The sequence below is a fragment of the Sturnira hondurensis genome, unplaced genomic scaffold, assembly GCF_014824575.4.
Source record: "Sturnira hondurensis isolate 20B ecotype Veracruz unplaced genomic scaffold, ASM1482457v3 Scaffold0014384, whole genome shotgun sequence".
Lineage (NCBI taxonomy): Eukaryota > Metazoa > Chordata > Mammalia > Chiroptera > Phyllostomidae > Sturnira > Sturnira hondurensis.
In genome coordinates, this window is record NW_028087015.1 from 8,372,010 (window position 1) to 8,507,373 (window position 135,364).

The 135,364-nt window shown below is 49.7% G+C and overlaps 2 protein-coding genes across 5 annotated transcripts; one reads left to right on the forward strand and one right to left on the reverse strand.

Annotated features, from left to right (window-relative positions):
• Positions 1-238: 238 nt before the first annotated feature.
• EXOC3 (exocyst complex component 3) lies at positions 239-32,172 on the forward strand. 3 transcript variants are annotated; one of them, XM_037062930.1, is made up of 14 exons: positions 702-778; positions 2,356-2,550; positions 4,306-4,525; positions 10,254-10,935; positions 13,038-13,155; positions 13,958-14,083; positions 15,116-15,216; positions 17,001-17,111; positions 17,190-17,340; positions 18,212-18,334; positions 20,774-20,935; positions 21,451-21,578; positions 22,397-22,590; positions 32,144-32,172. In XM_037062930.1, exons 2-13 carry the CDS (start codon positions 2,407-2,409, stop codon positions 22,566-22,568), a joined length of 2,238 nt encoding a protein of 745 aa, XP_036918825.1. In that variant the 5' UTR covers positions 702-778; positions 2,356-2,406; the 3' UTR covers positions 22,569-22,590; positions 32,144-32,172. The 3 variants fall into 3 exon arrangements, with proteins under 3 accessions (XP_036918824.1, XP_036918825.1, XP_036918823.1); XM_037062929.1 differs by lacking the exons at positions 702-778; positions 32,144-32,172 and adding an exon at positions 239-527 and having other exon boundaries at positions 22,397-22,833; XM_037062928.1 differs by lacking the exon at positions 32,144-32,172 and having other exon boundaries at positions 22,397-22,833.
• SLC9A3 (solute carrier family 9 member A3) lies at positions 25,636-75,327 on the reverse strand. 2 transcript variants are annotated; one of them, XM_037062925.1, is made up of 17 exons: positions 74,948-75,327; positions 45,779-46,081; positions 42,213-42,373; positions 40,178-40,256; positions 39,311-39,488; positions 38,352-38,572; positions 37,090-37,292; positions 36,454-36,543; positions 36,255-36,325; positions 35,251-35,380; positions 32,746-32,861; positions 31,912-32,041; positions 31,398-31,574; positions 31,049-31,121; positions 30,687-30,800; positions 30,140-30,383; positions 25,636-28,759 (listed from the first exon to the last, which is right to left on the reverse strand). In XM_037062925.1, exons 1-17 carry the CDS (start codon positions 75,162-75,164, stop codon positions 28,756-28,758), a joined length of 2,511 nt encoding a protein of 836 aa, XP_036918820.1. In that variant the 5' UTR covers positions 75,165-75,327; the 3' UTR covers positions 25,636-28,755. The 2 variants fall into 2 exon arrangements, with proteins under 2 accessions (XP_036918820.1, XP_036918822.1); XM_037062927.1 differs by lacking the exon at positions 25,636-28,759 and having other exon boundaries at positions 30,136-30,383.
• Positions 75,328-135,364: the final 60,037 nt, after the last annotated feature.

The window sequence follows — 135,364 nt, forward strand, 5'->3', positions numbered from 1 at the left end:
CGAGTTAAGGCAATGTACTTCCCACTACAACAGACAAGCCTGAAACCTTACTAGTACATGTTTCTCCCTCAAGGAGAAACGCATGGACCCTTCTCCCCCAGCTTCCTTTCCAGCTCACGCCCTGCGACTCTCGCACCTATCCAGCGAGGTAACTTCCTCCTCGACAATCGGGCTCGGCCCACGGCCTCGCATTCCGGCATTCCCCAACCACCAATCCCAGGTGGGCTGCTCCTTTCTGATCTGTTTGTACTCCCTGACGGGCTTGGTTCAAGTCAGATTCCAGGGTGCAACGAGGACAGCTCACGAGGAAACTGCCAAGTGACACGGAGGGTGTCGGGTGTCACACGTGACGCTCATTTACAAAACATCCGCCACGTGCCAATCGTTGGTCTGGAGAAAGGCCCCTGCTGCACCTTGCCTAGTGGACAAGTGTGGCCTAAGAACAGGGAGCATCAGAGATGGACGCCGTGGTGGACACACACACAAAACTGCTATGGAGGACGTGCAGGACAACAGCACGGGTCACGGTGAGTCCGGAAGACGGGTCCGAGGGAGGGAGACGGCCTGTGCATTGATAGGAGAGGGCTGGAGGACCCCATCCACCAGAAGTCAACCCGCTAGAGGTAAGGGTAGCAAGGATCCTGGAAGCCACAGCCGTCAGGCGCAGCGGGTGGTTGGGGGAGCCGCCCGCCCCGCCTTTCCGGTCGTGCAGCCGGAAGCGGAAGTAGTCGCGGATCGCTCAATTCCGATCAGGCCGCGGGCCGCCGCAGTACTGACGGTGAGGGGGCCGCGGATAGGGGGCGCGGGTAGACGCGGACGCAGGTTCCCGGGCGGTGGTCGCCGGCCTCCGCCGCGGTCCCACCGCGAGCTCGGGCGGGCGGGGCGCGGCTCGGGAGGCGGGTGGCGCAGCTCTGGCTGCAGCCTCCGCGGTCCCGTCACCCTAGTTGTGTTCGGGCCGCAGTCCGTCGTCTGCTCCGTCTGAGCGGGCGCGGTGTCGTCCCTCGTTTGGGGGCCCTGTCAGGAGATGACCGTCGGGTTTCGAGGGCGCTTGGCTGTCCCCGAGAACGGCATTCGCAGCTGAGGCCGCACATATCCCCGAGGCGTGGAAAGCTTCGCGCACCTGTGGCCGCTGGAGACTCCCTCCATGTGAAACACTCGGCCTCGAGGTGAAAATCGTACAGGTGTTAATGTCGCTGTCAATGCTGGAAACATGTCAGAGTGAAACAAGGAAACAAAGCAAATGCAGGGTTATATACGCAGGTGGATATCAACTTCGGAATGCAAAGGAAAAACGGGAGCCCTGGCAGAAGTGCCTGCCCCTGGATGGCGGACTTAAGGCGGGGTTGCCTTAAGATATTCTGCATTGGTGTCCATAACTTCATAATCAGAAAAGAAAGAAAGACAGTGGTTCCGATATAGTTCCACTTGAAAGAGAAAAAGCATATTATGTACAAGCCAGAGGACTTATTTAACACTTAGAAAATCCTCCGTGAATTTCAGTGTTTTTCTGTAAGCATGTGGAGATGGGGAATGGAAATTTTAGGGAGAGGGTCGGTCTTTTTCATACCTTTGAGAAGTTGTGTACAGAAAACATGCATGAAAATGGAAGTTCGATGGCTGAAGTCCAGGGGAACCGATTCTTGTTTGATCCTCTCATTTGCCAGAAACCAACTCTCCCTTTTGACTCCATGACCAGGATGTTAGTGGAGCTGGGGTTGAAGGCAGGTTTGCTTGGTTTGGCAGCATCTCTTTATGCTGTGTCCAAGCCTTCTGTCCTCTCACCTTCGTTTACTTGGCTGTGTTAAGTAGTAGGAAACAAATCTGGATGCTACAGACAGTCGTAATTCTTGAGGGGTATTGTAGGATGTGTGCTGAGGCTTCACCTGGGGTGGTGAGGTGTACTGTCCCTGTGCCTCTGTGTCCCCACTGAGTGGTTCTGGTATAGCTGTCCCACTGGCATGGCCAAGGGGTGGTGTGACAGCTCTGGAAATGACAGCTCTGGGGGCCCTGTCTGGGCAAGAGAAATGCCTTGGAGACTGCCATCTGATGTGCTGAGTGGTCGGGGGCCCACACAGAGACATCTTCCATATGTTGATATCTTATACCTGTGAATGCCTCTGCTCTCCCTAAGGGTAGAACTTTCTCCATGTTTGAGTTCTTAACTTTTATATTTACTATTACAGTGTTGATGATCGTAGTCCAACATTCTTTCAGGTTTACTGGATTAATCAAATGCTCTCATAAGTCCACTATGAACAACTGACTATTGGCAGGGTGGGGGGGTGAGTTGTGTATCTGATGTTACTACCTTGCTAACAAACCTCCCCTCCTATTCACTCTCCCCCGTTCACACAGGGTATGTAACTTTAGTATGACAGGTTCCGAGATTCCACCTGCTTTTTAACCATGAAGGAGACTGACCGGGAGGCTGTTGCAACGGCAGTCCAAAGGGTTGCTGGGATGCTTCAGCGCCCGGACCAGCTGGACAAAGTGGAGCAGTATCGCAGAAGAGAGGCCCGGAAAAAGGCCTCCGTGGAGGCTAGATTAAAGGTATACGGCCAGAGAGACCACAGGCACCTGCTGAATCCCCAGGCGGGACATAATCATTTATCTTGAGTTCTAGGCTCTTAGCTTATTATAATTTTCCTAATTAGACTAGTGATGATCTGGGAAGCGGCAGAGTGGAACATTCCCTTTACTTAGTACATTCCTTCCAGCAGTATATTACCCATCAGTAGATTTATAAATAAGATTGTGGGAATATTGAAAACACCAGGAGAACAATCTTTTTAAACACCTGGAATTTCCACTTAACTTTTTCAAAGCTTTTCTACAGATTGCATCCTGAGAATATTTTGTGTAGATCACTTCAGCATGTGCTGTAACAGGCTGACTGTGGGCCAGGTATTCTGCTGGCCCTGGGAGAGGAGGGAGGAAGAGAGTTAGACACAGGTATTGGGTGTGTAAGTGGGGCAAGAAAGAAAATCACTTTTTTCAAGATATTTCGTGATTTGGATTGGCTTGCAACTTAATTCATATGAAAAGGGGAGGTTTCATTAAAACATGCACATTCACTATCGTTATAAAAATGTTCAAAACCCTGGGCTGCCTGGTGACAGGCAGCAGAATGGCTGCAGGGGTATTCCACCTTTTGGCATCTCTGGGCCTCACTGGAAGAAGAAGAGTTGTCTTGGGCCACACATTAAATACACAAACACTAATGAAAACTGATGAGCAAAAAATATAAGTAAATTTACGATTTTGTGTTGCACTGCATTCATAGCCATCCTGGGCTGCATGTGGCCCATGGGCCACAGGTTGGACACCCCTGGTTGAGGATTTGTCTTTGAGGGAAGTTAATTCTCACACTGATATGGCAGTGAGGTCAGCTGTCCACCAGAAAACACTAGTATCCAGGTAAGGTAAGGGCAGCCTTGGTGAGACAGAATGAGGCCATTTGTTTGTACCAAGGAGGCATCCCCAAACCATGGATGGATTGTAAACAGCAGTTTCATATTAATTTTAAGGTGTGGAGTTGCTGCATTTTTAGTTAGAATTTTAATCTGTTCTAGAAACGTGTGGGATTAACTAAGGATTATCAATAGTGACTTAGAAACCTTGTGCAGTCTTTTGTTAATTATTTCTAAATGCAATTTAAGACTCCTGGATTAAAGGTATTCCTGGCCTCTTTTGTGCTACCCAGTCTTTTCCCTCCCCACTGCCTGTGTCCTTTGTCCTGCCCTGTCCCTTCTGAGTGTACAGTTCACTGGGTGGCATGCCAGGGCCCCGCAGAATGAGTCCGAACCATACACGCACCAGCTCTGCACAGTGGGGCTGGCTCCCCTTGAGTGGAGTCTGGTTCAGGCTGAATGGCAGGAGACCCCTTATCTCCAAAGCTGATGGGCAAGTCCTGACAGTTTTCTGCACTGAGATAAGGCCTGTTAGGAAACTGAGAGGCACCTGGGAAATCACGGGGAGTGGGGGGTTCCTTCTAAAGATACCATTTAATGGGTGGCCACAGGACCTGAGGTGCACCCACAGTGTCATCCATTGCCTTCAGGGGGAAGGGCTAGATGAGGGATGTTGTGAGGTTTTCTCAAAAAGCTTTAAAAAGTATTGTGTTTTTTCCCCGAAGCAGCAATGAAAAAAAAGTTCTCTTGGGAATCAGTTGGGTACTTGTTGAATTTTACTCTCTTTTCTCTGGGTATTGACTCTTCCCTGCTGCTGAGATAGCATTTCTCTTGGGAAGCTGTGTTTGTGGCTGCCCGGCACTGCTCACTGCCCACTGCCCACTGTCTCCCCCAGGCAGCTATCCAGTCTCAGTTAGACGGGGTCCGCACAGGCCTGAGCCAGCTCCACAATGCACTGAACGACGTGAAGGACATTCAGCGGTCCTTGGGCGATGTCAGCAAGGACTGGAGACAGAGCATTAACACCATCGAGAGCCTCAAGGACGTGAAGGATGCCGTGGTGCGGCATAGCCAGCTTGCTGCTGCCGTGGAGAACCTCAAGAACATCTTCTCAGGTAACTGGGCTGACAGCAGGGCAGGTGGGCAATGCAGGCATCATAGGGCAGAGTGCTGCTGGCGCGCATGCCCATGGCTCTTGCTTGGTTTTCCTTGCTCTGTGGGTGATGCAGAGCTGGTCCAGCTTCTGTGCAGTGTGTTTTGTAGACCTGTTTCAGAGTGAGCAGTAGGTGTGATTTCTACTTGCACAGTTAGCTCTTATTTTGAACATGGGTGGAAGTGATCAACTGAGCAAGTAAAGGCTGGTAGCTCTGTGCTGGTCAGGACAGAGTGGGTAACTGACCCACTGCTGTGTGAGCTGCGTTCACTCAGTGGTAGGGCGGCTATTGTTAGATCAGTAGACCAGCTGGGGCTCTGCCAGGTGCGGAAGAATAAAGATGTGCCACACCCATGAAAGGAACTTGTGGTCTGTGAGAGAAATGGCCTTGTGAACAGGACAGACAGGGAGTAATCATCAGAGGGTGAGGTGATTAAGGAGAGGAACAGTTCCCAGGAGGAGGAAGAGTATGCACAGGCCTCGGGCCTGGAGGGAAGGTGTGCAGCACATTCTGGAGTCTCAGTCTTATTTGGAACCAGACTGGGTGGAGGCTGTGGGGCTGGTGGGGATGGTCTGCGGGCAGGAAGGTATGGGAAGGACCCTCCCAGAGTAATCTCCCAGCACCTCCATGATGGTAGGGAAAGTGTTCCAGGGCCTATTCAGGGAAGTGTCAGCTGTCACCTAGGTGGGCTCCCTCTTGTGTGCAGCACAGCTGATGCTCACATGATACTGGGACGGAAGCTCCCCATGTGCTGCCCCTCCCCCCAGAGCCTGCCCCTCCCCCCAGAGCCTGCCCCTCCCCTTGTCCCCTTGCCTCCTTGCCTTCATCAGGTTCACCAGCATCCCAGCAAGAATCCTGGGGTTGATCTGATCACTTCTCTGCCTTCATCTCATATCTGGTCTCAGTGAGTTCTTTCTGTCTTTCCATAAACTCTACCTGACCCCTGAGTGTAACCCAGCACTGTTCTTCCTACCAACCTACCGCTGTGAATCCGTACCACAGGAGGCCTTGTTTTTGCCACCTGGTACCTTGGTGATCTGTGTCCTGTTCTCACCCCTGTGTCTGATGGCAGCATGTTGAGCACCTGGCCCCATTGCTTCGCGCATGTTTGTCTTCCTGGGCCCATGCTCTGAGTCACTTCTTGTGTCCCCCATTAATGGCCTGGCAGCACTCCCAACTCCACGGTGGGTGCCTAGGACGCAGCTCGCCTCGATGACTGCCGACTGCCTGCCTGGAGCTGGAGCAAAGTCCTCGTGCCAGGATATCCTTCAGTCAGCCGGTGCCTTGCTAGTGAATTTCCTCCTCTCACACTTGCCTGTGGACTGGCAGCATTTTCTTCCGCCTTGGAAAGCTAATGCCGAATGACTGGAACATTTCTTTACTGGAAGATGTTTATCCACAGAAGTTGAAAATAATTCTGTTCCCTTGATGAACAAGTGTGCCTATGTCATATATATATATATTTTTTTGTTAGGAGTAGATTTTTCCTGGGAGGACACCGTGCTTATTTGGCTCCCTCCAGACTTTTCCCATCGCCTGTAATTCAGTAGTACTGTGCACACAGTGTTTTCCCCCGCTTTTTGAAAATGAAAATATGTTTAATATAAATGCACTGTCATCACCATTTGAAGTGTACAGTTTTGTGGTTTTAAGTACTTTCATATTGTGCTACTCTCATCACCATCCATCTTCAGAACTCTTCATCTTATAAACCAAACGTCTTCGTACAGTGCAGTATGTCAGTCATACCTCAAAACTGGAGGAAAATCCCCTGAAACTACACCCATTAAGTGATAGTGCCCTGTCGCCCGTCCTGTCAGCCCATGACTCGTCAGAGGCCTGTTTAGATTTTCTGTTTCTTCACAATTTGGTCTCGGTAGGTTGTGTCTTCCTAGTAAGTTCCATTTTATCTAGGCTACCCAGTGTGTTGGCCTACAGTTGTTCCTGGCATTCTCTTTATTTCTCTTTATTTCTGTGGTAGTAATGTCCCCCTTTCATTTCTCATTTTAGAATGTGAGTCTTTTCTCTTTTTTCCTTAGTCCATCTAACTGGAGATTTGTCAGTTGTGACCTTTACACAGAACCACATTTTGGTTTTGTTGATATTCTCTATTTTTTGTTCTCTGTTTTTTATTTGTGCACTAATCATCATGATTTTCTTTCTTCAGAGTAGCTTTAGGTTTAGCATATTATTTTTGTAGTTCCTTAAGTTGTAAAGTTAGGTTGTTGATTTGAAATCTTCTTTTTCAGTGTATTTATAGCTGCACACTTTTTCTTTAGCACTGCTCTCTTTGTAGCCTGTAAGTTTTGGTATGTGTTATTATTTTCGTTTGTCCATAAGTGTTTTCTAATTTCCCTTGTGATAGTTCCCTCGACCCATTAAGAGTATGTTGTTTAATTTCTGCAAACTTGTGAATTTTCATCTGTTACAGGTTGCTAATTTTATCCATTGTGGTCACAAAAGACACTGTATGATTCCTGTCTTTTAAATTCCACTGAGATTTAATTTGTGGTCTAACCTATGGTCTATCCTGGAAAATGTCTCATGTACACTTAAGAAAAATGTATGTGCAGTTTTTGTGTCCTGTTTTGTATATGTCTGTTAAGTCTGGTGGTTTATGGTGTTGCTTAAATCCTCTATTTTCTTACCTTCTGTCTGATTTTTCTAGCCATTGTTGTGAGTGGTATATTGAAGTCTCCAAGTATTGTTATTGAACTGTGTTTCTCCATTCAGTTCTGTTTGTTTTTTCTTCATATATGAGTATTTGGTGGTCTCTCACTAGGTGTGTAAATGTTTATGATTATTGTATAGTCGTGCTGGATTGAAGCTTTTATTCATATATACTATTTTCTTTTTCTCTTGTAATTTTTTAATATTTCAGTATTTTGTCTGGTATTAGTATAGGTGCCACTATAGTTTGAAATTTAATTCTAATTTTAATTCTAATTCAAACATTTTAATTCTTTTCTGTTTTCCTTTTGTGTATATTGCATAACTGTTTTCTGTGTTCTTCCCATGGGATTACATTTAACATCCCAGTTACAACACTTTAAACTTATGCAAGCTTGATTTCAGTGACATAAAAACTCTACCTCTGCAACTCTCCTCACCTCCTCTCAGTTACTGATGTCACAGAATTACATATTTGTATATTGTGTGTCCAAAAACATAGGCTGATAGTTTTTTTAATGCATTAGTTTCTCAAATTATGTATAAAGCAAAATGTAAAATTATAAACCAAAGTTACAGTAGTCCTAGCTTCGGACTAATATTTTTATTTTCTCTAAATGTATTAGCCTCTTAAATTATGTAGAGTAAAAAGTAAAGTCACAAACCACATTTACAAAAGTAGTGGCTTTTACAATTACCCATCTGTTTATCTTTACCGAGATACTTGTTTCTCCATGCAGCTTCAAGTTAGTGTCCGGGTCCTTTCACCTCACCTTGTAGAACTCCCTGGAGCGATCCTGGTGGGGCAGGCCTGGTGGTTAGGTGCTCCCTCGGCTTTTGTCTGTCTGGGTATGTCTTAATTTCTCCTTCACTTCTGAAATACAGTCTTGCCAGATACAAGATTCTTGGGTGACAATTTTTTAAAATTTTTATTTATTTATCTTTAGAGGGGAAGGGAAGGAGAGAAGGAGAGAAGTATCAATGTATGGTTGCCTCTCGTGAGTTCCCTGCTGGGAACTGGCCTGCAACCCAGGCATGTGCCCTGACTGGGAATTGAACCACGATCGTGTGGATCGCAGGCCCGCAATCAATCCACTGAGCTACACCAGCCAGGGCTGGTGACAATTTTTTTTAACACCGAATATACCAGCCTATTGTCCTTTGTCTCCAAAGTGTCTGATGAGAAATCTGCTTACAATCTTACTGATGATCTCTTGTATGTAATGAGTTGCTTCTCCCTTGCTGCTTTCAAGATTCTCTCATTGTCTTTGGCTTTCAGCAGTTTAAAGGTCTTAGTATAGGTATCTGAGTTTTTTCTACTTGGAGTTTGTTGAACTTTTGGATATTTTTACTGATGTATTTCATCAAATTTGGTAAAATTGTTACTGTTATTCAAATACTGCCTCTTCCCTTTTGTCTCCTTGTCTTCATCTGGCATTTCCGCGGTGTGCACGTGTCTGCCTGACGGTGTCCCCAAGGTCCCTTCAACTGCATTCACTCTTCTTCAGTTATTTTTCTTTCTGTTTCTCATAGCACATAATTTCTGTTGTACAGTTTTCAAGTTTACTGATTCCCTCTTATGTCTGCTCAAATCTGTCTTTGAAATCCTGAAGTAAAATTTTTATTTCAGTTATTATTATTTTTAGCTCCTAAATTGGGGGGCAGGGGTTCTTTTAATTTTTTATGTCTTGATTTATGTTTCCAGTTTGTCCATTTGTCATTTTCTTAATGTTCTCTGTGTCTTCCTTTAGTTCTTTGAGCTGCATATTTAAAGCTTATTTTAAAGCTTTTATTTAATAAATTTCCCATCTAGTCTTTCTCAAGGACAGTTTCTGTTGGTTTATTTTTTACTTTGAACCTTCATACTTCCCTATTGTCCTGCTACTGTTCCAGCCAGGCAGGTTCGCATGGGACTCGGGCAGACAGTAGAAAATAGAGGAGCCTTAGGGATGTTCAACATGCCTTTGCTGTGGGGTGGGGCAATCCACGTGTGCCACAAGCCAGGAGTAGCATCGCAGAGAGTCCCCACTCCCTTAGATACTAAGTGAGCACAGAGCCGGCAAGGCGCCAATATCTGACCTTCTGGTGTATAACAGAGCTTAATTCTGCTCATGTGGGCCCTACTCTAGGGTATGTGGACACTGCTAAGTCATAGTTGCCTGGATATCGGGCGACGGAGCCTGGCTAACTCCATTGTCCCTACACCTATATCGTTGTATGCCTTGGTTCTTTTGGTTTAACACGAGATTTTTGAATTTAATAATTAGGTAACTCAAAACCAGATTCTCCTCTTCCCTAAGAATGCTGGTTTTTGTGTATTGTTTTTGATTTTTTTTTACTGTTATAGGCTGTCTGTGCTGGGGATCAGCCTGAGATGAGAGCTTCGGGTGTTCTCGAGTCTTTTCTGAGCCTGTGCCTTTCCCTGGGCCTGTGTAGTCACTTTCTAAATTTCCCTTTATATGAGGTTGCCTCTAGTCTTTAAATATCTGGCTTCCAAAAGGGAAAAAGAGAAAAGTGAAAGAGGTAAAGGTACTGGTCCTGTAAGTCCTCTGGATGTCTCTTCACCTAGTTGGGGAGGGGCTTGCAGCAGTGGCACCCACCTTTGTGTCTGCACCTCTGTGATCAGACACAGCAATCAGCAAGTGAGCACAGGTCCCCAGTATTTGGAGGTCAGGGCCCTTTTTGCATACTCTGGCTCCTGCAAGGTGTATGTAAGTTGCTCTAGAAACATGTGGCAGCCATGGTGGCAGCTGGGGGACAGTGGCTGCTGTTGTTCTGAGAGCTGAAATTGACCCAAATTAACTGTAATTTCCTGTCCGAGCCTTCCCTTGGAAGTTGCAAGGCTCTAGAGTTCAGTAGACTCTAGAGTTCCATAATAGTTACATCAGACAGATTGTCAGTACAATTATCCAGATAGGAGGTAGATGGATTCTGAGTACTTCCTCCTCTGCCACCTTCCCAGAATCCTGCACAGCCTTATGTGGTTTTTCACCGTGCCATCTTGTGCCTTTTTCCCCAGTGCCTGAGATCGTGAGGGAAACCCAGGACCTCATAGAGCAAGGGGCGCTCCTGCAGGCCCACCGGAAGCTGATGGACTTGGAGTGCTCCCGGGACGGTCTGATGTATGAGCAGTACCGCATAGACAGTGGGAACACTCGGGACATGACCCTCATCCACAGCTACTTTGGGAGCACACAGGGGCTGTCGGATGAGCTGGCCAAGCAGCTGTGGATGGTGCTGCAGAGGTCGCTGGTCACCGTCCGCCGTGACCCCACCTTGCTGGTGTCAGTTGTCAGGATCATCGAAAGGGAAGAAAAGATTGACAGGCGCATACTTGATCGAAAAAAGCAAACTGGCTTTGTTCCTCCGGGGAGGCCCAAGAATTGGAAGGAGAAGATGTTTGCCATCTTGGACAGAACTGTAACTACCAGAATTGAGGGCACGCAGGCAGACACCAGGGAGTCCGACAAGATGTGGCTCGTTCGCCACTTAGAAATTATAAGGAAGTACGTCCTAGATGACCTCACTGTGGCCAAAAACTTGATGGTTCAGTGTTTCCCTCCCCATTATGAGATTTTCAGGAATCTCCTGAGCATGTACCACCAGGCCCTGACCACACGGATGCAGGAGCTTGCGTCAGAAGACCTAGAAGCCAATGAAATTGTGAGCCTGTTGACTTGGGTCTTAAACACCTATACAAGGTAACACTAACTTTGCCTCTTGTATCTTCTTTTGTGTAGAAACTAACAAAAACATACTGACCTCCTCTAAACAGCCGCTGTTGTTCTGCTCCAGTCAGGTGCTCAGCACCCCAGGCATTATTTTCTGGTTGGTGAAAGTTGTCTTTCTGGGGGGGGGGGCTTGTCCTTGAGGTCAGAGCCCAGCCTCTGGTCATGTAAATGCTCTTATATTTGGGGGTGCCTCCGCCCTTGACATCTAGTCCACATTGAGCAGTTCAGGTTGGACTTTCCTGTGGTACTAAGTGTCGCTATACACTAACCCGCTTTCTCCTTGAGCTGGCACTAAACAGGTGGTTTCAGTGGACAGATGAGGATGCATGGGCCCAGGAGGTCCTTCAGAGTCACCGTGGTTGGTGAGGAGATGCCTTCACTCCTTCCCCAGATGTGCTTTCTTTTCTCTCACCAGTATGGTGGTCAGTTCAGTTGTCCTTTTTGCATTTCAGCCTTGGGGCTCTGTCACTTCACAAAAGGGTGAAAGGGTACAAGATGAGACAGTGGTCGGATACTATGAAATTCTTTAACATCATCTGGCTGAGAAAAAACGCAATGTTTTGCTAATAGAAACAGTATTAAGTACTGTATCGGAGTTGCTTTTTTTTAGTCTTGTCACTAGAGTGTAAAAATTAAGTCTCTTGTTCTAGCAGTAAGGTTTTGGGATGTTTTGTTTTTGGTATCAGCTTAGAGTAGAGAATGTATACATTTTCAGTGCAGAAAAATATGAAGATAGAGGAAACATCTCACCTTTTTAATGATGATCCTTGCAGCCGCAGCTTTGGTTGCTTCCTGTGTGCTGGCTGTCACACAGCCTGGGAGCCCATGGCTGCCACGGTCGCCCCATGTGGCAGTTGTCTCTGTGCGGCCTTGGCCTATACGTGCTACCCGTGAGGAAGGCACTGGATGATTGTCTTCCCTTTGTACGGAAGGGAACTGAGGCACAGGAGTAATGTGCCCATTCACACAGCCAGCGAGTCAAGGGTTCAAATCTGGACCCCGGGCCCTTGCCTGTGCTCCAGCCATCTGACCGTGGGGCCCGTGTTTGTGTGACATGCTGAGTTCTGTGTGTTGATTTTGTTTTTCACTCAGTACGTTGTAAGCACTTTTCTGTCTTGGGCAGCTTCCTGTTGTCTTCCCATTCCATCATATTAGACTTTATCATGGGAAGAATTCAGCTGCTTTTGTACTGCAAACATTTTCATGCTGGATTAAGGTTCTTGCGGGGGGGGGGGTTAAGTAAATCGTCTTTTAACATTGGCATAATTGTATGAAATGCCATTCTATTCAGGAGGACCTTGGATTTCTATAGAGAGTGGAGTAGTGTCATTTAAATATACATTTACGGCTCTGGCTGAGGTAGCTCAATTGGTTGGAGCATTGTCCTATAAAGCAAAAGGTCACAGGTTCGATTCCTGGTCATAGCACTTACCCCAGGTTGTGGTTCAATCCCCGTTGGGGTGCAAATGAGAAAGCAATCAATTAATGTTTCTGTCTCACATTGATGTGTCTCTTCTTGCTTCCTCTCTTTCTCACTCTCCCAAAAAAATGTCTTCAGATGAGGATAAAAATAAACACATACACACATTTTAAAGGAATGTAGCATAAGGTATATGAATTTTCTGAGCAGTTGAACCTCTGACCTTTAAGAACCCAAACACATACACAGGTATTAACCGTTTTTTGGGAAAACTTCTTTTCTGAAACTTAGTCTATATCCCTGCCTTCTTAAGCATGGTAGACTGGATACAGTGACATTTTCCTTGCTGACTTGAGTTTCATTATGGATGTCACATGTTCTCTGCACTAGAGATTACTTTCCTGTTTCATGAGACACATCTGTTCAGCACCTTCGACTTGCCCCTGGTCTTCCACGGGATATAACAGATCTCTCCAGCCCAGAGCTTCTTTCCTAAGGGGGCCTCCAGTACCACGTGATTGGGCACAGGGGATCCTCAGCCAGTGCCCAAGGCCCTGCCTCTCCTCCTAAAAAGAAATAGCAATACTTAACTGGGAATTTTCTGTCTGTTTCCTGGTTCTTAATCTTTCTCATTCCTGGATTTTTTTTGTAGCACAGAGATGATGGGAAACGTGGAGCTGGCCCCAGAAGTGGATGTTAGCAGCCTGGAGCCTTTGCTTTCTCCAAATGTGGTCTCTGAGCTACTGGACACGTACATGTCAACTCTTACTGTGAGTAGAGCAGCATGTGGTCCCAAACAGTCTGCGTCTAGTGCCCAGACGCTGCATCGGGTCTTTGCATGTCGACCTGGAACCAATGCCAGTGGGCAAAAGAAGGGAGTGAGACCCTGCCTTGACATTGGCCTCCTAAGGATACACAGGCTCTCTTTTTGGGAAATTGGGTCTTGAAACATACGTTTGCCAGTTAGATGAGGGGAGTACCCCAATCTCTAGCCCTGGATCTGGAGATTGTCTGGGATATACATTCCGCAGGTACGGAAACCGGCTCTGGAGTGAGCCTATCCTGACCCCAGTAGGCTGACAAGACCCCAGGAGGTCCTGCTGATGTGTGGTGGTGCCTGCCAGCCACTTAGCATTGAGCCTGGGATGAGAGGGTGGCAGTTAGGGCACCAAATGCTGCCCAGACCCCAGGCAGTCTCAAAGTAAGATGAGAAAGCCAGGGTCTGCTTCCTGCCTGCTCACCACACAGTGTTCTGACATGCGGAGTTCCACACCGTGGAAGCAGGGTGGTGGCTCTGTGCACATGAGGTGAAGGTACTGGTGTCTGGTCTTCCACGGACAGGTCTGTCTCGATCTTTCGTGTACTTCTGATGAACCTGACCAAAAGCATGGAGGCTGGGGGGGCGGGCACTGCGGCTATGGAGTTGGCTATCGGAATGGCTTTTGTGGCATCCCCTTGTTTGGGAATAGGAGTTCCCAGGGTGCTGTGTTTGGTTTCTGCAGCTGCACCAGTGTATCCTTGGCTTAGAGGGCATATTCTTTTCTCCTTTCCTCTGCTGCCAAACTTCCTTAGTCAAACATCATTGCCTGGCTGCGGAAAGCTCTAGAAACAGACAAGAAAGACTGGATAAAAGAGACTGAACCTGAAGCCGACCAAGACGGGTACTACCAGACGACACTCCCAGCCATTGTCTTCCAGGTACCATCTGTGGATTCTGAGGTTCACTTCTGGGTAGTTAATAGGGTCTGCGGGTTTTAAAAATGAATGCAAAGCGCCTCATTTCATAGTGAAGATAGAAAGAATCCTGCCTAGTGCATCAGGTCCTTCTCTCTCTGAAGCTGAGCAAATTGAAGGTTGTACCTACCAAGTAGATCTGTCCAGGGTCACTTTAGTTTTCCTAATCCTTTTGCACTTGAACTAGAACTGAATTCTTTGTTATTTGAGTGTAACGTTCGGATTTGAGTTTGCTTGTTTGGAGTATCCTGATATTGTAAATGCCTTTATAAATGCCACAGAATTGAGTCTAACCTGATGGAGTTGGAGAAGAATCCCTTGGGTTTTAACAATAATCATGCATTCTCATAGATAATACACTTTTGAATGCCTGGCCACCTGCTGGTGTCCCCCAGTGCCCTTCCTTTTTTTTTTTTTTTTTTTTTTTGGCCTGTGCAGTTTTTTTCAGTGGCGTGGCTGCGCCCTGTTGGAGTATTCATATGGCACTCTGCTGCAGAAGCGGGTGCTGGTGCTGTTTTTCTCCAGGCAGCACATAGTTAGCCACAGATTGGGCCTCACCCTTTCTTTATTTTTATTCTTTATTTATTCTGACATCATGACAGCCCATTTGCAACAAGAACCTGGGGTGAGTTCTGCCTGCTGGCTCTTCTGTCTTTTCAAGTTCACTTTCCCTCAGCTCCAATGTATGTCCTAATTCTTAAGAAATCCACATCAGTAATCACTGTGCAGCACCCATGTCACCTCATGGGCCCCCATCTCCTTGCCAGCTTCCCCTTCAAGGAGACCTGCCGGTTTATAGGCGACTAGGAAATGATTCACTTGCTTTTCTACCCTGAGAGAAAGCTGTTTGTTTAGCTTTGTTTTTCACATGGTGTCATTTTTTTTTTCTCTGAATTGGACTACCCTAACTACCAGTTAGCAGATGGGGTTTTATATAAGTGGAAACCTGTGCTCCCATGAGCTGATGTTAGAAATCATCCATTCTCTGGTTTTTAGATGTTTGAACAGAATCTTCAAGTTGCTGCTCAGATAAATGAAGATTTGAAAACAAAGGTACTAGGTTTGTGTCTTCAGCAAATGAATTCTTTCTTAAGTAGGTATGTATTTTTGCCATTGTACTAATTTAGAAAATATGTGTTTTTAAAAATTACAAGCAAAACTCTGTTGGTCCTGCTATGCCTTATGTTAAAAAAGAATTTAAGCCTCGGTTGGCTGTAGTCACCTTATTTTGTTGTATAGAAGGGCAGCCTTTCCTTGTTACCTCCCGTTGAAAGTGTGTCCCCAGGCCCCTGAGAACCCAGATCTGATCTGCAACACCCCAACAGTGTTGTCCATACCCCGCCGATTGGAGTTAGAGCTTCTCCCGGGATGCCTGTCCTTCCTGTAGTCTGAACTTCTGTGGCGGGGAGGACAGCTCTGGGGGCGGTGGTTCCTACCTCTGGGAGGCAAGCCAGCAGGGCCAGCCCTGGACGGGGCGCTCAGAGGGACTGTACCTCCAGGACACCTCCCTCCCTTGGAATTGTTCATGAAGAAGATTTTTAAACCTGTGCAGAAGTAGAAAGAATGACATAAAAAACTTTATCCATCATCCAGGTTCAAAAGCTGTTCATTTAAAGCCACCTTTTGCCTCATGCAGTCACCCTCCCTCCTCCCTTCTCCCCCGTGCTCTCTTTCTCTGCTGAAGTAACTTAAAGAAAATCCCAGACACTGAGGCATTTCCCTGCATTCTCTACCCTAACTCCAGTGCTACCAACCCACATAAAACTTGCGCAGTCACTCCATGGGACCATCGGACACCAAGTTTGTGTTTGAGCTTTCCCAGTGTTCGCATATGTATCTCTTTATAGTTACGTATTCTACATCACATGTGGTTTTTTGGGTTCTCAGGTCTGTGACACAGGAGAAGAGTCCCTTCCCTTCTATAAGCCACTGGCCTCTGGAGAGTACACATTGTCCCATAGAATAACCAGCATCCTCCAGCCCACCTCTCGGATTGCCACCTGCCCACAACCACAAGTTGTCTCTAACAGCTTGTGGGGTTCCCCGTGTTCTTGTTCTGTAAGAACCCTGCACAGGTGGTATGTGTGTTCCATACGGCAGCACGTCAGGAGATGCGTGCCATTCCATCCTGCTTTGGTGGCTCAGCACCAACAGTCAGGCCCCTCAGAGTTCCCACTGGCCATCCATCTGGGAGACTTGGCCTGAATTAGTCATTTTGATAGAGGAGCGAGGTGGGGTTCTTCTGTAAAGAGGAAGCTTTTCCCGTTTCCTCAGCCATTTGATTACCTGAATCCCACTTTGGACAGAAAGGTAGAATACGGAATAATTTCCCTTTAGTTGCCGATTTTCGTTTTGGTTCTTTTTTAAGATCTATAGCATGTTGCACTGTTCTGCTCCTGTACATCTTTGAGGATCTCCATAATTAGTTAAAAAATAAAATGTGTAGCCCTCTCAGTTGTTCGTTTTTGTGACATCTAAAGAGTCTCATTTATTTTTAATTCAATTTCTTCAGAGAGAGTTTCAGAAACGGACATTGTATCTAATACTTGATTGTGTTCCCATTTTATAAATTTCTAGGCAAATTGTGTCAGAAAAAATACTTTCTCAATGACTCACAATCAGATATTCCGGAATATTTGTATAATCACAATACTGAACCCTATTTCAAAGACTTGATATGAAATTAATTTTTAATAATTCATTTAAAATGACCAATTTTCCTGTTCTTTTATTAGTACAGAGCATCCACATTTTCTTTTTTTGTGTTAAAGACACTCATCTGGTCAAGCTTTAGTGCTGTAAACCATGTATTACGGGTGATGTCAGCAAACACCTGCAGGTTGTCCTCTGATAGTGTTTGCTGTGGGTTGTGCGTCCTCAGATACAAAGACGAAGCCCAGCTGTACAAGGAGGAGCACCTGAGAAACCGGCAGCACCCTCACTGCTATGTCCAGTACATGATCGCCATCATCAACAACTGCCAGACCTTCAAGTAAGTGACTGTTAGGGATCAAGGCAGGCATGTGAGGACACTCAGCCGCCTCACTGAGCCTCAACTCTTCCTTTGCAGAGAGTCCATAGTCAGTTTAAAGAAGAAGTATTTAAAAAATGAAGTGGAAGAAGGCATGTCTCTGAGCCAGCCGAGCATGGACGGGATTCTGGATGCCATCGCGAAGGAGGGCTGCGGCAGCCTGCTGGAGGAGGTCTTCTTGGACCTGGAGGTGGGGCACCCCGACTGTGCACCCCAGCCGGGTGCGCCTGCCTTCCTCCTCAGTCGTAGTAGCGGCGCCGTGGCCTTTCTGTGGCATGGTGCGCCCTGGGTGGTGTAGGTCTGAGTTTTCGTCCTGCTGCATGACTGAATAGAGACTCCCGGTAAACACCAGTGGGTTACAGCCTAGAACCGTGTCGCAGGAAGGCCGTTACATTCCTTAGCAGGGTCCTGATGGCACAGAAATACAAATATAAAACTATTATTTGTTACTAATCAAGACGGCAGGGATTGCAAACGTGTTGTCGAGGGCATGAGCAAAGAGAAGATCTTGTGTTCTGTGCAGAATGTGAATTGTGCAGTGTTTGGAGGGCAGTTTTGAAACAGGTAATTGAGGTTTTAGTTTGCATACTTTTTGAACAATTCCACTTATAAGAGTTTCACCTCCAGAAGAGTACAAAATCACTGTAGCATTTTTTTAATTGTAGAATGTGAAAATTTTTAAATGTCCATCAGAATAGGGTGGGTAAATTACAGAATGTTTGTATGATAAATTCAGGGTGAGGCAAAAGTTAATTTTATATAAAAATGACAGTAATTAATAAATAACAATGCAAGAATAAAATGTTTCACACACAACTGTACACCTACTTTTGTCCAACACTATATATAGTCATTAAAGGTGAAATGTGTACACAGATAGATACCTGCATACCTCATAGGTGCGTGTGGTCCGAGTCCCGTGTGGTTAAAGTACACACTTGCTGGTCACACACCAATAGTGCTTGTGATTACCAGGTGCTGTCACTCACATCAGTACATCAGGCAGACGTGATGCCAGGATCTCAGTATCAAAGTGATGTTTTCTGTGCTCTGCTTTTTAGCCACATCTCAGTGACCTGATGACCAAAAAGTGGCTCTTGGGATCGAATGCTGTAGACATCATCTGTGTCACCGTGGAAGACTATTTCAATGATTTTGCCAAAATTAAAAAGCCATATAAAAAGGTAAGAGCTTGGGGCACAGTTGCTGGTGTGAGCTCACCAGCATGCTGGAGCCCACACGGCATATTGTGTAGAATTCAGTGTCAAATTAGTTCTGAGTGGAAGTTCAGAGGTGGTTTTATTAAGCCAAGGCAGGAGACATCAGTGTCTAAAGATAGGATAGAGGTGGAGGTGATGGTGTCTCTGAGTGAAGACTGAAACCATCATCTGGCTTTACTGCTCCTGACACCCCACTAAACCCACACTGACACACGGCCACAGACCCGATCCCCCGTGGGGGGGGTGGGGCAGTGGCTGTGGCTCTGATGAGATGATGGGGAGAAAGGGCAGTCCTCTGTCCACATACCCATCAAGACACATTGGCTACTGGACTTCCTCCGTTCCACAGAGGTCCCGTGATAACAGGGAGCTCCTGCATTAATTGCTCTTTAGTCTCCTCCAAGTCTTAACCGTACAATGCCACCCTGTCCTCATCCAAGACTGGGGCATATTTTCGTGTATACCCAGCCTTGTGTAGTTTTTGTTATCGTTGTTATCAAAAGTTTAATTTGGCCATGACTGGCATGGCTGAGCACACTGGGCATCATCCTGTGGAGCAAAACGGCTGCTGGTTTGATTCCTGGTCAGGGCGCATGCCTGGGTTGTGGGCCAGGTCCCAAGTTGGGGGCACTCGAGAGGCAACTGATCAATGTTTCTTTCACACATCTATGCTTCTCTCCATCTCTTTCTCCCTCCCTTCCCTCCCCCAAAAATGAATAAATTTAAACGTTTAATTTGTAAAATCAGGCTTTCTAACTTTATTTTTTACAGAAATGAAATGGTTTTGATATGTTGACCTCATATCCAGACACTTTGTAAAACTGTCCCTAGGATTTGTCTCCACATCTTTCCAGGTCTCTAGGCAGACAGGTGTTTTATCCATGAATATTGACATTGTATGTTCATTTCTGGTCCTTACAGCTTTTATGTCTTCTCCATGTCTTGCTGTGCTGGACATCCAGCCAGTGGGCATCTGTGTCTAATTCCAGATTTTAAAAGAAATTCTTGTAGCCATTAAAAGTAATACTTGCAGGGATACCCAGGTGCTGTAAATCCACCTGACAGACGGGTCCCTTCACAGCTGCCAGGAGGCTCTGGTGCTTAGAGGTTTGGTGGGATCAGCCAGCTCTGGTCATGTTTGAATTTCTTGTTGCTTGCACAGGTTTTAGTTCCACTGTTTATTTCTTTAAACGTTTTGTACGTTTATTTAACCATCAATGTCTGGGGTCTGTGTGGAGTCCCTGGGCCAGGAGCTTGTTGTCTCTGTGGACTCCCAGTCCTGGTAGCTTGTCTCCCGGTGTGATGATGCCCATGCCTCACACAAGGGTGTCTGCTGTCCCAAGAGCCTGGGCTGCTGGACCGGCACACAGTCCTTTGACCCTGCTCTTGGCCCCAACCCCAGGCAGGTGCTATCCTACTTGTCTTGGTTGGGGTCCTTGGGGTCTCCCTCCCTTTGGCATGGGGAGCGGAGCACCCAGCCTTCCCAGGTAGGCACAGCTCTGTTTGGTCTGGAGCTGTGATGCCACTCATCACGTCAGTGCCGTTTTATTTGCATGATTGCAGGATGACTGCCTGGTGCCCAAGTGCCACTGAGGGTGGGTGTCAGTGGGAGCTGGGGTCTGCATTGTGTTGTGGAGAGAACCATGGCCTTCTCTGACGTGTCCTCGAATGGATGGACTCAGGGTTCCTCCTTCCTCTGAAGCTCTGTCACCATTTTCCTAGTTGTGAAAAAGGCTTCTGTGGATGAGGCACGATGTGTGTGCTTCATGTGCATCTGTCCTTTAGAGCCTGTCCACTTGTGAGGGCTGGAGCTGGGGCCTGGCCCAGGGTCCCCACTTTTCCTGCTGACCCCAAACTCCAGCCTGAGGGTGAGGTGCTCTGAGACATGAGCGAGATGAGACAGCTAGAGGAGTCGACTGGAGTTGCCCAGAGTGGTGGGCATGAGGCCCCGTGAAGGGGTCTGGGAAAAGCACGTGCTATGCTGGTGCACCTGGTGGGAAGTTGTCCAGCAGCGATGTCTGGTGCTAGAAGGACATGTTGTGTGAGGCTGCAGGCAGGCCTTTTGTGGTGACCTTTATTCTCTCTGTCCTCTGGAGGGACAGTCAGCATCTGAGGTGCAGGGTCAGCTCCGTGGGCACCCATCTGCACGGTGCTTGCTTGTGCCAGGCCCTGCCTGTGTAATTCCTTTTCATCGTTGGATTTCAGGGAAACAGAGTGAATGTTGGTATGATTTTCTAAAGTAAAAAGTATAATCGAAAGTCACAGATGTGCTTGTTTACTTACCCTGAAGCCCTGCTGTTTGTACTGATGGGAAATGGGAAGGAATGTGCTCTGTTCACATGTCGACCTAGATGTGAATGGAAGTCCGTGCGTCCGCGCAGCTGACGTGTCTCTGCTCCTCAGCGGATGACGGCCGAAGCACACCGACGCGTGGTGGTGGAGTATCTGCGGGCTGTCATGCAGAAGCGCATCTCCTTCCGCAGCCCAGAGGAGCGCAAGGAGGGGGCTGAAAGGATGGTCCGGGAGGCCGAGCAGCTGCGCTTCCTGTTCCGCAAGCTGGCGTCTGTGAGTGCCACTGCCTCATGCCCTTTCAGAATTACTGCCACTAAAAAGTAGCCCTGTGGCTGCTTTTCCAGTTTCCACCCATAGGACTTTCAGTTCATCAGGATTAGTCATGTCAGGAACCAAGTGACTGATTCTTGTCTCCTGTGTAAACAGGAGAATCTGCGTGGAGATCTGTCTAACCCGTGGTTGGGGCACATGTGCTCAGGGCAGTAGCTTCTAGACCTGTGGTGTCAGCACGTAACCAGACTTCAGCTCTGAGACACAGTGCTCATCTGTCCCTTCCTTCATGCGGGGCCGAGCTGACCTCATGACCCACCAGCCCCCAGCCCCGTCTCTGTGCCTAGTGCTCCCATGGAACGGCCCCTGTGGGAACCTGCTTGGCGTTTACGTGGGAGGAGGGAATGGGCTGGCCAGCCAGGTGTCCTCAGCCAGAGAGGGGGTTGGAGAGGCTCCAGCCTGTGTCCTGCTCCAGGTGTCATGGTGCCGCATGCTGCTCATGACCTCTACACTCCTAGGGATTTGGTGAAGAAGTGGATGGGTACTGTGATACGATTGTCGCCATTGCAGAAGTGATTAAGCTGACAGACCCATCCCTGCTCTACCTGGAAGTTTCGACTCTGGTCAGCAAATACCCAGACATCAGGTAATAGCCTCCTGTCTCAGTTGGAACTCGGGGAGCAGAGCAGCAGGATCATTCCTGGGTCCTAGGGTTTAGGTGAGACCCTGAAGGGTAACAGTGCAGCAGCTCTGGGCTCCCTCAAGGATGAGCTGTGCAGACAACAGCCGCAGGCAGAGTGGGCTTCTGAGAATGACAGCGGACATGCCTGCATTTCATGTGCCCTCTGCCAGCCCTGTTCGTGTTCCTCCCAAGTATCAGAGTGGGTGGGGCCAGGCTGGGACTCGATGTGGGTGGGAAGGTGGCTGAGCAGAGTGGTTTTAGGAAGCTTAACTTGTGCTTGTGGTGGGCTCAGAAAAGGGAGCCTGTGTGCTGTGCTTGGCCAGGACACCTTCCAGCCCTCGTCGGGAAAGGGGCCTGCCCGTGGGGCTGGCTGCAGGCTCCTGCAGCCTTTGGGAACCCACCCAGGTTGTCTCCCAGCATCTTCTCCTCCTGCAGTTGCTCTAGGCTGGCTTTGAGCAGGAACAACTGATGGTCCTGTGCTCTCCAGGGTCCTCCTGCTCTAGTTAGTCCGTTAAACAAAGATTTAGAAAAGCAACCTTTAAAACACTTTGCAGTTGTAGACTGAAAAAAAGACCATGTTATGATATAAAAACTTGGGCTTCACTCCCTCTGACAGGAGGGGAGAGATGCCTTTCACTTGCAGCTGTTGACCCTGTTCCGGGAACCCTCAGTATCAGCTGAGCTGCAGCAGGTGGTGGGGTGTGGGGAGCCCAAGTAAGGCTCAAGGTGAGCGGTTCAGTGCAGCCTCCCATGCACCCCTGCCATTCCCCCCGCTTTCCCAGAGATGACCACATCGGTGCTCTGCTGGCCATGCGAGGGGATGCCAGCCGGGACATGAAGCAGACCATCATCGAGACGTTGGAGCAGGGCCCCACACAGGCGAATCCGAACTACGTGCCCATCTTCAAGGAAATCATAGTTCCCAGTCTGAATGTGGCCAAGCTCCTCAAGTAGCCATTCAGTTTCCAGCCCGAATCTGTATAATTCCCGAATCTGTGCAGTCATCACCACATGGAGTGACAGGGACGTGTGGTGCCGAGGACAAGGTTCTCTGAGGGACAGGTGCTCTGGTGGCGGGTTCTGGCCCTCTCGTCATGGACAGGCTTTGTGAGTAGGGTCCTGGCTGGCTGTTCCTGTTTGCCCCTCGGCCTCCCTTTCTTCCACAGTGTCAGGACTTTGGATGCCTCCGCTCAATAAAAGCTGCTGTGGGGAACTGAGAGTTGCCCGGCTTTGAGGTTTTCTTACTAGTGGTGGCTGCACGGGGACCAGATGCTGCATCTGAAGGCCACCTCCACCCTCACCCACCTGAGTCGGGCGGGTGAGGGGAGGGGCCACTGGCATCCCTTTGGCTCACTGCTCCTCACCTGAATAGGCAGTAGCCCTAGGTGTGTCTGATTTATGGGCCCTGCTTATTCCTGACACACAGCCCCTGAGACCCTCTTTCTGTCATTTGACTGTCTATGGCTACCTTCAGCCGTAGCTTCATTTTACACATTGAGCTTTGCACCAAGCCCAGGAAAGTTCCACCCGGGACAAACGGTGAGCGAGCCCCTGCAAGTGCCTCCCCAGCCTCACACTGCCGTCCCGGCGAGTGGGCTTTTGTAGGTGGCAGTGCTCTGGTCTAGCCTCGCTGCGGACTAAAATGGGAAGCAGAGGCGTTGACTCTTGTTCCCCCGTCAAAGACCCCTCCACCCTTGATTCAGGGTCCCAGAGACTGGCCAGTTCAGGCAGGAGGGTCCTCGCCGGAAGAGACGCCTGTGCTGCAACTTCCCCCAGGACGGCGCATGTGTGTGTGTGGGGTCGGGCTGCTCTAAACCTCCCAGGGTGTTTGTGGGCGGGCCTGTCCCTGTTAGCACTGTTGGCTGGCGCGCTCATGAGAAATTCACAAATAGGACTTTCTGGGAGGAGTCAAAACTGAAGAATCAAGTAACTGAAAATTCAGTTCTTATGGGTACTACTGGCTTGGAAGAGATGTACTGTTCCTAAAGACCCCTAGCTGGTGTGCGGTTTCCTGACATACATGTTAATCTGGTTCCCTACTTATGAGATGCCTTAAATAGCATCTAGCAATGCTCAATAAATATTTTTAAATTAATTGTTAATACTCATAATTATTGCCCCTTATAATGATAAAAATGCATTTATTTTCACTCCAAGTTACTTCTGGACTAAATGTCCAGTGTGACCATTTAAAGAATAACAGACGCAGGTGGCACGTGTCCTGGCCGGCATCCTGCTCTGATTATGCAATGGTCACTTGGCTATGTCCACTTCGGGGACACTGCAGTCACAGCTAAGCACTGGCTGCCCAAGCTGGATGCCAGCACCAGCACGGTCCGATGGTGGCACACATACGGGGACAGGATGTGGGCTGGGATGTGCTGGGAGGCACGGGCGGTCCACAGTGGAGGTCGTGTCTTGGTGGGTGGGTATGACACCAGCACCCAGGGCAGGGTTATGTACAGGCTACCTGGCAAGAGGCCAGCAGCACCCAGGTAAAGTGCCCTGGTTTTAACAGGACAGGCAGCCTGTACCAGGGGACAGCTTCATCCTGTCTCATTGGGCCCACTGTCTACTCACTGAGTCTCGGGGTCATTCTCTGTAAAAACACTTGTCATTCAGGAGGAAGAACATCTCTAAGAAATTTCCTTGACTCATTCGGTGGATTTTCAGGGAACGGGGGAAGGACTCCTGACTAAGTTGACGAGAGTGCATGTCACTCTTGCCAGTCAGCCTCTCCTGGTGTGCTGTCCCCTTGTATCTGCTAAGGCACCATCCAGGCTGCTGTAATGAGGTCACCCCTAGACACAGGTCCTGAGAGCATGCGGTTTCTACCCAGAGGAAACCCATCATGCCTGGTGGGCAACACCGGGCTGATCTGCCTCACCTTCCTGTGTAGGGCACACCTTAGCCGGGATGGTGCCAATCAGCAAGTGCCACTTGGGCACAGACATAGGACAGCAAGGAGAGGCCAGAAAATGGCTCCCTCTGGTAACCAACCTGGGAGAGGGGCAGTGGGGTCCCTAAACTGACTTAGTGTCCTTAAGAGGTGGCACTAGGTGAAGACAGGGTTGGGGCGATGCCTCTGTAAGCCTAGGGATGCAGAGAATGCAGAGCTGGGAGGACCCTATAGGGGGAGTGGGCCCCTGTCCACATCCGTTTCTGACTCCTGGCCGTGAAGTTGTGTTGTTTTTAAGCCACCAGTTCGCGGTGATTCCTATGACAGCCCCAGGAAGCTCCTTTCTATCAACCGAAATGGGTCAGACTCCTCATGAATGGCATCTATGGACTTGACGTTGATGTACTATTTTCTTTTTATAATAGACATTCAAAATTTTAACTGTTAAAGGTGTGTCTCTGTGACACCAAGACCTCAAGGATGACCTGCTGGAGATGATTGCCTAGGCTTCCCTATGTGGCTCCACCTGGGGGGTCTGGTCCACCCCGGTGATGGGACTCACCTGGGAGGTGGGATCCATTGGGACATTCAAGGGCAGGCACATGGCTCCATCTCTTGGGCCCACCCCCATTTGTGCCCCCCCCCCAACTAGTCTTGTCTTAACCCTGTAGAGGCCCTCTTTGTGCACTACGCTAGGGGCCCCGTTGTCCCCGTTGCCCCATGCCGCCCTCGTTTCGGCCCCAGGCCGAAAACGCCCTGATGTTTTGGTTGCTTTGCCCTCCTCTTAGACTGGATGAGTGCTGTTCCCATCCTTCTCGGGCCTGGCCCCTGTGTGCAGTGACAAGTCTAAGCAAGTAGTGGCAGTGTCCACCTGTCTCTGCTGGGGAGGAACCAGTTTCCAGGACCCAGCCTGTGCCCACAGCTGTGTGTCCAGTGACCTCAGACGATCCAGAAGGACCCCCCCAAACACGCACACACAGTTATGTGCACACACACACACAGTTATGTGCACACACACACATCCATGTTAATTCCAGAGCCAGAGCAATGTCTGCCTCCAGGAGACTGCTCCTTACATTCTCCTTGATGTGATTTCTCACTGATAAAGTTTGCACCCAGAAATGCTTTGAAATGTTTTTAATAGATTTGATCAGGCAGTTGTGGCAGGGTCTACGATGGGCCCCCTGCCTGGACACTGCCAACAGCACATGGGGGGCCCTTTAAGGCACGTTGATTGTGATTAGGGTTACACAAAGTCTGGCTACGATCATTTGCACAAAATTCACAGTTTCACCACTCATTATAATACACTTCAATTCCAGTGAAATTCTTGCCTTAAAAATCTCCATTCACAATAGATCAGCAGTACATGGTACATGAGTGACAAACTTATTTTGAAGAAGTGAGAAACTGACTCCTAAATCTGTGCTTTATCATCTACCACAAAGTAGGCCAAAGTTTAGTATTAAATAAATAGGAATTATTTCCTAATAAAAAAATTTTACAACAGTTTTCCTAAGGAAATACATTCATAAGACATTGTTTACATTCTGTTTTACAGTGACGAGAACAGCTAGGATTCTCATTTGTGAAATATATCCACGGTACTGGGGTCTATAACACTGTGTCACGGGAGGGGTTGTCTCTCAGTCACTGAAATGTGGGGCTTGGGGTTCTGTGAGGTCTCGTGTCTGGAACTTCGGTTCCATTATGGCTGTGCTTAGACTGTGCAGTTCAACAAACATCTGCCCACCCACCACAGAAACAGGGCCGGTTTGCCCAGATGTTTGCCAAATGGATTCACCACGGGGAAGTTTAGCGTGAGTGGGGTGAGGAGGGCGTCCAGCCATTGCCCCTGAGCTGCTTTACCAGACTCAGCCTCTGGCCCTGCAGCCGGAAATTGGATCTGGGTCCAGTGGTCCACGGGAGTTAGTTGTTAAGGCGGCTGGAGGTGCCAGACTGACGGGGCTGTGGACCCCAGACAACCCCCTGCTCCTGGATCCAGCCTTCTCTGGATGAACCACTCCTGCAGGGGAGTGGACAGAACATCACCTTCCTAAAGTTGCTGTTGGTGGCTGTGGCTCAGCTGTGGGTCAGCAACGGCTGGCCTGAGGTCACTAACAGACAGGTTTTGTTGTGCGGATTGTGGCTGAGTCTTGTGCTCTCAGAGTTGATCAAAATGGTTGCAAAGTGTGGGGAGCAACTACCGAAAACCAACTCTCCTTTGTGATGGCTGAGCGAATTATTCAAACAGTGAGTAGCTCTGCTCCCCTCCGGACGAAGAGCCTCCTGTGCGCTGGTGAACAAACACCACACTGAATGTCCACTTGTTTTTCTGAATAGCAAAGCTACAAACAGCAAATTGCAGACTTTTCCATCAGGGACTCAATGTGCACCATGAAAACACTATAAACTGCTAGTGATCCTCACCCGTGGAGGCTGTGACAACCTGAGCACAGCATAAAGTCTCCTTTCCTGAGCATAGCAGAGCCTGGCTTCTTTAGAAGAGTCTCTAGGAGTGTCCTCAAGTCCACTGTCCCTTTAATCCTTCACTACCTCGACTTCACACAAAACCTTACCTCTGAGGAATGGGAGGGCAGATGAGGGGCAACTCGGCAACTGCTAAGTTAGCAGGTCCCTTGATAACCGCTCCCCACAGGATAGCCAGACAGTGGTCTTGGTGGGGATGGGGGAGGTCTGAGGGCTCATCTCTGATACCCTGGAGGAGGTAACAAGCCATCTGTGCTACGTCCTCAATATAGGGCCAGGGGTCTTACCAGGGTCTGGGCCCTGCTCCAAGACCCCTTAGTTCTCCATAAAAAAGCAGCTCCCAAGGGCAGAACTTCCACCAGCTTTCCTCTGCTATGGTCAGGAGGGCCCAGGAGCACTTAAGGACTGGCTGTATTTCTAAACAAGAGTTGTTCATAAATGAAGGCCCCACTTGGCTTAGCTAAAGCTATGGGAGACACCCATGCAGCCAGTACAAACTCTGACCCAGCCTGGGCTATCTGCCAGTGCCAGGTGGGGCAGCTCAGGCCAGAGAGCAGGTGTTTTGAGTACAGGGCAGCACCTGGTAGAGGATGCTGCGCTCAGACCAGACAGGTGCTGGGCTTTAGAAATCTCAACACAAAAAGGATGAACGAACAGAGATGTTTCTGCAATTGTAGTGAGTCCATGAGGTGGCAGGTGGTTCACAGAACTGATTTGTGGTAATGGTATCACCCAGGTCTTGGATGACCACACCCCAACCCTTTGGCCTGTGAATTGCTCCTGGAGCCAAGGCTTCTGACCTCCTGGGGCCCTGAGAGAGGCCAGCCTGGGCCTGAAGTCAGGTTGGTACCATGTGGGAAAATATTTTTCTTGGGTCTGTTTCCCTGACAGTGCTGATGAGAGCGAGAAGGGACATTAAAAGTGACAAGAACTCAGAGAGCCTGGCCTCTGGAGTCCCAGGGCCCTTCCAGTCCCTGAGTCAGGAGTGACAGTGAGAAGAGTACTAAGTGCCAACTCAGTTCAAAACCAGGACAGGGGTACAGAAGGACCCACGAGGCAGTCTCTTTACAAGGGCACCTGTCCAGATCTCCCAGAAGCTGGAGGCTTGGCCACTGTCCACTTCTTGTTCCACAGGGGCTCCCCTGCGCTCTGCAGGTGGCGCCACGGAATTTCGAGGTTCAGGCCTTGCAGACATTTGGTCCTCCTGCTATTGATCCCACACCCAGGCTCTAGATGAGGTGGGGAGTGGGGCCCAAGGCTGCTCCAGGCCTCGGCGGGTAGACCCCGGAGTCAAGGCCATGGAGGGGACACCTGGGAGGTCGCGTCCATCACAGGGGCGTCTCCTCTTGCTCCAGTGCATGCGGCGGCGCATGGAACGACGGTTGCAGGGACGCCAGCTTCAGCAGCGCCGGGCGGCGGCGAGCGCGAGGCCGCTGGAACGAGCGGCGGCTGTGCACCCGGCGCGCCGCTGCCGACCGCGCGTGCGCGGCCGGCAGCCCCCGGCGCTCCAGTCCCGCCCCCTGCGTAGGCCCTGCCTCCGATGCAGACCCCACCTCCGACAAAGGGCCCGCCCCCAGTTCCAGGTCCTGCAGTGCCGCGGAAGCCGGGTTCTGAGCGGTGGGCTGGGCCGGGGGCGCAATTGCCGGGGCCGGGTTGGGCAGGGGTGGGGCGAGCAGGCGTGGAGGCTTCTCAGCGGCGGGCACTACCTCTCGCGGGGACGTGCGTCCCGTCAGCGGCACGTCAGAACCCGTGTCACCTGCAGGAGAAACCAGAGTGATCACAGGCTCCTGCGGGCAAGGAGAACCCCCAAAGACCTAGCCTAGGGCCCGCCCCCACCACCTGCCATGTTTTGGGACACTTGCAGGCCACACCCTGGCTGTGTCCAGGGTCCCCGGTGACAGAGTCAGGTAAGACCCTGACTCTGAAGACCTTCCACACGTGCCCCCTTCTGTCTCCCACCGTACAGAGCCCAGCACTGAGATCTAGGATGTTCAAGGAGAAGACCATAGGAGGGAGGAAGCCGGGAGGAGACAGAGGCAAAGAAGCACCGCGGGGTCCTGCCCACACAAGCCAGGAAGGGCATCAAGTGGAATTGTGCAAGACGCTTCACTGTGCACCGCCACTTCTAGTCCCAGAAACGTCCAGAGAAAGGCCAGCTTGTGTACCAAGAAACCACTTCATCACCCTCGACCAAGTCCTCCCATGTGGACTGATAACCGCCCCTCTCCAAGTGTCCACAGGAGGGAAAAACAGGTGAAACTCCATGAGCGAGTCTGCCCCAACTGTGCTGGGGGAAGTCTTGTTTTACATTTCTTCTCATGTTCCCACAAACACTCAAGGTAAACGTGCTAAGCCCAAAACCCTGCCCAAGGGGGCTGAATCCCTTCCTTGCAGAAGGCTAAGTGAGGATAGCGCCTTCTGGGACCCAGCAATATCACCACTGCAGCACCTACTGAAAGGTGGCCTAGTCCTTTACCCTCCACCCTCGCCCACCGCCCTCTCCTTGCCTTCTCCCTTCCTGTCCTGAACGAGGAGGGCATGCCCACCAGGGCAGGAAGGGAGAAGGCAAGGAGAGGGCGGTGGGTGAGGGTGGAGGGTAAAGGACTAGGCCACCTTTCAGTAGGCGCTCCTCTCTGGATGAGGGTGAAAGGAAACAGCTGCTTCTCTCCTGGACTCACTTTTGTCATGTAGTCTTTCCCTGGGGACCCAGGGCCTCGAGGGAGACAAATACATGTTCCCTATGCACATAGCACCCCACCCCAATCCATGCCCCGTCATCTCTGAGCTCATAACTGAGATTCATGGGCTCACTGCATGGGTTAAAAACTTAGAGTAGTTAGTGATCAAACTGACAGTCTAAGAGTAAATTCTAACCAGTAAGCTAAAACAGTCAAATCCCCAAACAGCTCTGGATCCTGACATCCCGGCTGAAGAAGCAGAGACTCCGATAGTCTCCTCTGAAAGGTTCAACCAGAACAAGAGGGTTGTGGGAACAGGCTCAGCAAGAGGAAGAGCAGCTGCTGGAGAAAGTCTGCAGAGGTTAAGGTCCAGGGCCAAGAGAGAGGCAGATGTCTGGGGAGAGGAGCTGAGGAGAGAGCAGGTGTTAGGGACTCGGGAGGGGCGAGGAGCCAGTTACATGTGCGTGGAATCAGGCAGAGTGGTGTGGGGCTGCTCCTTGGGGCCTTCGGCCATCAGGAAGGAGTCCACAGACTTGCTGCTGAGGCGGAAGGGAGCCAGGCGGTGGAAGTTGCCCGGAGATTGGGGAATCTGCACACGGGCCCTCTGGGAGGGCACCACTGTCTCCCCGGGAGACTGCCAGGGTGGCACCCTGGACAGGATGTTTGGGTCCTCATCCGGGGAGAACACAGGGTTGTCAATTCCTAGGAGAAAGGGCAGTGCCTGATCAGCTTCCCAAGTATACCCAGAATGGCAAGATGGAGGGTGGTACCCAGGGGTCAGATACCAGTGCGTTCTGTGGCCATCACCTGGAGGTCACCTAGAAGGTCAGGGTCATGTGCCTTTGGGGCTTGAGGCCCTCCACCCCATGCTCTCCTTCCCCACACCATGAGCAGGACAGGTGACAGCTCCCTTCTCTCAGAGTAGAGACCTCCCCGGTCCCACTGGCCCTGTCCAATGACTGCATTCACTTCTAAAGTGGCAGAAGGCCACCCCTCTCCCCTCACCTGAGGGGGAGTCTGTGGCTGTATCCCTTGTGACATTCGCCAGGAACTCAATCCCTCCACTCATGTCTTCAGCATCGTCGTTGGGGGTCTCCTCCGGGTCTGAAAGGTCCAAATCTGATGGCAGAGGAAGGGCGGCACAAGGGAAATGGGCTGGGCACACGGAAGGCCCTGGCCCAGCGCTCCCAGCATGCCCCGAGGGCTGCCCTCACTGCCACTCTGACAGGCAGCAGCCTGCCGCGCAGGGGCCTGGCTGTTGGGCGAAGGCTCTCCCTCCAAGGACGGCCCCTGCACTCCGCCTCGCCCTTTGCCCGGGTCCCCGACTTCCTGCTGACAAGCATTTCTGCTGTGGCCCTGGTTGGTACCTTTTTCCTTAATGGTGAGATTGTGTATGGAGCTCTCCATTGGCAGTTTGCCATTGGGAATGCTGCTGTTTCTCTGAAAAATGGGGAAAAACCACTTACAGGTAAAAATAAGGCAGCCATAGGGTCCCTGACGGCAGATGGTCCTTGGGAGACCCCACTGGTCTGCAGCCCAGACCCCCTCCCTGTGCAGGCCTGTCCCTGAAGGGGGTGCCTTGGTGGTTCCATCATTGACCAACATGCTTCCACAGTGACCTTAACTCCCCACACCTGCCATCGCACTGTTCCCCCAACCTCCCACCCCCAACCCGAGGTCCCCCTTGCCCTGTGGTCCCTCACTCAGCACCCTCACCCGCTTCTGGGCACGCTCTCGCTTATACAGTTTGGCCGCCTTCTTGTTCTGGTTGATGCCCAGCTTGGCTGACTTGAAGGACTCCAGGCGCTTCCTCATGGTCCTGTGGAAGATCTCCTTGTCCTGCTTCTCATCTTCCTCTGGAGTTAGCTCATGTCGACTGTAGAGATGTTTGTACTGTGGAAGGGGAGAGGTGACAAGGACAGTCACTGCTGACAGTGGCCTGCAGAGCTGGAGGCCCCCCAACATCACCCCCCCCCCGCCCCGTGCAGCCCCAGGGCAGGCTCCCTGCGAAGATGGCCAGGCAGACGCACAGGACTCCAGAGCTCTGGGACCACCAGCCGGTAGGCTGAGCCTTGCCCCTCCAGCCTGAGGGGTGTCTTCCCTAAGGCAAGGATTCCCCTCTTCATTCCACGGAGAGGAAAGGGGGGCCTGTGCCCCCATCCAAGGCTCTCTCTCTGGTCAGGATCCCCAGGGGCTCTGGGGAGGCGCCCCCACTGCCTGGCGAGCTCACCTCCTGCCGGGGCTTGTACAGGTACTGCTGCAGCGTGTGGTGAGTGACCGTGTCCTCCGTGTCACGGATGCTCTTCCTCCTCTGCTCCAGGGACTGCATGTCCAAGCACACGGCACTAACGTTTTCCCTCCTACGGGGGACCACGTGGAGTGTCCGAGAGCTCTGTCGCTCTCCCGCCTGCCCCCCTGCCCCGTGTGCCCTCTGGCCTGGGCACCAGCCACTGCTCAGAAGGCTGGTCCCGGAGTCCTCTCCCTGGATGGGGGTTTTGGTCTGACCAATGTCCTCAAAGCTGCCCATCGAAGGCTGACCTTACCTGTGTGCATTTCCCACGGCCACGCTAAAGCCCCAGCTGTGGGCCTGCAAGCCCACTGCCTCTCCCCAGCATCACTGGCCCATAAGGCCAGGAACAGCCCTCTGCTACCTGCAAGCCCCTGCCAAGCAGCTGGCCCAGACAAGGCAGGAGGCTCTGGCCCCAAATCTGCTGCCTGGCTTTCCTGACCACCCCCTGCCCAACCCTGCTGACCGGACAATAGCGGTGAATTTGTGCAGGGGAATACCTGGCACCTACCTGTTTCCATGCCCTTCCGCACACTCTGGGCCACCCCCCATGATGTTCAAGCTGGGGGCCTCCACTTGCCTCTTTTACACCTCTCAGTTGCCCCAAGATGCCCATTGGCTGGTGTCTGTCCCTGGTGTGGCTGTGATCAGGAGGGCCTGGGAAGTGCTGGGCAGGGAATACCGTCCCCCCAACAGCAGCCCCCAGGGCATGTGAGAGGTGCCTTGGTGAGGGGTGGCCTCTCCCAGGGAGAAGCCTGGGTGAACTCGGGCACGTACAGCAGGTAGGAGACGGAGGCCTCCACAGTGGACGGGCGTGGTGTGCTGAAGTTGACGTTGACCACGTTGTCAGTGCTGGGGGAGCGGATGAAGGCCAGGGACCCGCGGCGCTCTCCCTGTGAGGGGGCAGCCTGCATAAGCGAGGACAGGGAGCACCTGCCCGGCCAGGCACTCGGACAGAGCCCAGAGAAGCCTGGAGCGCTGGGGCCACGTCACACAGTTCCTGGATCCAGGACACCTCTCTGCCTGGACAGCCAAGATTTCAGAGGCCACAGCCAAGGCCTTAATTGGGCTGAGAAACGGTGAGTTGCGATGGAAAAAGAAAGTGAAGATGCAACTACGTGTGAAGGACACAGCACCTCACTGGGCGCTGTGTGGGGGGAGGTGTTGGTAAAGCATGATGGGGTTAGGAAGGTGACCCCTGCCTTTACTGGGGGTCCGCACTAGCTGTCCTCATTTGTCCATGGAGGGAGCCCTCGGGAATCGTACCTTCAGATTGAGACCTCACAGAGCAGAGCCTGACAGGAACAAAAGTCACAGCCTGGTTCCTATTGGCGGGGGCTGGGCCATGAGCTGGGGGTACCCCTGAGGGGAGGGGCTTGGAGCTGGGGAGGGTGCCTGAGTGGGACTGACCTGCTGGGAGCAGACAACGAGGTGCACGGGCCACACCCTGGTACTGTCTGAACAGGCCTGACCAGGGGAGGAGCCCATGGGCACAGTCAAGGGTTGGGACACTAGATGTGGGGAGCGCAGGTAGAGGTGAGGCTGGGGACCTTGCCAGGAGCCTGTGGCATCCACATGGCAGCTGGGAGTCTGGAGCCCGTGGTTTGGGGTTTCCGTGGAACAGGGCTGGCTTGGCTGTGGCTCAGTGGATGGTTGAGGGGCCCACTCCTCATCTCCCCATGGCCCCCAGCTCCTCTGCCAGGAGCACTGGGTCCCTCTGAGCAACCTGGGCATCGATGTGTCTGGTGTATGTGGGGTCGAGAGGCCCTGTGGAGGCAGCAGTCATTTTCCCCCCTCACTGCACCTCTGTGTTGAGGCCACAGGGTTTGCTGAGACTCCCAGCTCATTGGGCCCTATGCAGACCTCAGCTGGCACGAGAAAGGACAGAGGGAAGGCATAACATCTGCAGGCTCCGGGGTATCAGAGGGTAGGCCGGGATTGCCTAGTCAGAGCTCCTCAGAGGAGGCCTGGTCAGGGGTTGAAAGTGAGCCTGCTGCTGTGAGTAATGAGTGTCACTGGGGGGCAGCAGTGCCCAGCAGCGCCATGTGGGATGGCCTGGAAGTCACTGATATAGGTCATACACTGGGGACAGGAAAGAAGCAAGCTCAGGACCTGCCTAGACCCAGGCCTGTGCAAGGTACCAGGTGACCTTGGGACTTGAGGCATGCGTGGAGACATACAGATGGGGTGGCCTGGTGATCAATGTGACGGCCATGTGGTGATCACATGTGTGCAACAGCTAGAAAGCACTGGCAGGAGGTGTGTGGCCACTGGGGAAGAGGCAAGCCAGGCTGCATATCCCATGAGGAGTGGAGTTAGACCTGAGACCCGCCGTGGCTTGTGTCCTGACTGTAACTAGCTGGAAGCTGCCACATGGGAGGTCGTGCCAGAAACAGAGAGATCCTGGGTGTCACCATACAGCCCACACAGCAGGCCTGTCCCTTATCCACCCACGTGCTCCCCGAGCCCTGCTCATGGATGCCGCACCCTGGATGCATGGGGGTGGAGAGCTCTCCCAGAGGCCCGGGGTAGGATGCATTTGCTCGAAGAAGGCCGGGGACTCTGAGTGCAAGTGAGTCCTGCTCCCCAGGAGGGATGAGGGAATGCTGAGGAGGCCACTTCGGAACCACAGTCCACCCACAGGTGTGTTCTATGCTCCCCCCGTGAGACTTGAGTAGACATCCTTGCTGTCTCCCCTGTGTGCATGTGTGCACATGTGCACATGTGCATGTATGAGCATGTATGCATGTGTGTTGAGAGCCATGAAGGCCCCATAACCCCCTACCTGGCCCCAGAGGTCAAATCCACCAGCACCATAGTGTCCTACAGAGTCATGGGGAGGGTTCTATGCCTCAGCCTCCGGTGACAGGGAGTTGTGACGTGACCCTTTCCTGGGGTATTGGAGGACTTAGGAGCTTCACGTACACTAGCAGGGGGACCATCAAGAATATCATAGTTCAGTAGACTGAGTGCAGGCTGCAAACCAAAGGGTCGCTGGTTCCATTCCCAGTCTAGGGCACATCCCTGGGTTTCAGGCCAGGTTCCCAGTGGGGAGTGTAAGAGGCAACCACACATTGATGTTTCTCTCCCTCTCTTTCTCCCTCCCTTCCTCTCTCTAAAAATAAAGAAAAGAAAAAAAAAGAACAGCATGGTGCTGCCTGCGACTGCCTCCCCACCCACCCCATGGCCTTAGGTAAGGAGGAGCCCAGGGGCTGCCCACACCCCATGTCTGCGTCCTGAGTCAGGCCCCACCTCCGACAGAACTCGAGCAGTGTCTCGTACCTCAGCCACGTAGCTGATGGCATCCTTCAAGTTGAGCTCATGGAAAACATTAAGAATTCGATCTCGCGACTTTTGGGCCGACCTCCTCATAAGGATTTTGCTGAGGAATTTCCTATCAAAATTGGACCACCTGGGGGACGGAACCAGACAAGGTCAGCACCTGGAGGGCTGTGGGTGAGGCCCTGGAACAACAGGGCAGGGTACCCCTACCCACCACCCAGACTTGCCAAACATGGTCTCCCAGAGCTGGGTGGACACAGAAGGCCCCCTTTCCTCTCACTGATTTTTATGTACTATTTATAACAACCACAAAGGCAAATTTAAAAAGAAAAGCAATAAACTACAATCATGCCTATTTCACAACCCTGTACTTTGTTCCTACCTTCCTATCTGATGACAATTGTTATAAGAATATGCATAAAATTGTGGGTTCTGTTTTCTCATTTAATTTGATATTGCAGACAGTTTTCCAAGTGACTACATAACCCTCCAGAAAGGCGGCTGAGGACAGGGTGGGCTGAGGACAATGTGGGGCACGGCACACCTGCAGGAGGCACAGGTCAGGGGAGGAGACCAGCCCCACCCCCTCAGCTCTCACAATCAGAGAATCATGCTGCCCAGAAATAGTTTTTTAAACCCAGCACAATTAGAACAGTGACCAGTTGTTTGGGTCAGAAGAGGAAGTGGCTGGACCAGACCCGAAGGGGAACTTCCAGAAGAGGCCCAGTGCACTGGGGGAGGGGAAACACCGGGCAGGAGGGCCTCCAAACACCAGGGAGGAGGGGCTTCAGGGGGAGGAGGGGGACCTGGACATTTTGGCTCCTTTCAGTGCAGTGTCTTTTGTAATTAGGGTTTTGTGGGGTCAAAGTGTCGGCATTCTCTTTCCCTGGAAGATCCATAGTCAGTCATTGGATAGAGGAGGCGGCGGGGAAACGAACAACCGAGGCAAAGTACCTCCCAAGGTTCCCTTCTCATCCAGTTCAGGGGCCACACCAGCCACTTACTTGTCTCTGAGATAATTGTGTCCGATTTGCCCTGATATGTCCTCGATGGCCGAGAGGATGTGGTCGAAAGCCTTTCCAGAACAGACAGAAGGGTCAATGTCACTTGACAGGTCCTCCCTATGCCCTTCCCTACATACCCCCTTCCCCCCAGCCCTCTCCCCTCCCCTAGTCCTCTCCCTCCCTTCCCCCACCCCCATACCCGGCCATGCAGCTTCTCATTGAGTTTGGGCTCATGGTGTTCACTCCTCTTCACCTTCAGCCACTGCACCAGGGGCTTGATGGTCAGGCCCTGGGGGATGGAGGCGGGGGCACGCTGACCCTGACAGCCAGGACAGGCCCCACGGCACCTCAGTCCAGCCCACTGGGCCCGGGTGTGCAATTCCAGACCCGACCCACCCACACCCACGGGGGTCGAGCGGGCCACACTTATCCAGGGTCCCGGCAGGTATGTGAGCTTCCCTGCGGAGAGGACCCCCCCACAACAGCCCCGCAGGTCCCCTGGCACCTCTTGAGGGCCCGAAATCAGCTCCTCGATGCGCCTAGAGCAAGGCCAAGTGGGGCGATAAAATACAAACTGGGGCTCTCTCAACCAGTGACAGCTCAGAAGGGTATTTTTAAGCCAAATTGTGCTGCGTCCCCTGTGGGGCCACATGAAAACCTACAAAACGGCTCCTAGTTACTAAAATTATAAAATCTAATTAGGGCCTGGAGCTCAGGAAGGCTCTCTGGAGAGCACGGCGACGGTGTGGCCCGCCCACTGTGGCCGGCGGACTCGGGGCACGGAGGGCTGTCAGGAGGACAGCGAGGCCTGGCTGCTCCGGTGCGGAGAGGCTACCTGGAAGATGACAGTGAAGTAGATGACAATGATGGTGGTGCTGACAAACAGTTTCTTCTCCTTAACCTTGTTCTCATCCAGAAGGACCACTAGGGCAAAAGCCACAGCCCCACGCAGGCCACCATAGCACATGACCACCTGGTCTATGATCTCCAGGTGCACCATGCGGTACCGGTTCAGGATCCAGGTCTGCAGGACAACACCTGTGGGGGCCAGGCCTGTGCTCAGCTGCCACAGAGGGCCCTGCGCCCGCTGTCGACCCTCCTGGCAGCCGCTGCCCTTGAAAGGTGGCACTTAGGAATTCCCTCTCAGGATGGACGGCAGTGACAAGTGACAGCAGCCTCTAGCATAGGGGATGGTGACAACTCCCCGTGATGGCCCTGCTCACCCCCGTCCCTTGTTCCACTTTGGAACCGTGCCTCTCTCTGCAACACTCTGAACACTCCAAGTCTTCAGGGTCGCTGCTGGGCAGCTCTGCCGGTCTCAGGTCTCTGTGGGGCTACGGCTGTGCTGGCCACGGCCTTGCCTCCTGTTGCCGCAGGCAGCTCCAGGACCAAAGGCCAGTGCGTGACCCACCCCACCACGGCATCTGCTCCCTGGAGCCCTCAGCCTCCAGGGACCCGGGGAGGTGTGGGTGTGATCACTGGAAGCCTTTCTTCCCCTTGGGCCCCCATCAAGGTCCCCAAGGCAGCACGTGCCAGGGATGGTGACAGGTTCTGAAGGGCGGCAATGGGGGCTCTGGCTTCACACATGCCATGGTCCATTTTCTCAGTGACTACATTGTCCCTGAGTCATTCTGTCGTGTCCCAAATTAGTCCGTGGGGAACCAGACGGGCTCCCCTGCATTCGGGAACCTGCCACGCTGACCCGAAGCTGTCCTGCCTCAGAATCACTGTGGTGAGGCCACGAGAAGGTCTGGGTCTCCACTGAGGACTACTGACCATCCGCCTGGGGCCCCCCGGGGGCCTGAACCTCCCCTTCACTGAGCTGGGGGTAAATGTCAGCTCCCGGTTCCCACAGACTCCCCACAGCCAGTCCCTATGTCAACCTGCCATTGTTCCCCCACTGTCCTCCTGCCATTTCCCCATCATCCTCCATAGCCTCCCATCCCCCATCACCCCAGCCCCATTATCCCCTGTTGTGCTCTATCCCCATTACCCCCCACCATCTCCCATGCTTCCCCATTTCCCCTCATCACCCATGGTTCCCCCATCCCCACATGGCCCCTGTCATCCCCCACTGCCCATCCCCCATGCCCTCACCAATGGCTCGGTACACAGAGATGAAGACCAGTGTCAGCAGCACGAAGGCTGTGTTCCACCTCCAGATCTGGGGGTCCACCGCCGAGATGCCCAGAAACATGAAGATGATGGTCTCGGCCCCACTTGCCAGCATCTTCATGGTGTAGCGCACGGTGGTGGAGGACTGCTCCGAGATGTTGGCCTTCACATACTTCTGACAGCAGATGCCGCAGAAGGTGATGCTGAGTGGGAGGTTACAGTGTGCTGTGGGGCTCCCACTGGATGCTGTGGGCCACCCCCTGGACACTGTAGGGCCCCCACTGGGTGCTGTGGGGCCATTCCCAAGGCCCAGCACCTCCTGTTCCCTGGTGGCACTTCAGGGCCTCTATGTTCTGGACAAATGTCCACTCACTGGACAGCCCTTCTCTCCCTGAGCTCAGGGTTCCTACTGGGCGTTCAGCAACCTGAGATGGGACCAGGCCAGTATCACCGCTATCTGATTATGAGCCTCTGGGACCTGGATCCTGAGCCACAGAGCAGGCTGCCTGTTTCTGTCCAAGCCAGGCGGGCTGGCTGGAAGCGAGGAGGTTAGGCGCAGGCCTGGGAGGGAGGCAGGGTGTGGGCCAGGGACACAAAGCCCCTCCCCTCCAGCCCAGAGTGGGCCTGCAGCGCAGACAGCGGCAGCAGAACACCAACTCCCTGTCTAAAAAATGAAACAGATCAAATTCTTCGCCCCCACAGTGACGTTCCACCCAGCTTGGGAAGTGGGCCAGGCAGACAGTGGGCTGGAGAAGGGATTGTGACAGGCTGTGCCATCTCCAGGGCTGGGGGAGCAAAGGCGCCACCCCTGCCTCCCCCTCATCTAGGTGGGTCTCGCTCCCTGTTTAAACACCCCTCATGCTCCACAGCCTACCCCACTCAGCATGGCCGCCAGGGTGTGCTCCAGGCTCTGACGCCTGCATGAGCAAGGGGGTACTTACGCCAGGATGGCCGACAGGGACAGCATCTCGGAGGTGAGGTAAGACAGGTAGGAGATGACGAACACAAAGCCAGGCTCGATGATGCGCACGTGTTTGGTGAAGCGGGTCACGAGCGAGAGCAGGAAGGCGAACAGGACCCCCACCAGCGTGCCCCCCAGGCTCACCACGAAGAAGGACACTGCAAAGGGCGAGGACACAACGCTGGGCTTCCTGAATGGCCCTTTGTGGCCTCGGCGTGGCCTGACCCATGTGGCGTGGGCCAGGCCTGTCAGGCTGGCCTTCCTTCCAGGCCATTCCTCATGGCAGTTGCCTGGTAACCCCCCCAACAGAGGCGCCAACAGCTCAGCAAATAAGAGGCCTATTCTCTGGAAGGGAGGCCTGGACTCCTCCGGCCTCACTGTGGGAAGCTGGGGAGGGGGCAGACCTATGGCCCATAGGAGGCCCAGCTCCCTGTCCACATCAGAGAGAGCATTGTGACAAGTGGCCCTCCAGCGTGGGTTCACACCAAGGACCCAGCCCCACGCCCACAGGCACAGCCAGGCTGCCATTACCCCTGCCCAGAGAAACATCTAGGACTCCCAGGGCAGCAGGACCCACATCCCCCAACCTGATATCCCTGTGGGTCTAAGGGGGCAATGACCCTTGGGCTTCCCAGGGTGGTGGGAGCCCAGTGAAATTGTGTTTGTGAAACACGCTGGGGCCAGAAAGGACTGTCAGACCGTGGGTCCCAGGGGCAGACCTTGGGCCAAAGCTGGGCCCAGCCTGGCTCTGCAGTCTGCAGACACACTGCCAAGAAGCGGCCTGCATTCTGGAGAAGGGGGCGTGGCCCTGGCATTCCCCTGATGCACGGACCCCCCAAGCACACACCTATGCCTTTCAAGCAATCCACGCCAGTCACCTTGTCACCACCCAGGTTCACGAAAGATTCAAACACGTTGTACAGGACCTGGGGGACAGAGAGGCAAACCAAACATGGGGTCAGCCCTACACCAGCACTGACCCCCTTCCTGTCTTAGGCCCCAAGCCTTGCAGGACTTGGAGCTGAAGAGAGGAGCTTGTGGCAACCATCTATTTTGTAACCTGAAAACTGCTGGCAGGAAAATTATCACAGGGCAGTAATGGTCAATAGGAAGAAGGCCGAAGGCGAGCCAGAGGGTGGGGTCTGGGAGGCAGAACATTCTGAAAGGAACTAGAACCTTCAGGAGCAAACTTGGCCCTTTCCTACTCTGGACAAAACAGGGGTGGCCACAAAGCTACCCCACTGCGTGCAATTCTCAATTTCATTGTCCAAGACAAACTCAGTTTCAACTTCAGTGACTCTGCTGTTATGCTGCCTCCCCGCACCCCCCCCCCCACCCCGCCGATGTGGGATCACACCCCCTGGCATCTTTGCATGTTGATGTTTAAACCTTATCCCACCAAGACCTTGAGATGAAACACCCAGAAACCTTATCCTCAGCCTTCGTTGTAGAGACAGCTGTGTTTTCTGAGCCCAACACTCCTAAACGGCGCCCGGGGCTCCACCCCGAGGGAGCCGAGGTGCCGCCCTGGGTGGGCTGCAGGCCCCTCCAGAGGAGACTTATCTCTGTGCCCCCAAGTCTGGGTTCCCCAGGACTCGCAAGAGGTGGGTGAATAAAGTTGTATTTGCAAAGGGAGAAGCATAGGTGCTGTGCACCCAGATGGGCCGCATGCACGTGAAGGTCATTGGGAATCAGACCGCTGCTTGCCCAGCTTCTTCTCGAAAACTGGAGTGGGAGGAAAGATGGGGCCTTGTGTAGGAGATAAGTGGAGAACACCCTGGGGCTCCGCAGGAGTTCATGCTCTACAGAGACACAAAGCCTCAGGACAGAGGAGCCCCAGCCTTGAAGGGGCGCGCACTGCATTTCTGATCAAGTCTCCAGTTACTTTCAACTCCCTAGAGACTACTTCATCCACCACATTAGGAAACTGGTGCAATCTCCCCTCAGGTTCTTCGATCTCCTGAACCCTGAAGCGACGTCAGGGACAAGAACTTCTTAGAGAAGCCACATGCACTTTCAGAGCACAGAGGGAACTCCAGGTCCCACGGTGTCTGCAGTCTGTGGGCTGAGGTGGTGGACGGCGGGCCGCGCAGCCTGGCCTAGAGTCGGCTCAGAGACACATTCACTCCCAGGGAGTTCATGGCCCAATTTTGGAAAACTTGGGTTTTGGGGGTTTTGAAAACTTCATGATGGCCACAATGCTGAGATAATTCCTCATGTTTCAAGAATCTTCTATTCACTTCCCATAGTGTTAACTTGGTCTCCAGCCCCTGCCTACCCTGGGGGCCCTGCCAAGTTCCCTGGTGCCACCTCCTTGAGGGAATAACTACGTTCCTGGACACGCTGTAGTGCTAGATGATCCCCCTAATTCCAGTGAGACTGCACTTGTTTACTTAGTGATGCTATTGGGAAAATCAGGAAGGAGGGCACCAACTGTAGACCCAAAGTTAAAGACCCTCTGCTCTGGGATGAGAGTGTGGAATTGTGGGATTTCAACAGCGAAATCGTCACCCACGAAGGAATGAAGTGTGTGGGGTGGGGGGCGCTAAGAACTGTGAAAGAACAAATGAAGAAATGCAATTAAAACAGCCAGTCATTCCAAGTCAAGAGGGAGTGGAGGAAGAGGCCCTCCGTAAAAGGAGCTGGCCTGGGGAAGGCTGTTTAACCTGGAAGCCTTTAGGCTGTTGGGGCCAACAAGGAGACCCGGGCTCTGTGGGTGACTTCGGCAAGGCTCTCCCTGTGCTGAATGCACTGAGGGACAGTGGCAGTGCCTAGGGATTGGGGGAGGGGGTCTGCATGTTCCAGCACAGTAAATATGGTTCCCCCCACCAACAGGTTTGAATGCTCTGTGGCAAGTCCAGGACCCGCCCCTGTTCTCTCACCACGGTGACAGCATCATTCAGCAGTGACTCCCCAAAGACAATGATGAACAGCACCTCGTTGACATGAACTTCCTCAAACACCGCCAGGACGGCCACCGGGTCCACAGCAGCGATCAGGCTGCCAAACAGGAGGAAATCCAACAGCCCGATCTCCAGGTGTCCTGGGAGACAAGCGGGGCGTCAGGGAGAGCCTTAGAAGGCCTCGTGGGTGAGGGCCCCTGCAGCGTCCCCTGACCACCAGGACCTGGGAGAGAAGAGGGGCTATGAGGAGCAGAGGCAGGGGCATATCCTTGACCTTTCCAGGGCTGCTTTGGGCTGCTGGCCTGGCAACTGCTGGACTGGGATCCCCCAGGTTGGGGACTCTGGCTCTCAGAGCTCAGGCTGGCTGGTGTGGAAACCCAAGTCAGACAACTGGCCTTCCTCAGGGGCTTCTGCAGTCCTTCAAGAAAGACAGGGCACCCCAGCCTATCCACAGGAGACTGACCGCCCTTGTTCTCTTCTTCATCTCCCCCTAGGCCTGGATGACCCCTCCTGGACAGCTCACTGGGAAGCCCACTGCAGGCAGATGAGCTTATCAGGTGGTGCCTGGCCAGGAGACCCACAATCAGTCCTCAGCCCTGGGGAGCTTGCAGCCTAGGTCAACTTGAGTACAGAGGCAGGGTCATAGGTGCTGGGAAGGCATCAGGGGACTTGCCTGGGTGAGAGAAGACCTCCCAAAGAAATGATGTGTCAGCCATGACTGGAACAAGGACTGACCTAAGGGGAGGTGAGGGGGTGGGGTAGGCCTCAGAGGACCCTGAGTACCATGACTGCCCTTGGGAAACCCCAAAGACCCCTAATGTGAGTGGCTGCAAGGGAATGAGGGAGAGAGGAGGGAGGTGGATGATATATTTGGGGGTGCTGGGAGGGGAGAAGCAGGGGCTGGGTGGGGTGAGGGAGGAAGCTCTGGAAGGAGCAGGTTCATGTGGAGCCCAGCCCCCTACTTCCTTCTGCTGCACGGTTTCTGCCCAGAGCATTCCTGGGCACCTTTGCGGGGGGAGGTGGTACTGAAGTGCACTTTCACCCTTTGCAATCCTCCCAGTTATCTCAGGTCCCACATCACCAACACGTCATGTGCTGACCCCGTTTCCCAGTGATGAATCTGCAACCTCAGGGAGGTGCATGTGGATATCTATCTGTCCATCTCAGCCCAGGTGTTAGGCCTGCCCTCAGCCGGGCTTGGTTGGAGGAGGACCTTGGCTGGGGGCCTCCTTGCTGCCTTGTTGGTATTGAATCCCCTCCCCATTCTGAGTGGACCGCAGGGGCCCAAGAGCCAGTCAGGCCTTGAGAGCAGGAAGAGACCCATCTACAGGGTAGGGAAGATGGAGGGAAGGCAGGCGAGCCTGAGTGCACAAGGCTGGATGCTAGCTCGAGTTCTGGGACAGGGGCATCTGCAGGAGCCCAGCTCTTCCTCAGGGCCCAGCCATGCCCCCAGGGTACCCTCAGAGAAGGTGGTCTCTGCAGAGGGTTTGCGCACAGAGGAAGTTTCCTGTGAGCTCCCACAGCCCCACTCCTGGCACCAGCGTCACAGGGTTCTGAGGAAGTGACAGGTGCTAAAAGAACCAGCTTCCAGGGAGTTTAAATGCCCCGTTTGGATGGGGAGTCACAGGTTTCGCTTTTCACCTCAGACACTGTCAGTGGGCAAATGTGAGAACACAGTCCTGCCTGGGTTCAAACAACAGGGGCTTCCTCACACACCTTCTGTGTCCAGGCCCATCAATCCTTAAAAGCTTCCCTGAACATCAGCCTCAAGTTGTGGAGGACACTGGCCAACCCAGCAGTGCATTCCCGAGGCCAGCCCTTCCAAGCAGGGTACAAGCTGGGCCTAGAAGCACTGACCCTGCTAGGACAGCTGTAGACTAGACTGTGGGCTCTTGGCCACCAAGCTGCACATTCTAGCCCCTCTCTCTACCTCGGGCAAGAAGACCTGCGGCTTTGTCCACCTGCGGGGGCCTCTCCAAGCGCTGGGAGCTTCTGTAGGTCCTGCTCCTGAGCTGGCTCACATGGACAGTGACCCAGGATGCCCAGGCTGACCCTTCCTCAGAGGGGTGCATTGGGCCTTGAGCCACTGGTCTGGACAGATGGATCCCTGCCCCCCTAGTCCCACTGGCTCCCAACTCTGTTTGCCCGGGAACAGAAGAGACATGTTGGCCCTTGGGCACTGCTCTGCTATATGACCTGGCCTGACGCTCAGCCCAACCAGCTGCGTTCAGGGGTGCCAGTCACACATGTCCCTGCTCTAAACCCTGAGACTTCCCCCTGGGCCCAGCAGCCAGAGATGGCCATGTCGTCTTACGTATGTCCTGACTACCTAAAGGCATTGCCAATAAATGTAAACTAATCACATCGTGTGGTCCTGCAGCTTCTAGGTGAGTGTAACACCATGTCACCTTTGATAGGTCTCTCTGGGCTGGGCCTGGTGGGTGTCTCCAACAGTGGGGGGCTCAAGGGAAGATGTGTGCTCCCTGTGGGGTAAGGACAAAGTCCCAAAGTGATACATGTGCTGGGTGAGGTGTCTGTTCTCAACAGGGGACCTTTGGTCCCTCTTTCTCAATGCATCACTTCTATCACTAGGAATTAAAGGTCTTGAGCCATGTGGGAGGCAGGTACAAGGCTCTTCCTTCAATCGGATGGGAAATCGCTAATCTGGGCTCATCCCCGTGAGAGTGGTTCCGGTGGAGGAAGTATATGAGGTGGGGCCAAGCACTGAAGCAGGTGTGTGGGTGCCAACATGCACTGTCTCACCACTCTGATTACCCCAGTGCCGACAGCAAACCTGTGGACTGGTGATGCAGCAGGGGCAGCCGTGGCAACCCAGCCGGGCCAGCACCGAGGGCTGCACTGTGCAGGCACATTGGTGCGGGGCCTCAGGTGAACCCCTGGCCTTGCCTGCTCCAGTTTCCCAGGTAGATAATGACCAACCCGCAGGTGGGTGAGGTGAACCTTGCATATCCGCCAGGGCTGAGTTAAGTAACCAAACTGCAGAAAACATGGCAAGGGAGTAGCTTTGTGTGCATGTGAAAAGGTGTGGCCTTTTCTCCGTGGCTTATGTAGAAAAGACACCCAAACGTTCTGATTAGGTGCATGTTTACTTGGGCTGTGTGGCTTGGATGCAGGCCTCTGCCAGAGGGGCCTCCTCCTCTTTGTCCCTGGGGGCTTTGTGACAGGGGAGTGGGGCTGGACCCCATCTCTCTGCCAAGGGGGAGGGACAGCAGCTGGGCTGTTCCCACCTGCCCAGCCCGCTGGCCTCCCTGGTCCAACTGGACTTCATTCCCAGGCAGAACACATGCCTTGGCCTGGGGATGCTAAAACAGCTACTTACGAACTGAACCTTATTTTAAACAAACCAAGTGGGGTTAGTGGGCCCACCAGTGACCTTTATCACTGACCAGAAACACCACTTTTAAGGTCTGTGTTCTGCACCCCGAGCTTTCTTAAATAGGGCTGCCCAGAGGCCGCCCAGCAGAGCTCACCCTGTAGTGTCCACCCTGCAAAGCCCACCCCGATGGATGGGGGTGCCTGCTCACCCATCAGGCCACTCAGGAAGACACCATAGAGAGAAAGGCCAGTGGTGGCCGCGTTCCACACGGTGCCGATGACAGCGTACAGCAGGATGGTGCCCAGGTTGCCGAAGAAGAGCCGGTTGGGCATGAAGTAGCCGGCGTCCAGCACAATGGGTGGCAGCAGGTAGAAGAAAAAGACAGTCGGCGTGAGTGTGAAGGATGCGATGTGGTCGGCCGCCCAGACAATGCCACCTAGCACGAGGCCCAGCACGATGAGCAGTGCACTCTCAGGGACCACACTGGTGACCTTGTGGGACAGGTGGAAGCCTGCGGGGGAGAAGAGTGTCAGGAGGCCAGTACCGCTTGGGGGAAGAGAGTAGGGTCGGGAGAGTGGGACCCAACAGGGAAGGGGAAGATGAGTGAGGGGCTGGGACCCCTGGGGGAAGGACAAGAGGGAGGGGTTGGGGGGCAGGGACCCAACGGGAAAGGCCATCCTGACATCACAGGACAGACACAGGCTCAAGAAGCAAGGCCCTGCATCCCGTCTTTGGAGACTTCCCTCTGCCCCACTCAGGTGGCAGCCCCTGTCAGCTGTCCCCTCAGGGCCTGGACAGGGCACACCCTCTTCAGGTCTATTTCCTGCCCAGGGAACGAACAGCCTCTCCCAGGAACAGAGCCTTCTAACGTCAGCATCTCCGGGGCTCCCTAAAGGAACTAGCTCCACTGTCCACATTTCAGCTTTTAGGGGACCATGGCCCCCAGAGGTCTTCCCTCCCATGTCGAGCCGGCCCTCGGCCCCCTCGACACCCCGAGCCGTCAACTCTGCCAGGATCTCAGGGGACACAGGCCTATGGAGCCCATTTCTCCTTTGTTATGTTGTAAGACTCAGAAAAAAAGTGAGTGTCTATGTTTAGCCTGCTTTCAAAATAGTTGGAATGCTGACAGAAGCAGTGGGCTCCTTCTGCTTAAGCAATATTTGCCGTAATTATCTTTTTCATTCATTGAAGTTCTCTGCTTAGCGAGAGGCCTTCTTTGAATTTCTGAGCTGAGCTGTCTTCGAGCTGCCAGGACCCCCAGTCCCAGTGCAGGGGACAGGGATGCAGAGCACAGGGCGCCATCCCACCCGGGCCCTGCCCTGTGCAGGTCCTGCCCCATCTCAGGAGGAATTCTTGGGCGAGGCCGGAGGAGGCAGCTGGCTCAGGCAGCTGGCTCAGGCAGCTGGCTCGGAGGCTGGGTCCTGCCCGCTCTGATCCAGCCCCACCTATCAGATTGCCTCACCCTCCCTGGCCTGTTTCATCACTTGTAATTACGGGTCATAGTGGGGGCTCCCTGAGGCAGGTCTCCTGGCCTCACTGTTGTTTATTCCTCATGGACAGCCCTCTCCAATCTGGCCAAGAAGCCATATGACAGACCCAGTACAGGCCTTCCAGGCACCATGGCCTCTGGCCTGTGACCTATGACCTATAAGCCCCTCCCCACGCCCTGCATGCTGGGTAAGAATCAGAATGGGTTAGTGTTTCTGGGACCTGTGGACCCATCCCAGTCCCATGCCCACAGGCCTGCGGGCCCTCCAGAGTTCCAGTCCAGCTGCACATCTCACATCCTGATCAGACCCCACTTTCCCCTCCGATGTGAGATGCATACACATCGGGTGGAGGCAGCACCTCCTCGCCCCACCCCAGGGCAGGCCTCCCAGGAAGCCGGCAGAGGGCGTTCCCACTCGCATGGAGAAACTCGAAGGCCCAGGAGACTGGCGCCTGGGTGTTGCCACATGCTTGAGGACAGATGACAAGTGGCACCAAAGGGTGACCACCTGGAATGAAGGATGTTGTTTCTGAACACGGAGGGCCCGTGTCCTTGAGTTCCTCAGGCCCTGCCTGGCTTCTCAGCAGGAAAACATTCCGGCCTCACAGGAGTTCACAGGCTCACAACCCCTAGATGGTGTTCTCCCCAAGCTTGGGAGGGGCCATGATGTGGGTGAGAAAGGGCAGGGGTCCAGCACAGCTTACCCTGTGCCCCAGGATCTCCCCACTACCATTGATTCTCCCACATGACAGCGTCCAAGAGCTCCCATCCTCGGCAGCAATGGGCCTCCCAGAGCCCCACAGAGACCTAGCCTGCGGCAAGAGCACTCAGAGACTGTCTCTTTCTGACACAGCATGCTCCAGCTGCCCCAGGCTCTGGGATGTAGGGGGTTGCCTTCTGCTTTGGGAAGAGACTTGGGAAGCCTTGTTCTTCCTTTGGCCGTGGCCCTGACATCCAAGTGCACAGGGCAGCACAAGAACCTCCTGCGAGTTCCAGGGCCCCACTCCAGTCACCAGACTCAAAAGGTCCTGGGAAGTTGCAGCAGTATGCATTCTAACTGGTCTGAAGGCCCCTCCCTGCTGGACTCTGGAAAGGACTGGGGAGCGTGTCCCTCCATCTGAACCCTCCCTAATTGTTTAATGATGTACAGAGAGAACCAAGCTGATAGTATTCTCTTCTTTCCTAATGGCTTTGGTGTCCAGGAGCTGCGTTTAGAAGGCCAGTGGTCCCTGGCCTTGCTTCTCTGTTGTTGGCAGGGCCATTGGTGATGGAATGCCTTTCTCTGGGGTTGGGGGGTGCCATCCTTTCTTGCCTCCATGAGTTCTTAGGAGTTCCGAGCCAGCTGTTTTGGGGGCCACCCAGCTGGAGGCTCTAGTTCCATTCACCATTCATCCATACAAGTCACTGTTTTCTACAAAATGCATGTTTTCTGTCCTTCTTCATGTCTTGGCAAGGCTCCAGCAGAGACTGTATTTGTGGCAATATTCTCCTCACTTGTTCCTCTTGCCTTTTACTGGGTAAAGTAGCATTGGTTGTAGGTCCTTGCTTTTCATCACCTTGAATATTTTATGCCCAATCCCTTCTGGCCTGAAATGTTTCTGCTGAAAAATCAGATGACAGTCTAATAGGAGCTCCCTTAGAGGTAACTAACTGCTTTTCTCTCATGGCCTTTAAGATTCTCTCTCTGTCTTTAATCTTTGCCATTTTAATTATGATGTGTCTTGGTGTGGGCCTCTTTGTGTCCATCTTGTTTGGGACTCTCTGTGCTTCCTGGACTTTTGTGTCTTTTTCCTTCACCAGGTTAGGGAAATTTTTAGTCATTATTTCTTCAAATAGGTTCTCAATCCCTTGCTTACTCTCTTCTCCTGGTACCCATGCTTCATGCTATCCCAAAGATTTCTTAAACTCTCCTCATTTTTTAAAAGTCTTTTTTCTTTTTACTGTTATGTTTGGGTATTTTTTTCTATCTTGACTTCCAAATCACTGATTTGATCCTCTGCTTCATCTAACCTACTGTTTATTCTTTCCAGGGTATTATTTATTTCAGACACTGCACTCTTTATTTCTGACTGGTACTTTTTAATGGTTTCTATATATTTTTTCATGCTGTTGAGCACCCTTATAACCATTACTCTAATAAACTGTATATCTGATAAATTGTTTGCCCCCATTCCATCCAGTTCTGGACAATTTTTTTTGTTCTTTCATTTGGGGCCTATTTCTTTGTCCTCCCACTTTGTCTGGGTTTGTTTCTATGTATGAGGTAGATCCACAAAGACTCAGTCTTTTTTTTTAAGATTTTATTTATTTATCTTTAGAGGGGAAGGGAAGGAGAGAGGAAGAGAAATGTCAATGTATGGTTGCCTCTCGTGCGTCCCCTGCTGGAAACTGGTCTGCAACCCAGGCATGTGCCCTGACTGGGAATCGAACTGTGGTTGTTTGGTTTGTAGGCCCACGCTCAAACCACTGAACTACACCAGTCAGGGCAAGACTCAGTGTCAATGTATTGATGTGGTTTCTTCTGCAAGTCCTTGGTTATGAGGCTTCTCTCCAGCCTCAGTTGTTCAGTTGGTTACTCAGGATGATTTTTCTGTAATTTAGCTGTAATTCCAGTTTGGTTCTGGGAGGAGGTTGGCATAGCTTCCACCTAATCTTCCACCACCTTAGATGCCCTCCCTCTTGCTTTTTAAGGGCCACAGGATAGGCACCTGTCCAGCAAGGCTCCAAAGCAGCCAGGAGGTGCCCATGGGTCTGCAGGCTTCTTGGAAGACTGAATCCAGGGACTGAAATACAGCACTGCAGGTCACAGGGCCTAGGGCCAGACCTAGAGGGCACCAGGTGACTTTTGAACTCTAGCAGCCCCTTGCTGAAGCAGCAGCGAGGGATCCCCAGAGCTGGTCAGGACTCCAGGTTTAGTCACAACTCTCCCAAAATTAGAGATTCACCACGGATCACGAGCATTTTGAATTTCCCCTTGACAAATGCAGGGCCAGAAGGGGGGAAGCTGCCATGGGACCAGGCTTATCCTGAAACACAACAGCAACAGCAAACTTTGCACCTTACCAACTGGAAGTCCTGCTGACACCATCAGCTAACCCTTTGCTGAATTCCTGTATGGCAGCTGGTTACTACAAAACCTTATTAATTGGGGAAATGAGCGGATGAGAGGCCAACTTCAGACCAGATGTTACTTGCTCAGAAGTAAGCCCTGAAAAGCCACAAAGTGATTTGCACTTTTTTCTCAGTGAGAAACATGTGTCCACACACAGGCACTTGTTTCTGAACTTCTGTTGTGAGTGACAGGCACACTCGGTGAGGGCAGAATCCTGGGAGTGGGCGCATTTTAAAGTCGAGGGCTCACCCATGTCCTCCTGTGTGGAAGTGCTTGTCACATCTGCCCAGGAGGGGCAGTGGGCGGTCCTGTCCTCACCCTCTGGCAGATTCAGTCTAACTGCCCTTCACATTTGTGAGACATTCTTTCCTTTTCTGCACCCTGTCTCTTCACGGCATTTGTAGCTTCCCAGGTTCTCAAGCTTCTTCTTACCAACACATTGCTCTTCTCACACTGGTCCAGGGATCTTCTCACTGTCAAAGGTGGGGCCATTTATTTTTTTACTTTGTTCGTGTTGTTTTGTTTTGTTTTGTGCAGACATCTTCTCTTTGGGTCAATCTATTCATCTTTTATTTTATGGCTCCTGAATGTTGTGTTATGCTTCAAATAGCCATTCTTATTCCTCTGATTTCTATTAAACTTTTAACATTCAATTTAGCTTTACTTGAATTTAACAAAGAAAACAATCTAAAATGGTCATGAAACTGAAGGATCTGCAGAACCCCAGAGAGAGCCTTCCCTTGAGTCTGAGTGTCTGTGGACAACTCCCTAGCCCTGTTGCTGGGGCTCCCACACCCCCGGCCAGGGCTGTGCCAATGTGTTCTCTCCCGGGGCATGGACGCACAGCTCGCCGCTGCCCTTCAACCACGCTTCTCTGGCCTGTGTCCTAGAATGCCTGGGTTTTACCTTCTCATGTCTGCCGACGTTTGCCTGATTCCTGTGTTGTGAGGTCAAGTCCTGGGGTCGCAGAGCTGCCCAGAACCTCCCAAAGATGCTGCCCATCATCGTTGGGCTCTGAGCAATGTGAGGAGGAAAGGCAGACCAGCGGCTCTTATTTACTTACTTCGCCTGTGCAAGTCACCCGTTGGTTTGCTTTTTTCTGTTTGGTTGCAGGAAGAAATTTTTTAATCCTTGAGAACATCCTCGTAGCAAGGACACCTCTCAATGCTGATTTTAATTCTTTCCTCTAATGCTGGGGATGTCTTTTCTGCTGCCACCCTGTCCTCTCTTCAATTCGGTGGTCGGCCTCTGGTTACTGGTTTATCTTTCAGACTTGGGGACAGACAAGGGGAGGGCATAGTCTGAGATTGCCTGGGTTCTCCATTTTCACCCAGAGCTCTGGGGCTCTGGTTCATGGGATTTCTTCTTGAGTGTGTCTTGCCAGCCTGGGACAGGCCAGCCCCTCTTCCCTCATCTCCCGTGACCACCTCAGATGGCAGGCTGCATTGTAATGAGCTAATTATACTGAAAACTCAACTGGTTTAAAGTGGCAATTTGCTCGTGGTTTAGCAATTAAGCACACAATGGGCATTTTAGGAGTCAGGCAATTCTGGCTCGAAGTACCCTGCGGCGTCGCTCCTGCTGCTGAGGGTGAGGGTCTCCAGCTAGAACTGGGCATGACTACCGTGGCTTCGTCCTTGGACACAAGAAGGACTCGGCCCTTGATCTGGACCCCAGTCCCTGCAGGCCACACACTTCCTGCCACGGCCTGCGCATTATCAGGATGGGGTAATAATATTCACATCACAGGGTTATTGTGAAATTTACTGAGGTAACGGGGTAGAGGTGACCGCAAGCACTGCACGCATGAGGCTCTCTTTTCTACCTGTGCCCTGGTCCACAGCCCACAGCCCTGTGCGAGCGAAGGTGGGGAGGACACCCACCCAGTACTTGTGTAGCTGCCTCCGATCTAACAGCTGGGGCACTGCCACCGCCTAGGGCCACTTGGTCTTCTGAGGATGCACCCAAGGAGGGTGCCAGGGTGGTGGGAGCAGGACACAGAGTGGTCAGATGAGGGGCTCCAGTCCCTCACCCTGCTCCTCACCACCATCCTCATCATCAGAAGACCCAGCCCCTCAGCCCATGCTGTAGGGACCACTCGCTCACTCAGGGAGGCCTGGCCGCCCAGACATCAATGGTAGTGGGGAGATCCTGAGTTCCCTCCAGCCTACGTTCTCTTTGCTTCCAAAGAGACAAGGGACCATCAGGCGTGTGTGAACAGTGAGCTGGTCACCTCCTCTGGACCCATAGCTCTGGGACCCACAGTTGGCCTGTCCAAGGCCTGAGCGACAGAGAAAGGTCCAGTGCCCTAGGACCACATGCTATGAGGGTGGCCTTGATTGGGAAGCAAGCACGTGGTGTAACCTCGTGCATCAAAAGTCTGCATTTGCTGGGGAGAAGCCAGGCCCCTGCGGCTGGAGGGCAGAGGATCTGTGCTCTGTGCGCCTCACGGTGTGTTAAAAGGCAGCGCGCCCTCCAGCTGTGTGTCAGCCCTGCTTGCGGAACTGACAGCTGCCGCCACAGCCAGAACCAAGACAAAGCTTTGCAGGGAGACACTGGCTTCCCGCACACTCCAACACTTCCTTGGTAGCAACCCACCGGAACAAACTCCGACAGAGCAAACACTGACGCACAGTCCCAGGGCTGACAGCACGGAGCAATCATGACAGCACAGAGCAAATCAAAGTGTGTCACAGATGCGAGGTCACCCAAAAGCAGAGTGAGGCCCACCAGATCCGGAGCCCCCCTGCTGTTCACTGTTCTTCCAATGATGTTCATCGGCGAAGTGACTTCCAAGGCCACAGGTAACTAACTGCCCAGGCCAGAGAGTTACAGCTAATTAACTGCAAGCGGCATGGCCACAAGGTAGTAACAAGAGGGGACACAAGCTTTTAGCTCTAATTACAACCTCTGACCAGTGTTAAAGGTCAGAAGGAGATGACCAGCCAGCCATTTCTGGAGCAGACCCTCGACAAAGCGGGCACTGAGGGCTCAGGAAGGTCACTGCTGGTGTGTGTCACTCCCCCAGATACACAGCAGGGCTCTCGACCTGGGGTCAGGCCCTGCGTTGGGGCTACCTCCAAGGACCTCTCCACAAGATTCAGCTGAGTCCACGCAAATGCAACAGCACAGCAAATCCTTTGGTTTTACTTTAACATGTGCGAGCCTAGTAAATTAACCCTGCAGACAAAATAGCTGGGGCCACCAGGAAGGCCATTCCAGAGGAGGGACTTGGGACCCATGTCGCTTTCTAAGAGGAGCAGGGCAGGGCCAGACCTGAAGTGTCACACACTCAGGTATACAGACACACACGTGCACATGCTGATGCACACAGAAACACAGACATGGACATGAGCAGATGCACACACAGAGACAGACACACATAGACACACACGCACACGAGTGCCCAGCACTAACTCTCCGGTGTCCTCTGCAGACAAGGTACGCGGTCCCCCCAGCACTCCTTCAGGACAGGGGCTGGTTCCCTGTACCCGCTGCTACCAGCCCACTCCTCTCTGACCTCCAGGTCCCAGCTATGCTCACTCGGCACCTGGGCAGGAATTAAGGTGAATGTGTCAGCTGAGTCCGGGGCAGGAGGAAATGGCATTTATAGAGCCCTCAAATATTATCTAACTGACCCCACACCTCCTGCCTGAGAAGATGTTCCAGATGGGTGCTCTGTGGTCACCGTCAGGCAAAGCAGACCGGAGCGCTGTGCAGGGAGCCCCAGGCCCCCGGCAGGGGCACACTGGCGGGTAGGGAGATGGCTGCTTCCTGCACCGCGTGCATAGGGCTTGGGGGACCAGCCCTTCTGCTCACAAACCACAAAATGTTTTAAATGTCACGTGGTTACAAAACTCAAGCCAACGTTGTCAACTTTTAAATTGAAAAATGAAAATTATTAGCAGCTTCCTACGGGAACAACAGTTCCTTTCATTCTGAGCCACAGTGAGCAACAGATATAAGAATGGAAGGAAGGCTGGGCCTTCCAAAGGCTGGGGCAGCTCTGGCCTTTGCTCTACGTTGTGGCCCCCATGTCTGACAGACAGGGAAGCCCGTCACCCTTTGGTCACCAACACTGATGAGCTCAGAAAGTCCTATGTTCAAGACGGTGTGTGAGTGCTGAAACACTGAGGTCCCTCCTGTGACTGTCCTCTTTGGAGAATACATTTGAACACAGGCGTTACTGCTTTGAATTATTTCATTGTCATTATCATTTGTGTTTGTCTGTCATACCATCTCCCATAAATGTTTTTGTAGAAGGTGTTGCTCAAATAGGGTTGGGTGCAGCTTTCACGAGAGTCCCCACTGTTTCCCTGTGACCCATGTCACTGACAAATGTGTTATCTGGGGTCAGATTAAAAAGCCAGTGAGAAAAGCTCAGTGGACTGCTTCCCTGGTGCCTGTAGGGAGCTAGAGGCTGGCAGCTGGTTGGGTGCTCACACTGTGGCTCCTGAGGCCTGGGGCTCAGGGCAGCCTCTCGAGAAAAGCAGTTAAGACAGAAGAACAAGGTTTTAGATTCATCTTCAAGCCCTAGAGAGAGACTCTGAGGAATACTTCCCTTTAAAGTACCCCTCATCCTGTATTCAGAGGCACCCACCCCAAGGCTGTCCCCTTGTAGGGCAGGTAGTCACAACCCAGCAGTTGTTATTGCTATATCATGTGGTCCAGCACATTCATAGTAATGAATAGTAAGTGCTGTCAGGTGAAGCCTGTGAGCAAATCGTGTGTGGCCTTGGTGTGACCCATGGGAGCCGGGGCACCAGCTCTGCCTGCAGCAGCGGAGCCTCCACACGCAGCAACACCCTTCTCCCCAAGTGCCTTCGCCTCCTCAGTCCCTCCTCCACGTCAGCCTGCTCCCAAAGTGCTCCACGTACAAAGGCTCATACATTTTAACGTACAGAGTTGAGAGAGGACCTCAACAATTACAGGTATCTCCTGCTTTTCGAAAGTCCACATTATGCCACTTGGCTTTTATGAAAGACCTACATTGGTACCTGTGTTTGCTAACTGGAAGAAATTCAAAGAGGATTTTTGTTTTTATGAACAGAGGCAAAAAGCATGAAAAGCATTCGGCATTTGTTGTGCGGTGGCCATTACAGAGGCAGCCACACCCCACGCAGGGGGAGCGGCAACGCCCTCACTGCTCAGTAGTGTTATTGTAGTGTTATTCACGTTACCTGGTATGATTTGGTGGGTTATGTTTTCAGTCTGGGAACATTCAAAGCTGATTGTTTCTCCCCTTTCTGTCATTTTGGCTTAAGAAAGCTTTCATAGGAACATTCTATTTTTGAATTATGGGGGAAACCTGAATATTTTTATGGCTAGAAATTGATGCAGTAGCTCCTGTTGTATCAACTCTCCCTCTCTCCCTCAAGTAACAAGCATGAACTCTGTCTCTCTCTCACACATATCTATATATAATTACATATATATATATATATATATATATATATATATATATATATATACACACACACAAAAACACTGAAGAGAGACCAAAAGAAAAAGAAAGCAGTAACTGGAGGGGGCTCTAAACTTTGAGGAGGGAACAAGCACTAGTAATTTCCCTTTTGGGTTTTTTTTAAAAGCTTTTTCCAGAGAGCAAATCACAGCTATGGCCATGCAGAACAGCTAAAAATTAGAAAGAAAACTGTAGTCCTCCTAGACTGAAAAATCAAAGGACAAAAATCAGTATAAGCACAGCCGCTGAGAAGCGAAGGGGGCAAATCTCAGAAAGGGAAGAGCCAGAAAGGCCAAGGCTCAGAGAGTGTGTGTGATTTCTTTCCAGGTCTGGCTGCTCTATCTTTGCGTTACACACGAGAGAGGTAAGTGAGCCCAAGCACCAACAGAAGCCAGAAGAAATGGGCAGGAATTTCAGCTGCTGTCACCACAGGGGAGGCATTTTTGGAGTTTTAGTCCAGTCCTGGTAAAAAAAACAATAATGCAGCGACAACAATGGAGCAACAACTACCCCCCAAAGCAATGTTCTTCAGAAGAACCTGATAGAATACATGGTGTCTGCAAGGTGTCGGTAACAATGTCCTGAATACAATCCAAACTCACTAGACCAGCGATTTTCAACCTTTTCTGTCTCATGGCACATATAAACTATTAAAATTTTGTGGCACACCAAAAAAATTATGTTTTTTGCCAATCTGACAAAAAACTAGGTATATATAATTTTGATTCATTCACACCAGAGGGCTCTTGTTGTGTTGGCCGTTGTCATTTCTTAATTTGACAATCTGAGGGAAAAGAGGTCAGTGCCCCTGACTAAGTAGTTAGGTGGTGCACGTTTTGAAAATTCTTGCGGCACACCAGCATGCCATGGCACACTGGTTGGAAACCACTGCGCCAAACATATGAAGAACGAGTATAGTGGAACCCATAAACCAATGGAGACCTCAAGGTGACATAGATGTTAGAATTAGCAGACAAGGATTTAAAAACACCTATTAAAATTATACTTAAGGACATTAAGGAAAATATAATAAATCTACGAATAGTAAGTCTTAGCAGTGGAATAGAACAGGGATTGCCAAATTTTTTCTATAAGGACTTAATAATGGTATTCAAGATGGTGGTAGCATAACAGGACACTGAATTCACCACCTCATATAAGCACACTGAAATATGCATGTATATGGAGAGGAATTCCTTCTGAGAGACAACTGAGGGATGAATGGACAGCTTCTGAACAACAACCAAGAGAAAAAGGCCAAATAGAGGAGACTTGAAAACTGTGGGAGCTTTCTGGGAGCTGTGGGAGCTTTCTGGGAGCATTTCCAGGCTTGGAGGTGCCAGTGAGCACCATGTTTGTGCCCTCCACTTGGGTAGGGTGGGTGGGAGCTCTCCTTGGGTCTTTGGCCTGCCTAGAGAGCACTACAACATACCGCCAACCACACTGCTCATAGCCCGTTTCTGCTCGGATTAAAGGGAGCAAGCAAGATCAACAAGTGCCACCACATGCACCTAACCTCCCTGACCAGGGCTGATCCAGCCCAACAGGCCAGTGGCCTAGGCTCTCAGGCACCTGTCAGGCCCCATCAGCCCGCCCAAAGCACCCAGCACACACAGGCTACGCAGAGGTCGCTTTTATACAAGGCCACTTTTTTAAGACTTGGAGAGTGCTATTTTGTCTAATTCATATAATCAAATGTAGAAAGCCAAACAAAACGAAAAGACAGAAAAATATCTTTAAATAAAGGAGCAAGAAAAATTCCCAGGGGAAAAAAATCCTAAACAGAGATAAGTCATTTGCCTGATAAAGAATTTAAAAGGTCATAAGCATTCTCACCAAAATTGAGAGTGGAATACAGGAGCTTAGGGAACACTTCAACAAAGAGTTAGGAAGTATGATAAAGGACCAAGCAGAGCTAAAGAATACAATAACAGAAATGAAAAATACTCTAACAGAAGAACAGATCAGCAACCTGGAAAACAGACTAGTAGAAATCAACCAATCAGAAGAGCAAGGAGACAAGAGGATTTAAAAAAATGAGGATAATTTAAGGGACCTCTGGGATGGCGTCAAGTGCACAAACATTCACATTACAAGTATCCCGGAAGGAGAAGGGGGAAAAGGGAACAGAAACTTTATTTGAAGAAATAAATGGCTGAAAACTTTCTTAACCTGAAGAAAGAAACACAGTGAGTTTCAAACCAGATGAACCCAAAGAGACCCACACTATGACATAACGTAATTGAAATAGCAAAAGTTAAAGAGATGGTTTTGAAGGCAGCAAGAGAAAAACAATTAGTTATACACAAAGGAAACTACAAAAGGCCTCCAGCTGATTTTTCAGAAGCAACAGTTACAGGCCAGAAGAGAGTGGCACAAAAGGAACCTACAACCTAGAATAATTTACTCAGTAAGGTTATCATTCAGAATTGAAGGAGAGATAAAGAGTTTCCTGGACAAACAGAAACCAAAGGAGTTCCTTAACATTAAACCAGCTTTACAAGAAATGATAAAGAGAATTCTTTAATTGGAAATGGAAAGGCCATGTTCAGAAATAAGAAAATATGAGAAAGAAAAATTCTCACAGTTAAATCAAATATCTAATAAACACAGTGAGTAAGACTTTAAAAACCCACTATGAAGGTCAAAAGACAAAAGTACCAAAATCAACGCAAACTACAATACGTACGTAGTTAGGAAATTCACTAAACAAAAAAAGTTCTAAAATATGATGCCAAAAGCATAAAGCCTAGATGGGGGAGTAAAATATAGTGCTTCTGCTACCAAATGTGCCCGGCACCCTTGCCAGGATATATTGAAACTTAAGTGCCGATCAGCTTAAAATAGACTGCTATATACACAGGATGGTAAATATAAACCTCATGGTAACCACAAAAATAACCTATGAGAGATGCAAAGAATAAGGGGAAAGAAACTCAAACAAAACACTAAAGAAAACCAGCAAAACTTGAGGGAAGAGATGAAGAAAAGAAGAATAGATCACATAAGAACTATTCAATACAAAAATAATCCAAAACAATTTTAAAATGGCAATAAATACATGCTTAATAAATACTTTAAATGTAGATGGATTAAATGCTCCCAAAAAAGACATAAACTGGCTATATAGATTAAAAAAATATGACCCATCTCTACGCTGCCTACAAGACACTCACTTCAAATTGAAAAACAGATACAGACTGAAAGTGAAGGGATGGAAAAAGATATCCCATGCAAAAAGAAGGGATAATAAAGCTGGGTTAGCAGTACTCATATCAGATAAAAATAGTCTTTTAAACGAACAATGTAAAAAAGATACAAAGAAGGATATTCTCTAATTATAAAGGGGTCAGTCCAAGTAGAGGATATAATAATCATAAATATCTATCACCCAGCATAGAAGCACCTAAATTCCTAAAGCAAATATTAATAGTAATAAGGGGAGAGATTCACAAAAACACAATAATAGTAGGGGTTAAAAACCAACTCACATCAATGGACAGATCATCCAAACAGAAAATTAGTAAGAAAATAATGGTCTTAAATGTCACATCAGACTAGATCAACTTAATAGACATTAACACAACATTTCATTCAAACACGGCAGAATACACATTTTTTGAAGTGCACATGGAACATTCTCCAGGATAGATCATGTATTAGGCCACAAACAAGTTTCAGTAAATTCAAGAAGACTGAAATCACACCAAGCATCTGTGCTGACCACAATGGCATGAAAGTAGAAACCAACTATAGAAGGAAAACTAGGAAAAAACAAAACAAAACCAAATACACAGAGGCCAAATAATATACTATTGACTGTCAAGAGCTCAAAGAGGAAAGCAAAAAAAAAAATCAAACTACCCTGAGACAAATGAAAAGGAAAATACAACTTTCCAAATTGTATGGGATGCAGTAAAAGCAGTTCTAAGAAGAAAGTGAATGCTGTACAAGCCTACCACAAGCAGGACAAATCCCAATTTAAAACTGTAACTTTACACCTAAGAGGAACTAAAAAAACACAGAACAAACAAAACCCAAAGTAAATGAAGGGAGGAGATAAGATCAAAGCAAAAATAAACACAATAGAAATTTAAGAAAATAGAAAAGATCAATGAAACTAAGAACAATTCTTTGAAAAGATAAACAAAATTGAAAACTTATAGCTAAAATCATTAGGAATAAAAGAGAGTCCACATAAATAAAATCATAAGCAAAAGAGCAGTTACAACTGACACCACAGAAATGCAAAAGATCACTGAAGAATACTACAATTATATGCCAATAAATTTGACAATCTAGAAGAAATGGAAAATTTCTAGAAGCATATAACCTTCCAAGGCTAAACCAGAAAGAAATAACAAATCTAAACAGACTGATTACTAGCAATGAAATTGAAGCAGTAATCAAAAAACTCCCAACAAATAAAAGTCCAGGATCACACAGCTTCATAGATGAATTCTACCAAAAATTTAAAGAATAATACCTATCTTTCTTAAACAATTTCAAAAAATCAGAAGAAATGCTTCCAAACTCATTCTATGAAGCCAGTGTTGCCCTTATACCAAAACCAGGTAAAGACATTACAAAAAAAAAAAAGAAAATTACAGGCCAGTATCCTTGATGAGCACAGAGACAAAAATCCTCAACAAAATATTAAAAACTGATTCAACAATACATTAAAAGGATCATATACAATGACAAAATGGAATTTATCCCAGGGATGTAAGGATGCTTCAACACTGGTAAATTAACCAACATGACATATTTCATTAACAAAGTGGAAGATAAAAATCACATTATTATCTCAATAAATGTAGACATTTGACAGAATTTCAATCATGATAAAAAATCTCAACAAAGTGAGTACAGAAGAAACATTTTTCAACTTAAAAAAGACCATATATGACAGATACACAGCTAATATTATACTCAATGGTAAAAAGCTAAAACCTTTTTCTCTTAAATCAGGAACAGGACAAGGATGCCCACTCTCACCACTTCTAATGAACACAGTACTGAAATTCCTAGCCAGAGCAATCAAACCAGAAAAGGAACCAAAAGGCATTTAAATTGGAAACAAAAAAGTAAAACTCTTATTATTTGTAAATGACAATGATATATGTAGAAAACCCTAAGGATGCCACCAAAATAAACTATTAGCATTAATAAATTAATTAATTAAAGTTGCAGGACACAAAATCAATATACAGAAATTTGTTTGTTGCATTTCTGTGTATCGTAATAAATAATCAAAAGGAGAAATTAAGAAAACAATCCCATTTACAATTGCATCAAAAAGCACAGATACCTAGGAATAAATTTAACCAAAGAGGTGAGAGACCTATACTTTAGGTATAAGTCTCTCACCATAAGACATTGAAAAAAACCGTAAGACATTGAAAAAAATTGGAAGAGTTTACAAATAAATGGAAGACCATGCCTTGCTCACTGATTAAAGGGATTAATATTGTTCAAATGTCCTAACTGCCTGGAACAACAGATTCAATGCAACCTCTATTAAAATACCAATGGCATTCTCTCAGAACTAAAACAAGTAATCCTAAAAATTATATTAAATCACAAAAGACCCCGCATAGCCAAAGAAAATTGAAGAAGAACAAAGTGGGAGGTACCAAGCTCCCAGATTTCAAACTGTTTGACAGGTGTACAATAGTTAAAGCAGTGTGGTACTGGCATAAAAACATATATACAGATCAATGGAATAGAAATGAGAGCCCAGAAATAAATCCTCACTTATATGGTTAATTAATCTATGACAAAGTAGGCAAGGAAATACAATGGAGTAAACACAGTCTCTTCAATAAGTGGTTTTGGGAAAACTGGACAGATACATGCAAAAAAATGAAATCGAACCATGTTCTTACTCAAAATAGATTAAAAATTTAAATGCAAGACCTTAAAAGTCTTAGAACCATAAAACTGCTAGAAGAAAACATAGGCAATAAACTCTTGAACATCTCTCTTAGCAGTATTTTTTTGGATATACCTCTTCAGGCAAGGGAAACAAAAGAAAAAGTTTTAAAAATGAGACTTCATGAAACTAAAGATTTCTGCACAGCAAAAAAAAAAAAATTCAATAAAATGAAAATGCAACCTACCAGATGTGAGAAGATATCATTCGCCAATGATACATTCAATAAAGGGTTACTATCCAAAATATATGAGGAACTCATACAACTTAACACCAAAAAAAGTCCACTTTAAAAAATGGGCAGAGAACCTGAAGACACTTCTCCAAAGAAGACATACAGATGGCCAATAACATGAAAAAATGCTCAGCATCACTAATCATCAGAGAAATACAAATTAAAACCATAGTGAACCTTATATCAGTCAAAATGGCTATCATCAATAAATCAACAAACAAGTGTTGGTGAGGATGTGGAGAAAACGGAACCCTCATGCACTGCTGGTGAGGATGCAGACTGTGTAGCCACTGTGGGAAATAGTATGGAGATTCCTCAAAAAAAATTTAAAAACCTAAAAAAATATTAAAAATCTGCCATATGATCCAGTGATTCCACTTCTAAGTATTCATCTGAAGAAAACAAAAACACTAATTGGAAAAAATATATGCACCCATGAGATAACAAAAGCAACCCAGATAGCCAAGATAACAAAAGCAACCCAGATGGCCATCAATAGATAAGTGGATAAAGAAGATGGGGTGTGTATATACAATGGGATACTAGTCAACTACACAAAGGGTGAAATCTTGCCATTGGCCATAACCTGGATAAATCTAGATGGTATTGTGCTAAATGAAGTAATCATTCAGAGAAAGACAAATGCCATACAGTTTCACTACATGTGGATCTGAAAAAAAGACAAAACAAATGAATAAACAAAACAAGACAGAAACAGACCTACTGGTGGAGCAAACAAGCTGAGACTTACCGAAGGGGCTGGGGAAAGGGGGATAGATGAAATAAAAGGCAAAAAACAAAAACAAAAAACCCCACCAGATGGTGAATCATTTAGGCTTGCGGGTTATACAGTCTGTTTTGCAACTACCTGGCTCTGCTATTTAGCACAAAAACAGCCATAATACATATTGAATGGGCACAGCCTGTGTTCCAACATCACTTACAAAAACAGGGGACCCACTCAGGGGTTGTAGGCAGCTGACCCCTGAAACAGAAGATAGCTAAAAGAACCAAATGGAAGTTCTAGAATTGAAGAATTCAGTATCTGAATGAAAGAAATCCAACACATAGGCTTATTTCACAGCAGACAGAGGTGACAGGAGGGGTGGTGGACTTGAAGATCAATTAATAGGAATTATCCAATCTGAAGAATCAAGAGAAGGAAGATGACAAAATGAAGCACCTCAGTGGCCTTGGGGACAATACCAAATGTCCATCTACAAGTAATGGAGTCCCAAAGGACGGGAGAGAAAGAATGGCATAGAAAAAACATCCAAAGAAATAATGGCCGAATGCCCCCAATTTAGTGAAATATACAGATTTACAGATTAGAGAAATTCTTCGGATTGAATGATCGGTTTCTACCGATCTATCTTCAAATGAAGCTGGAACAGGTGTGAGGTAAGCTGAAGGTCCAGGGCAGGTAAATTTGGGTGGGAGAGAACGAGGGGCCTGAATGTGGAGTTGGGGATGAGCTGGGGGGGAGGTGGGGGGCCCACCAGCACCTCACAAGAGGGACAGCAGAGTCTACCCACCAATCAAACAGAAGACTGAATGACACATGGGGTATGACTTTGGTAGGTAGCTGGTGACCAGGTCACTGAGAGATTGTTAAACGAATGACACATTGTACCCCAGTGTGACAGGCACACCAGCAAAAACAGGGAAGACAGGTAAGAAGTGAGGGTGTCACATCAGAGTCACACACAGGTTGGCCAGCACCACACAGTTCCCCAGATGGAGAAGATGCACAGGTGGAGAAAGGGCCCATGTGGCACCCCCAACCCCAGGCCAGAATGAGAAAGCTGAAGGCTGGCCGGCTGGGCAAATCAGAGGGTTGTTGTTCTACAGTTTCAAGAACATAAAAGGTTCATTACAGCCTGGGAAGCCATTGTGAGAGGAGAAAAATCTCACCCTCGGGTGGCATTGTGGTTGTCTGGAGGTCTGGAGATTGACTGTCACCGTGAAATTCATTGCAAAGCCCCCTGAAGCAAAGATGCAGACACTTCACGGAAAAGGCTAAAAGAATTTGGCAAACAGATACTCCGAAGGGGAGTGAGTTTGGATCTCATGAACGTTTGCAGCTTCATGTAAAAAGTCCCAGCAAGGCCATTGAGGAAATATTCCCACAGACCCAATGTGTGGGTGACGTCCCACATTACCATCAACAAGGTTGTTTGTTCATGTGGCCACTGTGTCCCCACAGTTGCCACTATCAGGGTGTTCGGAGTACTGCTCCTCAAAACCAGGACTTTGTCACAGGCCACAGAGCAGCAGAAAGAAGTGGAACTATTGATTTTTGATACTGATGCAACACAGCCAGAGGACAAAGGGCTCCCGGAGTGGGAGGACCATGAGACACCACCAGCCCAGAAGGCCTGCACAGGCTCCTAGTTTCTAGAAAGCTCAGCAAAAACAAATACAAGCAAAAGCTCTTGGAGGCAAATGCAGAGCCAAGACACCCTCACTGAGTCAGCTTTCATGTCCCCATATCCCACTTGTTTGCTGCAAATGCAGAAGAGCAAGGGGCCAAGGGCAGACCCACCTCCAGCTGCAGGGGCCCTCGAGGAGCTGTACCTATGGCGAGGGTGGGGGCACTGGGGTTGGAGTCACATTCCTGCACGTTGGACACCTTTCTGTGGGAGGGACCCGTCTTGCCACTTACTACAAGTTATCAGTATTTCATCTCTTTCCAACATGGTTTCCTTATTGTCAAATGATGGTCTCCTAAACCTTTCTGGGCTGTTGGAAAGGGGAAAATCAGGTTCCTGGAAGGCATGTACATTGAGTGCTTCTTCCCAAGCCTGAAGAAAGTCAAAGGGAAAGGTTGTCATTTATTTTTAATTTTAGTTTTTTGGCTGGGGCATCAGGAAGAAGGGATCTTCCACCCCACGTGGCCCCACCATGGCATGCACACCCCCTCCTACACATGTGCCCACCACAGCATGCACACGACTACCACGCCATGCATACACCTTCACCACAGCCAGCAGCAGAGTCCTTCCTGGGCGCAGCCAAGAGTCATCCGTTGGCTCTCATGGCAGGAGGGTAGGCTTGAGGCCAGGCTGCCCAAGGAGCACAGACCCTCCCCTGCTCCCCTTGATGGAGGCACAGGGTCTACCCCAAGGAGCACAATACAAAGCAGAAACTTCTTCCTGGGCATAGTGTCCTGTTTAAATTCCCACAGTCAGGCACTGAGGCCAGTGAGCATAGATTTAAGCTGAAAACAGCCCAACAGGGCACCTCAGATTCTTCCAGGTGGCGGGGCTTGTGTGATGGACCCATTCAACTCAAGGGCTGCCTGGCCCCAGCACCTGTCCCCTGTTAGTGGCCACTGCAGACGTGGGCCAGGGGACAGGCCTCTGCCAAGGGCAGAGCTTCCAGGCTGCCAGCATCCTTCCAGATCCTCTCCTGGGAGCCAACACAACTGTGCCACATCAGGTCTACCCGAGAAATTCTACTCAGCTCTGTATTAGCCACGGTCCACAAGCACAATTCGGGATTACAGATGGCACGCCACACACTTAGCAAGATGCTAGCATTGGTTCAGGGAGGCACACTGTTTATTGGCGGTGCGTTTGCATTCAGCTCATTAACACCCAAACACATTTTCAGATTGTGAGCAAACCAGACATATAAATGGAAAGCCCGCTAGAGGTGCACCCACATGGGCAGCCCAGCGGGTTCTCAAGGGAGTGTGAGTGTGGGGACAAATCCCCTGCACCAAGGAGGGATGGGAGGAGGGGCCTGTAGCACCTGGCTGGGGGTTGGGGGCTTCCTGACTCTGAGTTGCCAGTAAGGGAGTTAGAGTGGCTTCTCTGGTCTGAAGAGCCCATCCTGTCCCTGGGGCCACGTGTGTCTCTCCTGCACTTGCCAGAGTGTCCAGTGCAGGACACAGGGGTGCTGCTCCAGACGCACTCCTATCAGGCCCCAAGTCCCCAAAATGTACATTCTACTCGGTTACCGAGTTACTGCTGTCACCGCCACAGGGGTGACATCTGCCTGTAGGGAGTCTGGCCTCTGAGTTGGCCTTTGGGAAGTAGCAGGAGACTGAGGCCCCTCTGGTGCACTGGTGTTGAATATGCCTGTTTCCAGGCCTGCTCCGCGACCCTGCCCTGGAGGTGCCTCATGACATCTCAAGCTGAAAAAGCCTCTGGGACCCCACAACACAGTTTCAGTGGGCCAAGCGTCCAACTGGTGCAGCCAGAGTGGCTTTAGCCTCTTCCTGCACCCCCAGGTTCTTCCCTAGCCCATTCCCCTGGGAGCCCAGCTCATCCCAGTGGGGTGGGTCCAGTGAGCCTCCTCAGTGACCCTGTGTCCAGGGTTCAACAGCCACCATGTCAACACTCCATGAAATGTGGGCGGGTAGCAATAACTCGATATTAGATGGATATCGCCTCAGTGTTTACTATGGTCTGTCCTGGCCCGAATTCCACCCACTCCTTACTGACCCCTGGTAGGGAGTACCATAGAGGTCATTCATTGACAGGCCCGATGACCCTAGGGAGTGACAGAGCGGGAATCAAAACCCAGGCCCAGCATCCATGGCCACATGGGAAATAAGCTGAAATCCCCAACCCCACGGGAACCAGCGCACACATGTACGTGTGCATACACACACAACCACACATGGGCATGCACATAGAAACTCGGATGTGGGCCTGCCTGGTGGCCCTGCCCCGCTCATGTCCACATCTGGCTGGCAAATGAAGGGGGGAAGGGTGAGCTGTGCTGAGTGCCCAGCACATGGAGCCAAGTTCTCAGGGAAAGCACCAGGGGGAGGGGACAGCACTGCGCTTATTGCACCCCAAACGAGGGCTAGCTGAACCCAGGAAGAAACAAAGTCCCATGAGCTGGTGGTTTTCCCCTTTGCCTTGTTCCCAAAGCTGTCAGAAACAGGCATTTCCAGCTTTCCTATCCTGCCTTTGCAAGAAACCTTTTTCAGGCTGAGAACTCAAACCTGGTTGGACTTTGGCATAACAGCTCCGCAGGTGGTGAATTCATGGGAGGAAAGAAACAGTCTGGCCCTCCCCCAGTAGCTCTGTTCCTTCTCCCTGAGCAAGGGTTTGGCCCTGAAAAGAGCTGGCCTACCTCTGCCCCCAGAGGCTGGAGGTTGGGGCGAGGGTGGTTCATGGGACACCTTCCCAGAGCTGACACTGGTCTGTCTACAGGGGCCGTATCTGTGTCTGAAGCAAGCAAAGGGTTCTATGAAGGCATGGAGGGGAGATGCTTAGGAGACAGCTTGGCCCAACCCCACCTCATTTCTGTCCCCCATCTTCACCCTCAGGAACTAACTACCCACCACTGCAGCCCAAATAGCTCTAAGTGGCCCTCGGACCCTCCCACTGGGGCCCCCTGGGCTAATGCATCTGCCTGACCATTCTCCCCTCAGCCTCTCTCACTCAGCCCAGCCCTCTGTCTTCTTCTGAGGCCTGTCTCAATTGCCCTCCAAAAGGGAAGCCTGTACCTGGCCACCACCTGCACCTGATCCTTCTGCCTGGACTCTGAGCCCTCACCCAGTAAACCAAGGGGCTCTCACCCCTTTCTAGAACTGAATGACACTTGGGTTATAGATGAGAACTTGAGTCACAGCCAGCTCCCAGGAAGGACCCCGGGCCCAGCTCAGACGCCTTGCATGGCCTGAAGAACAGCCACGTTAGCGCTTACCCTGCTCAGGTGCTGCCCAGGGTTTGGTGGCAGCCCTGGTGCTGCCGGTGGTCATCGTTTGTAGATGCCACTCCTGCGCACGGTTCAGGTCCGACAGAGCCGGGCACCATATGCCCTCCCTACCTCCCAGGCCTGGGCCCTCCTGGGACGCTGGAGGCATAGAGGCCAAAGCAACAGCCTGGCAGGCCCTGAAACTCTCAGAGGCTTCGTTTCACCAGGGCTGTCAGCAGCTCCAGAGGAAGGTGCCTGCACCCCTGACCAGACCCTGGTGCACATATGCACTGGTTTTCTGATTTCTACATTCTGAACATTTATTGGGAACACTCTTCCAAATGAGAGGGGTTTTGCCACATTACAAATCACCCTGGGGCAGCTCAGCTTATAGCGTGATGGGTCTGAGTAACCCTCTTAGCCCCTGGCATCACGTTCCTCCCAGTGGGGTCCAGTCCACCTCGGTTCAGAAGCCCTCATGGCCCCACTTCCCAGGCCCCTCTGACCTCACTTCCCAGTCCTCCCTGCTGGCTCCCCCAGCTGACCCTCAGACACATCCACACATGCCCATTGCAACGCTTTGCACCGGCTGTTCCACCCCTGATAATGCTTTTCCCCCTCACCCACTGGCTCACTACCCCAGTCATGTGTTCACTATTGTACTTAATGCCATTATTCCATGACATAGCCGTGTCTGTCTGTCCCCACACAGGAATGCTACCCTTGGAGGTTTGGGTGTTTTGTAGGAAGCTGCCTCCTCCTGACCCACAGCTGTGCCAGGCACAAGACATTTGTTAAATGAATATCACACTGGTGAGAGCTCACTCAGCACCCAGAACTGTGGCTGCGAGAAGATCAAATCAACCCGTTCAAGGCCTAAAGAGTCATCACTGCGCTGAGGCCGTTGACCTGCCTGGGACCCAGACTCCATCCCATGGCAGTACATGAGCCAGGAACTATGCAGGCATCTGTGTCTCTGGAAGCCAGCATGTCAGCACCCAGCAGATTCATTCTGTCTTGTTTTACAGGGTTGGATGTGGGGAGAACAGGACCGCAGACTTCAGATTGTGGTGGAGGGCACTCTAGATTTGCATGGAGGGGCCTGCTCTCTCCTGGGGACCCGGCCCACCCAGGTGAGCTCTGTGTGTGGTGATGGTGTTCCCCGCCCTGAGCCCTAACATGCCCACAGTACTCTGAGCTAATGCTGGCGCTGCTTGTTGACAGTCTGCTCGCCTGGAAGGTGTCGTCATAGGGTGTGCCATTCAGCTCACCAGACGCAGGGTGGCAGTTTGGGGGAAAAAATTGGCTGAGGAACTTAGGAAGCTGCTTCCCAGGTCCAGCATCTAGACGGTCTGCAGGAAGCTTACAGACAGGTGAGAAGCTGACAGTCATCAATATGTTCATTCATTCACTCATTCATTCATTCATTCATTCATCCATCCATCTATCCATCACCCTTGCAGGAGCATTGCTGGGGGCAAGTAGGGCTCCGGTCTTTGGGGACACAGCAGGACCAGAAAGACAGTCCCTGCCTTTTCAGCACTGACTTGGTAGTGGAGGCATCCTCGGGAACTGGGGGTTGAGGGACTGGATGGTTCTGAGCTCAGAAGAGGTGTGGCAAGAGAGATCCCAGGTAGGTGGGGCTCAGCGCCCTGGCCCAGGCGACCTGCCCGACAGGGGTGGGGTTGTGTATGTGTGTAGGGGTGTGGAGTCTGGGCTTCAGGTGAAGCCAAGGGAAAGCACGGCAGAGCAGGGCCACAGCAGAGCAGCCCACGTGCCCCTGAGCGCACCACCCTCCCAGTTTGATGGGCTCTGCAGGCAGGGCTGGGTGGGGTGCAGGCATCTGGACTCACCAGAATTGCTCTCCCCAACCCTGAACAGAGATGGGAGAAAATGGAAGACAGAGATCTGAAGAGACAGAGAAGGGCTGAAAATAAGTGCCTGAAGTCAGGAAGAAGGGCTGGAGGTCAGAGGGTGGGGGAAGGATGTGAACAAGGCACAGACGTGGGTGGAGCCTTGCCCCCATTAAGCAAACCTCAGACAGCTCAGACGCCCATGTTAGGAAAGCCCCCAGCCTCCTAGAAGCTTTTGCAAAGAACAGGGACCCCACTGTGCCCAGCATGGCTCAGGCAGGAAACCACCCACTCTGGGCTCTAGTGCTGAGGAGTGGGGAAGTGGACTCTGCTTAGACCCCCTTGCACAACACCTGGCACCCCAAGACCTGGCACCCCAAGATATGGTCCCTGAGACCTGGTGCCCTAACACCTGAGATCCAGCACACCAAGGCTTGGTGTCCGAGGCCCAACACCAGAGAGCTGCCCGCTGTCACACTCGGAGCCATGGGCAGCGTGCTCCTGGAAGCAGGCCTATTCTAGTACCTCAGCAGGGACAGAACCAGAGAAGCCCCTTCTCTGAGAGAAACTCAGAGCACCTGCCAGGGGAGGGCAGGTGGAGAAGCTGAGAAGAGCTGGCCCTGCCCTTGGCTGGCCCTGACATTGGCTGGCCTTCTTCATCAAACATGGAGCACCCACCCTCTTCGGGTGCACAGCTTCCAGTAAAACTCGTGGCTGAAAGAGAGTGAGAAGACACCGGGGAGAGGATGTGTGGGTGGAAATCCCAACTTTAAAACACTCCCTGGCTCCTGGACAGCATGTGGCAGAGGGCCCAGTCCTTGTGGCAGGAAAAGCCCACCTGTGTCCTACTGGGACAGAGTGGAACCTTCCTGGAGGGACCAGAGCTGGGGGTGGGAGTGGAGCTGACATGTCTGTGAGTAAATAAAATGTGAGGCTGATGAAGGGTCAGATTAGAGAGTGCAGAGGTAAGTCTCCGCCAACTCCTGCATTCAAAGAGTCTGTGCATGGTAAGGCTGGCCCGGGGCCAGACTCCGGAGGGACCTGGAGTCCTGGGAGCAGGTGGTGATTCTCTCCTGGGCTCAGGGGAAGCTGGCCCAGGTGGCAGGCCCCCTAGGGAGTCCCCTCTACGGAGCAGGCAGGCCTGGATGCGATTGCGCTTCCCAACCTTTGACCCCTTCCTCAGAATAGTTCAGTGAAATATCTTAGTTCCAAATGCCCCGGAATTGTTTTACAGCGGGGCTAATTCTCCCATAGGCAGTTCCTAAAAAAGAGAGAGAGAGAGAGAGAGACTTTACACCCTCAGCATAGAACCCTCCTTCCTAGAAACCCTTGGGAAAGTCCTTGTTCCCAGGCCTTGGATGATGGGTCCTCACTTCAGGCCATAGACTCCTGTCCTGCTGGGACTGGGGTCTGCAAGGGCCCACTAGCTGTTTCTACTCTTGGGAGGGCAGGGTCCACTGGGAACTCTTGCTGGCCACTCTGCCCTTCTGGGCCATCCTTGTCCTTCAGACCCTCTCATGTGTTCCCTTGAGGGGAGAGTGGGAAATCCAGCAGGTGCAAGGAGGGGAGCATGGTGGAGGGTGCTGGGAGCCCACGGGAAAGAGCGGGACAGGAGGCAGGGGCTCCTGGTCTAAAACCAGAGCATGTGAAATTAACCCCAGGCAGTAACAGCCCTGGAATATGGTTCAGGGCAGCTGGACCTCTGAGAAATCCACCATTAGGCAGGGGGTCTAGACAGAAGTCACACAGTCAGGGTGGGCCAAGGACTGAGAGCACTATTAGTGAGAGAAAGCCTGGCCTGGTGCAAGGTCCAAAGTGACCCTGATAGGGGCGGCGGCAGACTCGGGACTCCCCAAGGAAGCATGTGTCCAGGGCTCCAGGCTGGTCCAGAAGAAACCCCCACCCTGACCGGGGGCAGATGCCATCCCACTGCACAAGGACCCTCCACCTCGTTCTTCACCTGACCCTGAGCTCCGAACAGGTCCCTGGCCTGAGTGGCCCCCTTCCTCCCTGAGTTTCCTAAAGATGCACTCACAGGCCCAGATGCACACATGGGGGGAGCTGGCAGACACGAGGTCTCAGCCATTTGTGGGCACAGCCGTCACACCTGCTCCTTACCTTGCCAAGTCAGCACCTAGTCCCGGGCCCCCGAGACAGTGCTGTGATCCTACTCTCCACTGCTGTCTGTACCCAGCTACTAAGTAGAGAAGTTGCCTTAAAATATGTACACAAATGTATGGCCTGTGTCTCAGGGTCCCCAACACCTTATTTCCCCAACAAAGTTACAAAGGGCTGGAAGAGATCTGACCTCTGCCACACGAGGTACATATGCGACTAAGAACTTAGAACTGTGTGTGAGAGGCTCAAGAAATGCTTGGAAATCACTATCAATCCAACTCTTCTGTTCTGTAACTTGAGACTCAAATAGTTTGGATGATCCCTGACCATTTTAAACGATGAAAGGGGCCAAGTAGCTTAACAAGTGTGAACCCTGGACTGTGGGGCGGGAGGAAGTGTACCATGATCCAAACACATCCCTCATCTGTGCACAGGCTGGACCCTCGGCCACACGGCCTCCAGGCCCAGTGAGGTCACGGTGTGGGCATGAGTGCTCTTAGGGGTTTCAGTATAGGAGCCGGGGTTGGCTTCACAGGCAGGAGTCATCTGAGGGGGCCTGGTCCGTAAGCCAGGACCTAAGTGTAAGTCCAGAGTTCTCAGAGGCCAGGGGAAACTGCATGCAGAGGGCTGAACAGGGAGGTGGGCTGGGCTGTGGGGAGCTACTGGCTTAGTCCAGCAGAAGCCAGATCAGAGCTCTGCTTTTCACTGCAGAGAGCACAGTGGATTCTGAGGGGCGACACATGAGCCTTGGAGGGGCAGAGCATGGTGGGATCCAGATTGGAGTGAGTCTGGACCACTGGGATGGGGTGACTGGCTCGAGGTGATTCCAGGTTTATGGGGCTAAGTGTGAGCAGTGGGTCCAGCTTGTTTGCTAAGCTTTGGCGGTGAGACTGGGGGCCTGGGGAGTGGTGGAGCCGGGGGTCCATCTGAGGTGTGGGAGATGTCTGTGTAGAGATGCCTAATGACCAGCCACACTTTCAGGGAACCCCAGGCACCTGGTACCTGGAGGTGCTGGGTTGTAGGATGGTGCATGGAGGGTGGACTTAGGAGAGGCCTCAGGCCCGGGCCCAGGCCCAGGAGCAGGGCCCCAAGGTGGATGAGCAAGAAGCAGTCTGAAATGATGGAGACAGGACAAGGCAGTAAGGGGGCACTCCAGAGGGCTAGGAAAAGAGGTGGGGTCACGTGAGGCTCATGCTCTGCCATGAAGACAAGACTTGGGCAGGGTCAGTGCAGGGGATTCCAGGGGACAGGGTTATGGGGGAACACAAGGAGGGACAGGGAGTGAGCAAGCCTAGGAGAGGAGTAGGCATGCATAGAGTCCCAGCTTACTTTTTAAGATGGGGAGACTAAGTGTCCCTGCAGTACGGCCTATTCACAGGCGAGGCCCCGGTGCTGTCATAGTGGGAGCCTCCAAATACAGAACTATGTGGGTTTGGGACGCCACAAGGCTTGGCCCAGGGCCAAAGGGCACTCCAGGAGACCTTGGTCAGCCCCCTGGGTCTTCATTGTCCAGACAGCCCCCACCCTCAGCTTCCAGGGATTACAACATATGGGGTGTGGTGATGTTAAGGTGAGCCTTTTTAAATGGTGAGAGCTGGCAGGAAAGCGCATTCTGCCCTGCCCACAAGACAGAGCTGGAGCTGCCGGAGTGGGTGACCCCCACCCTGGAGAAGGCCCTCTTTGGACAGTTCAAGTCCTCAGAGACCTGCAGGACGTGGCTCTTCCTGGGTGAGTAACAAAATCTGGGCCAGGCAAACACTTGGGTGGGCGCTGACCTCCCAGCGCCCCCACCCCCACTCAGGGCTGACTGGCTGGTGCTCCGATGGCTGTCACTTTCACACGCCAGCCTCCACACCTGTGCAGACACCAGAAAGTGCACGTTTGATTACACAACAGAGATGCTGCACCTCCCAGACTGTCTTGGGCCCACCCTGCGCGTGTCATCATCCTTACGGGAGTTACATAAAGGAGGGAAGCAGAGGCACAGCCCCCCTCACCCTGCCACTCTGCCCCCCCAAAAAGATCAGTTCTTGGGTGAGCAGTGTGAGCGGCAAGGCAAGGTTCACCCAGAGCCCCAGGCTGAGGCTGGACCTGCCCAGTAAATGTCACATTGGACGTGGCCAGTGTCAGTGGTCTCCCCGAGGCAGAGGCATCTGGCAGAGACACAGCACAGGAGACCTGTGAGCTTGGTGCTCACATTTCTCTCCTGACATCACAACCGCCACCAGAAAGCCCTCTGGGGGACAAAGTAAGAACGGTGACCATGCAGGCAGGGCAAGGGGCTACACACAAACCAGGAAAAAGGAGGGAGGAGGCAGAGGGATCCAGACACCTCCTAAGAAAAAGAAAGGAGGATTTCGAGGAGGCCATTGGCACAAAGTGAAGGGAAAGGAAAACAAGCTGCAACCAGCAGCCAGGTACCCCCAAACCGCAGGTCCAAAGTCCCCTAAGGTCTTGCCCCAAATCTGTCCTTCCAGTCCTGCAGAGACGAGGATGTCAGTGCCCCCCCAAACCCCAGAAGGGGCCCTCTTCTCTCTGCCTTGCCCTTCCCCATTCCAAAACCATTGGTGATCCGTCCTTACCACCCACCGCCCCCGTCCCCGCCCCCCCCCCCCCCGCGTCTTGAGGCGGGGTGGTCCTCAGACCTCCTTCTCAATGGGCCCTCCCTCTCAGTGGGCCCTCCCTCTCAGTGGGCCCTCCCTCAGGCTCCCCCTAGTAAGTTACAAATGCCCTTACATCTCCACCCTCTCAAGTAAGACCCTCCTTGGCGTTGACCAACACTCAGAAATCCAGTCCTTCTAAGCTCTTAGGGAAGCTGACCTTCCCATCACCTTGCCGGGAGTTACAGCAATCCCCACTTTGCTAGCTCACTGGAGCAAGTTAAAAGAAGAGAAATCTTAACAGTCGGGAGTTTAAAAGAGAAACACTCTCAGTGGAAAAATCGCTCCTATAAATAGGATTTTACTGGGTTTAATTTTGAGTGGCATAGTTTCCCCTTCTGCTCTGGAATAAAGTACCCCTTCAGTGCTTGATAGCCAGGACATTCCCTCTCTCGGCGAATTAAAAAGCCCCACGAGCCCGACAGACAGAAAACCCGGCCCAGGAGCCCCGGAGAGAAGCGGCGCACTGTCCGCAGCCCTGAGTGTGCCGACTGGAGCTTGAACGCGGGGCCGCGGAGGCCGCAGCGCGCAGGCTTCCCAGACTGCACCCGCCCGGCAAGACCCGGCGACTCTCCGGGACCCGCAGTGCTGCGCCCGGCCCGGCCGGGCTCGCCGCCCCTGAGCCTCGCTCTGCCTGACCCAAAGTCTGACTTCCCCGGGCCCGGCGCGGTGCTCTCGGACCCGACCGCGGGACAACTGAGGTTAGACGCGCCCCTTCCACAAGGAAGATCGTGGACCCGGCACAGTCCCGAAGGAAGACGAGGGCCTAGCTCTGTTCCCTGGAGCCCAGGCGGGGTCGGTGGAGGGAAAGTCGCGGAGAAGCCCGCGACTCTCCCAACTCTAGGTCGCTTACCGATCTTGGCCACGCTGGCCACGAGGATCCAAAGAGCGATGATGTACGGGTCCTGGACGTGGTGCCATTTGAAGGTGACCACCTGGAAGCCCTGGCTTTCGTCGTGTTCGACAACAGGCTCCTCTGCGACGCTCCGCGCCAGTGGCAGCTCGCCCAGCGCCAGCAGCAGCACCAGCAGAAGCCTCCTACCCGGGCCAAGGGCCCCGCGCCGCGACATCGTAGCCACCGCTCAGTGCCCCGTCCAGACGCTCATGTCGTGTGAATCTGGCTGCGCTCTGCTGGACGAGCTGCGCCGCGGCTGCTGGACGCGCCAGCCGGCGGGACTCGCGAGGGGTGGTGCGGAGTCTGGAGCGCTCCGGGTGCGGGCGGTTGTCCTGGTCCCCGCCCGCCGGGGTGGCCTTTAATCCCGCGGCCCCCTCCCGCTCTGGGGCGGGGCGTTTTCGCCCCCGCCTCGCACTTGCAAACGCAGACACAGCCCCGAGTTCTCGGCACGCCCACCTCGGGCCAAACCAGCTTCTTGACCTCACCTTCCCTCCCCCACGTACGGGTCCCCTTTGTCCCCCTCCCTCAGTAGCCTGTACACTCTGCGCTCCGAGTGCTACCCACTCCCGCCCTCTCCTGGAGCCCGAGGCTGCAAGGTGCAGGCGGGGAGGTCCGTGAGGTGGCAGGGCGATGGGGGACCGCCTCCCTTGGGGACGGAGAGCAGAGCTGGGGGCTAGGGGTCCCTATGGGCGTGGCTGCCAGGTGACGGGTGCTCCGGGCCTCTGGCACTCCTTGGCGTTAGTTCAGCTCCCGAGTTGCCTGAGGCCTCCGTGGGCACACTGGTCGAAAGCAACTCCTCCACAAACGCAGGTCCCGAGGCTGTTAGACCCCACTAGGGCCTCGAGCGCCAGGCCGCCAGCCTCTTGCTATCTTCCATATGAACCTGTATTTCATAGCAGGATCCAACAACTTGTCAGAAAACCAGGGCCTCCTCCTCCCCAACCTCCAGCAGTGCAGAATCCAAGTCGCTGCCCTTCCCCACGCGTGCCCCCTGTTCCTGTGTGAAAGATAGCTTCTGTGAGGGGGCCCACCGCCCCCACCTCAGAGCCCAGTGGCCCTGCTCAGACCTCTAGAATCAGACCAGAAATGCCGTTTTTTACCTTAAGGTGGGCTTCAGATTGATTTGGGATGGACAGCTCTGCTGCCCCTGGGGTCTGCAGTGTCTGCAGATGGCTCACCTGGGCATCTCAGATTCCCAGATGCCAACGCGCCTCACATTTCCTCCCCAAACCCACCCTGCAACATCAGCAGGGGCAGCCCTGCCTTCTGTTCACCCCCAGACCTGGGATGCATACCTGACTTCTCCTTAGGCTCACACTGTTTCCATCTCAGAAAACCTGTCTGTTCTAATTGCAAAAGACAAAGGGAACCAACCACTGCTCAGCAACCCTGGCCACCACTGGCTGCTGCAAAGGCAGATGCCTGGTCTAGCCGCACCCCCCCCCCCATTGGACCCTTCAACTCAGAGGAACTCTCAAGACTCAGGCCCCTCCCTGACTTCCTCTGAGCCTCCTCCTGACAGATGTTCCCCCTCTATTGGGACCCGAGCTCCCTTGGCTCTGTAACGTCTTGCTCCAATGTCACCTCTTTGTTTCATCCCTTGATCTCTCAGCTCCCTTGCCCCCTCCCCAACTTGTGTTTCTCCATGCCTGCTGGGCTTTCAACATGCTGTCTGCTCCATTTGCCTGTTGACTGTCTGCCCTCTCCACGGGAACATCTGTTACCTGAGAGAAGGGCTTCACGAAGCCCTCCAAGCTCACAGCTGCATCCCTAGTGTGTGAACCAGTGCCTGGCACACAGGAGCATTCAGGAGACATTGGTCAGATGAATGGACAATTGATGGACAGGTGGGTAAAAGGTCAGGTGGACACATCTAATATCTGAGTATATGTTGGTATCTTAGGAGGAGGCGAAGGCAGTGCTGAGCTGGACGACTTCATTCCTTGAGTTCTCTTCCTAGTTTTGAAACCAGAAAAGTCAGCATACGTGCTGCCTGTCACTACCAGAACCAGTAAGTAGAGACAAGGATCAGATCTTTAGGGGCACTTTATTCAGATGCTGGTGATCTCAGAGGACAGCAGTTTTTAAAAACCATCTTAACAGCTCATCTCAAGCCCACCTTTTATAGGGAGAAGGAAAGTGTAGGTAAGGAGTTTGGGAAAAGGTTGATCAGATCAAAGTTGCAATTTTTCTAGTATTCTTTATTTGGTGATCAAAAATTCTTCATCTGAGTCATGGAGGGTCCCTTCCTGGAACATAATGGCTTGGATACCATCTGCAGGCTTGCAGAGCCTCTGGGGCCCAAAAGGTAATTGCTTGTGGACCTCCTTGATTCAGTAGTTTGTGCATTCCAGTTCCTGGAATAACAGCTTTGCACACGCATTAATCACTTAAGCTTATCAACTGTAACTGAAGATAAAATCTTTAACTCCGGAGTTCTCCTATCAGTTTCTTATCGTGAGAGGTGGTTATCAGTCAGGTAAAGGAGAGAATGTTTAAATCATGCTCGCTTGGCTGGGTGGCTGGATGCTGAAATGGTGAGAGAAACCAGGTGGCCATTGGGAGGATGCCGCAGAGGGTGTCAGTATTTACTGGGGGTCTTGGGAGCACTTGCCAGCTGTAAGGGTCTCTGTGGTAGCCCAAGGATGATGGGGGAGAAAGGCCAGGCTCAAGGTTTTTTGTGAACATGGGGTGGGGGCTGGACTGAGCTGAGCACAGGGTCTAGTCCACAGCACCCCTCAATGGGAGTATGTGACTGGCAGCTGCTAGGATGGCCCTGCTTGGTGGGCCATGGTGGGTGGTCTGTGGTGGTGATACAGATAGCCTGACTGGACCACTGGGAGGAGGCAGCAGGAGGGGAACAAGAGGGACCACTGGAGGAGATTGTGGAACCACCTGAGGCAATGGCAGGCCAGTGACTGAGCTCCTGCCTTCCAAACACTCCACCTCTGGTAGAAGGTCCTGCTCCTGGCAGCAGGTCCACTGGCCCTGGTGGAGATGGCAGCAGGCAGAAGTATTGTACTGAGCATGCGCAAAGCTAAGAAGACCATTGGAAAGTGGGGAAAGCCCTCCTACCTGTTTCCAGTAACTGGTCGGGAATAGGACCAGAGGAAGACAGGCATATGCACCATAGAGATCATAATGGTGGCAGGGAAGGTGCTGGATGGAAGAAGCCTGTCAGTCTAACCTGGGGCAAAGAAGGATTGGTCAGGGGGTGGGCCCTCCTGGAGTACACAGAGATTTGGAAAGTGAATTGGAATTTTTTTCATCCCACACCCAAAACTAAAATAGACCCAAGGGAAGGCAAGGATGCACAATCTCACCAATCTGGCTAATGCAGTGGCTGGTGCGTTCACAGGAACTTCTGGCCCTGGAAGTGCATGGTCAGTGCTGGTGCCAACCCCACACATGGGTTCCAGGATAGAGTCTGGGGCCTGACAATGGCTGAGAGAAAAACCGAGCTGCCTGGTTGACCACTCAGTGGCTGCCTGCAGTTCCAGAAGGACAGTAGTTTAAATAAGAGAAGGAACTCTGGACATTGCCTTTGGTTTTGGTCTTGGTCTGGCTGAGGATGGCTGGGCTTTTCTCCAGGTTTCCCCAAAAAGATGGGCTTTGAGAAAAGAAACTGCCATTTTCCCAGGTGGTGCAGCATTTGAATAAAAACCTCTTTTCTTTCTCACCAGCCTCTGCCTCTAGAATTTACCTATTTATGCCAGCAGGCAGCCGAACCCCCTCTTTGGTTCAGTAACCATTGCTCCCAGCACAAGCTTGTCCATGGAGTACCTGCTTCTGTCCCTAGCTCCATTCTCAGCCTCTTGTCCTAAAGGTAGAGCCAGCTGGACGTGATTACCTGCAGCCCAGACACCCTCCTTGTTCCTTTCTCAGAGCTCTTGGGTGAAGACTTTACAGGAGCATCCTCTTTGATGACAGTGCCCTTGCATTCCACAGGAAAGCCAAATGTCCACCAGAACAGCATGTACTCTGATGCCTAGTGACCCTCTGGTCATGTTACCCTTAGAGCCTTTCACCAGAGCCTGTCCTAGGAGCTCACAGCATTTCTCTTGGGAGCAGCTTCTTCTGAGACCCAGGAGGTAGTTCAAAGGGCAGAGAACCAGTGGATTCAGAGTGAGACTGATGTCAGTCATCAGCCATCACACAGTGTGGGTGGCCACAGGTAACCCAAGGACAAGGGACAGTTGAAAGGAAGCAAGCCCCTGTGATGGTATGGTGGGAGCATGGAGTGACTACTCAGGGCAGGCAAACTGGTGAAAAGCAGGTTGTTTGTAAGATCTTTGGGCACATATAGGATGAATGCATTTGTGCTCTATGTTGCTGGAAGGCTCCAGGGCAGGAGGCACTGCTCAGCCTCTTGCCTGGGAATGGTGCAGTGGTGAAGATACCAGGCCCCCTTGCAAGCAGAAGTCAGTTTACATGGGTGGGGAATATGTGCACTGCCCCATTCTCCCTAATACACCACCCACCCACTAACCCATCTCTCCATAGTGTTCTCAATGAGGATTGGGGCAAGGGATGGGTGGGCATCCCCAAGGCCTCTCTCCCTCTAACTGGGCTGTGGTTTTAAGCAGGTCTGCAGCATTCCTCCCCTCTAGGGCTACCATTATGAACAGCACCCCTGGAGTTGTGCAATGGACATTTCAAATATCCCAGTAGCTAAACGTAGCCAGAGGCCTGGGCGTGTGTGTGGTGGGAGGTGTCCTCAGGGCCTGGCAGGTGTGTGATGATCTGATAACCACCTACCTTACTCACCACCGCAGTCTGCACTGCAGAGTTCTCCCGCCCCACGTTCCCCAGAGGTGAGGATGACTGGTGGGTTTGCTTGCACAGTCTTTGTGTTAGCTCAGGATCAAGGTTTTAACCAGGTTCTGGTTCTGGTAAGAGCCTCTTCTTGCCTTGGTGACAGCCACTGTGTCCTCCTGTGGCCTTTCCTCGGTGCAGGAAAGAGGGGAGAGAGAGGGAGAGACATCTCTCTTCTTCTTCTTCTTTGCACCAACCCTATGGGATTAAAGACCCACCCTTATGAATTCATTTAACCGTAATTACCTCCCAAAGTCCCCATGGCCAAATGAAGCCACAGTGCGTGCTAAAGGGGCAATATATGAACGGGAGGACACACAGAAACTCGGTCCATAGCACAAGAGAAGATGCCATGATCACATGACTGACTCAAAAAATGTTAAAACAAAGCAAATAACCAGTCGAAAAAGAACTGCAATCTACCATAGGTATCTGAACTTCAACATTAAGAAAATAAGAGTGAAAAACATCACATGCAGTCCATCATGGTAATTTCTGCTTATGGACTTCCTTCACACAGTTCATGAGAAAAATCTCAGGAGTAAAGAGACAAAGGGTTTCAGGTCTATATATGCTTTTGCTGACAATACACAGATGTGAAAGTTAAGTTTTAATGTAACTTCAAGACGTTTAAGGCCATACACACAGGCATTCACCACCCACCCCCAAAGTTTATTTTTAAACCTGAAGCGCTCAGACACTAGCCCTTCAAGAGGAGAAGGACCCCAGTGTCATTACACTCCCAGCCAAGTCCTACCTAGACACCAGACCCCTCTGGGTGCCAGCCACTGTCACCGTGTTTGTCCTTCCTTATCCACTGCTGTGACACAGCTGCATTTCTCAAAAGAGGTCATAAGCAGCGTTCTTCTGTGGTCAGCCTGTGGTGGCCCTGGGGCCTCAGGTGAGCCTGGAGCCTCTCCAGCCCACGGCCAGTGACCAGTGTGCAGGTGAGAGGGTTCAGGGAAGCGGGGTCTCAGGATGAGCCACATCACTAATCTTGCCACCTTGGCCACAGTGTCCCCAGGACCTGGGGTCACCAGGCTGTAGCCACAGGCTGAGACTGTAGTCACACCTCATACCTTCCCACTGCATTGCTGGGCAGGTAGCTTGGCAGAAGGTGGGTGCAGCAGCCTGGGTGGGGTTTGGGGGTTTTTGTCCCAAGGATCTTGGGTCTGCCTTGACCTCCATGCTCCTGGCTTGGCACCCTTTCCACCCTTGGGGACACAGTGGACCGTCCTAGACATGGACTCTGTAGAAGCCCCTCCCCCAACCATTTTGATCACTCCTGCTCCTGTCTTCTGTCCTTTGTGCTGTCCTGCCAGCCCTGCCACACGCTCTGGTGGGATCCCCACTCCCCTGGCCTTACCCTCTCCTCAGAATGGCCTTGACTTTCTGGAGGCAAGAACCCCATCTGTGAGGAAACGCCTACCATGGGCCACGCCCCCTGACATCCAGTTGCTGGGACCCCTTTCTAGGGAACTGCCTGGAGATCCGCCTGCACAATGTACCCTCCCCCCCACCCCCATCCCTTCCCCCCTCCCCCGCCCCAATTCAACCCCGAAGCCAGTTCCTCACTGAGGCCCCACGGAGGCCCAGGGCACAGTGACTGACCATGTCTCCCCACCCCTCAGGCAGCCCAGAAACCAGCCCAGTCACCGAAAACTGGAAGCATCCTAAACGCAGTGGACCCCCTGAGTCCTGCAAGTGCAGAGAAGGTACAGGCGGAGGAGCTGACCTTCGTATTAGAAGAGCCGCTCACTGAGTCCTCGCCCATACAGATTAAAGGAGAAAGCTCAATGATCTGTCACTGGAAGCAGAAAGGGCCTTTGGGAAAACTATAAACCTGCTCATGAGAAAACAGGCAAGAAGGAAAACTCTTAGCAAACTTAGAACAGAAGCAAGTTTTCTTAACCTGACAAGTAGGATCTACAAGTCCCGCAGTGAGCACAGAGCTGAGAAACTAGGACCCGCCTTCTGGAGGTACCGAGCCTGTCCAGCCGCCTCCCTCCCTGCTGTTTTCTGTGCAGTTGAGCAGATGGAAGAGAAGCTGTGAGAACGAGAACAAGAACGGAAGGAACAAAGTTGTTCTTAGCGTGTGAGAGGCCACCTGTAAGTAACGCCCAAAAGGACTCACAAAACCATTAGAGTTAAGGAGAGTGAGATCAGCAAGGCTGCTGGCTACAAAAGCAGTAGTCCATTTCTTTACACCACGACAGCTGCTTTAGAAAATGAAAGCTAATTTGAAATATTGTTTACACCGCATCAGAAACCATGAAACACCTAAGGGGAAAAAATCTGACAAAAGATACGCAAAACGCTTATGGCAGGGTTCTCTCAAACCTGCCCACTGGCTCTGCGGTTTTCTTGGTAGAAAGGTTTTAAATTATGGGTTTCATTTATTTAGAAAATATAAGACTATTCAGACATTCTGTTTCTCTTTGTGTTCTTTCTGGTAAATTGTATTTTCAAGAAATTTGCTCATTTCATCAAAAATTTTGTTTGTTGAGGTAGAGTTCATAATGTTCTTTTACTGCATTTTTATGTCTATAAAACTGTGCGGTGACACTTCCCGTTCTATTCCTCGTGTTGGTAATTTTTGTATTCTCTCTTTTTGACGATCTTTTTTATTAATCTTTGCACAGAATCAGATTCTGGTCCTGTTGATGTTCACTGTATTTCTGCCTTCTCTTTCACAGACTTGTACACACTTCTTTCCTTGTACTTTCTTTGCTTTGATTTTCGGGTTCTTTTTATAACTTCCTGAGCTGGAAGCTTAGGACATTGACTTTCAGTGTTTCTCATTTTTTAGTACATGACTTTTTCAGAAAGCTATGAAGTTCCCTCTGATAACTACTTTTGTGCACTTCAGCAGTTAGAATATGTTGCATTTTCCTTATTCAGTTCAAAATGCTACCTGATTTCTATTGTGCTTTCTTCCTTGGCATGAGTTACTTAGAGTGCATTGTTCGGGTGGCAGTTGATTTCCAGGCGTTCGGAGAGGTTACCTCTCCGACACGGAGACAGTTGCACCACGGCAGAGAAATGCACCGCGAGGCTCCAGTGCTTTCACCTTTGTTAGAACTTGCTTTGTGATTGAGAATCTGGGCCCCTCCGGTAAGTAGTCCATGTGTTTCTGATAAGAGTGTGTATTCTGAACTTGTTTGACGTAAGGTGCTATGTTTGTCCCTTTGGTCAAATTGGTCAATTAAGTGGTTCAAATTCTCTGTTTTCTTACTAATTTCAGTAACTGAGAGACACGTGTTAAAGTAGTCACACTGGTGGCTTTGCCAGTCATTTTAGTTCTATCGGCTTCTGCTTCTATGATTTAAGCTAAGGAGGAGAAAGAGTTGCAATGTTCAGGTTGAGTTGGCTCCTTATCATCATGGAATGTCCTTCAATTTCTCTCCTAATATTTCTTGCCTAAAATCTGTGATATTCACGCAGCCACGCAGCTTTCTTCTGGTTAGTGAGTGTAAGGTATGTCATCCTCATAGTGTTTTGCTCACAGCCTCCCAGTGTTCCTATATTGAAAGTTCATTTTTTGTTTTCTCATCAAGTCTGAAAAGATTTATCTTCATGCATCTATTCTTAACTAGTAACAACACACAAATGGCCAACCTGTATATTTAAGATCTGGATGTTGCAGTTAACCTTTTGCTCCTTACATGAGTGACAGACATTTGTCTTTCTTAACACTTACACTTCGCCACCAGAGACACAGCTTCATTTGTTCCACCAGTCGCGTGGACTCAGCTCCATCTGATCCATCACTCACTTGGACTCTGCTCCTATTGGTCCATCACTTACTGAGACTTAGCTCCTATTGGTCCATCACTCCCTCAGACTCAGCACAAAGAAAAGTGAATTTGCTCTGCATGTCTGTACTTGAATGTTTTCCTCTTCCTTTAGGCCTTGTTGATTCCCCAAGCTCCCTTTTTATATTCACTTCCCTGCAGCTAGCTTGGCTTGGACTGCTAGGTTCTGTGCTTGACACAGACATCCCTCAGTCAACACCTGGGAAGTGGACCCTGCCAGGTAAAAGTCAGAGGATGACACAAAGAGTCATTAGCTTGGAGACGCAGGGGAGGAGAGATCCAAGAGGCTAGGCCACAACTGGATCTCCCTATGTCTGAGATTCAGGCCTGCCCACTGCTTTGCCCAGCTGTATTCCCAGTCACTGCTCATGCAGAATTCAGCTTTTGTTGGTGTCTCAGAGGCTTCCCACACTTGAGTGGTCATCCAGGTCTCCTCCTTAACTTCTTCTCAGGCCCAGAGGCCTGCCAGGGGCTCAAGAGTATGTCCTAGCTGGACACATTCAGGTTTATTGGGCTGAGCTTTGCCTGTTTTCCAGGACACTTGCTTTTGGCTTCTTCCCTGGTCCTGCAAGGCCCCCCTCTGGGAGGGCTTATTCACCAACAAAGACAACATAGAAGTCCTCTCAGTGACTCTAGGCTTTGTGCCAGCTGAGGACCCTGGAGCCCACTCAGGTACTTGGACCCCTAGAATCACCTGGGCTCTTGTGCAGCTGGGACAAGATTCTGCAGCTGGGAGCAGATTCTGAGGAGGGGTGGCCCAGTGCTGACCCCACCCGCCACCCTGAGCAGTCATCCTCTCTTTGATCCCACCCCCCTTGGTAGGCTGGGAATCCGGACCACGAGGCTGTGCTCTCCAGGAGTGAAACGTCATTCAGAATGCTGACCTGCACTCAGAGTGGGCACGTGGTGAGCTTGTGTGCAATGACACTCACTTCTGCTCCCTGCTGCTGGGATTCCTGCCTGTCTCCACGGAGGCAGGAGCTTGGCCCTGCTCACGGAGCCCTGGCCATCATTGCATCTGCCTTGTGCTCTGGCTCTGTGAACACTGGTGAAGACAGAAGAAATTGATTAATCAGATGATTGTTCACCTGATCCTAACTCACCCTCCAGATGAAGAGAACCTTCCTCTTCCTCCAAGAGAGCTCTGATGCTCCCCATTCCTCTACTTTCTGTCTTTTTCTTTTGTGCCAAAAGTACCTGCATGCCACCAGAACCTGATACGGGAGACAGAAACTCTGGAGACCCTAGGCCCAGACTCCCGCCTGCCTTGGGGGAGGTCCCATTTGTATTGAAGAGCCTCAGTTTTCCCCACGTGGCCCTCCGCTGTGGTAAGTGGTTGTGAACAGGGCTCTAAGCTGGACCCAGAGACCTCATCTGCAACCCATGCTGTGTACCATGGTGAGTCCTCATCTTGAAACTGGGAACGACCCCTGCAGGAGTGCCAGCCTGTCCTCCGCTCCCTGGACCTTCCAGATGGGGTAAGACACACAGCTAACATATCACTGTGCGAAGAAGCCTGCGGAGCCTTTGCAGGGGCTGCTGGAGGTGGGCCAGACCCCTTGGGCCTGAAAACTACTGTGGGCCCTGCCTGGTCTGGAGCCCCACCTCACCTCTCAATCAATAGTATCAGGCCAGGCACAGAGCAAGCACTCTCCAAAACATCAGTGACGATAGCTCGACAGGGGCAGCCAGGCTTTGTCTGCAGCTGTAAAGTGCGTGCCAGAGGTTTTCGGGACCTTTGAAGGGATGCCGTCCTGAGGACACACTGTTCCTGGGGAGACCGATGGCCTCTGTTCATAGAGGTGGATGAAGCTTTGTTAACACATTCACTACTGATCGCATTTCTTCTGAAAAGGATCCAGAGACATTTCTCCAAGGAATGACAGTTTTGTTGATGGGACTAAGGACTCGAATGTGCTATGAAAATTAGTTATTCATGTTTGTGTGCACTTGTCCCTTTATTTATGTTTTTAAGTGTAAGCAAAGGCCCAAGTCAGCTTGGCAGCCTCCAGACTTCCAGAGAATTGGAGGCCTAGAAGTGAGTGAGTGCTGGGTTCCCTCAACCCCAAAGGTGCCGAGGAAATTGGGAGGGGGGTTATGGCACAGAGATGGAGGGACTGTGGTGTTACCTTCGTTCCTGCAGTAGTGGAGGGGGTGGCCACAGCCTGTTCTTCCCAACCCCCACCTCAGGCTGCTGGAGAACCTGAGAGAGGTGGGCTACTTGGTCAGAGAGGCAGGCTGGCAGGGAGCAGGGTGGAACACCAGGTGCCTCTGTCATGGCTCAAGTGAGGTGTGTATAGCCCCCTTCCCCCCTGAGCCTGAGACCAGTGGACCAAGGGTCCTGGCCAGTGACCCTGAACCCTGTAGTCAGGACAGCTCTGTCCAGACCTCTCTGTCAAAGGTTCTGACCTCCTGAAGTGTGGCCTATACTCAAAGACAATGCTGGAAGTGGACACAGAAGTGTGGGAGCCAGGCTCCTCCAGATGCTAAGCATGTGGTCACTCCAGTGGGACTAGCTGGGCTCACCTGACAGTGGAAAGTTTTCAGAGAGAGGAATGTCTGCGGCTTGCGTGGTGGAGATGGGAATTCCTAGGCAGGGGTGAGCAGAACACTCATTTGCACAAATTAGCCTTTCAGATGGGAATGTTGCTCATGCAAGACCTGACCAGCACAGAATGGTTTCTGGGGGGGGACTTGCGTCCTGGGCACAGAGTCAAGGTCCCTGCACGGGGCTGGCTTTCCCCTGCCCCCAACAGCCTCTTCCCTCCAAGCTGCTGGGCAAAGCTGACCTCCTTCGTCAGGGAGACCACAGCAGGGACAAAAGGCCTCTGGTCACCTGGTCACATTGACTTTGAGGATGGTCAGGATGGACCTGACTACACCTGCCTTTACCCTCTGCTCTGATTCCCCTGCTGGTGCTTTTGGAGCAGAGTGGCTCACTCTTATCCTAGCGAGCACTCTGGGGAATGCACTGTGCCTGCACTGTCCCCTGAGACCCTTGTGCAATCCTTTGCAGTCCTGTAGGTGGGGGCTGGCCCAGCAGGACACTCACGGGTATCCAGGCAGGAGGCAGACCCCCTCCTGGGTACATCACTGTCCCCTGACCCCCATAGTTCCTTCCACTGCTATTCCCTGGGGCCTTCCAGGGTCTGAGCAGGCCTGAAATGGCTGAAGGAAGAAGGCCTCTGTCTGGACACCGCCCCAGGGCTGGGGGATCCCTTCTGGCCTGGTACCCATAACCCAATCCTGCCGAAGTGTGCAGCACACCCATCCAGGGGGACACCTGGTGTTGGCTCAGACTTGCCCGAGCACTCCTGTTTGTTCAGACTTCCCTGAGAAACACCACAGAAATAGGAATGAGGGATCGCAGAAACCTAACTTCATCAGAGGAAGAAGACCCACTGACGGCCTCCTGATCACTGAAGACCCCCAGCGTTTTATCATAAGTCAAAAGGCCAGGAGAGGTGGGAGTGTGTTCAGCCCTGTGGCCTCATAAGTGAAGGGTCAGAGGTCACAGGCAGAGCAGAGGGCAGAGTGTTCCTGAGTTGATGCCCAGACTACCCGGCCTTGTCCCTGCAGGGACCTTGACCTCTGGGGTGTGAGGAGGCCAAGGATGAGCCTCAGCCAGGCCCCACAGGGAGCTCATGGACCTGCCCTTGTTCTCAGAGTGCAGCTCCCCCTGGACTGTCCTGAACTGGGGCAGGAGGGTGCAGCTGCACGGACCACGTGGTCGGGGGACCCGGTGGGTGCTGTGTGCACAGACACTCTCTACCTGTCTCCTCAGATAGGGACGGGTCCCCTCCTTGCTTCGCTCTTTCGGGGCCTTGAAACCCTGCAAAGCCCTGCACGTGCTTTCCCACCCCGATCCTCGTAGCATCCTGGCCTGGGCCTCTTCAGGATGCCTCCTCCCAGCAGAGGCATCTGACGCCCTTGCCGGCCCCACAGCCAGGGGCCACCAGGACTGGGCTTCAGAGACGCTGTGACCTAGATCAGCTTTGGTCTCCAAGGGCAGTAAGTCTGAGCCTCCACCCTTCTGCCTCGGGTGTGGTCACGGGCCTGTGGCAGGGGCTCTGCGGCATCTGCTCCACCCGGTGCCTTTTGCTCATGCTCTGTTATCTGTGGTGGTGCTGAGGTCTGCGGGGCGCTCACTGCACACCAAGCTCACCAGACACGGGCTTTACGGGGAACTTTATGGAACTGGATTGGGTCCTCAACCTTTCTGTGCCTCCGTTTCCCCTTCTGTAAAATGAGTGTGAAAGCGGGATGGAGGGAGGGAAAAACAACTAGGGGCTGCATTTTCCCTTGAGTAGATGGTGAAACTGAGGCTCGGAGAGATGCCAGATTTCGCCCCAGGACATGTGACTGATGGCGGCCTGTCCACAAAGGCCTAACCTGGCAGCCCTTCACTGCCCTTCCTTGCCCTACTCTGTGTGTGGTGAACAGTGCTGTCCCCCGGTTCTATGGGGACCCTGTGGGTGGTAGCTGACACCATCTGGGTTGGGACTCTCCCATGCCAAGTTCCATCAGCTCAAGGAGGGAAGGAGAGGGACGCCCAAGAGGCCATCCTGAAGGACCACTCAGCCTCCTCTCTGTAGCTGCAGGCTTTAGGGCGTGGCCCTCCTGGCCCCCACCCTGTTCAGGCAGCTCAGACTGGAGCCCAGGGGGCCCCTTTTGAGTCCAGCTGCCACGCCCTCTGGCCTCCATCCCCACCCCTGCCTAAGAGGACTTCTTCCATACTGGATTTATATACTCACCCTTCCTGGATCTTATAGGACAGAACCTGCAGGCCAGCCCCGAGCTCCAGGCCCGGGCCCAGCAGCAAGAGCACCTGTGGGTACAGGCTGGGCCGAGGTCAACTGGGCCATAAAGGAGATATGATTGTGTTGGACATAAACCAGGACTTCTCTGCGGAAAAAGAAATCACCAGGTATATTGAGAGTAATTTTGAGGAAAAATTAGAAGGTCAGAGGGGTCTGAGTTACGGTTTAGTGGCCCAGGAGAGGCTGCGCAAGGTGAAAGAAGGTGTGAGAGCCACTCCTGACCTCTCGTCCACCCAGGGTGGAAAGTACGTAAATTCAAGTGTTCCCTCCCCAGTCCCACTATCCTCCCCTGACTGACTTCAGCCAAGCCCCAGGGCAGGCGCTGGTGTCCTGGGGCCAAGGTGCCCGAAGAGCCAAGCTGCCAGGAAGCAGTAGCTGCAAGTTTATATTTCAGGAATAATATTTGCAAATATCAATCTCTCCTGCATCTGCCATCTCAGCTTGTGAAAACAAGGGTGTTTTCCTTGGATATGCAGGGGGTCCTCCTGCAGAACAGCCACCGTCATCACCGCCCCCCAGCCCCCGTTGCTCCCCACTGGCTCACCCCTCTGGCTCACCTGCCCAGGGTCACAGATGTCACCAACCTAATCAATAAGATGAGTGGTGGCTTGCTCACTGTTTCCCTCACATAAAAATGCCTGTGCATTTTATTTCAGTAATTCTGCCATTCTGCCATCTTATTGAAGGCACAATGTTCTGCTCATGAGTGACACCTAGTCACCTGGGCAGGCTGTCGCCATAGGAATTCATTAGTCTGGCTGAATTTTGCGTGTGGATTGGGGCCAAGATCTTTACTTAACGTAGCCTTTGTCATTTATGAAAACGTACCATGAAAGAATACGCTCCACTCCCACAGGCGGGCACCCATGGGGTGGCAGAGACCCAGTGGCCACTATTTGCAGGCAGCACTGGCTGCCATGGGGTTCCCCACTCAGTATGGGAACCGTCCTTTGTGTTTGTCTGCAGATGAATATGTCCATTGTTCTGTCTCTGAACTTCCCTCTGTAGAGATTGGGTATTGGCTGCACAGAAAAACAACAACAGCTCAGCCGCTCACCCTGCACACGTCCCACCCCAAGTTTCATTCGATACCCTTGGGAACCCCACGCGGCAGGTCCAACTGATGCGCTCTGCCCATGCCTCTGGATCCCATTGTAAAGCAAGGAAGTGGAAAACCTCAGTGATTTGCTGAAGATCACAGGGTCGTGGAACCAGGTCCCCGTGCCTCAATTGTCTGGCCAATGACATTCTCCCTGAGAAGCAGCACGAATGGTAGGTGGCCTCGCACCAGCCCAAAGGCCTAGGGGAACCCTGCCCTCATCACTGGGCAGCTGTGTTGCCTTTGGAGAGTTACTTAACCTCTCTGTGCCCGACTACCTAATCTGTCAGATGGGGTGATGGCAACAGCACCCAGCTCATCAGCGCCAGGGGAGAGTCCAGCGTCTGGGGTCAATGGATGCAGGCGTGGGCTTTTGGCCATCCCATGCAGGAGAAGGGGGCTCTCTGTGTATAACCGAAGGCCACCTGTGATCGTCCCAGTGAAGTAACTGCCCAGGCATGGGGCCAGCACAAAGATGAGCCAGAATGAATATACCCCCGCTGCAGCTGGTGGGTGGGTGGTTTATTTTAAGAATGCTGGTGCCAACCATGGACTGGTTTACTAATTCACCCAGACGGCCCTGGCAACAGGTGCTCACTAGCAGGTGTCATGCTGGTGTCCCGTCCCAGGCACGGTGCACTTGCTGGCCTCTGTGTGGAGCTCCCCTGTCTCTCTTCATGGCACTGTTGCTGGAGCTGCATCCAGGTTTCTGTCCAAAGCCCAGAGTCCCCAATAAGAGAAGCAAGGCAGCTAGAGGGAAGGCCTGGGTGATAAGGGGGCAGGTGACCTGGAGCAGTGGCCAAGGACGTCAGGGAGGGAGAAAACCTGATGGGCCATCGACCAACAGCTAGAGCCCATCCCATGGCAGGCTTTGAGAGACACACAGAGCACAGCAAATGGGACCATGCTCAGCCTCGCCCATGCCCCCGTGCCTGGGGATAAGGTCACTTCAAGATGCCCAGATGCCCACAGGCACAAGAGCAGCTGGGTCATTGCGGGAAATGTCTCTTCTGACTTAGTTCCAGCATCAGGCTGGCTGAGTGATCCCTTAAATATTTGCTGACATCACAGCTGACTTTCTATTAATGCCACACATGCTCCAGAGGCGTGGTCTGATGTATCGGCGTGTGTTCCGGGCATGGTTTTGGTCAGCTAGAGAAAGCACGTGCATTGGAAGGTTTTTTCCTGAAGGTTTGTCCAGGGATTTCCAGAGCCACCCCCTCCCTCCCCGCAGCTCACAGTCCTGGCAGGGGCGGGGAGGCCAGTGCAGAGCAGAGTTGAGCATGGACACGGTCCCCCTGTCCAGCTCCAAATGTGCCTCTTGAGCTCACTCTGTCCAGTGCCTGTGGTGCAGCAAACAGCGGGGACTGACTCCTGATCATGTTTATATGGAAAGCTCTTCTTAAAGCCAGGGCCAGATGTTTGAAACCAAGCTGTGTGTGTCTCGAGACCAAGACAAGGATCTCTGGGTGTCTACATTTGAGCAAGGGCCTTGGTGGGCAACTCCTGGAGGACTAGTCTTATGAACTGTTCTCTGACACATACATGTTCCCACTTTTCCTTTTGGATTAGCTCGTCTGAGAGGGGGCTGCACCCAGAGGGTCGTGTGGGGGCTCCGCTTGCCTACCCAGGAAGGAGGATGGAGGTGTGGCCTTGACACAGCAGAGGACACCTACCTTTGGCACAGTAACTCACTATGGGGCAGGGGTGGCCGGAGGCAGAGGGCAGGTCTGGGAGAGGGGCCCCCGGTGTGTTCCTTTCCTTGAGATGCATTCCTCTGCTCCCCTGGAAGGCCAGCGCCCACCTGCTGTGGCCCTCTCCACCCTGGCAGAAAAATATGGGGAACAGCAGGCATCAGCCCTTAGTCACCATCCCTACTGCTCACTGGCAGATGGCCCATAATTGGTCCCCCAGACACAGGATGGGCTTGGAGGTGGTCCCAGTTTATGACATGCCATATTTTTGCCTTGAACCCCAAATGCCTGCACTCTGCCCCGCCTCCCACTTTAACCTGCTCACAGGAAGGGAACTGCCTGTTCGGGAATACGTGACTCTACCAAGCACTGGCTCCCTGACCTTGCTGTCCTGGGACTGCTGTCTGTGTGCCAAGAGGGAAAGCACGTGGAGACAGGACAGTCTGCACACCTGTGGGTGATCTGCGCAGACAGCCCCTCAGCAGAGCTGCTGCCTATGGTGAACGTTAATACAAAATAAGAGTAAAATACCCCTGAAACTTTCACTGAGGACGTGTGCTGAGGCATTGTCCCAAAGCTCCTGCAGGGTAGGTGCTGACACCAGTGGAGCACCAGGGCCTGGACGATGCTGGGGGCTCCCTGTGGCAGAGTCCTGAGTGGGCAGCAAAGGAGCGGTGTCTGTGCCCTTCCCTGGCACGCCCACCCCCATTCCATGACCTTGGTGCTGGTCACAGTGAGAGAAAGCTCTTATCAGGCTCCTTACCTCTTGCTTCTCATTAAATCCTTATCAAACAATAGTGCTGGCACTGGCGAGAAAACCAGGTGTGTGTGTGTGTGTGTGTGTGTGTGTCTGCAGAATTATATATTAACTTGTGCTAATTAATGTTTACGCAGCCATTTAGGGCAGACGGCGCCTTGGACCACCATCCACAGCATCAGCTTCCGTGGAGGTGGCCAACTGACACTCCAGTCTTAGGCTTCAGAGCTGGGCAGCTGCATGCCCCACCCCCAGGCTGGCCAGGCCCTCCTCCCCTGTGCTCCCTGTCTGCACTTGGGGAGCTGTCGTAAGTCTCCTGGGGCTCCCCTCTGAGGGCAACAAGAGCAGTTGAGGGGATTGCGCCACTGTGAGCCTGCACACAGTCTCAGTCTCAGACAACCATCTCCCCTCCTGTGACAGCAGAAGAAGCCCCCTGCCCACCTCTGAGGCCCAGCCCAGGCCTGGGCTCTGTGGCCTTTCCCTGTGCCCCGAGTCTTCTCTCCTGCATCTCCGGTGCAAGCCCTTCCCCACCGCCTCACAGCCGCTCCATCTGTTCTCCTTGACCCGCTGCCCCCCACCACTCAGCTCTTCCCCAGCCTCCCTGAGATGGCTTTGAAGCCAGCCCAGACACACTCATATTTCACCCTCAGTATAAAAGTGACAATAATGGTGATCATAATAATAGCAATAATGTCTGTAACCACATGGGGGATGTGGTAAGTAGGGAGCCCAGCCCTCAGACAGCAGTGCTGGACTCGTGGAGCTTCTGCTCTTGGGAAGCATTGGCCCTCCGGCTCTGTAGGGCTGCAGCCACCTGCTCTGGGGAGGGCCTGGTCAGAGGAGCACTCTGTCCTGAGCTGTGTAGGGGCCAGGGGCACTGTGTGCATGCAGGGAATGTCTCCCTTCAGGGAGCAGGCAAGTGGGGCAGGGGGTCTTCAAGGTGACATCCACACAGGGCCTAATGGACAGCTGAAAAATGAGGGGCATTTCCAAGGAGGAAAGGCGGTTGAAGGCACCTGGTAGTCACCCGGAGCCCAGCCTGCCTCCCTGTGTCAGCAGAAGCCCATGTGTGGTGTGGTCTGGAGGGGCTGGTGGACCAGATGGGAGGACAACCAGGTGGGAGGAGTAAGGATCACTGGGGGTGAATGGGGTTGGGGGCGCTGAGGGTCCACTGATGCCCTCAAACTGGCCCAGGAACTGGCTTGCATGCCTGGCCCAATGTTTGACCCCAGAAGGGCACTAACTGCCTTTTGGCCCTTTGTCCCCTCATCCTTCTGTACCATCTCTCTGGGTCTCAGCTCCCTGTCCCCCTGTCTCCTCAAGTTTAAGGTGGGAGTGTCCCCAGATCCCCATGCACATTCAAGTCTTCAGGCTGAAGCACCAGGACCCCAGAATAAGAGGAGGGCGTGGCTGTACTCAAGAGCTGGCCTTCTTGGTGGACCCTGTTCCCAGACAGCCAGATCAGGGCCTGACCCAAGTGTCCTTGGACTCCAGCCCCAAAGACCTCCTCCTGCAGAGGAAGACTTGTCCAGTGAGCCCACTTGGGAAATAAATTCTGGGGCAGGGAGATCCAATAGTCATGTCTGGCTTCAAAGAAAAAAGCGTGTTCACTCCTAGAGAAATCCCTGCTGATCACTGATTTGGTCCAAGGAATATTCAGATGGATTCAGCCTTCTGAGATCACACTCCTAGGGGGTGGCTGTGTGTGCAGCCTGGAGCTGGGGGTGGTGGCCGGGGGCATCAACACCACCCAGGGTGCAATCGTAGTTTGGGACAAACTGATCTAAAGTTTCTATGGAGGCAGAGGCCCAGACCAACCAACAGAGCATTAAAAGAGAAGAACAGCGTTGGAGGCTGACACCACCCTTTGGAGACTTGCTATAAAACTGCAATAATCAGCATAGTGTGGTGTTGATGGACTAACAGACAAGTAGATCAATGAAGCAAGAATAGAGCCCAGAAACAGACCTCTGTAAATACTCACTGAGCTTTGACCAATGAGCAAAAGCAACAGTGGAGCAAAGACAATCCCTTCAACCAACGGTGCTGAAACAACTGGACGTCTACATGCAGAAAAGTGAATCCAGACACAGGCCGCTCACAGACTGCTCACAAAATTAACTCACATTGGATGACAAGCCTAACCGTAAAACACAAGACGATAAAGCTCCTACAAGGTAGGTAGCACGGAAGAAAACCTACATGCCCTTGGGTTCGAAGACAACTCTTTAGATACAACACCAAAGATACAGTCACAAAAGACGGCAAATAAACATATGAAAAAGGTGCTCCATGTCATATTTCATCAAGGAAATAAAAATTAAAACCAAGACAAGATACCACTGCGTACCTATCAGAATGGACAAAATCCAGAGCACAACACCAGATGCTGGTGAGGATGCGGAGCACCAGGGACTCTCATTCCCTGCTGGTGGGATGCAGCCTGGTGCAGCCACTTCAGAAGAGAGTTTGGCAATTTCTTACATAATTAAATGTACTGCTACCATGTGTGATCCAGCAATTATGCTCCTTGGGATTTACCCAAAGGCCTGAAAACTTTCGTCCACACAAAAACCTGCACGTTAACGTTTATAGCAGCTCTGTTATTAATTGCCAAAACTTGGAAGCAACATGATAACTTTCAGTAGGTGAATGAACAGACTGTGGTCCATTCAGACTGTGGAATATTATTCAGCTAAAGTACATAAGCTATGAAGCCCTGGAAAGACACAGGGAACTTAAATGCATATTATGAAATGAGAGAAGCCAATCTGAAAAGGCGACACACAGCATGTTTCGAACTCTACGACATTCTGGAAAAGACAGAACTATGGAGACAGTAAAAGATCGTGGTTATCAGGGCTTGGGGCTGGGAGGACTTAATAAGAGACCACAGAGAGTTTTTAGGGCAGTGAAACTCTGTATGCACGTATAGTGATGGATATGTGTCATTATACATTTGTCCAAACCCCCAGAATGCATGACACCAAGAGTGACTTTAATGTGAACTCTGAACTCTAGGTGATGATATGTCAATGTGGGTACAGCAGTTATCACAAATGTGTCTGGTAGGGGTGGTTGATAATGAGGGAGGCTGTGTGGATTTGGGAGGGGCGGGCAGAAGATGTAAGAGAAATCCCTGTACCTTCCTTTCAACTTTGCCGTGAACCTAAAACTGCTTTAGAAAAATAATCTTAAAAAATATGAAGACAATAAAAGTGTCTAGAAGAGACAATGGAGTTCAGTTAATCCCCAAGGAGAAGAAGGACTGGTGAGGGGTGTCAGGCCGGCCACCTGAGAGCAGGACCATGGGAGGAAGGCGCGCAGGACATGGCGCTCGGCTGCCCTGCTTGCTGGCCACCTCCCTGGCTGATCTAGGCCCTTGGCCCCCACAGCAGGCCAAGAGATCCTTTTATTTTTTCATATTTTTCTTTTTAAAAATTTTTATTGATTGATTTTAGAGAGAGAGGGAGAGAGAAACATCAGTTTGTTGTTCCACTTATTTATACATTCCTTGATTGGTTCCTTTATGTGCTGTGACTGGGACTGAACCCACAACCTTGGTGTATCAGAATGATTCTCTAACCAACTGAGCTACCCAGCCAGGGCCCAAGAGATCCTTTTAAAAGGTGGGAAGGTGTCAGCCCTCTGTTAATGTCTCCCCTACCTGGTCCCTGCATCCACATTTCCCCCACTTCCTACTTCTGTGGGACCTGCCCTCTCTCCAAAGCCAGTGCTCACCCCTTACTCCCTTAGTCCTGACCTGTGCCAGGGGCTGAGTGGACTCCCAGCCTCCAGCCTTGGAGACAGAGCCCTCCCCGCCCCTGCACCACTGCCCCAGTACTCCGCACGCACGGTGTATGTTCTCCCTTCCGTTGGTGCAGATTCTATCCCTACTGACTTGGAGCTCCATGGAACACAGTTACCTAGGGATAGGCAGGAACGAATGGACTCCACTCCAGACCAGAGTCACCTCGTACCTTGGCCACACTAGGAAGGCACAATGCCTTCCTCCCCTCTTAAATGGCTGAAGATGGCTGCATGCTGCTAGCCAAGTGCATAGTGTCGAAAACAGGCCTTGCTTTGTTTCTTTTGTCTTAAAGTTGTTGAAGGGACACCCTCTGGGCTGCTTCACTGGGTGTAAGACACCCAGGGCCCACTGCTCAGATAGGCTAGGGCAGATGATGCCTTTTCCATCTCTGCAAAGGCAGTCTCCAAGGGGCGCTGGACAGCGGTGGGGAGGCAGGGACCTTGGGCAGGCGGAAGAGCAGCCTGAGTTTCTCAGCTGGGCACACACCGGCTCTGGGTCCTGGTGGGAGACTGCTCTGGGCTTATGTCCTTCTCTGTGGATGGGTATTCCTCGGGTTCTTGTCATCTTCAGATATTAGAGTAAGTGTGGTTAGAGGTTGGGGTGGGCCAAGGACCTCCCCGGGGCCATGCCATGGACCCTGAGCAGGAAAAACAAGTCTTGTGGGGCCCCTGGTGAGTAGGGAGGGTGGGTTGGAGGGTCTGGGGTGGTGGCTGACAAAGTCTACTCCCAAGAACGCTGCCCACCTGGACATGAGTCACAGTCAGCTCAGAGGAGAGCCAGAGTCTCTTCTTTCTGCACGTTCAGTTGTAGACCTTATGTGATTTATGACACCCTAGTCAGCAGAAGAGAAAATATTAACTGCCAGGAGTAGTTAATGAAGCTGGATGCTGTCCTGCCATTGGAACAGACAGGAAAAGCAGCTGTCACAAGAGCTGGTCAAAGAACAGGATTTTCTCCTGTGACGGCTTCTGATAGGCAGGCCTCCTGCTGCAGATATGGAGGATCTGAACATCATTTTATGAGCAAATTGTCTTTAGCCAACCTCACTCTTTGGAAGGTAAAGAGTCAGTTCAGGGAAGTACACAGGGAAGGCTGGCCAAGTGCAAGCTCAAGACTCTGGCCCTTGAGTGGTGGTGGAACAAGCCAGGTCCCTGCGCCTTCCAGTTCCTCACCTTGTTCCATTTTTACGTGCTGTATAATTGTGGGGTAGGGTGAAGAGGGTGAGTGGTGCCTGCAGCTGCAACAATCAGATACTGGAGGTTGTGGGTCTGGCAGACCACCCCCCCCAGAGAGTGAGCGAACGTGGCCGTGTGTAGCGTCCACCTGCCTGGGCACAGGAGACGTTCAGGTAACCTTGGCTTGCTTCCCCATTGCAGGTGAAGAGCCATTGCAGTCTTCTGGGCAAAATCAGGGCTGGTCCCCAGCAAGACACAATGACCCAGGCCACACACACCCCGCCACTTCCGGTTCTCTGGGTTCATCCAGACTGTCACCTGAGTTTGGTGAAAACAAAACCCAAATGGTGAACGAGGCCACCCTTGACCACCCAGAGAAGTCACGTCTCACTGGGGCCCTGCTGGTGGCGGGCAGAGCTGGATGGGGACCCCGGTGCTCTGTGCCTGCTGGTCAGGTCACTGTGGCCTCCTCCTGCTGTCTGCTTCCAGAACAGAGTGTTGGCATGTATCCTAGAGGTTCTCTGGCACTAAACTCCCCAAACCTACCAGAAGGCCACGAACAGGGCTTCTTTCTGAGAGGAGCCCCTGTCTCCCAGAGGCCCCCAGAACCATCTGTGCTTAACTGCCAGCTGCGCACACCCTTTAGTCAGTCACGACCGAGGAGGTATCACTCGATCCTGAGTGTGAGCAGGTGACCTGCTAAGGACTCACAACGTGCAGACTCTCCCACTCGTACTTGGTCATTCAGAAACTTCTCCCTGCTTGGCATTGCTGAAGTGATGTTTAGCTGGACACGTGAGTGGACAGAGCCTGGAGGTCAGACGTCACTGATGACTCTGCCTACTGCAGGCAATCTCAGGGTGGTGTACGACCTCTGGGCCCACTGATGACAGCCATCAGCCAAGGTAACTTCATCTTCCTCGCTGACTAGAACTGTCCCTGGGGGTGTGACAGTTGGAGTGGTCCAGGACACACCAGATGTGGCACCAAATGACTTCCATGGGCCCCAGACCTGAGTTTTTGCGGCAGCGCCAGGCCGAGGAGGGAAAGGCTGGGTTCTGAGGCAGTATTGATGGCTGGGCCCCAGCCTTTCCTCCCTCCCTGCCTAAGAGGAGGCAATGGTCCTGGGAGAGAGGTAGCAGAAATCCAACTAGTACGATCTGTGCCAACCACACCCAAGGACAGAGGGAGTTAAGGGAAGAAATCTCATTTTGGTGCAGCAGCAGATCCTGAAGAATATTCTATTGAGACCCTCCCCGAAACTCCCACCCTTTAAAACCCTCGAGAAGAGGATCCGGTGTGCACTCTCTCCCCCAGGAGCACATCTGTGCCTTTTCCCTTCTCCTCTTCTTCCCCCTTCTTTCCCCACAGCCATTCACCTAACTCTAAGGGTCCCCACGAGACTTGCAACCAGGGGAGCAAGGGCAGTGGCAGGTCATCCCAGGCTGACCCCCTGAACCTGTCTCAAGGGCCCCTTTTCTCTGACTTCTCAGTGAGCCGAAGCAGCCCCGCCTAGGCTCTCCTGTTGGTTCTTCTATCTCAAGCCTTCCTTTGCCTCACTGTCCCCAGTTTAATAAACATATTCTCAAAATCACCTGGACTCATGTTGTCAAATCTTTCCTGCATAAAGCCAATAAACCACACACTACAGCCCAGCCTGAGGCAGGCCCACTCTGAGTGGGCCCCTTTCTGGTAGCAAGCCCTGGGCCCTGAGAGGTACAAGTCAAGGGCGTTTCTGCACCCCCACCGTGTGCTCCTCCAGTTCTCAGCAAGAGCAGCTTTGGGAAGCTTCTGGGAAGGAGGTGGAGGAAAGTCACTTTGTTCTGGCCAAGGCCTGGAACAGTTGCCAGGGACTTATCAGAGGGAAAGTCCGCCTGTGCATGGCCATCATTCTGTGGCCCCAGCGCTGACACTGGGAGCCTTGGTCTGTGCCAGGGACTCTGTTCACATGTGGGTGGTCACAGGGCCAGGCGGTGGGCTAGCCTGCCCATCTGCTACCCCAGTGCCAGTCCCCACCCTGGGGCCTGGCCTGGACTCTGGTCTTCCATGTCCTCTGCCCTTTGCCTCACTGGAGGTTGAACACGGATGTCCTTGTACCCCAAAAGGCCTTTCTGTGGGCGGGGGCACACATACTTGGTGCCAAAATCATTTTTAGAATTGGGATAAGTGAATCCAGAAGGGGCCCCTCCTGCCAATAAAGTTTGCAGGGTTACAGGCGTGGACTTTGGGCTGTCAGATGACTCCTGCTGCTCAGACCTGACATGCTCACTTCCTGCTTTCTGAAAGTGAGGCAGGAGCCCTGTCTCCGTTGCTCGGTGCTGGCCCTGGGGCCTCCTGATGGCCAGGGATACGGTGGCCTCCTGCCACTGCCTCTTGCCCGTTGGGGTTTAAAACTCATGGCTTCATCCTGGAGGGTTGAGGCGCCCCCTGAGGGTGCACTGGAGCATCCAGACAGTAGGAAAGAACAAGCATGGGGCCCAGAGGTAGAGGGATGCTCTGGGGGCCTCCAAAAAGCCAGAGAGTTCTCAGCAGACATAGAGGAGCAAGCAGCCTGGGAGGGAGCAAGGTCGACCGTGACCCACTGCTGCCCACAATGCTCCCCACCAGGGCCCTGGACCCACTAAGCCGGGTAGGGAAGCTGTACCTGCAAATGTACAGATTTTTGAGGATTTCACAGACCAGACATTAGAATCACTGAAACAACAGAAGCAGGAGCCCCTCTGTGCCGTCTGCACTGCCCAGTGGCCTCAGTTTTCCCAGCCTCAGCCACAATACCACAATACTGTCCAGCAGATGACATAGTCCTAGGGGACGGGGGAGAGCCAGACTCTTACTCTGGGTGCGTCAAGGAGCCCAGGATCAAGGCTGCTCAAACCCAACATAGGAAGGGGCAAGTCTGGGGTTCAGCCGCTGGGCGTCTGCAGCTTAGAGGTTAAGTTCAGCCCATACAGTCTGAACTCAGACACCCTGGCTGTAAGGCGTTCAGTGGCTTGCTGAAGAAGCCTGTCTGGGAATAGGACTGACAAAGCAGGCAGTGTTCCAAGACCCTCACTGGCAGGCTGGTCTGTCCTGGTGTCTCAGCTGGGTGCAGCTTTGGGGTGGGGTAGGGATGCAAACCATGTAAGATATGTGCAATGTAGTGGGTCCAGTAGTGTTGCCTCCACTGGCACACAGGGCCTCCGCCCAAGGCAGCTGGCCCACCAATGGTTAGGTCAGGATGATGCTCCTGCTGCTGGCCCGTCAGCAAGTATAGTCTGGCATGTGTGTTGCTGCTGGGCCAGGTGAATCCAAACTCACCTGAGGCTCAGGCACCAGGTGGAGAAACCTCACCTGCCCATACCTGAGGAGAAGGCAAGTGTCCCTCAATTTTTGTAGTAGTAGGCCTCCTACTGAGACCTGAACCACAGGGTCTTCCCAACCGAATAGCCTGTAGGCACCAGGGTTTGTTAGTAATAAGTATGTAATAAATAGTTTTCCATTTATTCCAATGAACAAATATCCATCTTACGATAAGTTTAACACTGCCACACGATTATCTTGTCTTTGGATTAGATGCAGTTTATACAAGACCCCCTGTTACAATCAGGACTCCGACAGTCCTGGTAAGTTCAGGTCTGATGACAGTGAACCAGTAAACAGACCCTAAAATCACTGAGGCCACACTGAATGGTGTTGGGGGCCATGGGACCTGTCGCTTCATCTATAAGGGGTCCGTCAGTTAACTGTGTTAGGAAGACAACTTCCCACTGACAGCAGTCTGTGCAAAACCCCATGCACTCTGCACCCTGGAGAAAGGGAGACACTGACAGGGGGCTGGCCAAGGGTTGGCGAGGGCCAGGCTCCTGCTTTTGAGGTGGATAAACTAGGTTTCCCCTCTCAAAGTGCGCCATAGACATTTTAGCTCAGTGCAGGACCTGCCAGGGATGTAGGAGCCCCTCTGGGCCTCACAGGGCCCCAGGGTGGGGGCTCCCTGGAGTAGGTGACCCTATGGTAAGACCTGAGGGAGGGGCTTGCGGGCAAAGACAAAAAAGAAGGTTGTCCTGGCAATCTCTCTGTCTCTTTTTTTTTTAATCCTTACTCAAGGACATGTTTATTGCTTTTATCAAGAGAGGACGGGGTGTGTAGGGGGCAGAGAGAGAGAGAGAAAGAGTGAGAGACCAAGAACAGAACCCGCAACATTTTGGTGTATGGGACAATGCTCCAACCAAGTGAGTCACCCGGACAGGGCGGCAATCTCTTGATTGTAGCCAGTTCATTCATTTCCACACCCTTGGACTGGCAGAAGGCATGAGCGTGGTCCCAGCCTTGTGTTTCCAAATGCCTAAAGGGAAATCACACAATCTCAGTGGAAGAATCCTTTTTCCACGGGCCTGCAGTGCCATGGTGTGTAGCCCAGCCTTCTGTGAGCTCCGGGCCACCTCCAGGCTGTTACTCTCCACGCCCCCTCTGCTTTTGCATCAGTCTGGTGTCCCTCGCTCTCCTGAAACTCTGCTGGCTGAAATGGTCACGTCTGTGAGCCCAACAGGTGAAAATGCACACATAAACAGTGCTACCATCTTGCTGCGTTTACCGACTTATCCAGCTGCCACATCAAATCTTGAAGTGCAGGTGGCCCTTGGCTTCTCCTGCTCCAGGAGCTTCTGAGAGATGCCCACTGGGCATCGTCTATGCATACACAGAGAAGAATAAGTGCATGGAGGTGCAGTTTGCGCCAGAGAGTAGGATCTGAGATACGTTTTATTTTCTTAAGTTTTACTTTTCTATAGCTTCCTTTTTTTTTTACAGTGAACACACACAACTTACACACAAATGAAGAGTTATTGTCAACAGTAGGTTGACTTCCCCATCCAGCTGGAAGCGAAGATGGAGTAACTGGACCCAGCCGTGCTACCTCACTGAGATGAACGAAAACAGGAATAACAAATGAAACAAAGGTTTTGGAAATGCTGGACATCAGACCACCTAGACAGTGATCCCTGAGAGACGGGTAACAGATTGACAATGGAGCCTGGAATTTGTAAGGTGTGCTGAACAAGCACCTGTTGTGGAGGTAGAGTGGGATAAACTAAGGTGTGCATCATAAACCCTAAAGGGACCATGAAAACACAGCAGGCAATAACAGTCAAAACCCAGAAAAGGAGATTAAGTGGAATCTTTGAAACGTACTCAGTCTGAATGCCCCCCCACCTCCCGCACTTCTCTGATGGGGTTCTCTCTGCTCTGCTCACTGGACTCTCATTGTAATTCTGATTAAGTAAAAATAAGAAACCTGTGAGAAAAACTAAACCAAGGACATACCTTCCCAAGACAAATAGAAGTGACCAGGGCAGTGAAGTCATTTCTGTGCTGTGAACTAGAAAGCAGAAGAGAAGAAAGAGCAAAGGCAGGCCTCTGCACCCACACCCTGGCGAGGAAGGGACGGCCTGCCACCTGCTGGTGAGTCAGTGTCTTCCCGAGTCACAGCTGTGGTCAAGGCCCACGGGGAGGAACAGTGGGTTTCAGGACAAAGTGCAGTGTCTGTGGCCTGGCTGAGCTGCCAGTCCACATGCAAGGGTGTTCAAGCCACGCTCCACAGAGGCTCCAGAGGAAAGGGACAGAGCTTGATGTCTCTATGGTCAGCCTCACCTCTGCCCAGACCACCCAGTCTCTACAGACCATCCACGCTGTATAGACCCCACCACCACCCCCACTGCCTGGACCACCCACTTTGCCCACACTGAGCAGTGACACCCACACTGCTCGGGGTCTCAGTGTTTCTGCCCCTTCGGAAAACAAACGATAGCCAACACTGTGGGGAGGTTAGTGCTCACCAGGCAGGCTCTAAGCGCATTGTATTAGCTCGTCTTCATCCACTCAGTGAGGTGGGTGCTATTTAATAGGCAAGGAAACCCAGCTCTGTGCTGCCTGTCTGGCTGAGCAGTCCTCTCAAAAGGGGATGGGCCTTCTCTGTCTCTGGTAATGGTTAAGGAAAGACCAGACCCCAGGTTCTTATTGGAAGGCACCCCCTCGTGCGGGACAGAGTTGGGCCGGAGGTTGTCTTAGGCAACCAGATGACCCTATCTCAAGATGAGATCATTGTTTTCCACACTTTTGAGATTATCATTAGCTTGTAAACAAATGACTAAATTCAACAAGTTTGCTAAAACAAGAACCAAATAACAAGCATGTGGTCCTAGGGATAGGTTTAATGGTAAGTTAGTTTCAGATTTTCAGAACTACCTATTGACTAGGAAGGTATTTGCAATTCATGAAATTAACAAAATTAGTATCCAGAAAAACAGAATTTTTGTAAATCAATATGAGAAAGACAAGAAATCCAAAGTTTTTGTTTGAAGAATCCAATTTCATTATTTGCCTCTTCCTGAGCCCGTGTGACACCATCTTCATAGATGATTTTATAAGAAATCTTGCTGGCTGGTATGGCAAGTCTCCCTGACCTTGAACCTATGGAAGCAAGGAGAAAATTGAATGACATTTAAAAGTAGAGAAAGAAAAGAAACACTGTAACCTACAGTCCTGTACTCACAGAAAATCTCCTTCAAAATGAATGAAGCAAAAGCAGAGTTTGGCCACACACACAACACAGAGGGTTCCTCGAATGGCCCCAGGTGGGAGGACACAGTGGTGACCCCCAAACGGGGATACAGGGGGTAGATGAGGAGTTAAGGGAGTCATGAGGAAGCAGCCATGCCAGCCTGGGAGGGTGCAGACGTGAGCTCTCTGACTGCTGACCTGGGAGTGAATGGCTCAGCTTGGACATGTGTGCAGGGTTTACTATCAGCTTGAGCAACCAGGAACAACGTTAATAGGTTGCTGGAATAGCTTCACCCAGGGCTCGTTAATGTGTTGACATTTCTCCCACAACTTTTTTTAATGTGGTAAACTATATAACACATAAAATTTACTATCTTAACCATTTTTAAATGTATAGCTCAGCGGCATTAAGCACATTCACCACCACTGTTCATCTCCAAGACCCTTTTCTCCTGCCCAGACTGAACCTCCCAGCCTCATTAAACAGTGACCTGCCACCCCTCCCCCAGTCCCTGGCCACCACTGTCTGCTTTCTGTCTCTATGTATTCTGCTGCTCCAGGTTCTTCATGTAAGTGATAGCACACAGTGTTAATTTTTTTGTGACTGGTTTATTTCATTTAGCGTAAAGTCATCTAGATGTTATCCAAGTTGTGTCAGAATTTCCTTCCTTTTTTAGGCCAAATAACATTCTGTTGTACGTATATAGAACATTTTGCTGATCTACTCATCTGCCAATAGACACGTGGGTTACTTCCACCTGCTGGCCATCGAGAATAATGCTGCCATAAACATGAATGCACAGATATCTCTGTGAGCTCCCCCCCTTCAATTTGTTTGAGTGTATATCCAAAAGTGGAATTGCTAGATCATATGCTAATTTGTAAAACATATTTGGAGGAACCACCATCCTGTTTTCCACAATAGTTGCACCATTTTGCGCTTCTGCCCACAGTGCAAAAAAGTTCCAGTTTCTCCGCATTCCTGATAATACTTGCTATTTTGTGTTTTGTTTTGTTTTACAGAAGCCTTGCTAATGGTTGTGAGGTGGTATCTCATGTTAGTTTTGATTGGCATTTCCCTAATGACTAGCGATTTTGAAAATTGTTTCATGTCCTTACTGACCATGGTCAAGGACCTCCATTGCAAATTTGTGTATTTTCTTTAGAGAACTATGTAGTCAAGCCTTTTACTCGTTTTGAATTGAGATGTTTTGTGGTTGTGGTTGTGTTTTAGGAGGTCTCTCTATATTAAATATATCCAACCCTTCTGACACCCTCATTTTGAACACTCAGCTTCCAGAACTGTGAGAAAATAAGTTGTTGTTGTTTAGGCTGCTGGCCCATGGTATTGTTATGGCAGCTGCAGCAGACTGAGGCCACAGGGGAATGTGCTCCCCTGAGTGTCCAGACTGATAAAACCATAGCAGTTAAGAGAACTCGGCTCTGGCAAGAGGTTGAATGGAAGGGAGCCAAGAGCCCAGGTAGAGTGTGTATAGACACTTGACTTGTGACAAAGGTACATTGCAGGCCAAAGGAGAAAGGACGGTCCTTGTAAGTAAAAGGTCTTGGGACAAGAGAGGGTCTGCATGGAAGATCAAAAAAACAACTAGGAGAGATTTGGAAAGATTTCTTACACAGGAGATGAAATATATTAACCATAAAATACAGATAAATTTGATTACACTAAAATTAAGACCTACTCATTCAAAAGACATAATATTGAGAGGTAAAGGTGAGCCAGAGTTGGAGAAAGTATGTGAGTACCTGTGAGTGACAAAGGATTAGTATCCGGGTTATGTAAAGAGCTACCAAAAATTAGAACAGGGAAGTGAAAATAGACTCAACAGAAGAAACCCAAGTTCATAGACTATGAGGACAATGCAAACCACACCAGAATGAGAACCACTTGAATGGCTAAAATTCAAAGGTCTGCAAGTACCAGTTGTGGGGATAGGAAGCACAGGAGTCTCCCCCAGCGCTGGTGGGAATTTGAGAGACTACTCCAGGTTAGGCTTTAACTACCAAAGTTCGTGAGCCCATGAATGCATGTTTTCCCAGCAAAACCCTTGCACATTACAGAAGGGACAAGTGCAGAGAGACCTACAGTAACACTGCTGGACATGACCCACTGCAGAGAAGCGGCATCTACTGTGGGGATGTGGTAGGCACCCACCCAACACACCTGCCAGCCAATATCTGCAGCTGCAGCCGTGGCTGCAACAGCACACAACTGGTGGAAGGGAGCCTCTCCTTAGGAGGCCTAGGAAGTGACATCCCTGAAGCCCTGTCTGTCCATCATTAGAGGAACCTCTACACAGTTCACACAACTGCTGAGGAGACACTGTGGAGTCTCTGAGAAGCAGCAGCAGCACGGGTGGAGGTGTGTTCATCCAAAGTCCCTCCAGAGATTGTCTGAGTATCCAACCCCCATGGCAGCAGCTCCAGTCCTGATGTCTAAAGCACTTGTAGGCAAGCCCAAGAAATATCCAGTCATCCCAAATCAGCACCCCTAGATCTTCTGCCCTGAGTAGAGTGTCAGGAGAAGGGCTGCCTGGGGCTATTTGCACCCTCCTGTCCTCTGGGGACACTGCCTTCGCTTCCCCTACACTCAGAGCCCCTCGTCATCACCCTGAATCCTCCAGGACTAGCCCCAACACGTCTGCATCTCCATCTCTGCCCGTTACAAGGAGCCAGCCTCCTGTACCACCCTCATTTCACAAACTGCATACCCACCTGGCTCTACTGACCCCACCCTACCTCTCCTGACTCTTAAAATCCTTCCACTGCTTCCAGACCATTCTCCCTTCTTCTCTTCATCAAAAAACCAGGTCACTTTCCAACAGCCTTTGCCAGGTCATTTCCCCTCATTTCTCCAGGATTTCGGCTTCTGGCTCAATGTTACTCTCTGCCCATCACCCCTGTCTGAATCCCATCACTGTTGAAATGCACACAGACTCCTTCCTGAGCCACTTCCTGAGCCCTTCCCTTCCAAGGGTCTGTCTTCTCCCCACCCAGGCCCCTCAGTCCCACAGTCACACCCTAGACCTGGTCCTGCCGATCTCTGTACCCCCCCAAACCCAACAGCTAGCCTCCTATTCCCTGACCACCCAGCAACAGGGGCCTCCAGGCCGCTGATCCTCACACATCCTGTCCTCTTAGTGCCCTGCCCCCACGGGCCCACCTTCCAGTGCAGTCACTCTCGAATTTCCTTGGATTCCTTCCATTTAAACTTCATCACTATAGTACCTCCTTGGCAAAGGCTCCTGTGTTTAAATCAATCCTGGGCCCTCCTGCTGCCTGCTTCCTTCTTCCTCCTGCCCACCACCTCCTGCAGGTGCAGGCACAGCCCAGCCCAGCTCAGGCCCCAGGCCAGCACCCTCCGCTCTCTCTGCCAGACGATCCCTACTGGCCTGCAGACTAGCTGTGGATCCCTCTTATCTTAGAAGACAAACTCCCTCCACCAGACAACCCCCCACCCCAGAATGCACATGAGGTACCCCTTCCTCGTCCACCTCCAAGGCATGGCCTGGCTGTCTCCAAGCCTTTCCTCCAGCACAAGAAAAGAAAGGGCTGTCAGGACCCTGGGTGGCCTTGTGTGGCCCAGTCACTGTGCAATTTTACCAAAAGGCTACATCATGCTTTATAAGGAATAAATGCAAATTAAGACTCCAAAATTTGTACAAATTGAGGATGACATTAATCTTATCACATTCAATATAATCTTTTCACATTCAAGGGATCAGTTGACTCCTGTGTGAGGGATCATGGCCTTCTCTGCTCATGGTTGTGCATGGACATGTGGTAGCCAGGCAGGCGGCCTTCTTGCCACTGCCGCTGTCAAAGACTCCCTTGGACAGTGGCAGTGGCCAGGACTGTGCCTGTACACACTTGATGGGCCATCCCACTTCAAACGGGCTCTCAGAATCTCCACGCCTCAGCCTCCTCCTCATCACACTGGGTAGGTACAGGAATGAGAGAGCCCGAGAGGGTGTCACAGCCTCAGGGTACAGGCGGGGGACAGTGAGCAACCAGTACTTATCATCTGCTCACTGGGTCCTGGGAGGCCTGTTCTGCCTCAGAAGAACAGTGTTTACTTGCAGAGAGTATTTACGAGGCACGAGGAGTCCTGCAACAAAATCATAAAGGCCCTGTAGACCAAACAGCACACAGAAGCTTCTAGAGGCTTGTTCTGCGAACATAGTGCAGATACTCAAACCAACATGGTGAGCTTACCTGGGAGGGATAAAAGAGATACGAGGGTCCACGGGGCAATGAGGAAAGGAGCCCACAGAAAAAGCTGCTACAGATTGGCTACCTGGACTCTGCTGCTGTTTGGGGGGGCAGTGGGTGCTGGCCCTGGGTCTCAGCCAATGAGTGCCCACAGGTAGACATTGCCCATCAGCCAGACCAGCAATACAAAGGTACATAGACCAGACCCCCATGCCCACATCCTTGGCATGAGGTGCCCCATGTCCCCAACCAGTCCCCAAATATTCACTGTGATTTTCACAACCAGTGGTGACCTGGTCAATGCAGGGAACTGCCCAGCTGGTCTCTGGAGGCACCTTGACCCAACTTCTCTCCAGCCACTTGGTCCTAAAGCTGAGTTGGTTCTGCCCTCCACCTCCCTACCACCTTCTCTTTGCTGACCATAGCCCAGCCTTGTCCTGGGCAGCCCCCTAAACCCAGGTCATCTCCAGATAAGCTCTTAGTTCCTTCCTTGCCAATTACTTCTGGCTAGCAGGGCTTTCTTGGGGCTGGCTCGCTCCCTGCAGGAGTTCAAAGCCTTTGCCAGGATGGGGCCTTTTCCTGTGCTGGGAAGATAAAGGGCTGCCCGTCCCCATGAGATTAGGTTCTGCCTGTCACATAAAATAAAAACAGGTGAAGAAACAGGATTTAATGGGTTCTTTATCAGGTGTTTCAGTCTTTGTTTGGAATAATGCTATGTGATGGGGAAACCACAGGAAGGGATCACACCTGATAACATCACCTGCAAATGTAACACCATATGTGGTCTGCAGTGAGGTGTGCATGTCACAAAGCCCCCTCCCACCTTCTCTGAGGATCCTTGGCGTCAGAGTGACCCCAGAGTCTTTGCCTTTGCCAGGCCTCTCCCTCTAAGTCAGGGTCAGATTCGTTGGACCCTCATCTCAGCTGGCTCCCACTTACCTGAGCCCAGGTGACCTTGCCAACTGCAGTGAAAAGCCTCTGACCAGAGGTCTGGAGGCGGGGTGGGATATCCTGCCCGGTTAAGCCTGAGCACACTGGCTGATAGGGTTAGGGACAATGGCCTGGTCTGGCATGTGGTATTGAAACCCAAGCAGGGTGAGAGGGCATCCACACAGAGTGGCCTGGCATGGGCTGTCAGACCCAAGCAAGATGAAAAGAGTGCCATGGGGGTACAAAGGGGTGAGGATATCAGGAGACTGGTTACCTAGAAGTGAGTGGGTCAAATATAAACTATACTGAGGTCAACAGAAGGTGAGTTTGCTACTTACAGAAGAGGGAGTGATACATTTTTTTAAAGAGAGAACATGATTATGAAGTCTGACTTGGACTAGAATCAATGGTATCTGTGTGAACTGACCATTTTTAAAATATATAGGTGGCTACGAACATGAATATAGATGCAGACAATTCTGTGTACGTGCATGTGTGCTCCTTACCTGTGGCCAGTGAGAGGGCCAGGGTGCAGCGGCACCCCAGGAACAATGAGCACACTCAGCACCCAGACCTTGGCTTCTAAATTGAAAAAGGTCACTTGACAGGAAAGATGCCTGAAAACATTACCTCGGTTAACGTCCAAGTGAACATGGGACCCTCTCAGCCTCGGAACCAATGAGAATTGGGCACCAAGTGGTAGTATTCCACGGGGAAAACACCACATTGCTTTTGCATTACTTCTGCAGCAGAGTCATAACCTGCATGTAATCATGAGGGAACATCCAACAGACCCAAACTGAAGGACCTTCTAGAAAATGAATGAACTGTAACTCAGAGAAGACTGAAGAGACATGATGACTAAAAGTAAGACCTGATTCCAGGTTGGATTCTTGTTAAAGGAACCCGGGGACACTGGGGAAACATTGTGGAATCTGAGAGTCATGAATCGAGTTAATATCCTGGCTTATCTGTTGATACTTGGAGGATGAGACATGTTTTTGGCAATTTACTCTCAAATGGTCAGGAAAAAAGTTACTTGTATTGTTCATTCACCATTCCTGTCAAAATAAAAAATTTAAAAATATATCACTTTTCAAACTTCTACAAATAAATATGTTTATACAAAAATACACATTTAACTTCAATTACGATGCAAAAAGTCACAGGAGACTAGTTTCACCTAACAGCCCAAACAAGCTGACTAAGCTATAAATCCATAGTTTTGGAAACCTGTCAAAGAGCCACTGGAAGAGAGGAGTCCGATGTAGGAGAGAAGGAACTGATCTGTCCCTGGGGAGAGCAGGGAGTGGAGGAGTCATCCAGCTTAGTCACAGGCAGGGAACTTACAGTACCCACATGTGAGTGGGAATGACAGAAAAACAGTCTAACAATCAAAAACTCTTTTTTTAAAGGTCTTATTCATTCATTTATTTATTTATTTTTAGAGAGGGGAATGGAGGGAGAAAGAGAAAGAGAAACATCAATGTGTGGTTGCCTCTCACGTGCCCCCTGCTGGGGACCTGGCCCACAACCCAGGCATGTGCCCTGACTGGGAATCAAACCTGTGACCCTTTGGTTTGCAGCCCACGCTCAATCCACTGAGCTATGCCAGCCAGGGCACAATCAAAAACTCTTATAAATTAAACCCAGACCCAGGAAAAGAGGAGATACTTGAAAAGATAAAGGCCAAGAATTTCTCAAAATTGAGAAATGATGTCAAGCACACATTCATGAATCCCAGTGAAACGCAAGCAGAACACGTTCATAAAGACTCACATACCTAGAACCTAACAGCCAATTCCTGGAAACCAAAGTCAAGAGAAAACCATAAAAGCAATCAGAGAAAAAGGGCACTTTACCATTGGATTAACAATTAGAATGTTAGCTGTCAGTGCAACAGAAACCACGAAAGACATTATCCACTGAACTGACTCTATTATTGATTTCTAACTTCATTATGTTGTGGTTAGAGAAGTTACTTTGTATGACTTCTGTCTTTTAAAATCTATTAAGACTTAATTTGTGGCTTAACCTATGGTATATCCTGGAAAACATCCCACATGCACTTGAGAAGAATGTATGTGAAGATAGTGGGAATCTCTATTTGGGAATCTGTGAGAACAGGGTCATCTTTGCTCACCTTGGCTTCTAAAAGCTGTGTGCAAGCTGCTTCAGAAGCACGTGGCAGGCATGACTGGGAGATGGGTGACTGGTATTGTGTCAAGAGCTGAAACTGACCAAGGAAGTTGTAAGCTTTCAGTAGGCTCCAGACTTGCAAAATAACTGTAGCAGACAGATTCCTCCACTGCGATTGTTTTCAGGTGAGGAGACACATTCCTGGTACTCACTTCTCTGCCATCTTCCCAGAATCCTCTCTCAACCACTTCTAAAAGTTTCCTCTTTCAATAACATTTTCTTCATTCTAGAGGGTTGTAATACTTCCCAGCCTTAAACTGCCTTTATTTCCTCCTTTAAGATGAGTGGTTGTTCTAATTCAGTTGGAAAACAGTGAACAGAAATATTAGGTCAGTTGTATTTTAGACCTGGTGTTGTTGGGTCTTATGAACAGCTAGGGCATGTTCCTAACTGACCCAATTCCTTTGCGCATGGCATTGAAAGGGGAGACCAAATCCTGCAGTCTGCCTGGTTTGCATGGCCTGGAGTTGGAGGAATCTGCTGACTCAGCCTCATGAGTCCAGAAAGGCACCTCTTTCTTGGCCCTAATGTTCCTCCATTTCACCTTTCACCACATACTTCAAAGGCAAGCAAAAAGAAACAAGTTCTCAAGTGTCCTGCATGAAGAAAGAGAGCTATGACTAGATGCCATGAGGTCCCTAAAGGAAGATGCTAAGAGTAGCCCGAACACGTCTTTCCACTGGGACAGATGCCTGGTTTTTACCCCAAAGCCTGGCCCTAGGCTGTGGGAACACTCCTCTCTGCCTTCCCAGTACCTCCTTCCTGGCAGGAAACCACACTCAGGACCCATTAAAAATCTTACCTTTGGCAGGAGGCAAGATGATGAGCAGGAACTCGTAAACATTGCTCAGCATTGTCTTAGGGAGCAAAGGGACAATGAGCCTCTGTCACCTCTCATATGGTGTCCAGCCACTTCTGTCTCATTCCACTGAAAGGACTCTGAAATAGATCTAATGTAAGCTGAAACATCATCCCTAATTATGTCATGTCCTAAGTCACTGCAATCTGTTTCCTTTGATTTCTTTTTCGACTAGCGACTTAGAAAGTATTAACTTTCTTGACTGATAAGACAATATATGTGAGTAACTTTTCCCAGGAAATGTGATATGGATGTATCTTGGACACTTAAGTGTCAGTGAAAGGCAGACTGAGGTAAAGCAAGTACTGAGGGTCCAGAAGGAAAATGAGGCCAAGAGGTTGTGTGGATGTGTGTAAGATGGTCCCACATACCCACCAAGGGATGGCAACCGGAGACCACAGCAGACTTCTAACCCGCAGCAATACATATCAGGAAGTAATGGGACCATGGCTTCATTGTGTGAAGGGCAAGTAACAGTCACTAATGCATTAGATAAACTGTCATCACTCTAGAATGAGGATAAAATAGAGGCACTCTGGGACATTCCAAGACTAAAAAGAGTTTGTAACTCACAGACTCTCCCTAAAATAACCACTAAGTATATTCTTTGTCTAGAAGGAAGGAGTGAGATGAAAGAAGCAAACTGGTAAATCCTATTAGTAAATGTAAACAAATATCAATTTATTTTTATTTTTGTAAATCTTTTTTGTTGGTCACCTTTTGTTTATGGTCAATAACATATTTGTTCTTTTTTAAAAAATTATTTTATTTTGTTCAATTTTATTTATTGTTGTTCAATTACAGTTCTCTACATTTTCTCTCCACCACTCCACCCCACCCCAGCCAAACCCACCTCCCTCCCTTGCTTCCACCCCCAACCCCTTGGTTTTATCCATGTCTCCTTTATAATTATTCCTGAAAACCCTTCCCCTATCATCTCATCCCATCCCACCTCCCCTCTGGTTACTGTCAGATTGTTCTTCATTTCAATGTCTCTGGTTATATTTTGCTTGCTTTTTTCTTTTGTTGATTAGGTTCCAGTTGAAGGTGAGATCATATGGTATTTATCTTTCACCACCTGGCTTATTTCACTTAGCATAATGCTCTCCAGTTCTATCCATGCCGTCACAAAGGGTAGGAGCTCCTTCTTTATTTGCTCCATAGTATTCCATTGTGTACTCCCCAAAGCAGTGTATAGATTCAATACAATCGCTATTAAAATACCAATGACATATTTCACAGATATAGAACAAACATTTCAGAAATTTATATGGAACCATAAATGACCCCAAATAGCTGTAGCGATTTTGAGGAAGAAGAACAAAGTAGGAGGGATCACAATACCTGATATCAAACTGTATTACAAGGCCACTGTAATCAAAACAAGCTGGTACTGGTATAAGAACAGACACATAGAACAATGGAACAGAACAGAGAACCCAGAAATAAACCCAAGTCTCTATGGTCAATTAATATTTGACAAAGGGGGAAGAGGCATAAATGGAGTAAAAATAGCCTCTTCAACAAATGGTATTGGGATATCTGGACAGCCACATGCAAGAAAACGAAACTTGATCACCAACTTACACCATACACAAAAATAAATTCAAGGTGGATAAAAGACTTAAATATAAGTCATGACACCATAAAAATCCTAGAGGAAAACATAGGCAGGAAAGTCTCAGGCATCCATGCAGCAACATTTTCACAGATATGTCCCCTAAAGCAAGGGACATAAGGGAAATAATAAACAAATGGGACCTTATCAAATCAAAAAGCTTAGAAAACAGCATTAAAATAAAAAGAGAACCAACTATATGGGAAAGTATATTTGCCAATGATACCTTGGACATGGGTTTGATCTCCAAAATTATATAAAGAACTCACACAACTCCACTACAGGAAGACAAACAAACCCAATTAAAAACAGGCAAAACACCTGAACAGACACTTCTCCAAGGAGGACCTACAGAGGGCCCAGAGACATACGAAAAGATGCTCAGCATCACTAGCCATCAGAGAGATGCAAATTAAAACCACAATGAGATACCATTTCACACTGGTCAGAATGGCCATCATAAACAAATCAATAAACAAGTGTTGGAAAGGATGGGGAGAAAAGGGAACCCTAGTGCACTGTTGGTGAGAATGCAGACTGGTGCAGCCACTGTGGAAAACAGCATGGAATTTCCTCAGAAAACTAAAAATGGAACTGCCTTTTGACTCAGCAATTCCACTGCTGGAATTATATCCTAAGAACCCCGAAACACCAATCCAAAAGATCCTATGCACCCCAAAGTTCATAGCAGCACAATTTACAATAGCCAAGTGCTGGAAGCAACCTAAGTGCCCATCAGTAAATGAGTGGATCAAAAAACAAATATCAATTATTTTAAAATAAAGTAAAAATTGGGGGGCATATAAAAATTATATTGAGAGTTTTGCTTTGTAAATGAGAGTAGCTTATATCAGAGTAACTCTCCCGTAGATGATAATTATACTTTCTGGGAAAATAATATAAAATATTGGTTGCAGATACTGGAAAGCAACGAAAAGGCAGAAACTGAAATACAGGCAGCCCTTGAAGGAACGGAACTGTAACAAGGGAGATTTACGTGTACAACTTTTTGCAGGAGGGCATAGCTGGCCGATGTGGTGTGGGGCTCCTGTAACCACGCAGGAAGCTACAGCCTCACTGACTTAAAGACACAGATGCCGGAAGATGAAGGATAAAAATCCCCAAAAGGGAGGAGTTACAGACAGTGAGGCCATCACATCTGTGTAGAAATCCCCTCCAAATCCTTTGCTGACTCCTGACTGCATGCAAGGGAATGGTGGCAAGGATCCCAGTGAAGAAGAGCAACAGACTGGGACAGAGGAAGCTGAGCAGAGGTGGCAGCTGCTGTCCCCTGCAGGGAAATAGAGCTGGTGCTTGGGTTCAGCCAGGTAAATGACCCACTAGAACAAGTCTGAACACTCTTCAGAGGAAGATAACATAATCCAGAGTCTCTACAGCATACTGACAACAATGACTGTTACACAATAGTTTACAATAAAAAGTTCCTAGCCATGGGAAGAGACAGGAAAATGTGACATACACACAAGAAAAATCAGTCAACACAAACAAACCTCAGATCATGAGAGAGGGTGAAACTAGAAGACAACAACTTTAATACATTCAAGGAATTTAAGAAAAGTATACTCACAAGGAATAAACAGAGAATCTTAGCAGAGAAACAAAAATTATTTTTTTAAAAAGAACCAACTGGAAATTTTGTAACTTAAACATACTATGGCTCATATGCTGGGTCATAATATAAGTCTTAAGTATTCCCAATACGTGAAATCATAGAAAATATATTCTCTGATTACAGTAAACTTAAGTTAGAAATCAAAAACCAATTATACACAAATATTTGCAAATTAAATATTACATTTTTAAATAGCCCATGGGTTCAAAACTCACAAGGGAAATTAGAAATATTTCAAACTGAGAAATATATAACATATCAAATATATACCATGAGCTTAAAGGGAAACTTGCAGGCTTAACTGTTTATTTAAAAATCACTTCTCAAAAAAATAATCTGAGATTTCATCAGAAGAAGTTTAAGAAAGATCATCAAATTAAATCTAAAATAAGTAGGAGGGAAAAGATGACAAAGATGAGAAAAAATAATTATAGAAGAGAGAAGTCAATAAAGACAAGAGTTCTTTTTGTCTTTCGAAAAAATTGATAAGACTGATAAAATCCTAGCAAGATTGATCAAAGGAAAAAATAACCATCAATTACTACAATCAGGAATATGAGAGGATGCCAATACAAATTCTATAGAGTTTAATAGGATAATATTGGAACATTATGAACAATTTTACACAGTTAAATTTGACAATTTATTTAATGAACAAATTCTTTTGGAAATTCAAATTACCAAAATTGACATAAGGTGAAATAGAAAATTTGAACAGCCCTTGACTTCCCCCCCCCCAGGTGACAACTTTAATGGATTGAACACTATTATTGACATAATTATGTTTATTAAAGAAATTGAATTTGTTAGCAAAAAACTTTCCACAAAGAAAACTCCTGAGCTAGATGACCTGAAAAATAAATTCTGTGAAATAATTAATAAAAACATAAAGCCAAAATTTTATAAACTATTCAAAAAAACTAGGGAGAAAATAACCTTTCTGACTTCTTATATGTGACTAGCTTAACTCTGATGTCAAAACTTGGCAAAGATGTTCTAAGATATGAAAAGAGACACAAAAAAAAGTAAACAAAATACTAGTAAATTGAACCCAGAAGTGTATAAAAGAATATTTTCCCCAGGAATGCAAGAGTTGGTTGGTACTTAAAAATCAAATCAATGGAATTTACCACAAAAATAAAGGAGAAATTCATATGAACATCACAACAGGAGCAGAAAGAAACTTAACCAATATTAAAGTCCATAAAAGATAAAATCTCAGCAATTAAAGACAGCATATAAAGCCTAACATCTTCCTTAATGGTAAAACACTAAATGCTTCTCTAAGATCAGGAAGAAGAGAAGGAAGGCAGAACTTCATTTTCGTGGAGTCAGTACAACAAAGCAAGAGAGAAATAGATTTTAGGTAAACACGGCTTGCTTTCTCACACAACCACATCAAAATTACAACTAAAATATAAAACAACCATCACTCAGAACTGTCAGAAATTGAGTTGAATGGAAGTCTGACAACTATGGAATTAAAGAAACCATATCCACTCAGACTGTTAGGTGGGGCAGATGCAGAATGGTCTGGTCTTATACACACATGTGATGGATAAAAATTTGGGATGGATATTTCGGGATTGAGGAGTCCCAGCTTCATACCAGGGCCCCAGGCCAGGCTTCCAGTGTCAGGAAGATAAGTCCTTATAACTCCTGAATGCAAAAATCAGTGGGGATTGACTCAGTAGAAGAAACTTCTGGAGTTCCAAGACATTTTCCTTAAAGCACCCACACACGGACTTACTCAGGCTCACTCCCTTTGAGCTCCAGCATCAAGATAGCAGTTTGAAAGGTACCAGTGGCATACAGGGGGGAACTGAACTGTATGCCACCAAGGTGGGAGCTAGGGGAAAGCTTTCTCCCAGACAGAAAGGTGGGCAGAGGCTGTTGTTTCTTTTCTGAGCCTTCTACAACAGAGCCACAGAGCTAGCAGGTGGGTACCATATCTGAGACGCCATCAACCTAGCCAACACTGTTTGCCCTGACCTGGAGGTCCCCTGAGACTTAGTCCCATCCAATTTATGGAATCACCCAAGCTGTTAACCGTGACTTTTCCTTATGAATGACTGGTCTTGGCTCATGCTTCACAGCTTCCTAAATCCTGTCAAACAAGCAACAGCTGGCTGGGTTCAGCAAGGTCCCTCCCTAGTACTGCTTGCTAATTGACACCAGGCCCAGCACTAGCAGCAGCCAGCTTAGATTCACAGCTTGGCTTCACCTGGGAATCTCTAAGCCCAGCACAAGTAGCAGCCACCTCAGATTGCTTTATAGCTCATGCAGGGTGGCTCTGGGCAGCATAAGCTGGGGGATGACTTTGGCCTGTACCACCTGGGAAACCCCAGAAACCTTCCCCAGAATCTAAGTGAACAGCTATAGACCACATCAGAGCACCACCATCCTGCCCCTGCACAGTTGATCCTTCATGGAGGGCAGAGGTTGGTGATCAGCAGTCACACCAGTCCTACCTGCTGAATGCCTGGGTAAATCCCTCCCATTGACCTGCCAAGAGTAATGAAGGCTTAACTACAAGAAGAGGGTGTACTCAGTCCACACGAAAGGCTCATGTCAAGTACCCAGCTTGGGTGATAAGGGAAGCTTTACCACTGGACCCTACAGGACACCTACTACATTAGGCCACACTACCAAGACACAGAGCCATACCAGCTCTACCTAATACATAGAAACAAACACAGGGAGGCTGCCAAACGAAGAGACAAACATGGCCCAAATGAAAGAAAAAACAAAACTCCAGATAAAGAGCTACACAAAATGGAGACAATCTATCAGATGCAGAGTTCAAAACACTCTTTGTAAGGATACTCAAGAGACTTAGTGAGAACCTTAAAAGCATAAAAAAAGATCCAGTTAGAAATGGAGGATACACTTATTGAAATAAAGAACAATTTACAGGGAAACAACAATGCAGGGGATGAAGTTGAGAATCAAATCAACATAAGGAAGAAGTAAACATTCTATTGGAACAGCAAGAAGAAAAAAGAATTTTAAAAAACAAGGATAGGCTAAGGAGCCTCTGAGATTTCTTCAACAACCACATCTTGGTAGTACCAGGGGAAGAAGAGGAAGAGCAAGAAATTGAAAATCTGTTTGAAAAAATCATGTAAGAAAACTTCCCAAATTTGGTGAAGAAAATAGACATACAAGTCCAGGAAGCACAGAGTCTCAAACAAGATGGATGCAAAGAGACCCACTCCAAGATACATCATAATTAAAATGCCAAGGGTTAAAGATAAAGAGAAAATCTTAAGAGCAGCAAGAGAAAAGCAGTAGTTACCTTCAGGGGAGTTCCCATAAGACTATCATCTGATTTTTCAAAAGAAACTTTGCAGGCTAGGAAGGATTTGCAAGAAATACTCAAGGTTATGAAAAGCAGGGGCATATAGCCAAGATTGCTCTACCCAGCAAAGCTATCAACTAGAATTGAAGGACAGATAACGAGCTTCCCAGGTAAGAAAAAACTAATGGAGTTCATCATCACCGAACCATTATTATATGAAATGTTAAAGAAACTTATTTAAGAAAAAAAGATCATAACTACGAACAATAAAATGGCAATAAATACATATCTATCAACAATTGAATCTAAAAAAACAAACTAAGCAAACAAGAAGTACAGAAACAGAGTCATGAACATGGAGACTGTTTTGATGGTTGCCAGATGGGAGGTGGGTATGGGGGAATGGGTGAAGAGGTGAGAGGATTAAGAAGCACAAATAGGTAGTTATAGAATCGCCATGGGGATGTGAAGCATAGTATAGGAAATGGAGTAGCCAAAGAACCTATACACATGACCCAGGGACATGAACAATGGTGTGGGAATTACCTGAGGGAGTGGGGGGTACTGGGTGGAGAGGGGCAAAGGGGGAAAATTGGGGCAATTGTAATAGCATAATGGATAAAATACAATTTTAAAATTTAAAAAAAATTTTAAAAAGCAAAGCAAGAAAGAAATAGGAGTAAAGATTGGTCAGGAAGAAGTAAAATTGGATCTCTATTCACTGACAATGCAACAATTAGCAGGGACAATTTTAAGGAACCTTCAAAACACCTATTAGAATTCATAGGAGTTTAGCTGTGTCTCAATATAAGATCAAAAACCACCATCACTTATATGTCTATATACTAGCAGCAAATATTTTGAAAATAAAACTTATAACGTATTCAGTTTACAATAGAATCAAAACTATAAAATCCTTAAGACTAAATTTAGCAAAAGATATACAAAATATACAAAACCTGGCTCAAGTGACATAAAACCTTAAAAAGTGGAGAAATACTATTCCAAGATGGTAACAGTCATTATTGCTAAGATGCTGATTCTACCCAAGTTCAACTAGAAATGCATTCCCAACTATAATCTCAGCAAGTCTGGCACTGAGTACATTTGGCCCAATGACCCCAATTTCTTCACTGTGTTTACATGAGCCCAGCCCCGCCTGTCACTCCATGCTGACTGGAACGTGTCTACCTGCAGGCAGGACCCATTTCTCCACTTAAAGATGTCTTCCACCTAGAGATGTCTTCATGTTTGGCAATGTGCCTGGCACACAGTAGGTGTTCAGCACATGGCAGCTATTGGTTGCATCTCGTGGTCACCCTTGCTTCTCTTTGCAAGATGAGGATCTTTGCCCAAGCCTTAGACCCACTAAGCAGCAGCCAGGGATTCGGCTGGCAGGTATGCAAGTGAGCAGAGAGTTAGTTGAGCCCGTGAGCAAATATCGCATCCTTTTGTTGTAATCCTTAAATCGGTGGGCAGTTTTCCTCCTTTGATAAGCTCTGCCTTGTTTTGAATTTCATCAGTCTTATTACATGTGTTTTAAAGATTTCTTTACATTTGTTCTGCCCTATTAGGACATTCACATGATGCCAAACACAAGGTGTTCCCTTCTTTGCTCCTAATTCTTTAATTTCTGCTGATATTTGATATTTTCAATTCCTGAACCTTCACACGGGTATTATGCTCTTGTTTGCTACAGAATTAAAAGCAGGAAGAAAATAAACAAAGGGGTGCCTTCTGCATGTAGGCTTCAGTGATCCTCACCCTCAGTGTTGCTGCTGGGGACACCGCCTTGTGCCCAGGCCACCAGAGCAAGTGTGGAAGCTGTACAGCCTCCAGGCATTTCAAAACCATGTGAAGGAGCTGGACAGATAGGTAAACAAGTAGGATTTGCAAAAAATTATATAGGTACACCATTTATAATTGTAATTTTATCTACATGTTACTTGTATGTTTGCAAGATGTCAAAACAGAAACAGTCTTTTCCTCCACCTGCTAAATCATTGAGGCGGTGAACACATTTAAATCCCAGACAGGTGCGCAGAAGCAGGGCATTCTGTAACTGACCAGGGCTCCCCACCACAGCTGCTGAGGGCTTCTGGCCATAATAAAAATGAAGGACTGCCTGTGACCTGGGGGACATGCTTGCTCCAGAAAACAGCTAAACTTTTGAGACAGCCACTTGCTTTACTGCAGGCTTCTCATCTAGTAATAGCATTTGGATGAAGTACATGGCTTTGGGCATTTTATGTTTTACTTTGGGTATTTTATATTTTCAAAACACAATTGCTCATACACACTTGCACACACATGCACATCTTTTTGTATAGACACTCTTGTGCTTGCTACTCTGTTCCCATCTGGGACTGACTTGCTTTGACACTGTATTTTTCATTCCTTAACTTGCCTCCTGGAGATCATCCGCTGGTTTGTTGGTGCTGTGTGTCTGGTGACCATCAGCTGCTTCTGAGGGTATCACAGTCAGTCAATTGCACAGTGAACAGGGGAAAAGGGAAAGTGAAACTGCCAAGGGGACCACGGGCATGCCCTGCTTTGGTTTTCCACCTTGAAGTGGATGTTGTCCCACAGGTGGGAACAAGAAGTGGCTGAAGAGAAAAACATGGGGCACCTACAGACTGCTGCCACCCTCCCATGAGGCTGTGTTGATCTCTGTGTGACCCCAATTTTAGTATGTGTGCTACCATTATTTTTTAAGAATTTTATTTATCTTTTAAAATTTTTTTATTTATTTATCTTTAGAGGGGAAGGCAAGGAGAGAAGGAGAAATATACTAATGTATGGTCGCCTCTCGTGTGTCCCCTGTTCGGAACTGGCCTGCAACCCAGGCATGTGCTCTGACTGGGAATTGAACTGTGATCCTTTGATTCACAGGCCCAAGCTCAATCCACGGAGCTACACTAGCCAGGGTTTAGTTACCTTTCTTGAAGAGAAGATACAAACTGGAGAAAATGTAAGGAAACTCACACAGTAGGGAACATGTTGCTTGTTCTTCACCAGGCATGTTTCAAGTGCTAGACACATGTTTACTCGCTCACTTCCTGCAAAGCTCTGTGAAGCACAGTTGCCACATGAGACATACTGCCAAGAAGCAGACAGTTGGGTGTATGACACGTGGCCAGGGGCCACACTGGGCTATGACCAGATGCCATTATCCCACTGAAACTGACCAGGCAGGTCCACACCTGCTCCCAAAGGCTCCGACCTTGCAACTTGCCCTGGATGGTACTGGAAGTTGAAACCACCCTGGGAGCTCAGTGGCCCTTGATGCCCTCTGATCTCTGTTTTAAATAAACATTTTAGGGACTTCCAGCCAAGATGGAGGCATAGGTAGACACAGCATGCCTCCTCACACAACCAAAAGAAGGACAACAATAATTTAAAAACAAAAAACAACCAAAACTGACAGAAAATTGAACTGTATGAAAGTCTGACAACCAAGGAGTTAAAGAAGACACATTCATCCAGACCAGTAGGAGGGGTGGAGTCAGGCAGCTGGAAGAAGAGGATTTGGCAAGGTGGTGGCTGACAGACCCAGCAAGGTGGCAGATTATAGAGGTGGCTTGCAGAACCCAGCGCTCCCACCTTTGTGCGTAGATAAACCAGGTGAAACTGGAGAGTGGGACAGAGTGCACAACCCAGGGTCCCAGCACAGGGAAATAAAGCCTCAAACCACTGATTGAAAACACCTGCTGGGGTTGAGGTGCTGGGAGAAACTCCTAGTCTCACAGGAGAGTTCATTGGAGAGACCCGCAGGGTCCTAGAATGTACACAAACCACCCACCTGGGAATTAGCACCAGAAGAGCCGGCTTTACTCGAGGAAAGCAGGGAAAGTGACTGAAATCTGGCAGAGAGTGGAGCAAGCACCAGAGTTCCCTCTCTGACCCCGCCCCCACATACTGCATCACAACGCAGTGACATGGATTATCCCACTGGGTGAACACATAAGGCTCCGCCCCTCACTACTTAACAGGCATGTCAAGATAAAAAAAATGGCCCAAACAAAAGAACAGATCAAAGCTCCAGAAAAAGTACAACTAAGCCATGAAGAGGTAGCCAACCTATCAGATGCACAGTTCAAAACACTAGTAATCAGGATGTTCACAGAATTGGTTGAGTTTGATCACAAATTAGATGAAAAAATGAAGGCTACACTAAGTGAAATAAAGGAAAATGTACAGGGAACCAGTAGTGATGGGAAGGAAACTGGGACTCAAACCAATGGAGTGTACTAGAAGGTGGAAAGAAGCACCCAACCAGAAAAGAATGAAGAAACGAGAACTCAAAAAAAAATGAGGAGAGGCTTAGGAACCTCCAGGATGCCTTTAAATGTTCCATCATCCGAATTATAGGGGTATCAGAAGGAGAAGAGAAAGAGCAACAAGTGGAAAACTTATTTGAACAAATAATGAAGGAGAACTTCCCCAATCTGCCAAAGGAAATAGACTTCCAGGAAATCCAGGAAGCTCAGAGAGTCCCAAAGAAGTTGGACCCAAGGAGAGATAGACACCCAGGCACATCATAATTATATTACCCGAGATAGAAATTAAGGAGAGAATCCTAGGATCGGCAAGGGAAAACGAGGCAGTTACCTACAAAGGAGTTTCCATCAGACTGCCAGCTGATTTCTCAAAAGAGACCTTACAGGCAAGAAGGGGCTGGAAAGAAGTATTCCAAGTCATGAAAGGCAAGGACCTACAAACAAGATTGCTCTATCCAACAAAGCCTTCATTTAGAATGAAAAGGCAGATAAAGTGCTTCTCAGATAAGGTCAAGTTAACGGAGTTCAGCATCACCAAGCCCTTATATGAAATGTTAAAGGGACTTATCTAAGAGAAAGAAGATAAAAAATATGAACAGTAAAATGACAGCAAACTCACAATGATTAACAACCACACCTAAAACAAAAACAAAAGCAAACTAAGCAAACAACTAGAACAGGAACAGAACCACAGAAATGGAGATCACATGGAGGGTTATCAACAGGGAAGTGGGAGGAGGAGAGAGGGGAAAAAGGTACAGAGAATAAGTAGCATAGACAGTAGGTAGAAAATAGAGAGGGGGAGGGTAAGAATAGTATGGGAAATGCAGAATCCAAAGAACTTATATGTATGACACATGGACATGAACTAAAGGGGGGGAATGTAGGTGGGAGGGGGTGTGCAGGGTGGAGGGGAGTGAAGGGGGGAAATAAGACAACTGTAATAGCATAATCAGTAAAATATATTTAAAAATAAATAAATAAACATTTAAAATAAACATTTATTGGATGGCTAATGTGTTTATAATGTTGTGTTATAGCCAGAAATTATGTATATGGCAAGACCTTAACCATCACACTGTTTAATTTTTATATTTTGCTTCAGAAAGAGCCCACCTTCCGGAGAGGGGCAGGAACCTCCCCAGATATAAAGACAGAATTAGTTGGTGATAGAGCTTCTTTCAAAATTTGTGTGTTATTCCCATTTCCATTCACTTTGCCCAGTTTCTAGAAAAAAGCACAACCCTTGCCTTTAAGAAGAATATGAAAAATTTCTTGGGAAAATAAATGCTTTTTAAATGAATGAATGAAGAATCATGGTCTTAGTATTTTTTTTCCATAAACCATAGAAGAAGTTACTGTTCCATGGAGCTAAGAGAAAAGCAGTTGGGATCTTGGCATATGAGGTCAGGGTTTAAACTAATCAATAAAGAAAGCTTATTTGGGGGAAGGACAGATGAATAGAGGCAAATCGAACCATCAGAGATTGGAAGAAACCACCGTATCATGTCAGAGTCTCTTGTACCCAAGATAGAAAGTGTCAGGCATAATTAGATGTGCTCCCTTCACACCATAAAGGAATAATTTTCGTATCAGGAATGTTTATTTGTAATGATGTGGTATAATAAAATTTCACTTTATATTTAAAATATAGATTATTTTAGGCAGTAACTGGTCATAAGCTTCCTGTGTCTGTGAGGGCACAGTCAGAAAACTGAAAACAAAGCAATTATTTGCACACAGAGAATTGAATATAAAGAACTGTTAACTGGCTATGAAGTTCACCAAGTAACTAAAAGGTAGGAACTATCATGCTTATGGCCAAGGGAACAAAGAGAAAAATTTGAAATTATTAAATTTTAAAACTCAGACATTTGTGGAGGAAATCAGCTGGCTGGAGCTGGTGTCTTAAAGCTCAGAAGAGAGATCCCATGCCAGGTGAGGGGTTGATCTCATTGTTTTCATGTAGATATGCAATTAACTCAGTACTATTTGTGTTTTTCCCCACTGCTTTGCCAACATTTCATTGTTCTCCCAGGAATCTGGTTTTCTTTTGCATTTGATTATAAAATATTTTTATTTTAACTTTATTCTTGATTGGCATTTTTACTGGATATAACATTGTAGTCTGGGCATTATTTTTTTTATAGCACTCGAAAATATTCCATCATCCTCTGGCTTTCATTGTTTCTGTTAAGAAGTTAGATATCTATCAAACTGCTGCTTTTTAAAAAAAATACAGTAGGCCTTACTTTATATGTATCTCATTGAATACAGTTAGCACCAGTACCCAAAGGCTGTGTGTGATCATTCCAATATGAGGAATTCTGTAGTGGGTTGACTTGTTAGTTGTTTCTGCAGCATTGTATAAGGTTATGAAATTATTTATTATTTGTTGTGTACAAATGCTCTATCTGAAATTTTGTATAAATAATTTAAATCTAACAGCATGTTTTCTAGCTCCTATGAAGATTTTTTGTTTGCGTCTTCCCAGAGCCTGAAGCCAACAGTGTGGGTTCACTTTGATTCAGTATCAGGGAAAGATTTTCTGGGCCATCCAGATGACTTACATCTATGCTCTTTACCTCAGTGCACCTCTCTGCTCGAGAGCAGCCATGCAGGTTCTCAGTCCCAGCTGGGAGTGTACACCAGAGCCTTCATTTTAATGAGTCCTAATGTCAACATCTGTTTTCCAGGCCCCACAGTGCTCTCAAATGGCTTGCTCTGATGGTTAGCCACTTTTCCTGGAATGGGCATAGTCCACAGAAGACATGATCCCAGATTCCAAGGTCCCCTATCTAGATTCATATTTCTCTCAGCTATTGGCCAATTATCTCTACCTGCCATGTTATCTCCCAGTGCCTTCAGGCAAATATGTCTGTATTTTGTTCATCTTCTCCAGTTGTCCTTAGTAACACAGTGGGTTTAAAGTAATTGGAAATCCTTTAGTCAATTTTTTTTTCCTAGCTCAGTATTAAAGAGACTGTCCATTTTTCAACTTCTCTGCTGGTACTGGCTCTGGTTATGTGGCAGAAGGCACATCCCAGCCTGTAATCAATGATACACTCTTTTATGTGAAATATCCCACATGTCACTCAGGTCTAGGCCTGTACTGACCACTAGAGCCACCTCAGAGTTTGAGATCATGTCTTTACTGATGTTCCTATTGCAGAGAGCATTGTTTTTGTAAATGTGCCTTCTGTGTCTTAGGGACTTGGGCTGGCCTCTCATATGAGCTGGCAGGAATCATGAGCAGATCATTATCTACTGAATTTGGTCGGAGGTTCAAGAAGCTCTGTGTTCCTCTCAAAGATGAATGCCTACTGATTAGAGTCACTCTCCCTCAGTCAGCAAGAAGACCATGTCAAAAAGTGACATGTCCAGAAGTGGAACCCTGCAGCTTTGGCCCAAGCAGGCCTGTGGGACTTAGGGAGAAGAGATATATACACACAGAAAAGGGGTGTATATGAGCATCCCAGGGCTGCCATAACGTGCTAACACAAATGGGGTGGCCTGAAACAGCAGAAACCTATTCTTTCTCAGGCCTGGAGGTCAGGAGTCTAGTCAAGGTGTCAGCACGGACACACGCCCTCCAAAGACTCTAGGGGAGGGGTCTTCCTGCATCTTTCAGTTTTTGTAAGTCGCTGGGAATCCTTGGTGTTCCTTGTGCTGTAGCAGCATCACTCCTGTCTCTGCCTCTCCCTTCAGGCAGCTGTCTCCCCCAGCATGTGTCTGTGTCCAAGTTTCTGTCTTCTCATATGGATACTGGCCATTGCATTAGGGCCCAGTAGAACCTTACCTTGACTTAGTTACATCTGCAAAGACCCTACTTCCAAATAAGACAACATTCTTGGGTATTACAGGTCAGGGTTTGAACACACCTTTGTGGCACGTACCATTCAACCCACAACAGTGTGCTTCATCTTCTGCATGAACCTGCGATGTTATCTTCTACCTGGACCCAATGTCCTTAGACCCAGTACTGCTCTTTCCCCAGTTTTGTATGATGAAGTGATGGCTCATTGACCAGAGAGGGCATTTGGTATCCAATCATCTGTTACGTGTCTGCCTCACATTTTGATAGAACTCAGTTTCTCACCATGACCAGTAAGTGACAGGTGACAGGTGTTCAATAAAGTGTTTGTTTGGGGGTGGGGGGAAGAGTATTTATTTAAAATAATTAATTTAGTGCCAGGGAAGCAGTCAGAGAAAAAACAGCACATTCCCCATAGACGTGTGCAGGTTTCTCATCAGATGCCACGGAGATCAGAATGACATGGAATAACATGTTTAAAGTGACAAACTAAAGGGCCATGGGGTCAGAGTTGCACGTCCAGCAGAAGCAGCCTTCAGAAGTGAGGCCAGTGAAGGCGTTCTCTGGGGAAGAAGCCCAGAGAGTCCATGCCAGGGCGCCTGCTCCAGAAGGCTCTAGAGAGTTTCTTAAGGAGACCTTCAAGCAGAAGATGATACCAGAGGGGAACCCAAACTGCAGGAAGGAAGCAAAAGCAGGACATACAGAAGATATCCCAGTGAGCACAATGGACTATTTTTCCTCTTTGCTCCTACTAGTTTTTCTGGTTTTGATGTCTGTTTTGTCTAACATTAATAAGACCATCTGAAGAGTATTATTTAATTGATGTTTGTTTTGTCAATGAAAGAATGCCCAGCCTAAGAAAAAGTTTTCTGAGTTTATTTGAGTCAGATATTTAAGCCAATTATCTGACAATAATTGCTGGGAAGTAAAATTTCAATGGATTGAGATAACACCCCGAAGAATGACAGTTTTATGGCTTATTTTATACCTTAGAATGAAAGGAGAATCCAGAAGGAGGAATACATGAAATACACTGATGGTGCATTAAGGGGCAGGAGAAAGCAAAGGGGAGAAATCTCTAGGACTGGATAAAAAGCAAGATGGAGAGACACACTTGTTTCACAAGGACACAGGACAGCTAATAATGCACATTCACAGCACAGAGACGGTGTGTGGGAGACAAGACGGCAGTGAGGGGGCTGCGGTCTTGTGCCCTGGTGGGAGGTGTCCCCTGAGGGGCCTAGAAATGGAGGACTACACTGACATTTCAAAGGTGTGTCATCTCAGATGCAAAAAGACAGTGGAAAGACTCATTTAAGGTAAGATTAATCTTTGTCAAGGAAGCTACCAGCCTAGAACCTGACTACCAACTGTGACTTGCTTTCAGTTAGAAATTTTTATGTTCGTCCTATCCTATGCGGTTACTCTCAGACTCTGAGTTTGTAAGGCCAGCCATGTAACTCTGCTCCTCTCCCCCCACCCCCACCTCCACCCTGAGCTTGCCACGTTTAGTATGTGGTCCCTTTTTTGTTCCACAATCTTGTATATCTTTGTACATTCCTTGATTTATAACCTACCTACACCATTACATTTAAAATCATAGAGCACATGTACGTGTGTTTTTAAAATACATATGATGGCTAAGGAACAATTGCAATATTGCACAGTGGAATTTTCAGTGTATATGGATGCAATACAACTACCACATGAAGGGTAAAGTGAGAGGAATCTATGTGCCAAGAAGATTTCCCATCCCACTTGAAGTTGCAAACTAGTAATTCTAAGTAGATTTAAAAGTAGAGTGAGAAGTTAGTACATACTTTGTGGTCCCTACAGTGACCACTAAAGATAGTATGCAAAGAGATACAGTAAAAACCCAAGAGGTGAATCAAAATAAAATACTAAAAATATTTTAATAATCCAAAAGAAGGCAAGGAAGGAGAAGAGGGCAAGCAGAGAAGACAAACATAGAATATATAATAAAATGGTATATCTAAACTCTAATGTTTCAATAATTAAAATAAATGTGAATGATTTCAGCATACCAATTAAAACAGAAATTGTCAGACTGGATAAAAGCAGTAAGACATATCTACATGTCTCTACAAAAAACCCTACTGCAAATATAAAAATATAGGTAGATTAAAAATAAAATGATAGAAAAAGATATACCATGCAACACCAATTTTAAAAAACTAAAGTTACAAAGTAGACATTAGAGTAAGGAAAATTACTAGAAATAAGGAAGACTATTATATAATGATAAAATGATCATTTCACCAAGGAGACACACTAACCCTAAATTTGCATGTACCTAACGACAGAATTTCAAAATACATAAAGCCCTTGTAACTTCCCTTTAACTTAATTACCTCTTTAGGAGCCTCATTTCATAATACAGTTACATTGGAAGTTGGGTCTTCAATATATGAATATGGGGGAATACAATTCAGTCCATAACAATCCCTCTCTCAGTAAGTGATGGGAAAGTTGACAGAAAATTAACAAGGGTATGAAGAACTGACCAACACCATGGACCAACAGGATGTAACTGACGTTTGTACAATAACACACCAAACAATGTCAAAATACACATTCTGCTTTAGCACTAATGAAACACACAACAAGATAGACCACACCTTGGGTCATAAAATTGTAAAATAGAAAAACTGCAATGGAATTAAATTAGCAATCATTATCAAAAATATCTGGAAAATTCTCCAATGTGTAAAACTTAAACATCACACTTCCAGGTAACCTTGATATTCAAGAGATGTCTCAGAAAGATTGGAAATTATTTGAGATGAATGAAAATATTAAATAACAATATACCATGTGAAAAGTAAACAATGTTTAGAGGGAAATTTATAGAGTTAACCACTTGTATTAGAAGCATTTAATTAGAAAGAATAAAAATGCTTATATCTAAAACAAAATCTAAAAATCAAAACTTTCACCTTAAGAAATTAGAAAAAGAAGAGGCAAATTAAACTGAAAGCAAGCAGACAGAAAGAAATAGTAAAGATAAGAGAAATCAATGAAATTAAAAACAGAAAGACAATACAGAAAAAATCAATGAAACTAAAGGCTGGTTCTTTGCAAAGATCAATAAAATTGATAAACCTTTAACCAGACTAATCAAAGAAAGAGAGATAGGCAGAAAGAAGATACGAATCGCCAATATCTCTAATGAAAGAGATGGCATCAGGTCCTCACAGACACTAAAAGACTCGTAAGGGAACGTCACACACTCTGTGTTTGGATTCTGGGTGCTAAATTCTGTGTGCAGAATCTTCACTCCCAAACCAGATCCCAAATTCTAGATCTTAATTCCTAGCTCACCCTCCCTGTCAGTTTGGTTGTCTAAGTCTCATTCTCAAATGTAGAGGTCAAGACTGACTCATGGCAAAGTCAAGCCCCTCCCAAGGAAGAATGGTCTTTCTTTCTAAATGGCTACATTTCGAAAGGTTCTGCAAGGCCCTACATAGTTCCTTTAGTTGGTCTCTTGGCGCACAGAGCCTAACTTCTTTCCCGTCTCACAGTCAGGGAAACGTCGCTGATCGCTGTGTATCTGCAGCCCTCTGTCAACTCTCGGAGGTCAGTTCAGCTGAATGTAAGTCCCTGACCTGTGTTCTCTTTCCTTGATTATCTTAAATATCCTTGATTATCTTAAATCCGTTGCTCTTGCCAAAAAAGATGACCCTGCTTTTCTTTATAAGTGAGCTGGTCTTATTTAGCTCTCTTTTTCTGGAAGGTCCACTTGTTTTGTTAACAAATGCCTAGTCATTGTGTTGGTTTCCCAGGACTCGTTGGTTTTCCATGCATATTTTCATGTGGTGTTTCTTCTTCCAGAACATTTTTCTTGAATTACACTTATGCTGCTAGTTTGTGCTTTGCTCTCTTCCTCAGGGTCAAGTGTGTCCATGGGTGGCTTTGCCCATCTCTGCACTACTTCCGAGTCCCTTCCTCCCCATCCTGCATTGTTTACTTTGAAACATTACCCTTCAAGTCTTTCATTTCTCTTAAGACAATATTCGTTGCTGGGTTCCTCGTATTTCAGTTTTCTCTAAATTTTAAAAATATTTTAAATTCTTCCCAGAGTTCAGTCATTTGCCTTTTCAAATACTTTCTTCAATCACTTCACTTCTAAGTTGTTCTAATTCTAAATCACTATAGTTGTTCTTTTATAGCTTTGATCATTTTGTTTCTTTTTAGCTCCTTTCAAAATACTAAATTATGGTTTCCATCACTTTTCTAGTGTAGCTTTCAGATGTACTGCAGATTTAGCAACACACAGCCTCTAATGTGGCTTAGAAATTAGTCTATGAGCCAATTTTAAGTTCACTTCAAGAATTAGGAAATAAACCACTTAAATGAATTCTATTAACATCACCAAAATAATCAACTTCTGAATGTGTGAACAACAAAACCGAGGTCTACCAAAAATTGAAAGTAGTTTTACATGTATAAATTATTTGTTGATTCTGCTTCTTTGGCTTCCTATTCTAAATAAATAAATATTTATTTATTTATTAATTTATTTCTGCTCAATTTTCTGCTCAACAGTATTAAACAAACTACTTGACTCTCTAAATAACCAATATGACATTTATTTAAACTAAATTAAATACATTTTTTCTGTAAGACCTGTCATGTTTTTTCTGGTATCCTGTCATTCCATACAGAAATGGAGAAAACCAAACCCATAATAAGATTAGTGGGATGTGGATTTAGCAGAGCTTGGCAGAAAAATACTCCTAGGCAAGAAGAAGAAAATGGTAGAAGGAGTAAAAATAAGGACTTATTTGGCATTTGGGCCTCAACAGGTGCTGATGCCCATCAGTGCAGGCCAGCACTAGGGCAGACAGGACTGTGTGCCACCCGCCGGCATGGCCAGCCATGGTCGTCAGCACCTGACCACAAAGCACCTGCTCTTCCCCCAAAGCCCCAGAGCAGACAGGGGCTGCCTCAGCTCTGTCAGGCCTCTACTCAAACAGTACCTCGCTGACCAGTCCTCTCCTGACTATGGGGAACTAGGAACCTGCTCAGTGCTGGTGCCCTGGCCCTGCTCCCCTCTTCACTGTTTCCATGGCACTTCTCACCTTCAGGTGTGTTGTATCATTTACTGATGCCCATATTCCAGTTTCCGTCACGGGAAATGAAGGTCCATTCTATACCCAGCACCTAGAGCAAGACCTGAAATAAGTAGGCGCTCAATAAACCTGTGTTGAATGAATGAATGAAGGTTTCTTCTACAGAACTGAACAAGTCTTGGCCTCGCTCGTCTATCTTCCATTAGCACAGGCAGCTGTGAAACAGAGAAGAGATGGCAGGAAGCGAGGCCAGATGGGCTCCGTGAACAAGGCTGGGTAGAGACTCTGGCTTGACACTGCGGGGAGGCACTGGGAGGCGCTGGCAGACCTTCCTGGCACTCTTTGCCAGCTGTTTTCACCCCTTTGGCATTTTTCTCTGCAGGGCACATCATAGGGGTCCAAGAAGAGGGATATGTTACAAGATTAAAAGCCAGTTTCTGAACACCCGTATAGTTGGTGAGAATTCAGGTGCATGTCTGTGGGATAGGCTGGGCCCCAGCGTGTGCCTGGTGTGGCCGCCTCGCAAGGACTTCAAAGGTCAGGGGAGGAAAGGGGCTGCAGACCTGCAAACAGGTGACTGAGCCCATTGTTCCATGTATCTAAAAAATCAATTGGGTCCAAGGTAAAAAATATTTATTTAATGAGCAAAGACATGTGGCTAATTGGTTTTTAAAAGAATATTGCTTCCTGCTCCTTGAGATTGAAAAGGGACCTTTGAAAAAATATATAGGGACTGAGTTCTGAAAACGATCGAGGTTAAATAAGTACAGAAAATGGCATATAACCCAGCAGAGGCGAGACTTTTTCCATGGGGTGCTAAGAAGAGTGGACGCCTCTCGGAGCAATACTGTGCCAGTGGAGAGTGCACCCCAAGACAGTGTACACTGGAGGGCCAGACTGCTGCAGGCCGGTGGCAATGTGACAACCCCCTACCTCCCCATTTCAGGGGTCCCAGGGACACTCCACACACTACAGGTTTGCGTGTCTCTGGGAGGTGGTCTCCGTTAGTGAAGAACTGACTTCTGGAGGCAGAACTGGGTGTGGGTCACTCAAGTTTCACGACGCCTGCGAGCCTGGATCGTTCCCTGTAAAATAGACACAAGAGAGCGCTGTCCCCTCCCGTGGGATCCTGGTGACAATGCCAGCAGCAATGTGCCGGCGGTGGCTCATCAAGGCTGAATCTGCTCTTGGCAGGGCCTGCTGGTCAGTGATGCAGATGAGGTTCTTCTCTTAGGGCACCTGCACCTCTGGCTGTCAGTCCTGCTGTCCGGTGTCCTGGGACACACCCCCAGTCCTGTCCAGGAGCCCTGACAAGTAGGAGGATGCAGAACCACATGGAGCTGTCTTCTAGGTGTCTCACATGCAGGCTCACGTCTACCATGTAGACGGGGCCCAGACAGGGGCCCACGGAGCAGCGGGCCTCACGGATGAAACAACTGGTTGTCTTTAGAAGTTGGGCGAGAGACATTTGAGCTCTGTGAACATCAGTCTTCTGGATAAACAGACTGATCGAGTTGACGTCCAATGTCTTTTTGTGTTTTGCTACGCTGCCAAATTTGGGCTGCGTGTGTATGAGTTTCCTGGGGGTGCTACAACGGACTGCCACAGACAAAGTAGCTGAAAACCACACAGGTGTGCTCTGCAGCCAAGTCTGACACCAAGGTCACTCCAGGCACTGCGGGGAGCCAGTGTCACAAGCGTTTCCAGCACAGCCTTCGCAAGTACACAATGTAAAGTCAATTGTAAACTTCTTGAAGGCAAAGGTCTTCTCTCACTCCTGTTTTATTCTTCTGAATGCCACCTGTAACAACAAATCCAGGCTCTGTCCTTGCCCCAGGGGTCTCATCCTTGACTGCTTATTTTAACTCCTGATAGTTATAAATGGCAAAGGGCAGAAGGGCTGGCTATCAGAATTCTCTCTTTGTAGTTAGGAAAGTAGTTATTCAGTTTCAAGTTTCTGTTCGTGCTTCACCTTCATCTGCTCCATTGTCCACACAAACTGCCAGGATTTTGGTCAGGCTGGAAGGTCACTTAGACCTCCCCTGGGCAGAGGAAGTGACATGCCATCCTTTCAGGCTCTTCCCCTCTGACTGAGCCTTGAGGTGAATTGAATCCACTCGCCCCCGGCTCCTCTGCTGGCAGCACCCAGCTCCATGCCCCCTTCCCACCCCTATTCTGGGGCCCCAGTCTGTCTCCCCCACATGGAAAGAGAGCCTCTCCTTCGGCACAGTCACGTCTTACGAATATTCTCATCTGAACAATGGCACGTGGCACTGCCTATCCACACGTTTCATTCACCACCTGAGCAGACCTCAGAGTGTGGTGGGAATACATTAGCTGCAGCAACAGTCACTCAAACTCATACTTTCTCACTCAGCCAGAAATCTAGAGGTAGCAGGCACTAGCTAACATTGGTTTGGAGTCAAAGTTGGGTACCTCCGTGATGCCAAAGAAAATATATATATATATCCCCCACCACCTCATTCCTCCAATATGACTGCTGCAGCTCCAGGCATCACAGCTGTGTTCAAGGCAAGGAGAAAGAGAGCATATCATGTGCCACGGGCAGACACATTCTTTCATCCAGAAAATCAAAACTTTACCCCAAAATGCCACTGTTGCCTCACACTTACTTGTCATCAGTCAGAACTGGCCAACCATAGCTGTAACAGATGTAGGGAGGTTTTTAGTCCTCTGAAATGCTGAAAACAGGCAAGGTTAAAGGGGGCTAAGAACCCCTCGAGACCTGTTAATTTTATTTTAGAGATGAAAAAATTGGCCCTGTAAGGCAGCGAGGCTGCCCATAGCACCCCTGCTTGTTCATGGGCCAGGCTGCCCCACTGACAACCATCTCTGCTTCTAGCTGTGCTCTGCAGTCTGTGTGTTCCTACCCTCCATGCTGCCCACTCTAACATGGGTGTAATCAACCAGCCACAAAAAGTGTCAGTGTGTGGCCTCTCCTTGTGCTCTGCCATGTGACCGTCCTAAGACCAACGGGAATGATGAACTGGCAGCTGGCAGGGTGATACCAGGTCTGCAGAGTCAGTGTAGGTGGGTAGCAAGCTACTTGGGGGCAGTTAGGGCCAGCTGGCCTATGGTGGGGCATGGGCTCTGGGTGGGCCCTTGTGTCTTCCCAGGCCACACTCCACCTAGTCCTGAACCCTGTGCTCCCTAGAGCCTTATAGGCGAGAGCAGGCTGCAGGCCCCCAGACCCCACAGAGGTGAACCTTGTCCTTGGAAGGGCTGGGGACCCTGGGGCTATGCGTGAGGGCTGCCCCTCGATCTTATACTTCTTCCTGTCAGTGAGCAGATGAGCAGGTGGAAGGATAGTGGGCAGGGGGTAGGCACAGGGGCACCTCCCACCTAGAAGCTGCCACGTACACAAGCAGAATAAAGATACAATGGTTATGGCACAAGTCTATGTGCCAGGACTTGTCCTAGAGCTGCCCAACACTTGCAGGTGACTGCTCCAGAAAGTGGGCGGGGCCCTGGGCACACCTGTCCTTGTACTCCAGGGTGAGATGCCCGAGGGGCTGGCAGGGCCTATCCAGATAGAGCCATGGAATGCAGAAACACAGGCCTCACTGTCACATCTCCTCGCGTTCAAAAAGATCTGGAAGTCATGGTTTTCCTTGAGAAGTCTTGGGTTTTTATGTGCTGGCAACTGTAGGAAACATCTGACCTCTTTTCCTCTTCTCATGACAGAAGCCTCCCTGCCCCCAGCACAGGGCGGCTCAGGAACAAGTGGACTGCGGATGGCAGAGGGGTCTCTGCTGGATGTGGGTGGAGGAAATTGTGTCAAGCCTTGTGGGAACTGAGGAGTTCAGTTGTGATCAACAAAGCTGAGCCCCTTCCACCTTGGGAGTTCTAGTTGTGTGTCCTTGCATAGCCCATTCTA

What these genes read in the sequence shown, in the direction of transcription:
- SLC9A3 (XM_037062925.1), bottom strand. Translation starts at nt 75,164, where the DNA reads ATGTCGCGGCGCGGGGCCCTTGGCCCGGGTAGGAGGCTTCTGCTGGTG. An exon ending in GGCCAGCGTGGCCAAGATCG is followed by an intron (nt 46,082 to 74,947) that starts GTAAGCGACCTA and finishes TCTCCCCCGCAG; the next exon opens with GCTTCCACCTGTCCCACAAG. An exon ending in GGATTGCTTGAAAGGCATAG is followed by an intron (nt 39,489 to 40,177) that starts GTGTGTGCTTGG and finishes CGCCCTTTGCAG; the next exon opens with TGTCCTTCTTCGTGGTGAGC.
- EXOC3 (XM_037062929.1), top strand. Translation starts at nt 2,407, where the DNA reads ATGAAGGAGACTGACCGGGAGGCTGTTGCAACGGCAGTCCAAAGGGTT. An exon ending in CCTCAAGAACATCTTCTCAG is followed by an intron (nt 4,526 to 10,253) that starts GTAACTGGGCTG and finishes CTTTTTCCCCAG; the next exon opens with TGCCTGAGATCGTGAGGGAA. An exon ending in AACAACTGCCAGACCTTCAA is followed by an intron (nt 17,112 to 17,189) that starts GTAAGTGACTGT and finishes CTTCCTTTGCAG; the next exon opens with AGAGTCCATAGTCAGTTTAA.